Source organism: Eutrigla gurnardus (genome assembly GCF_963514095.1).
Source record: "Eutrigla gurnardus genome assembly, chromosome: 14".
Taxonomy (NCBI): domain Eukaryota; kingdom Metazoa; phylum Chordata; class Actinopteri; order Perciformes; family Triglidae; genus Eutrigla; species Eutrigla gurnardus.
In genome coordinates this window covers 11943373-12067557 of record NC_139937.1, presented here as the reverse complement: position 1 = coordinate 12067557, position 124185 = coordinate 11943373, and the positions used below count along the sequence as shown (strand labels likewise).

Below are 124185 nucleotides of genomic sequence, written 5' to 3'. Positions count from 1 at the left end.
TAGCTGTTTCCCCTCACTTCCTATCTTAAGGCTAATCAATGCAGATATTCACTCCTGAAAAAGGAAAAAGAACGATATGAACATTTACTCACCAAAACGTAGTGAATATAATCAAAGTATTACAAACGTAATGACTGCATTTCCTTCTTCATAAAACATTTGTAGAGGTCCTTTGAAAAATGTATCACCAATGATAGTAGCAGTCTTCTTCCTTTCCTTTGTCAGCACATTGCTCTCTTTCAAGTTAGTAAAATACAATGAAAATGACAGCAGGAAAGTACGTTTTGTCGCAAAAAAATATTAGAAATCCTCAAAATCCCTCGTATTCTATGTCAAGCATAGTCTGAGTGTAGTGAGTCCAAAACAGTCATAAAAAGCCAGTCATATTAAAAAAAGTCATAGTATAGTATGTTGAAAATTCACGAAAAAAGTAACTTGATAAAATTGATTAAATATTGTAAAAACATTTTTTAAAAGTCCTAAAAATCTCTTGTATCGTATGTCAAACATAGTCTAAGTGTAGTGAGTCCAAAACAGTCATAAAAAGACATAATCAAATTTTTGAAAAAAGTCATAGTATAGTATGTCGAAAATTCATGAAAAAAGTCACTCGATAAAATAAAAAAAATATTGTGAAAAATTATTAAAAAGTGCTAAAAATCACGCCTATCGTATGTCAAGCATAGTCTGAGTGAAGGGAGTCAAAGGCACTCATAAAAAGCCAATGTCCAATTTTTTCAGGAAAAAAAAAGTCATACTACAATGTGGAAAATTCACAAAAACAATCAGTTGAAATAAATTCATAAAAAAATATTTAAAATTATTAAAAAGTCATAAAAATCGCTGATATCGCTTGAATGCGCCAAGTCTGAGTGTGGCGAGTCCAAAACAGTCATAAAAAGCCATGGTCAAATTTTTGAGGGAATAAAAAAGTCATACTATAGCATGTCGAAAAAAAAGTGAAAAATCAACAAAATTCATAAAATGTTGTAAAAATGATTTAAAAGTCATAACATATGCTTGTATATCGCGTGTCAATCAAAGTCTGAGTCCAAAATAAGCATAAAAAGCAATAGTCAATTTTTTCAGGAAAAAAAAAGTCATACTATAACGTGGAAAATTCACCAAAACAATCAGTTGAAATAAATTCATGAAAAAATATTAAAAAATAGTCGTGTCAAGCCTGTTTTGCAGATATTTTTCTGGCATATATACCTTTAATTTCGCAGTGGATAGAGAGGAAATGTGAGGAAGTGGAACGTGACATGCAACAAAGGACCTCTGGCCGGGATTCGAAGCAGGCTCATATGCTTACATGGCATGTGTTCAAACCACTCGACCACTAAGTCTGAGTGCAAAACAGTCATAAAAAAGCCATGGTCAAATTTTTAGAGAAAAAAAAAAGTCATACAATAGCATGTCGAAAATCCACGAAAAAGTCAGTCGAAATGTATTCATAAAAAAATATTTTAAATGATTAAAAAGTCATAAAAATGCTGATATCGCTTAAATGCGCCAAGTCTGAGTGTGGTGAGTGCAAAACAGTCATAAAAAGCCATGGTCAAATTTTTCGAGAAAAAAAAAAGTCATACAATAGCATGTCGAAAATCCACGAAAAAGTCAGTCGAAATGTATTCATAAAAAAATATTTAAAATTATTAAAAAGTCATAAAAATAGCTGATATCGCTTTAATGCGCCAAGTCTGAGTGTAGTGAGTCCAAAACAGTCATAAAAAGACATAGTCAAATTTTTAAAAAAAAGTCATAGTATAGTATGTCGAAAATTCATGAAAAAAGTCACTCGATAAAATAAAAAAAATATTGTGAAAAATTATTAAAAAGTGCTAAAAATCACGCCTATCGTATGTCAAGCATAGTCTGAGTGAAGGGAGTCAAAGGCACTCATAAAAAGCCAATGTCCAATTTTTTCAGGAAAAAAAAAGTCATACTACAACGTAGAAAATTCACAAAAACAATCAGTTGAAATAAATTCATAAAAAAATATTTAAAATTATTAAAAAGTCATAAAAATCGCTGATATCGCTTGAATGCGCCAAGTCTGAGTGTGGCGAGTCCAAAACAGTCATAAAAAGCCATGGTCAAATTTTTGAGGGAATAAAAAAGTCATACTATAGCATGTCGAAAAAAAAGTGAAAAATCAACAAAATTCATAAAATGTTGTAAAAATGATTTAAAAGTCATAACATATGCTTGTATATCGCGTGTCAATCAAAGTCTGAGTCCAAAATAAGCATAAAAAGCAATAGTCAATTTTTTCAGAAAAAAAAAAGTCATACTATAACGTGGAAAATTCACCAAAACAGTCAGTTGAAATAAATTAATAAAAAAATATTTAAAATGATTAAAAAGTCATAAAAATCGCTGATATCGCTTGAATGCGCCAAGTCTGAGTGTGGAGAGTCCAAAACATTCATAAAAAGTCATGGTCAAATTTTCGAGGGAAAAAAAAAAGTCATACTATAGCATGTCGAATATCCACGAAAAAGTCAGTCGAAATGTATTCATAAAAAAATATTTTAAATTATTAAAAAGTCATAAAAATGCTGATATCGCTTAAATGCGCCAAGTCTGAGTGTGGTGAGTGCAAAACAGTCATAAAAAGCCATGGTCAAATTTTTCGAGAAAAAAAAAAGTCATACAATAGCATGTCGAAAATCCACGAAAAAGTCAGTTAAAATGTATTCATAAAAAAATATTTAAAATTATTAAAAAGTCATAAAAATCGCTGATATCGCTTGAATGCGCCAAGTCTGAGTGTGGCGAGTCCAAAACAGTCATAAAAAGTCATGGTCAAATTTTTGAGGGGAAAAAAAAAAGTCATACTATAGCATGTCGAAAAAAAAGTGAAAAATCGACAAAATTCATAAAATGTTGTAAAAATGATTTAAAAGTCATAACATATGCTTGTATATCGCGTGTCAATCAAAGTCTGAGTCCAAAATAAGCACAAAAAGCAATAGTCAATTTTTTCAGGAAAAAAAAGTCATACTATAGCATGTGGAAAATTCACAAAAACAATCAGTTGAAATAAATTCATGAAATAATATTAAAAAATAGTCGTGTCAAGCCTGTTTTGCAGATATTTTTCTGGCATATATACCTTTAATTTCGCAGTGGATAGAGAGGAAATGTGAGGAAGTGGAACGTGACATGCAACAAAGGACCTCTGGCCGGGATTCGAAGCAGGCTCATATGCTTACATGGCGTGTGTTCAAACCACTCGACCACTAAGTCTGAGTGCAAAACAGTCATAAAAAGCCATGGTCAAATTTTTAGAGAAAAAAAAAAGTCATACAATAGCATGTCGAAATCCACGAAAAAGTCAGTCGAAATATATTCATGAAAAAATATTTAAAATGATTAAAAAGTCATAAAAATGCTGATATCGCTTAAATGCGCCAAGTCTGAGTGTGGTGAGTGCAAAACAGTCATAAAAAGCCATGGTCAAATTTTTCGAGAAAAAAAAAAGTCATACAATAGCATGTCGAAAATCCACGAAAAAGTCAGTCGAAATGTATTCATAAAAAAATATTTAAAATTATTAAAAAGTCATAAAAATAGCTGATATCGCTTGAATGCGCCAAGTCTGAGTGTAGTGAGTCCAAAACAGTCATTAAAAGACAGTCAAATTTTTGAAAAAAGTCATAGTATAGTATGTCGAAAATTCATGAAAAAAGTCACTCGATAAAATAAAAAAAATATTGTGAAAAATTATTAAAAAGTGCTAATAATCACGCCTATCGTATGTCAAGCATAGTCTGAGTGAAGGGAGTCAAATCACTCATAAAAAGCCAATGTCCAATTTTTTCAGGAAAAAAAAAAGTCATATTACAACGTGGAAAATTCACAAAAACAATCAGTTGAAATAAATTCATAAAAAAATATTTAAAATTATTAAAAAGTCATAAAAATCGCTGATATCGCTTGAATGCGCCAAGTCTGAGTGTGGCGAGTCCAAAACAGTCATAAAAAGTCATGGTCAAATTTTTGAGGGAAAAAAAAAGTCATACTATAGCATGTCGAAAAAAAAGTGAAAAATCGACAAAATTCATAAAATGTTGTAAAAATTATTTAAAAGTCATAACATATGCTTGTATATCGCGTGTCAATCAAAGTCTGAGTCCAAAATAAGCATAAAAAGCAATAGTCAATTTTTTCAGGAAAAAAAAGTCATACTATAGCATGTGGAAAATTCACAAAAACAATCAGTTGAAATAAATTCATGAAATAATATTAAAAAATAGTCGTGTCAAGCCTGTTTAGCAGATATTTTTCTGGCATATATACCTTTAATTTCGCAGTGGATAGAGAGGAAATGTGAGGAAGTGGAACGTGACATGCAACAAAGGACCTCTGGCCGGGATTCGAACCAGGCTCATATGCTTACATGGCATGTGTTCAAACCACTCGACCACTAAGTCTGAGTGCAAAACAGTCATAAAAAGCCATGGTCAAATTTTTCGAGAAAGAAAAAAGTCATACAATAGCATGTCGAAAATCCACGAAAAAGTCAGTCGAAATGTATTCATAAAAAAATATTTTAAATGATTAAAAAGTCATAAAAATGCTGATATCGCTTAAATGCGCCAAGTCTGAGTGTGGTGAGTGCAAAACAGTCATAAAAAGCCATGGTCAAATTTTTCGAGAAAAAAAAAAGTCATACAATAGCATGTCGAAAATCCACGAAAAAGTCAGTCGAAATGTATTCATAAAAAAATATTTAAAATGATTAAAAAGTCATAAAAATAGCTGATATCGCTTGAATGCGCCAAGTCTGAGTGTGGCGAGTCCAAAACAGTCATAAAAAGTCATGGTCAAATTTTTGAGGGAAAAAAAAAGTCATACTATAGCATGTCGAAAAAAAAGTGAAAAATCGACAAATTCATAAAATGTTGTAAAAATGATTTAAAAGTCATAACATATGCTTGTATATCGCGTGTCAATCAAAGTCTGAGTCCAAAATAAGCATAAAAAGCAATAGTCAATTTTTTCAGGAAAAAAAAAAGTCATACTATAGCATGTGGAAAATTCACAAAAAAAATCAGTTGAAATAAATTCATGAAATAATATTAAAAAATAGTCGTGTCAAGCCTGTTTTGCAGATATTTTTCTGGCATATATACCTTTAATTTCGCAGTGGATAGAGAGGAAATGTGAGGAAGTGGAACGTGACATGCAACAAAGGACCTCTGGCCGGGATTCGAACCAGGCTCATATGCTTACATGGCATGTGTTCAAACCACTCGACCACTAAGTCTGAGTGCAAAACAGTCATAAAAAGCCATGGTCAAATTTTTCGAGAAAAAAAAAAGTCATACAATAGCATGTCGAAAATCCACGAAAAAGTCAGTCGAAATGTATTCATAAAAAAATATTTTAAATGATTAAAAAGTCATAAAAATGCTGATATCGCTTAAATGCGCCAAGTCTGAGTGTGGTGAGTCCAAAACAGTCATAAAAAGCCATGGTCAAATTTTTGAGGAAAAATAATAAGTCAAAAATTCATAAAATATTGTAAAAAATGATTAAAAAGTCCTAAAGTCCAAAACTGTCATAAAAAGCCAGTCAATTATAGTATATAGTATTATAGAATAGTATGTCGAAATTTCACAGAAAAAGTCAGTCGACAAAATTCATAAAACGTGGTAAAAAGTTATTAAAAAGTCATAAAAAGCCAGTCAAATGAAAAAAAATTAAATGTATAGTATGTCGAAATTTCACAGAAAAAAAGTCAGTCGACAAAAGCCAGTCAAATTAAAAAAAAAATGTATGTCTAAAAAAGTGGAAAAAGAATTGGGGGTTGAGTATCTTGTCTAAGGACACTTGGGTAGCGAGTTGCTAGTATGAATGCTGGTTGTTAGCATCATGATAAAGTATAAAACCTGCTACTTTATAAAGGTTATTTTTCTCAGTACATTGACCAACTCTCGGCTTCCCCCCCTACAGTGGCCCTAATACGCCGTCATATTTTTGGCATACTACGCTATGAGTTTTTTTCTTTATTTGTAAACATACTTTACTGTGACTCCCCCCCCCATACTACTATTACTATGATCACTGTGATTTCAAACATGTTTTGACATCCTATACTATGACTTTTTCACCTTTAACACACAGACTTGAGATTTATATCTACTATCTCATATCTTTTATAAATATTAAACTATTTCTTCGTTAGGAATTGAAGATCCAGTCAAAACAAATGCAGGTTTGAATTTGTAGAAAAAGTATTTTAATCTTCTTAATTTAATATGGACAATAGAAAATACAACTGCAAAAAACAAAAACAAAAAAAAAAACCTCATCGTCTGTACATTGGCTTTACTTCATTACAAATTACAAATATTATGTTCAAATGACATATTTCCAACCAATCCACGTCGTGGTGATTCATCAGAAAAATATATGCAATCTAAGTACACTATATACAGAATGAAGTACAGTAAATTAAAATGTCATTGCTGTGAGTCTAAATGATATGACAGTAAAAGAAAACAAAACGCTGACATGTTCACAGCATCAAATCCAGGGAACAAATGTCCTTACGGCTCGCTGCCATTTCCTCCCTCCCTGTTTGGTACACCACTTTGGGCACTGTTTTTTGACTAAAACCAACATGTAACAAACTGCAGATGACATCTCACTTCAAGATGAAATATTTACAAATGTGTACAAAAAATAATAATAATAAAAAATAAAAAAAAAGTGACATTTCTGTTAGACCCATGAAAAAAAGCTTTCTATGCTATCACGATTGAAGCCACGAGAGCAGTACAGTTGTCTGAAGCTCCGTGTACGCCCCGTGATCACAAGAAGAGTGAATGAACAACAGACTCAACTCTGCGGAGCTTTTTCGTGGCATACGGTTTTCCTCCCTTTCCGAAAGGGTCAGCATAACAGGGACCTGCACCTCCTGGACATGACTAGAGAATTTTCTGGGATGGCTGTGTTATTGAGCCAAACCTCTCTTGAGGTTATCATATTGATGACAATCAGACAGTCTCAAAATAGATAAAAGTCATTAAGCCAATCACAGGGAACCAGACTCCCCTTACATCACTGCTAATTCGGATGAACAGCAGGGGGCTGCTACTAGGGTCAAAGCCCTCAGTATACAGTGGAGTAAACCTAAACAGTCTTCGATCTTTTTATAACCAAATGAGCCTTTTGAGACAAGGAAAATGTCCGGCAAAGCGCTGCTGTTTAGTTGTTAAACTGTGCTCAGTACACTGTATAGCGCTGTCTGACACAGCGACGTGTGGTCAGGGGAAGACGTTGTGCCAGTCTGCGGATGATTCAGGAACCACTTCCAGGTCGAGTTCAGCTGTTACCTCGACCTGGGACGCTGATTGTTCTTGGCTCAGGGACACATCTTGGATCTGACCTGCAGGGAGAGAGATGAAGGAATTAAGAATGGGAAGGCATGAAGTTCAGCTTGAGATAGGTAATAACAATTCTAAGTAAACCAGAAGGAAAGCCCATAAAAATGTAGTTACAGCGCTGCAGCAGCAGCAGCTCTGTTTCTGTTTTCAATTTGCCAGTGGCTGTCACGCAAATAAGACCATTCGTCTATTACCCAAACTATATAAGATGAGACAGATCACCAACAAGTCACAGGCTGAGAGGTTCAGACTTTCTCCTCCTGCTGCAGGCCGCACACTGGATTGACTTTTACAGCGGGAATCATTTCATTATCCCCCTCTACGTTTGCTCTCGATATCTGAAACACATATTCATTCAGTAGCAAGGCCTTGAATCCTCAAGTATTTGTCGAAAGCAAAATAAATGGAAGAGCAAAAACGTAGGCAAATTAAATATCAACTTGGATGACTGCCTATAAAGAGCCGATAGTGTAGAGTAATATATTGGAGAGTTAACCTTCTAAGGAGAAATAATGATGATGTTGATGATGAATGATGTTCCACCAAAAAACTTTAACTGTGAGCTCCATGTAAACACATGGAGTCATATTTAAAACTGAATGATTTTCCCAGATGTTGAAAAATATTTTACACATTTCTGAAACATATGGAAATATGACTATGGTTTTGACATGACTAAACTGGGCCTTATTCCCAGTGACACCACAGAATCCAAAGTTCAAACTTCAACCAACCAAGTGTTGAAAAAGATCTGTCGGCATTTTTCTCAAATAATCCCAAACAGGTCCCTGCCAAGCTCCACGGTGGCTGTTTGAATGGAGTTTAGGTTTAACCAAAGGAGGGTTATGACCTAAATCTTAACCAGAGAGGATGCTGTTCTGACAATGTCGATTTTCGAGTCGGTGCACGTCCATCGTGGTTTTCCTGCTCTACAATATGCACATTAGCATTGGCAGGAGGCTCATTCTCAGCAGATAATGAGAAGGGTCATCGAGTGAAAAGCAACAGATGCAGAGGTAGTTGACATTCCACGAGGGAAGGCCGACACTGCCTCTCATCCGTCAAAAAAGCTCAGGCACATGTTTTAATGTACAGTGCTTTGCAAATAGTGTCTGTTCTTTAATGTGGACATGAGAGGGACATTCAGACTGAAAGCAAATCCCATTTGTTTCTCAAATCAGGTCTTTAAGACAGATCAAATCAGATTTGTGTCTCCAGATTCACCAACCAATCTGCCTGCGTTGCCGTGGTAATGACGTACGCTTCAGTAAGTAAGTAGCTACGCTGGTGAGGCCTCGAAAATGATCACACTGTCAAGTGCAATACATTGCGAGGGGGAAGCATCTTTATTTTCTGCATCTCTTATATCATCGCTCTGCTACTCACAGCATGGATTTAGTTCAGACTTTCACACTTCAACAAATCTGACTGAGCGGTCAGCGCATCCAGACTGAGATGCATCTGTCGAAATCTGATCGCATTTCAAACCAACTCCAGATGTTGTTTGGATCTGATTTACATTTAATTTATTTTTTGCTGTCTAGACTTTCGAAAATCAATCTGTAACAATCTGGATATGCCGAAAAAACCTGATTTTAGCTGGCAGTCTGAACAACCATAAACACACCAACGCATCAAGGTGGAAAACGACACTTCATTATTAAACGCGTATCCACCGTGTTTCCCTGGAGGTGAACTAAGTTAACAGAGACACAAGAGAGATGATCACTGACTACTGTTGCCCAGCTGCATGAACAGCCGGCTGTACGCCCGAGTGTTTCCAGTCGGGTCAGTGTGTGCGCTGGTGCGATGCCTGTCGGCTGCTCACCGTAGCCGTGGGATCTCTTCATGTGGTGCTTCATGTTGCTCTTCTGGGTGAACCTGATGCTGCACACCTCACACTTGAAGGGCTTCTTTCCAGTGTGTTTTACCATGTGGACCTGCAGAGCGCTCTTCTGGTTGAAAGCCTTGTCGCACTGGCTGCACTTGAAGGGCCGCTCGCCTGCACAAACACACGGAGGGTTTACAAGTCAGCGTCGTTGCATTTAGTATCATCATCGTTAGAGTGTTGTATTTTGGCATGATTCGTGAAAATAGCAGGGGTTGAAGCAAAAGAAAAAATCCTGAGCCGGAACTGTTTTTTTTGTGTGTGTGTGTGTGTGTGTGTGTGTGTGTGTGTGTGTGTGTGTGTGTGTGTGTGTGTGTGTGTGTGTGTGTGTGTGGATACATTCGCAGGGTAAAAAAAATTGTTCAGTAGGTGGCAAAGAGTACTCACTCCACTTGGGTGCTCCAAAGATATTGTAAGACAAGCCTTATAAAGATACATTTACATTTTATGTTCTATCCCTGTGCATCACTTACCCGTGTGTGTCCGGTTGTGTCTCTCCAGCTGGCTGCGCTTGGCGAAGGCCTTCACACAGGAGGAGCAGTTGAACACTCGAGGTTTCTGGGAGCTGCGGGACGGCCCCGGCTGGTGCACTCGTTCATGTTCCTGCAGAAAGATCCAAAAATTAATTTTACCCTTTCCAGTCGACGTACCTCAGTTTCTGCACTCGATCCCTTTGAAGGTGATGTTACATGATACTACATCATTATCTAAATATTATCATACACACTTTTATGTACACTGAATGGTTACTTGACACATTTTATTTGTATCATCAGTTTAGAACGAGTACAATCGTTATACACTGTCATATCGGGTTGTAAAGGTGGAATCAATAATTGAATAATTGACAAGAAATTGACAGAAAGCTAATTTATCTTTGATTATTGTTTTTGTTAAATTGTTTGGTTTTCATGTTAATCATGTGGTTTTCATTTTCTATGCGATACAAAGTGGGCCGATGCACCAAATCCCCATCCTTTATCTTGCTGTCTTACTGACTTCCCCAACCTATCTAGCCTAGTCCGTGCCTGCAATTAAAACTTTATCATTAACAATTACTGTGTTCCCAAATTATAAAGTCACGGTTGATGAATGTCACGATAATTTTCATCAGGCCAACAAAAAATAAAAATAACAATATTACCAATGTATCTTTCTCACCACGAGGCCTTTTTGAAATCTAAAAACAGCATCTAAGCTCTCGCTGCAGACTAATGAGCAGCCTGGGGACTGGAGAGGAGGAAGCTTGGTCACTCACTGTGACACCCACCTAATCTCAGCGCTGTTACTTCTGTGAAAGACAATTACTGCTCAGTATATTGAGGCACATTTATAGAAGCAGAAGCCCATGGCACAATGGCCTTTGCTTAGACATCTAACACATGATGGGGAAAGAGCTTGTGTATAAAGCCATTTCCTCACCTCCTGCTGGTCTGAGAGCACGGCCATTTATTTGTCTCAACCACAAAGAGGACTGTCGGAAAAGAGAAGCACACATGCTCCTCTTCTTAGTTAGGCTGCAAACCACCTCTCACTTTAAGTGCTTTGTGTTGTTGATTCATGAAATACTCAAATAGTGAGACAGCACTTTCTTTTTCCCAGCCCGAGTTGCATCAGGAGATGATTTACTCTATTGTACCTGTGGATTTTTTATACATTCATAAACAACGCTGTATTCTTAAATAAAAAAAACTCTTTGTCTATAGATATGGATACCATCATTAAGTATAAGCCACCAGCAGCTTGAATGTAAAGCCGTTTTACACAGGTTCTCACCTTCAGGTGCGTAGCGCGTTTAAAGGCCTTGTTGCAGAGAGTGCAGACGTGACAGCGGTCCTTGCCGTGAACTTGTCTACAGTGGTGTCGCAGTGTGTTGGCGTTCTGGCACACCTGATTACAGTAATAACACTGGTTCCGATTATCAGCCTCCGTCTGACCGTCCTTCCTGCCCTTATGGCCATCGTCAGCAATCTGGATCGCACAAAGGATTAAACATGTTTACAACTACCCACAAAAGCTACACAAGCATTGTGAATAATAATAATAATAATAATAATAATAATAATATTAATAATGCACATTTTTATGATGGTGTTTACACAATGGTAGTTTCATCTCACTAAATACTGTCTTAAAGTCATAAAATCATGTTGCATATTTCCATAAAAAGACAACTTTTTTCAAGAATGATGAATGTGGTTTTTTTTTTTTCCAGGCAGCCTCCATTAATTTTAGTAATAACAATCACCTGGGAGACGCTGATTGGCTTGAGATAGGTAATCCATCACAGTGGATTATTGTGCTGCCATTTTAAGCATTTCATTACTCAATTCATCACCTTTGTTTGACAGTTCCTCGCCTGGACATCTGATAGCACACCACACATACGAGACAAACACACTCACGCTGTATCCATTGTCGGATGCTCCGTTTGTGGACTGGGAATGGTGGCTGACCAGTATGACCTGCTGGCCTGAGCTGACTGGCTGTCCTGGGTCATTCAGCACTGCAGGGAACGTCTGACCCTAAAGATTAACAGATACTCTGGTAGGGCAGCTGACAAACTACATGATGCCTGGAGTCACATATTGTTGAGAATTACATTTTGTTAATAGGTCATAATGCCATATATTGGCCTCTTTATTGTGCAACACATTTGGATGTGTCTTTTTTTTTTACCTGCGTGTTGAGGTTTAGAGTGACGCCATCCAGCATACCCTGAGCGTCTGCCAGTGTCAGTGTAACGCTGTCCTCGCTGGCCACGCATCCTGGTGACATCACTAGGCCCTGGGACACAGCCGTATGTGATAGGGTGGTACTAGGTGGCAGGCTGGAGACTGACAGGGAGACCACAAGGTTAGAGTTAGAGTAGGATAAATATAGTCCATAACTGTAATACAGTTCAAATTGCCTACTTATGCATGAGGGATTCATAGGAAACAATTTAGCACATAATTCAGGGTTGCTGTAATTTTATCACATAAATATCAGCTTTACTGCCAATGCTAGCTGGACATACTACTGCTGCTCCTTCACATTAAAAGCATTCGATGGACCACGGGGCGGTTTTTATTGTGAAGCTTGCCGATCAGTTTTAAATACCACAAGCAGTAGTGAAATAAGAAGGAGAAGACACCGTTATTAAATGTGTGTTCGTAAAAAAAAATTCAGAAAAGGACGATGTACAATAATACCCAAAATAACTCAAGTCATATTCACATCCCTGTTTTTGATTGAGTTGAACTTGAGTTGCACATGGATTGTTGTGATAACCATAAAACATGTGAGTGCAACCATCCGACTACCCAGAACCTTTTGGTGCTTTGTTCCCTGACTAAAAAATAATAACGATTTCATTTGATTTTGTCGTGGAGAAAACTCCATTATATTAGCAGTGAATAACCCTAGACGATATTTGATTTCAATAAAAAAAAGGCCAATACGGGCCCCGTGCAGGTTATCAGACAAAGTGCAGGTTGAACCATATTAACATACAGAGCGACTGGAACGCTTCAGCCTAATCAACAAAAGCAAAGATGCTCTCGGTGTCGGCGTGAAGCTGTTGGAATGTTTTCCACTTGAGTTGAGAGGGGGACGGTAATGAAGAGAGCGATGAGGGACTGGAAATTTGATTAAGCTTCTCGGTGACAAGCGAGCCAGTAAACAGGAAGCCATGTGAGAAAGCAAATCATATTTGCTCACTTCGCCGCACACGAGCCCTTTACTTTCTCATCATTGGTTGGTCTGCATGCTTATTAAGTGGTAACTGCATCACATTTTTCAAACTCAAACGTAAATCTTCCTGATTATACATTTGCATGAAATATTGATGTTATAGCTCTAAAAGCTGACATGCATCAGGGTGTCATTTCTAGGCTATTATGCCCTCAAGAGATTATTCTCTTTCATACGACGATGTTTCTGAGCTAAAAACTGACTGACTGACTGAAGTGTGGCCTTTATTTCAGCTTCCCAAATACAATTTCATGACCATTGCATTGGTTGAAATACTGTCTGAGCCTCTCCATCAAAGCTCCAGTTTTATCCTGAGATCTATTAACCTTTTGAACCTTTAAATGACTTCAAGCTAAAGTTGCTCTCACATGGTGGCATTCATGCTTCTCTCCTGAACTACAAACATAGATTCACTTTCATGTATCCTTTGTTATTTGAAGTAATAACAGATTACTGCTCTGCTCTTCGCCATCATCACTGACACACAGAAACGGCTTTGTGTCCATTTAGATAGGAAGAGTTCTGCCCTTCTGCCAAAGTGATCCACTGTTTGTTGTCTAAAGCAGCGAGAGGTGAGATGGGCCTCTGCGGCGTCTCATTCTTTATATCCTGGGAGCTTACAGCCACACACACACGAGGACCTCCCACTTGATGTGCATGCTCATTCCATTAAAAGGCTGGCGATAAAATCAGCTCTGCTCAAATGGGTTTTTGTGGGGAACATTTGTGCAACAGCCAGCTGGGCAGCTCCTACTTTGTTGGCTTGAAAGTGGTGGCCCTCACTTAAGTGGTGTCATGAGTGAGTGGAGCAGGTCACTAATGATGGCCTGATGCAGGTCAAAGATGCCCTTTAGTCTGCATTCATAAAAACTTATAAAGCGAAGCTGTGCAAAGTTGGCTGAAAGAGAGAGGATGGTTTCTTTATAGCCGTGGATTTAAAGAGATACAGTTCATCATCTTAAGGGAAGGGAAGACAGCATTAATATTATATTGTAGAATGGCTTATCCAGGTACAAGTGACACCCAAATGAACTCAATAAATAAGGAAGTGAGATGTCACAAACTGATCACATCTGGTTACCTTATCATAGAGTCTGATCTGACTGAAGACTGAAACAGATGTCTGGCAAACAGACAAGGTGGGATATTATTCTCTGAAATGAAGTAGTTATTGTGTGTGGAAACAAGCAGCATAGTGAGCGGCAGCGAACTGTGCAAAGAATAATAAAAAGCAAATTGAAACAATTTTTTTATAACAGTTTTGCCAAAAGGTGTTTGATTTTCATCTCAGTGTTACTCCTCCTCACAAAGTGATGAATGTTTAATTACATTTTCATTGGAAAACCAAGTCCATAAAAGAGACTTTCACCGTCTAAATCAAGGGCAGCTCTGTAAGTTAAGTTAAGTCTGCAAACACAACAGCTGTTTCACGAGATACAAAACAAACACATATCACAGCCGTCCTAACCTGTCATTCCAGTGTTGGCGGGGCTCTGAGGTAGGAGGTGGTCATTGGTGATGGTCAGGGTTGCGCTGGTAGGCTGGCTGTTGAGTGGCGATGACAGCCTGATGCTGCCATTCATCTCAGTCCCATTAGAGTGGCTATGCTGGGGGAGCAGATCCTGACCTGCAAGAGTATGGAGAAAATCAATTTGAGGAAGTGTTGTTTTGCCGTACATCTAGGGATTGTAAGATATAAACACATTTGGATAACTGGGACTGAAAATGATGACATTTTTGCTTGGAACCGATGCACTGTGATCCATCTTCGCTTATTTCCCACTGTCTCTAGTTAAAGAAAAAATATATAAATAACTTTATAAACATATAACAGCAAAAGAAATCCACTGAATGTCTTGATGCCGCTTCAAGTCAAAGGAAAACAAAATATAAAGGTTGGATATAACAATAGCTTACTATCTCCTTCATCTTAAAGGATTTGGTCTGCTGGAGGAAAGACACTTCAGCCATGTAGGCAGAGCATGATCCATCATGCCTCGAGGAGGCTCAGATAGGCTCTTACCTCTACACTGCATACAACAACATATATCTACAGAGGATATACAACCAGCTGGCTTTGTGTTGGAGAGGAAATCACTCATAACCTCTAGTACTGTGGCTTTTCATCTTGATTTGTGAAGCATCTTCAGAATGAATCGAAGAACTATGAGTTTTTGTCTTTTTCGTCTTCCTGCAAACGTGTGAGGAAATCAATAAAACCGTTGCCTTGAGGGGATTTTGATATCATCCGTTGGTTTGTTATTGATAGTCTTTTTCTGTAAAAAAATCTATTCTTGTGAAAAGACAAAGTTACTGTACACAGCATATAGCTATGCATTTGTATGTTTTTAGTGTATGTGGTCCATACCTGATATGGTGAGGGTGATCTCCTGAGGGTTTCCTACTGCATTGCTGGAGCCGGACGCCGAGGCCTGGGCCTGAACCTGAGCGAGGGCTTGAGTCAGGCTGGAATTGTTGATAGTCAGTGTGATCTCCTGACCGCCGGGGCCTCCGGCTACCAGCCCGGAGCTACCTATGACGTGACTTAGGTCCTGAGAACCTGCAGAATCCAGAGGAAAGCATGGATCAGTTATCCAGCTCATGACAGAGAGGGTCCTGATTTGGTTCTCTGCCGAGGTTGTCACACATACCTGTAGCATCCTGCTCAGAGAGGCCGGCCATTGTGACCTGAGCAGGTGTGATCGTGGATGACTGCAGGGCCAGGCTGGTCAGCGGGTGGATGACCACATTGGCAGACACTGAGGGGTCAGTGGTGGACATGAGCTGGCCGCCAGAATGGGAGACCAGGCCAGTGTCGACGCTCAAGGGTTGAGAGAGGAGACCGCCTTGCAAGGTCTGCTGGAAGAGTGCGTGGTCGATCTGGAAGAGACAGGGCTACTTCAGATGAAAGAGGAAGGGTGAAGTCACATTTACTTCCACTATTTAAATTCTTGATTTTTTCCCCTTAGGAGGCTACTTTAAATCTGTCTTGGCAGGTAATGTATGACACTTAAAACTTATTATGACTTTTTATGGAAGACACAAGTAACAACACTATATGAACAGATTCCACAATCATAAAAAAATTGCCATATAGCAGCTCTGTTGAATCTTGTTCTGGGGCTCAAATGGAATTATAGGATTTGGTTTAGTGCATCTATGCTCGCTTAAAGGTGAAAAGATGCCCTGGACAAACAAGTAGAGCGCCACTAAGGCAATACAGCTGCAATAAAGAGCAATAATTAAAGTCTAACCACATCCTTGCTGTACTGAATACATTGACGTACATATCTCTCGGTCACAAACAAATATCCTAACGACTAAACCATTAGGCAATTTGATATGGTGATTTTAAATTGTATGCCCTCGGCTAAGAACCACTCCACCCATAATAAAGCTGGGGATACATCAACGAACCCAACACACATCTGTTTAATTAAACAAGTGAAATAGTTCGGACAAAATGACGCGCAAGAATAATTAGAAAGTCGATTGCTGAAATTGACTCCTGCTCAAATAATTGATGAAAATGAAGAAAGGCCCAGACGTAAAGGTCAGTGATGTTATTGAGAGAACAGGTTAACGTGATTTCATTCACAAAGACTTCTTATTGACTCAGAAGGCTTGCAATAAAAATAGATTCAGCACTCAAAATTAAAACTCAGAATAAAAGCCTGAATAAAAACCAGATATTTTATTAATTCAAGACCATAGTAACAATAATTTGGCAAAATGTATTCACAGAATATGAATGTATCTAAAATATTTTTGACTTCTACAATCTTTCTTGATAAATATTAACCAACATAAACCAGTTTTCATGTTGTTCGCAAAACAAAACCTTCCTTTCAGGTTCTCTGATGTTATGAACAAGTCCTTAAACTGCCCACATTTTTTACAAGAGCAGTCTAACATACCTGGAGATGTTATTCCTTTTCCCAATTATTGCAATAAACTTGGACTTGGGACTAGGTTAGTCTAAAGCCTGCAGTCACATTCAGTTTGACAGCTAATAAGTGTCAGTTCTCTTCTGCAGGCATGTTTGCAAAAAAAAGTATTTATCCACGCTGAAATAAAACCCCTCTACTTACACTCCAAGTGTGTTCAAATGTCCATTTCTGAAAACCATTAGCACAGTAATTCTGACTATTGGGTGGAAAACATCAGTTTGTTACCTTTTAAAAAGAATGAAACTGTACTTATTATTTTGTGATTTTAATTCTTTAAAAATCACCAGAATGCAGGAAACGCTGCGTCTGAAACAACATTTTTTCTGGGTCATGGAATCCTCCCTATCTTTGGGGTCTCAGGATAGGCAACTATATTGAAGGGACATTTCTGATTTTTTTAAGTGGGGTTAGATGAGGTTAACACTGAATTTTTCCATCAGTGCCTTGCAATAAATGGTGGTCGCAGTTTGGAAGCTTACAGGAGTAGTGACACAGACAGCTGCTTTTCCTTGCTTTCAGACAGCCTTTTCTGATGGGAAACTGGAGCCGTGATCTATGCTCTCTTACAACCAGACTCCTTTTACATGAACAGTCATTTTACCTTGCAGAACAAAGGAGCTGCTGGACTTCCACTCCCTTGGTTAGCGTGTTTGGGTTATTGTGAGACTTTAGTGCAATCAAACTAACCCTTTAAAACACCAAGAACAGCAGTGGCGTAGAAGTTAAATATTGTAAATATATTGTAAACTTAAGCTAACAGAGATCGTTTTAGGTGAGCCTTTATTTAAGGAGGCTTCAATATGTTTTGCTGCGGCTCCCGTCCACAGCTGTACATTGCTTTGCTCCCATGCCGATCCTCCTGACTGCTTCTCCAATCTAGGAGCGTGCCGACCGCCATCTGCTGTAGGTAATACCCTGACTATGGATGAGTACCACACACATACCCACTGGAAAAATCTGAACTATCCCTTTAAGGTCAACGCGATGACACACATGCAGAAGAACACAATGTTCCGTAGAGAGGGCATGTTACCTGAAGTGTGATGTTGTTGATGTTGCTGGTATCGATGCCAGAGATCTGGACATTGGGGCACACCAGGTTAGCCGGCGTCAACTGCAGGTGGATGCCATCCAGTGTGGTCAGGCCATCTGGGAGGGACACAGTCAGGTCTCCAGCAGCTGCAACACACACACACACACACACACACACGCACACACACACACACACACACACACACACACACACACAAATATTTAGATATTTCACATTTACACTCAACTCATTTTGTGCAAATATTCATCCTTAACTAGCCTTACAGGCACCAGAGGGACATAAAGTACAGTTTTTCCAGCTTGTATATTTTTATAAATAACATGCTGTTAAAGCCTATAAAATTACAGTTTCACAATCTGACAAAAACAATTTAATTACTGCAGTCAAAACATAGCGAGGTTATGGCAGGTAAAGAAGCACGAGGGCTTATTTAAAAAAGGCTATTGTTGATTTGAGGGGGGGATGATGAAGATGACCCCGGGGGTAGATATATTATACATATTATGTCAGAGGCCAGATGTAAAGGCATGACAAACAGACCATTATATGCACCGCTAGGCTTCTGAGCTACCAATACGGCCAAATGGCTTCTGCTGGAGATCCTGAAGTAAAGGTACTGAATATCTCATGAATAAGCGCCACCAAAAGATTGAAGGACAACAAAGAAATGTATTCAGCAGTCAGATGAAAGGATTGTTTGGAAGAGGTTTGCCTGCAGTGAACAGTGCACTCTCCTCAAATATGCAGAGAATAGAGAGAGTGAGAGAGAATCTGAAAAACTGGAGCAGTGAGCTTGAAGAAGAGAGCAATGACTGGAAAACCTGTTTGGCCCCAACTGTTACGCACCAGGGACAGTGTGAGCCAAGTCATTTCATGGCCTGCAAACCACAAAGCCAGACTTCAGAAAACACAGTTTTACTGAAAAAGTGCATAATGATGCATCAAGGAATCCCAGCTGCTCCGTAAAACCCATACAATATACAATACAATAAACATTTTTACAGTCATTTTTCAAATGAGAAAACTAATTGTAATTTAAATTTGGTGAAAGACAGTTATTGAGCCCAAACTTGAGGAAAGGGAGCCAATTTCAAAATAAAACTACCTTCACACATGCAAGCTTTTCAGTGAATCTTAAATAGACTTTCCATTTACAGGTAAGTCACAAATAGGAATCATAATCTGTAATTCTGCCAAGCTGTTATCAACATTTCACACAGCGCTCACAGCAAAACCTGTGCAAAGTGTGAAAGCCTGTTAAAGAGTGATAATACTTTAAGTGATAACATTTCTGTGATACCTTGATGTTTTATCTGCCTGTAGAATTCAGTGAAGACGAGCACAAACATCATCAAAATTGGTTTGTGTCGAAAATGATCAAATAGTATCGTGTTATTTGAAGGAGAGGGGGTGAACAGAGATCAGGGCTTGTGTTGATAAAGAGCCCTCATCCTCCCCGTGTTGAACACATCACACATTGTGATGCAGTTCATCTTGTCCTGAGCAGCTGCCAACTGTTAACCAATCACCAATCAACTGACCGACACTAGAAACGATGATCCCGGTGGCATTTCAGTTACACCCACGAGCGTCTGTGAATTAATCATCATGACGAGAGTCGGTGCCAAATGGCAATAAAATATGTTGTTGTGCGGTCATCTGTAACACTGCACAGTGACTCTTTGGGATAACAACACTCAGTGCCTCTATTTTACTGTCTTGGTTCAAATAATCAAATTCAAAACAATGCCTGCTGACAATGGTACAATATAACTTTCACTATAACCGTAATAAAATCAAAGACCAATCGCAGTAAAATCTGAACTATTTCTTATCATCCACTGCTCTGCTTGATTTATTACATGTTATATTTTTGTTCTGTGTGACCCATCCATAGTCCCTACCTGACATGGAGGCAGGCAGGATGGCTTGTCCTACCAGTCCTGGTTGCAGTAGACTCTGGTCAAACTGCCCTGTCAGGACTTGGTTGGCTGGGAGGTAAATGTTGGGATCAGAGTTGGGCGTCTGCAGCAGACCCACAGGGTGAAGAGCCTCTGAAGCTGCTGGCTGCTGCCCCTGGCCCGGTCCCACAGCCTGCCCAGTCCCATGGTCGTGACTGTGACCTGTCGATGAGGCCGACCGCTTGGATTTGCGGCTGTCGAGGCTCTGCCGAAAGTGGCACTGGATGTGCGTTTTGCGGTGACCCGAAGTCCTGAAGCGGAGTTCACAAAATGGACATTTGAAGGGCTTGGAGCCGGTGTGGAGGCGCATGTGCACCTTTAAGCTGCCCTTTGTGGAGAAGGAGGTGTTGCACATGTGACAGCTGAAGAGTTTGTGACCTGCAAAGATACAGAAAGGAGAGTGAATATGACTTGTTGCTCCATCATAACTCCAGGCTACACCAGCTTATTCTCTCATTGTGCTCAAATTTTCAGTAGGTCTCGCTGTTGTTTGTATTTAATTTGTCTACTATGCTGTTACTGTCCTTATGGTTATAAATATCAAACAGATTTGAAATGACATAAATGGCCTTAGGGAGTGTGCAATCAGGTCAGGAAGCTTCTTTTTTTAAGCTTTAAACTTTTACTCTTCTCATTGAACTCTAGGCAAGAAAACCAAATAACATATTTACCAAAATGTGAAACAATTCCTTTAGGTAATTATATAAACACACGTCTCCAAATACCACAATGTTTCAGAAATCCCACAACCAGTGTGAAGCCTGTTAAGAAAGTAAGAAAAACTGATATAACTCTAACCTGTGTGTGTCTTCACGTGGCAGTCCAGGGTGGATTTCACCGTAAAACTCTTCCCACACTCGTCACACTTGTACGGCCTTTCTCCTGTGTGGATCCGGATGTGCCTAGACATTGAAGCAGACACAGCGATAAAAGGCACATTTGAAGGAGCACAAGGATAGAGGAGAGATTTAAAAGACAGAAAGCCAGTGCTACTTCAGTTAAAGAGAAATAATGGAAACAAGACACTTACTAAACAAGAACACTCTTCCATGCCTTTCCCAGATCCCATTGCTGTTGTAACATGAGCTTGCAATAAATTGCAAAGGCACGACTTCGAATGTGGAGATTTTAATAAGAAACATGGCACTCTGGTGAGTTTTTAACTTGTTTGGGAGAAGAAAAGTTAAGTTCAAAAGAGACGTGGCTTGAACTTTACTGGTCCAATAACATGGAGAAAATTCTAGAGAGATTTAAAATATATATTATTTATTTATTTACAATAATAAGATAATGGATGGATGGAACTCTTCTCCCAAATAAGAATAGTTTCACACTCTATCAAAGCAGTTTTTCCTGAATGTTATAAACACACCAGGAAATGACCTGGTGTGTTTTTTAAGGAATTGTGTTCTCGCACATTTCATCTTTAATTAGGGAGTCTGACACATCATTTCCTCTGTGAATTGCATGGGGAGTTTGGACGACCTACATACCCTTGATTTAATAGGTGTGTATGTTATTTATATGGTTACAGTATTGTAAAAGTGATAGTGAATGTTGGTGTGGGGAAACAACATGTACAGTATGAAGCATACCCAGGGCTGAAGATAAATAATAATAATTATCTGCATCATTGTATTGATCCTTTACAATCAGAACTTGTTACTTTTCTTCACAGAAACCTCAAGCTTGGGCTCCAACAAACAGCAAGCTAGTTGAGCTTGTTGTAAGATAGTTGTAAACTACTTAAAACTTGGGCTGGTCATCTTGAGAAACCAGCAGGTGATTTTTGTAATATATATCTACATACAGGTGATCTTTACCTGACAAGGTCGCTGGGCTTCTTGAAGCTCTTGGGGCAGAAACCGCAGCAGTTGGCAAACTTGGGCTCCGTCTCCAGTTCCACAGCCTTGTCTTTGATCTCGCTGATTCGATCCCTCTCAGCCGCCGACTGGGCGAGGATCCTCTCCGACACAGAGGCCTCCTCGCCGGGATCCTTCGCCAGCTCGGCCGCCTGCTCTTCAGTAAAAGTGATGATTTCCAAACCCCTCCTCTTTAACTTTTGTTCCCCATCCTCGTCCAATTCTTCCTCCTCTTCCTCGACGTCTTGACTATCCAGACCTATAACTGTGAGAAAAGGGGTCTATTATCTCTATGAAATTGGACGACCCTATGTGCAAAAAAAGTGTCACGCAATGAAGGGTCCGTATATTGTCTGGGCTTCCTTACTTTGTTCCTCCACAGCATGCTCCTTCTTCATATGTTTTTTACACAGCAGGCTGGTCCTGAAGTTCTCGTCACACACGGAACACTTGAAAGACTTGATGTGGATGATCATGTGGCGGTTCAGGCTGCCGTTGGTGGTGAATGAGGCGTCACAAACATTACACTTAAAGGGCTTCACTCCTGTCAGCAAGAGATGAGAGAGAAGGGTTTCAGGAAGTTCTATTTAAAACCTTTAGGAAGTTTAGTTTAAGAACAACTAGAAAACCCAAATTATAAAACATTCCTGAACCTCATGTAAATAGCTTAAAGTCATTAGTGTCAAAGAAGCATCGTCTGTAGCGACCTTTAGTTTGTATTTACTTTTAAACTTGTGAATGAAACGAATGACCAGGCTTTGCCTGATAAGGTAATTAAGTTTTACCACTTGGATGTCATTTAGATATTCCAAATGAAATACAATTGGATGTGATATATTTAATACTGAACCATTTCAGTTTGTAAAATCAAATTAACTTAACTAATTAAATGAAGGCATTTGTAGATTTCCCAGCTCACCTGTATGCGTGTTGAGGTGGGACTTCAACACTCCAGCCGATACAAATGCTCGTCCACAGAGATGACATCTGTATGGTTTCTCCCCGGTGTGGGAACGCACATGCTGCTTCAGATGACTCGACTTTTTGAAGCCCTTATTACACCAACTGCACCTGAAAAGTGGAAAAAGCCTCATAACAACAAAGTTGTTGTGTTCACTGTCCCCAAATCAGCTCGCAGGTGAAATAAAGGCTTAGTTTGATGTTTATTTGCTGCATGGGCATGTTAATCATACTGTGAAATGTTCTGAAAACATTTTAAATACACCTCAAGTTATATATCCTTGTCAAAAGGAAGTTGGTTAACTGTTGGGTAGCTATGAGTTTGAGTTTTCTTACTCTAAACTTTCACAGAAAAGTTTCCACAGAGAGAAAACACAACAAAACCATCCACCCTCACTGCTACTGCGCTGATATTAAGCTGATGTCAGGGGGGAGGACCAGAGGACATTTATTTCATTCTAGTCAAATCCCATGAATGAATGAAAAATGCATTTTAAAAAATCTCTAATAACCTGCATGTATCTCTGGGGCATGTCTATAAATGCTATTGCCTTATCTGAGAAAATGTTTGAACTGAAAGAAAGGCCAGGAAAAGTTTAATGCTGTAAACAGTTCTTCCCTCGGGCTCAGTTTTAATGGTTGTGCCTATCATTAATCTGCTTTAAGCCCTGGAAAAAATTTGATTAGATATCTTAGAGCTCACTAACCCAATGCAAACACTAATAGCTGGGTAGACAAAACAACAAGAAAAAACATCAGCATCAAAAAGTTTCTGAAGTACTGCTCATCGGAGGTTCAGAATTTAGTTCAGGTTTAGATCTTGACCAATATAACAGTGTAACTCTCTCAGCAAACGTCAATCATCTGACAAAGGGGTTGTTTGGTGGGTGACAAAGTGAAAACCTGGGACAGAAAACCCTCATCTGCAGCACCACAGCTCATCAATCCAGAGTGCTGCGTCGGGTCAAAACCTCGTAGAATGGAGGCCACTCCTGAGTAACCCGGAGTTTTCTAAACTGCTCTCAAAATATTCTGAGAGCCTGTTGAAGGAGATGTTCTGGATTGATTTGACAAAACTGAACCCTCTGTGCTGAATGCCAACCAGGTGTTTTCCATGGCATGGCTAACAGCATGTCTGCTGTAACATGTGGCGATGACAGCAGCTTCAAACCAGGGGGAGGTCTGGTGATCGGTGAGAGGTGAAGGGACAGTATCAGACATGGCCAAGTATCACAGGAATATCAGTGGGTGTCCATAAATGGCACACCCAAATGATGAAATATGACGTAAGGATCATGTTCACTAATGTCCTCTATCTATTTTGACAGAGTTTGAAGGATCTGTAAGAAATTGCCTTTGAGGAATGCATATGTGAAAAGATGGCAGAGGAAGGACCAAAAGAGTTGAAGCTCTAATTACAAGTACTGGTGCTTTTTACAAAGGGTTGGAATTTAAACGCTGAAGAGGTGGGAGGACTTTCTGAACACCTTACATACACATTTAGAGGCAAGGACACACACACACACATACACACACACAGAAGAAATAACTGGGAAGTAAACCTGTATGCTCTCTTGCTGTTGTCCTCGCTGTCATCCTGGTAGTCCTGGGTTTCAGTGGTCAGGTGAAGCTCATCCTGGCTGCTCTGCTGAAGAAGCCCATTCGTCTGGAGTATAAAAGACAAATCAGCTAAATACATTGACAAGTACATTGTTACTATCAAGTGTCTTTGTTATACAGGTACTACTCAGAAAATTAGAATATCGTGTAAAAGTTGTTTTATTCAGGAAATTCAACATAAAAGATGAAACCAATACATTCTATAGACTCATTACATGGAAAGTGAGATATCTCAAGCATTTCTTTGGTGTAATTTTGCTGATTATGATTTACAGCTTATTAAAACCTCAAAACCAAAAACTCATTAAATTAGAATACTGTGAAAAGCTTCAGTAATGTAGGCTCAAAGTGTCACACACTAATCAGGTAAGTAATCCAAAACACCTGCAAAAGGGTCCTGAGCCTTTAAAAAGTCTGTTTGGTTGCTTGTTTGGTTTAGAAGAATTCACAATCATGGGGAAGACTGCTGATCTCACAGTTGTGCAGAAAACCATCATTGACTCCCTGCACAAGGTGGGTAAGACACAAAAAGTGATAGCAAAAGAAGCTGGGTGTTCTCAGAGTGCAGTCTCAAAGCACATTAATGGACAGTTAAGTGGAAGGCAGAAGTGTGGAAGAAAACGGTGTACAAGCCGGAGGGATGACCGCAGCCTGGAGAAGATGGTCAGGAAAGGGCCATTCAAAAGTGTGGGGGAACTTCATAAGGAGTGGACTCAGGCTGGAGTTGCTGCTTCAAGGGAAACGACACGCAGGCGGATGCTGGACATGGGCTTCAAATGTCGAATTCCTGTTGTCAAGCCGCTCCTCACGAGCAAGCAACGCCAGAGGCGCCTTACCTGGGCTAGAGAGAAGAAAGACTGGACTGTTGGCCAGTGGTCCAAAGTCCTCTTTTCTGATGAGAGCAAGTTTTGCATCTCATTTGGCAACAAAGGTCCCAGAGTCTGGAGGAAGACCGGAGAGGCGCAAAATGGAAGATGCAGGAAGTCCAGTGTTAAGTTTCCCCAGTCTGTGATGACTTGGGGATCCATGTCAGCTGCTGGTGTTGGTCCTCTGTGCTTTATCAAGTCCAGCATAAACGCAGCTGTCTACCAGGAAATTTTAGAGCACTTCATGCTTGCTTCAGTGGACCAGCTTTATGGGGATGAGGACTTCATCTTCCAGCAGGACTTGGCACCTGCCCACACTGCCAAAACTACAAAATCCTGGTTCAACAACCATGGGATTACAGTGCTTGACTGGCCCGCAAACTCACCTGACCTGAACCCCATAGAAAATCTGTGGGGCATTGTCAAGAGAAAGCTGAACGGGAAGAGACCAAACAATAAAGAAGAGCTCAAGGCCGCGATTGAAGCATGTTGGTCTTCCATAACACCTGAGATATGCCACAAGATGGTAGCATCCATGCCGCGCCGGATTAAGGCAGTCATTCGTGCAAAAGGGGCCCCAACCAAGTACTAAGTACAGATGCAAGAATTTACATTCAGAGGCCTGACATTTTTGTATTTAAAATCCTTTTTTTTAATTGATTTCAAGCAGTATTCTAATTTTCTGAGTTTTTGAATTTGAGGTTTTCTGAAGCTGCAAGTCCAAATCAGCAAAATCAAAACAAATAAAAGCTTGAAATATATTGATTCACATTGTATTTGTCTATATAATGTGTAAATTTCACCTTTAAAGTTGAGTTACAGAAATACATGCACTTTTTCAGGATATTCTAATTTTCCGAGTAGTACCTGTATGTCTATAACGGTTTAGTTCAACATTTTGGGAAATACTCGGTAGGACTTTATTTATATGTATACTCACCACCTCAGCACTGGGATCGTGGAGCATATTAGGGGGGTGATAGCTGGAAGACAGGGCCTGAGACTCCAGGGTGCTGGAATCCTGCAGCTGCTGGACGGTGGAGAACTGGGACTGATTGTAGCTCGATTCAGTGATGGTGAAACCTGAAGGGTAGCAACAGAGAATAATTAGTCTCTTGATTTAAATGTTCCAAAACAATACAGGGTTTTCCACTGTGAGCCCCAGAGTTCAAGGTCACGCTTTATATCAAGAACAACTTCATAGTGCTTCTTTATACATGGAGATTAGGGAAATATGATGAGCTGCTCAAGTGTCCTCTTGCCCGGGCCCACATGTCCTTTATGTCCTTGAATATTTGATGGCACTCGAGGCCATATGACAATGATGAATTTCCAGGTCTGTTCTGGACAGATAAAAAAAATTGTAGTGCCTCCTGAGAGAATGGAGAAGGGCTTAGTGAGTTGGTTGGTTGGATTATAGTCAGTGGCGGTTCTACACGGGGGCCTACAGGGGCCAGTGCCCCTGTAAAAATGTCCCAGGCCCCCCCTGTGGCCCCCCCAGAGCTGACTGAATAAGCTGACTGAATGATAAAATGAAAATGGAATAAATTGATCAAGTTATTACGATTTTATGCGCTAGCGCCAAAAGCGGAACTAATGTGACTCAGCGCTCTACACGGAATAATTAGAGCGACGCACCCAAACACTGCCTTGCCGGATGCGAGATGAGAGTGAGAACGGCAGCCACAAGTTTTGAAGAGAGGAGCTAATGTCTTGTTGCAAGAGGCGAAGGTAAGCAAAACGATTTCATCTCGTAAAGTGATTTATTGCACGTAACCGTGTTACTGTTGTTCCTCACTACGATAAGAAAATCAAGTTTGTAAATGTCTGATCTCGCTATGTTTAAATATCTAAGCAAACTCATCGCACTTTATGTACAAACTAAACTTTTGTATGATTTTAATGTAAAGCAAAATTAAAGTATTTAATGTTTAAATATCATTTGTTTCCATTTTTTAATGTGCCCCTCTGATCAAACATTGGCCCCACCTTGGCCCCCCCAGTAAAATTTGTCTAGAACCGCCACTGATTATAGTAGCAACCATATGTTTGTGTGCACTACACTGGATTAAGAGTTATACAATGCAGAGGGAAGAAAGCATGGAGATAGTACCATAGTCCAGATGTACCATCTGGAAAGTGCATTATACCTCTGTGATCAAATTAACAGTTTGAATCTTAGTGAGTCTGGCGTTTCCCCACAACAGCTGCTGTCTCCTTTAAGTGAAGCTGGCGGAAAGTTTATTCTACCATTAATGTTTGATTTCTTTTTAATGATACTCTAAAGTGAAAGATTTCATTACGAAGGTGGTTTCTTGAGGCCGACATTTCCAAACTGTACAACCAATTAACTCTTATCGCAGAAAGCACTGCAGAGGAATTACTGGAACGATAAGTGACTTACGCATTATAGGTGTCGCAAAGATGCACTCCTTCTTCTAAACACACACTTAATAGAGTATTTTTATGCATTACGGGCAGAATAGTCTGAAAACTGATTACGTGCAGAAATAGCTGCTTGGGTAAAATCGGTGAGACATGAGGTGTGTGTGTGTGTGTGTGTGTGTGTGTGTGTGTGTGTGTGTGTGTGTGTGTGTGTGTGTGTGTGTGTGTGTGTGTGATGTACCTTGTGTTAGAGCTTGCTGGTCGAAGGCAGGCTGAGGAAGTGTTGGCGTCTCAAACTGACTGATATTCTGAGGCAAAACATGTTGGGTAGTCACATACGAATCTGTCACCACAGAGAAAAGAGATGTACGGCAATACAACAGGTTAGTTTGATACTCACAAAGACAAAGACAGCATCTAGTTGAAGTTACAAAAACGTTTTAAAAAGTATAATGGAATTAATAATTAGCACTTCCACGGGTCATTTATCTATAGAGAGTGTCTTGCATTTGGACATTAACAATTTATGAAAATATTACATTCTATGGCCTTGACTCCTTCTTTAACCCTTTGTATGGAGGGTAGATTGCAGTCTATAGATTATTAAAATGTCATCAAATATGGATAGCTGAGGTCAAGAGTGGTGAACCTGATCACAGGTCATGCATTTAAAAACTGTGGTCGTTTTAGGAAAGTCAATTCAAAAGTTTGCTATAGAAAACGTGAAGTTTTCAGAGAGCAGTTAGGTTGATTAATTTGGTTCTGAGGGACAGTTATGACCCCTATTTCAGAGACCAGGTCCTGGTCTTTGTAGATGGATTACAGGGTTAGCCATGCCATGCTATTACCCTCCTCGAATTGTTGAAGCCCCACTGGATGTAGGGAATGTATGTTGAACATTCTTTAATGTAAAAAAGGATACATTGCAGGGCAAAATGTTACGTTACATATCTCTCTGTCGTCATTGTGCACCTCTTTGTAGTCGAGCTGAAAAATCTTTCCAGTCATTTTCCAGTAAATGTTAACAATGACTTCACATCTTGCTGTTTACTATGGATGTGCCACTAGCAACGGTGCTCCTGCTTACCTTCTCCTTGTAGCGGTTGGTCAGTCAGGGATGCCTCCAATGTCACTTGCTGATTTCCATTCACAACATCCGCCTGTCCCAGTCCCAGCATACTTTGCTGCTCTGCCGAGGTAGCAGTTGGTTGCTGGAGGGAATCTTCCTCTATTTCCACCTGTATATCATGGTCTACCGTGCCACCCCCTAAGGGGTCATCTGTTGACTGGGGCTGCAGCTGTTGGGCCAGTTCATACCTTCAGCAAAACAAGAAAGGAAGAACCTTATATTTTAGTGTTACGACATTACTTAGACTTTCTAGTTAGCTTACGTCTTCCTTGCAGAACATGCAGACAAACCTGTGTGTCTTCATATGCTTCCTGCAGTTGGGTGATGACTTGAAGGTCTTCTGACAATAGGGGCACATATAGGGCCTGAGGTCACTGTGGGTGGTCATGTGGCGCCGCAGGCTGCCGCTGGTAGTGAAGGTGGTGTCGCACATCAGGCACTTGTATGCTTTTAGGCCCGAGTGAGTCCTGATGTGAGCCTTGAGGACTCCTGAGGAGGCGAAACCCCGACTGCACTGCACACACTTGTAGGGCCTTTCTCCTGTATGAGACCTGGGGTGATAAAAGGTAAAGGAAAAAAATCATGCAATAACAATGCTACAGCTGCTGCTGATTATTTTCTAGTTCATGCAAGTAGAATATTTTCCCTGGGAGGGGTAGAAAAATGTTATAAAAATCAATATGGGGATCAGAAATAACCACAAAAACATGGGTTGGCATCAGGCATATGACTGGGTTACGTCATTCAAAACAAACAAATAAAACAATTTGGTGATGCCACTCTTTGGTGGCCCCACTGCTCTGTGATGTTCCCCAAGGCTTCTTCCTTGGGCCACTTTTGTTCTTGTGTTTAAGTTACAACATTCCACTAATACAACATTCAATACCAACTGAACACGCAGAACCTTTACCTGACATGCTGCTTCAGATGGCTTGATTTCTTGTAGGCCTTACTACAGAACTGGCACTTGTATGGGCGGTCACTGCCCACCACCTCAAGGTATTGTTGGAAAGCCAAGCGGGGGTTTTGGGATGGGATGAGGCCTGTTAAGCAACACATGAACAAGCAACATGTGATCCATGTGAAAAGACGTCACATTTAAAGCAGAGCCATGCAGCACATATGAAGAAACATAAGGGAAAGAAAGCAGCACATTCCACTAAACTGTACACGTGCCAGTCAACATGTGCTCTTACCAAAGTCAGTGATGAGGATGGGTTCCTGCAGGGGGATATCGGGCAGAGGTAGGTTACTCTTGGACACTTTGGCTTTGTTGCTTTTGCGGGGAAACTTGTGCTTCTTCTGCTGAAGGCTTTTGAAGTGAGATGCAATGTGTGTTTTCCTGTGGCCTGATGTACGAAAGATCTTGTCACAGTGAGGGCAGGGGAAAGGACGCACACCTAAGGACAGTGGGGGAAAAAACAGTACTTTTGGAGAATTAGTATTTAGAGAATTAGACTGATGCTGACATAAGTCCTTTGATGCAAACATCGAAAGATTCCAAAGAATAACCTACAAATTAGACCAAATGCATCAGAATTCACTAGCCCTAAGCCAATCTAAATAAATATGAAACTCACACATAAACCAAAAAATGTAAGCAAGCTTATATAATTTTATTCATTTTTTGTCTACAAAAGGTTACAAAGCCTTTCAGTTAGCAGGAGACAATAAATATTTCTAAAAAAAAACAAATTACAACACAAAGAATAAAATGCAACAAATAAATTAAACTGTATCAGCACAAAGCCTTTGTGACAAATACAGCTGAGAACATCTAGGATAAGCCTTAGCTTAGAACTAACACATAACCAAAGCTCAGGTAAACACCTAACATAGACAGTGCTATCACATAGCAATTAGAGAGAGAAAACTAATGCACAGATGCACATAGCAATTAAACTGTTACAGTTCTGTTCATTCACACTAATGGTGACATATCATGTCCATGGGGTGATTCTGGGGATTCAAGTTATCTCTCTAAGAAGAAGCAAATACAAAATGATTGCAAACACAAGTGCAAATGAAGGCTCTAGCTGTAGCGGCACACAGGTCCAGCTTTTGTCATTTTCTGCAAAATGTATCATAAGTTTAATATTAAATAACATTGGCTTCCAGTAAACTGAAAACATTTTTGTTGAAAGCTCTTGAATGTCTCCTTTTACTTATGCGCATACTGATTAGGTTGGCAGATGTGACATAAGGAAAGAGCCAATAAAGTGAAAAAAGTGCATTCGAAATGTCGGAAATTTAGTTTGGCTTTAAATGTAACCGTTTCATGAAGTGGACCTGCTTCTCACCTGTATGCAGACGCATGTGTACCTTCATGCTGCCAGAAGTGGAGAAGCACTTGAGGCAGCACTGACACTCAAAGGCCTTGATACCCGTGTGCGTTTTCATATGTGCTGTGAGGGTACTTTTGACAGCAAAAGCTCTGAAGCACTGTTTGCACTTGAAAGGCTTCTCGTGAGTGTGGATGCGGATGTGGCGAACAAGGTCGCTGGGTTTCTTGAACTCCTTGGAGCAGTATGGGCAGCCGTGCCAGCGAACGCCATTCTCCTCCCTGATGGAGCCTGGGAAAAGAAGGCAGAGTGAAGCAGCTGTCCGGCGTTTCTGTCAGTCGACAGCTTGGTGCCGCAACTGAAAGCTTTGTAATATTTTAAATGAAATGAAAGATTTCATTAAACATCAACATGAATTCATGAGGAGTCAAAGTCTCATTTGATATTTATTGTGATTATGACACAATGCTTGTGTGAATGTTTCATCCTACCTGGCATTTGTATAGGTTTCTTGAAAATGCTCCTTTTCTTCTCCCTGACCGGTTTGTCGGGACCTTGGATTTTCTTGCTCTCTCCAGTGCTTTCGGTGCTGTGGTTCTGTGACTCTCGGGATGTGATGTCATTCTGCGGCTGGACCACACTCAGACCGCTGTTCTCCAGAGCTTGCTACAAGAACAGAACAGAAATCTGTTTAAATAAAAACACGGCTTAAAAATGCTTCCATGTTTTTTCCAAGTCTATTTTTGCCGCGTTATTGTTATAGATTCAATCATTTCAGATATGGCTTTAAATAATGTGGTAGATATTGAAAAGAAATGTTCAGAACCAAAGCTCAGTGATAATCACATCCTGTTGAACTGAAAAGCAGAGGCTCTACTCAACTCAGTGTTCAAATATAATCATCCTTTCCCCTGAATGGGTCGTGTTTCCACAAGCGCCAAAGTCATCAAAGGAAAGCAAATTGACAGAAAGTATAATTTAGTTTCCTTCTTCTGTCTAAGTATATTCCCACTGCGGGCCCTCTGATCTCCATTAAAATATGTTCTGCTATCTTTGATAACTTTGAGGTCTGACACACACACACACACACACACACACACACACACACACACACACACACACACACACACACACAACACACACACACACACACACAGAAAGCATTTTCAGAATATGGTGTTTTTGTCCATCCTGATGGATTATTGCTTTTCTCATTCCAGTGTTGCTTTCAGATTCATTCATTTTAATCATATACTGTAAATTAGGGCTGATGAATGTGGTTCGCAGTCTATGAAGCTCATTCTGAGTTTTGTTCTGGTTGGTATCTTATTTATTTAGTGTAGATGGATTTCCATTGCTCACCTGCAGGATGTCCTGGTTGATGGCAGTTTCCATGGTAATTGCTGCCTCCGGAGGTTGGGGCTGGACCGTCTCCCCGCTGACCGGCTCCGACAGCCCTAGAAGTTGCTGGATGACATCTGTCACCCCCTCGCCGGCCTCTGATCCTCCAGGAGCCTGATCTGTCGACTCTGTCTCCTAAGGGAGAAAAAAAGGGACAAGGGAGGAAGAAGAAGGGAAGAAAGAAGATGAGCACTGATATAAAAAAAGGGCCATTCACAAGGACTGGCTATAATTTATAAGTGGCCTTATCTTAAGGAGGGACTCTCTGGAGCATTAAATTAACTAATTATTGAAGGGGGTGCCCTCATTTTGGCAAAAGCCTCCTGGTGGTCCACACCAGTGCCCCCCCCCCCCCCACACCTTCAATCAGCCTGATTCCACCACTGCATTTTAAAATCACTAAACACATATAATAATTTGGAAAAATAGAAATTGTTTAACAGCATAAAACTGAAGGAGAGTGCTGAGCTTTTTGTGCAAATGAAGCTGAAGCTTTTAGAGTTTTGGGCAAAGGGAAATGATGGAAGTACCGAAATGCCAATGGAGAATAATTATAATCATTATCTAAACATCTTTGGGGAAAGAAGCCATGGTTTAAAAAGGCAATACAGTAATGCAAAGGCTCCCAAAGATTCTGACCTTTTTGCAGTAAATAAAGCAACTAATTTGTCAGAAAATATGCTAATTTCTTACAAATCTAATTAAATGTAATTACATATTGAAACTAGATGCCCTCTGTTTATCTGCTGTGGTGTATAACTGTGTTATGTGTGTTAAATAGCATTAACCTCATCCACCGGGGTGAAAATAATTAACATCCTTGAATATACTCAGTGGATGCTGGGCCGATTAAGTATAACAACCTTTTTGCCCATCTGTTTTGCATACTGTTCCCTTACCGGAGTGCCGGAGGGCACCTCAATAACAGAAATGTGCATCTTGCTGATGTGGGCATTCAGACTGCCCAACTTCTTGAATACACAGCTGCAGTCCATGCATGGGAACAGTGGTACGCCTTTAGTCTGGAAGAGAACATAAAACACACACATTATCCCCGGCTGCTATGTATGCGTTTAGCTGTTAAAGCTCCCCTCTAGTGTCTCATTATAGGCGCTGGAAGTCTTGTATTTCAGGGTGAAATACCACAGTCCCATGCAGATTGAGGTCATGATGTTTAACTGTTAATGTATCGTGATGGGGTTGTAGATTTCAGTTGGTGGAACTCAGCTGATATTCCTGCTTTGCCTGCCGAATACATTTGTTTTTGTATTATTTAGACTGCTACAAGAGTACTACCAATTAACGCCTGATTCTGGAGCTCCACTTTACACAGTGATTTAGACAAAAAAAAGCAAATATGTTTATGTCTTTCGTACATATAATAACTTTTTTTGGTGATCGCTCTCCTTACTTTAATAATGAAAGACATAAACATTAACAAAAAAAAAACGTTTTGCAGCTAAATATTTTTATACAACCATCCATTTTAAAAAAACTGCACAAAAAGTTACGGGAAAAATATATTTTTTTCAGGATTTGTTCTTCTACTAATGTGGGATGATGGATAAAGTTATAGTTTTATAGAGAAATTAACAGCTTTGGTAGTTTCCAATGCATTATTCTATGGTTACCCCCCATGAGAAATAACTAGAAAAGTGTGCTTCCTTACTTTGAAGCAGTTGAAGTGTCCACTAAAATGGAATAACAAAAAGCTGATGGAATCAGTTGAGGTGGCAGCAGATTTGTATTCCGCAGACGTTTGATGCCATATTTGTGACGACAGCGTGACTGTCTAAACATCCGACACCACCTTACGTGATCAAAACACTTTTGGATTCACACTGTGATGATTGTAGTTCCCTGGCTCCTGAGTATGCATCTGCTCATGAAATCTATTGTGAACGGCTGACCATAATTTATTCATAACGTCAGTCAATCATAAGGACTTACTCTATCTGGAGCCGGAGCGCTGAAGGACACTTGTGAAAATGAGATGCATTATTTACATGGTCCTGCTGTTTGGCTTTCCAGAAGTAATTCAATCAACTGGCCCCCATCATGGGCTTTAAGCATGGAGTAAACAACCATGTTGGCAAGCATGAAAGAAAAAATCAGTTCTATCCCCTTTTGTTAAAAAGACAAAGTGTAGGAAAGACCAATAGCACCCTGAAGAGAAACTGATCATGTAACATTTCAATTAGACGTTCAAACACTAATTTTCCACAATGGAAGGAGCAAAACCAGCAATAAATATGGACAGCTTTAATTCAACCTGACTGTTCATCACAGCGAATCGAATGGGAGGCTTATTTTATTTAGACTCAATTAAGTCTAAAAGACATTTAAAACACCCTCACTGTAAAAACAAAAGAGAGGCGTTTGTATGGTGGCACCAATTTCCCGTGTCTTTTTAGTCCAGATAATTACAAAGTAATTGCAAATTCAGATATAACCCATGACACTGACGATTAAAGGTTATGCTTGAAATGACATAATATAATAATTCTTTACTCTGGATAACTGTTGACCCATAAGCTTAAAAGTTGACTTCTCATTGTCAGAGTTCTTCTTCTGTTGGAATATTAAGGTCGCCTCAAGATATTAATATAAGAAGGAATATTATACAAGGTTAAACCTTCAGCTGATGATCTGGAAATGTTATTCAGTCAGATAGGAAAAACCTTGAAAGACCAATTTCACAAGCTGAGATCTGAGCATTAACAACATGACCTATGGTAAAGCTCCCGGTGATGACTGATGCAGTATTATTAAAGGTCTTTGTTAACAAACCCTAGAAAAGGACATGCAACACAGGAGTCAAAATTGACATTCGGGAACCTAGGGAGGAATACTTTCAACCTCTCAACCACAGTCAGGTACAAAGAGGATGTAACCTTAGAGACTGAGCACCGTAAGAGAGTTCAGGATAAATTAGGATGGATAAATCTTGGCTGCTGTGAAGTCCTCACAAAAGGTGGGGGGAGGGAGGGGGACAAATGCTGAACAAAAAGCTGCATTCATTCCCACCAATATAGCAAGGTTTCCTGCATTGAATGTAGGCCAATTGCATGCCAATTGTCTTGGATAGCAACCAATCAAAGAAAAAACCCTGAGTGACCTAAAAACTATGTGGTATTTCTTCTGGACATGTGCATTGCCTATAAGAAATTGAAACCAGTTACCACTCTTGGCTCTCTTTTAGTTTTCCTGCTACTGCAACCAAACAACAACAACAATATTGGACTATCAGCAATCATTTCAATGTAAAAGCACTAGCCACTTATACTGAAGGCTTTTTATTTACTCCTTGGGCTCAGCAATTCTGTACACAATGGAAAAATACTGTAGAGAGAGGCTACATTCGCTGCTACCAGCTGAATCATACTTTTAATCTCCAGCTGAGATGAGCAGCAAAGGACTGGTGAGCTCATTTCTTTCCAACTCCACACCAAAGAATTGTTTTTCTTTTCCAAACTTGTAGACTTAAGAGTAGAGCTGGGTAGCATTTAAAAATCATCATACTAGTACCAACACCAGTAGCCTTAAAGTGATACCTTTTTTTTTTCTCCTTCATTTGAATGGAAGCATTCAGTTGTGTTAAATGCTGCCACAGCCACATTGATTATTATCAGATGCTGCAGGCATATAATATATATATGCAGATATTGTTTGACTGGAGACATTTCAATACTACCTGGTACCAGGTTATTGGAGTCAATAACTTAAAAGTTATCAAGTACCAATACTTGTACATGTAACAGCTCCCAATGGAGCCACAAGGCTTTATAACTTGTTCCATAGATAGTACTCTCAAAGACCTATTATCATTCACACCTGTAGGACTGTGTGCTTACCTCAGAATGAACTCTCTGAACATGGGAGTGCAGGTTCCCTTTCTGGGAGAAGGAAGCAGGGCAGAACATGCAGAGGTGAGGTTTCTCTCCAGTGTGCCTCACCATGTGAGTCTGCAGCACCACCTTCTGGTTGAACGCTTTTCCACAATGTGTGCACTTATAGGGCCTCTCACCTGAAAGGAAGGGGCGACGTCAGGTCAAACACACTCTGATTACATAACAAATAAAGGTAAATAGTGAATGCTAAGTGTTAATACTACTACTGTCATCTTTCTAAAACCAAGCTCACGTTTCCATCTTCTGCATTTATAATACTCAATAAATCCACTACGTCTGTTGTTGTAATTCATCCTGCGATATCAATTTCATATGAAAATACCTGTAAAGCCACGCAATTTTGTAACCATAGCACAAACATGAGGCCATCTCTGGTACATGCCTAAGTATAGATGACTAATATCCAATCTCTCGTGTGTTTGCATTTCTGTGTGTACTGTGTTGTCTTCTAGAGCGACTCTTAAACTCATCGGCGAGAGGCTGTTTAAGATTCCAAGCACAGAGACAAGACATCAACTCCATCCACCATTAGTCATCCAACCAGCCAGGCAACCAAACAAACACACACACACATCCACGTGGGAATACACACACAAACATACATATATATGTATGTATGTATGTGTGTGTGTGTGTGTGTGTACACACATATACTGCCTAGAATTAAAATTCAAAACTCTAATCAAGAAAATACCACAGGCACCCCAGACCTACACCTAAAAGGAGGCCACCGAGGCACTAATTACAACATTGGCCAGTGTCATCAGATCATCAGATCAGATCTACGTAACTTAAACGTTTCATCCCTCTTCCGTGCTTTTCACTCACCTGTGTGTATTCGTATGTGCCTAACAAGTTGACTGGGCTTTTTGAATGCCTTCCCACAGTGGTGGCAGCTGTTTTGGAACGCGCTGCGGTCAATGTTTTTCTTGTAGTTCCTGGAACTGGAGCTGAGCGACCTGCAGGAGGAATTAAACACAAAAAAGTCGAGTTGGTTTTACATACTTTAAGTTCACAGAGGATAACCTAAACTACCACATTCGTGTACTTCAATGAGATCCTTTTTGATAACTGCTGGATTCATGTTTCCCTTTTCATTTCAAGCAATTTTCTGCCTGACTCGGTCAAATAAAATAAAATCAGCATCTTTAGTCCTGCCTGACCTCATCTTGACGTGACTCTTCATGTGCTCCTTGAGGTGTGCAGACGTCTTGAACTCCTTGTCGCAGGTCTTGCAGGTGTAGACCTTGACGCCCGACAGCTCCTTACGGTGCTCCTCCAAATGGAGAGACAGCTGGCTCTGAAGAATGAACTCATCTCCGCACTCTGCACAGATCAAATTCTGCAGGGTCGGTACCATAGGTGGTAGAGGAGACAAAAACAGAGAGATGCATTTCTTCCTAACTGATAGTCAATACAGAACGACGGCGGGTTCGTGTTTGATTGGCCGGCTGACTGACCTCCTCCTTCTCGTGCAGCATGATATGAGATTTGAGGCTGGCGATGCGCGAGAACCTTTTATTGCAAACGGGGCAGGTGAAGTCAGACGCCGTGTGCGTTGACTTGTGGAGTGTGAGGTTGAAGTCGACGTTGAATGTCTGTGGGCACTGGTCACACCGGTGAGGCTGCAAGGGAGAGAGAGGAAGTTAGAGAACGTAAGTGTGAAATATCTCTCTGTGTCTCTCAAGTCTCCCATTTGATATTTTCTCACTCCTTGATCCTCTCTTGAACCAGAAGTCGTTCTGGTCCACCCCCTTAAAGTCCATCTAAAAGCCCTTATTTCTGTCCTGATTAGCGAGAAGCAAGAGATGGCTCTCTAAAGAGCCACGAGCGAGGATACAGGAGGGCAGCCTTCACGGACACGACCCCTCATTAGATGACTGTTTCAACGCAGCAGCTGATCTGCCTGGTCCGATACATCTCAACATCACTGGAGTTTCATACCGGAGTGAAGACAGAGAACAGATTAAACTCAAGTGTACAACAAAAGGGCAACTTTTGTCATTCATTAAAAATATTATTTTCTTCATTATGTGTTCATTCCCCCATTAACTTTGATTATGGTTTCTATTCAAGTCTGACACACTATTTACATCAATGACCGTCATTTCCATTCAGTCACACAAGGAAGATTATTCCTGAGGGTCGGGGTTCATATGAGCCACATCATTTGTGTGTGAGTGTTCAAAAGACACTTTAATAATATTCTGGGTAAGAAAATAATAATTGAACAATCACAGTATCAATAAATACAAATGTTAATAATTAATAAATAATCAATGCATTCGGCCAGTAGAGATGGTTACAGTACACCGTTTGTATTCAGAAAGCAGCCTGGTATTCATGCAGCTGTTTATTAAACAGGTAACAGGCTACAAGAGAAAACACTTCTACTCTGGTTGTGAAAACTGTGTTATTAGTGTTTGTACAAACTCAATTAACTTCTCTAAAGACACATTTCCTCGTCTCCTCACCTCACATGGTTTCCTTGCAAGATGCAAGTGAGGGGAAACGTGAGATTCAACTCAAGAGACTTGGGATGCACCCCTAGAATCAACAGCGGCCATCGGCATAGCAACAGGTATGTTCAAACATAATAATTCACTTTACCATCTAATCATAAACAATTTTCGTAAGTGTTTATTTTTAGGTGTCACAGCTTGAGAGAGAAGCAGACAGAAAGACAGAAAAGCCACCATGGTACAAAAGTAGAGAATATTACCAGAAAGCATAAAAAATGTTTTTCTCACAATGTAGAAATGGCCCCGATATTAAATTCCACTTCTGTTAGAAGAGCTGACTGACTTAGATTTAGGAGTGCATTCTCACTGCAGTGAAGGCTGGGAGCAACACTGACACCAGTGAGTCTTACTCAGAGTGGCAGACCTCAAGGTTGATGCTGTTCAGCCTGGAGAGAGGGCCTTGTTCACGCTACTCGACTCTGCCATTGATTTTCAGACAGTTTTTGAAATTCCCAAACACAGGCCCCAGATCAGAGGCAAATGCGTGTCAGCTCGGTGCTCTCACATCAGCACTTGAGTGCCGTGTGTAAACTGAGCTGCCGGTGCATTGCAGACACATTCTAGATATCTAGCATGATAATTATCTGAAGGTGAAGGGGAGCTAATGAGAGTGCAAGGGTTGAGGGGAACCCTGGTGGAGTGGTCACCTCACCTGTAGCCAAGCTGTGTGTGCTATGTGTTGCAACGGCAACATCATCAAGCATGACTAAACCAATCACTTCATGCTTGTTTTTCCATGACAAAATGTATTTTAGAAAACCTCATAAGGGATTCCAGATTAATCTTGTAGTGTGACTTCAAGACTCCCGATTACAAGATATCAAGTTGTATAGTGTGAACAGTACATTTCTGGTCCCATTATTATCTTGTCATGCCATAAGAGACGGTCAAGACAGGAGAGAAAATGATGGAGGTTTTCCTTTCTTGTTAATAGGAAGCAGCTGGATACCAAGGTTAAGGTTTGTGTTGAGTGAGTGCATTATGTATTTGAGGATTTCTCTGATGTAGGAAGACCAACTGTGAGAGGACGTAATGAAGATTCAAATAGCCACGGAAACCAATTTACTATTACCGGCCAGTAAACACTGCAGCAGAGGAAATTGCAGCCGTGATTCAACATCTACAGGAAGGGGCTGTGATATTTTCTGTTATTTAAGACTGTTGGGAACCAGAGAGGGAGAGACCATAGCAAGGGGGTGGGGGGAGGGATTAAGCAACTTTGGTCGTTATTAACAAAATGTTATTATATTTTGGCTAGACCTGAGTTGCACCAACAGAAAAAAAGTCTAGAAAAGCAAGGCATTAGTAGAAATAGCTGCATCTTCCATGGATGAATGGCTCACAAACAAATCTATTCAGTGTATTGTGGCGGACGCGGCCAGTATCCATCTTCCACAGTAATTTGCCATTCATCCGGGTGTCAAAGCCGTGCCACTGCAATTTGACAGTTTCCACCGTTCAAAATTCAGGAGCAGAGGGCCAAACATGTCGTGCCTTTGCGCTCCATTGCTTTGCAGACACAGCACAAGATGTGTCTTAAGCAGCCCGACATCAAGACTTATTCAGCAGCAGTTTATTTAATCAACTCAACTGAGGCTGTGCTCGTTTACATCTTACCCTGTTAACTAAAAAACATGTGGTGATACAGAATGTTATGGCTCTAATGTCCTGTTGCATAAGGATAAGTGAATAATTCACAGATGTGTTCTGTATGAAGAAAATCTGGGAGGATGCCCGCCATGTAGTTGATGGGAATGAACAGCACATTGCAGAAGTTTGGGAAACAGCTTGCACCAAATATTGGGATTGGCAGACAAATAAACAATGGCGTACACGGCCATTTGAAACTTTCACATTGTGAAAAATCATCTGAGCTGAAGGATCTAGGAACCCTAGCTTTAATGGTGAGCCACTACTTTGGCCTAGACCCAATGCTGTACTGTAGCTGGGACATAGTTATCCTCATAACCTGCACCAAACTCAGGTGGGCAGGTCAGGTGGAGCTTTTTATTGAGCTTTGCAGAGATAATCCACAACAGGTCAACTACCTCACAGATGAAGTTAACTGCTTGAATGCTCTCACCTAAAACCACCATCACAGCTGCACTGTTACAACTCCTCTGTTATATCCTGTGGTGTCTAGCTGAGCATTGGGCAGGACAGCATTTTAATCTCAATTGGCTGTTGAGAGGTTATTAATTATAATGTGGTTCTACTGGAGTGGATACTAGTTTTACTGTCCAGATCCAAACTCTGAATGTGTGGAATCGCAAGAACAATATGAATACTGATGACAAGAGAGCAAGCGTACTCCCTCTGTACTTGTCTGGATAAATAAAGGTTAATACTGGTAACTGTGTTTACCATTTTGTTATGCCTTTGAGTGCCAAGACCAAACATGCCGTACTTACTTTATCGTTGACCTCATGTTCGCGGAGATGCTTCTGCAGCTGGCTCTCAGTGGTAAAGATCTGGGCACATATTGTGCACTTCTTGTCCTTGAGCTCTCCATCACCGAAACCTTCCGCCTTATTGCCACTGGGGTCTGCATCTGATCGAGCACAAGGGAGATCACTTCAGTGTCTTAATGTGGTTCAGAAGGCTTTCTTGTAACAACAATATGTGAAGTACATGACATGGTGTGTTTCCTACTTTAATTAAACAGGTGCTGCATTCAGTGGTTTTGTATCTAAAAACCAAGGCAATATTAATATATGCAACATTGCATGACAGTCCTCTCTCTCTCTGCATTTCAAAGTAGTGACATATATTGATGTGGTTTAAGCATAAATACACACACACTGTGGCTTGTTATCCATATGAAATCAGTATCTCAAAGTGGGGTCAAGAATTAAGTGGAATCGGCTGGTTTTAAGATGAAGAAATAATCCCAAACATTAAAGGTTTTTATTTTGTTAAATTTCATCACTTTAAGTTAAACGGTTTTCTTTGGTGAGAACCCAATTAGTTGTTGTTGCAGGCGGTTGCTTTAGCAAATAAAGGCTAATAATGACAGCCATAGTTCTCAAATGAGCCTGCTCATAGTTTTTACATTATTTCGTATTTTTTAGCTTGACTAATAAAAAAACAACAACGTAACTTTAGACAACCACAACCACTCTAACAGCAGTGTTTCACTGTATTTAACGAATAAATTAGCATACTATCGACCACACTTCGGTGTATACAGAAGGGAGATTAGCAGGTAAAATAAAGTTTTTAAATTCACCTTATGTGCCTCTGTAGAAGTATGAAGACGATGGGGGAAACTGTTTTATTATTATATTGTTTCAACGATAAGAGTTTCTAAAAACGTTCTTGTCCGTCTGTGAACCTGTTGTCGTGTTTGTGATATCGGTTAGGTATACAACGGTTTGCTTCCGTCACGCCCATCTTGGCGTTACAAACACGCACACTGATAACATGGGAAATTAACCCACTGTGACATGTTTACCATATGTACGTTGATGCTAACGTGAGACTATTTTGTCTTCGTTGCCAAGTAGTTAGCTTAGGTGCATCCATCAGCGAAATCATATGGTGAACGTAATGTTATCATTTAGTTAAGTTGTCCAATGAAAGTGTCATAACTAAGCTAACGCTAAATGTTATATTCCGATGATGACACCAAAATGCCAGCACACCGAGTGCATACCAACAGCCCGTTTCAACACCTGTTTAGGGTCATGTCAATACGTGAATGTGCATGGCCGTAACGGTAACGTAACACAACAGCTCCACGAGCAGCAGCTGGGCAGCCCCGCTCGTAGCGTGCCGCACAGAATCAAAATAACAATGGAAAACATTTGGCGTGTTAGCCACGAAGCTAGCGGTAGCAACGCGAGCTAGTTAGCAACAACAAGCTAACGACGAATTACTAATAAAGACAGATTAAGTATAAAAACTGTGCATTAACTGCCGCTACACGAGACCGCGGTTGTTCAACTCGCGAACGCCAATTTAGACTGGAAGCCAATAAGAAGAGCCACCGAAACGTTATTAATATCATTCCGCCTCAATCACTCCTTCGCCGCACAAAGCAAAGCCCACCCGCAATACTATATCCGGGGACTATATACACTACATTGAAGTGTTAATATATACGCTACGGAGATGTTTGTCCTAATAATACCGGGTTATTTGGATAGCCCATAATCTGTATTTTTTATTCGTTTAATTTTGGTACTTGTTACCTGTTCCGTCGTTGCTTTTAACTCTCAGTTTGCGAGGCCGGCCCCGCGGCATAGTTCCAGTACTCAGGGCGGGTGTGCTGTGAACGATTTGCTTTTCAAAATGGCGACTCCGTCATCTGTAGACAGCATCGTACCCATGAAGACGCACAGCTGCACGGAGTAGGGAGACATCTACCGTTAGGTTAGTTGAAAATGCACCTTCAGGTAAAAAATACTGTTATACTGAGAAGGGAGTGAGATACTTTAGAATTATGAATAATTATAAACAATTAATATGTATAGAATATAGCCCATACCTTCAGTGCCAGTTTAGTTAGATCATTTTATACTTTCTGTACTTTTCTCAAATATCCCAATTCATTGTAAAAGATATATACACCTTACAGTATTAAAGATGAAACATCTGTTTAACCAGATAGGAGCCCAGCTTTTTCCCACCTGACCTTCTACCAAGAATACTTACAAATAAACAAGAAATCCAATTTAAAAAAAGGGCAATCAGGGAATTTTCATGTGGAAAGAAATAAAGATATTGTCAAAGCATTGTTTTTAATTATCTTCCTACCACTTCCCAGCCCACATACACATTCAATGGCCCAGATTAAACAGACATTGTCATTGATAGCTATGTTAACACAATTACATTAATTATACTAGAGAGAAAGTACTTATCCCGAGTATTACAATATACTGTAATTCCCAACAGGTGGTGCTGCATCTAGCAGAGAAAACACCATATATGGATCTCAGTACTGATTACAGTAACTCATAAAGTAGGCTCCCTGTAGAGATATAACTGATACCATCGGAAATAAAAAAAATACCGTAAAATACTGGGGACTATACACTTACCTATGACACAGTTTAAATCCATTAAGAGTATCAGACAGAAAATATAATAAAATGTGATCTTCTTTGCCATCACAACTGATTGCAATAGATGATATGATATTGATTTTTCAAGAAGGTATGAGGCCGGTTGTAAAACGACTCTACTGTCCATTAACACCAGCAGAGGGAAGCAATGAGTTATGAATGGCTTTAACCATTTATGGGGCCAATAATTCTGGAGATGCCAACAAGCTGACGGTGCTGGTGTTCCTGTTTAGGACTGTGCTGCTGATCTCCACTGCATGAAAGACAGCGTTTCACTCTGATCTCCTCTGGATCTGAACGGCTCCCAGCAAATTGTTATGCGGTGAATAGCCGACATAACACTTGAAACTGATCTCACCTTCCCCAGTGAAAGACACGCAGGCAGCTCACACACCCACACACAAATGTACTCAGGGTGTCATGTTTATGACTACATCCATGCCTCATTTCAAACGCTTTTCTTTGGATGTTTGTTATCCGGTGTTGTTATTGATAACTTCTCTTTTATATATTCCAGAGACAGGAAGACAAGAGAATGGATGTGAATAGACACAAATAGGCCCTCTATATATGGAATATAGACTATTAAACCTAACATGTAACATAGCTTATGGACTAAATACTGTATTTGCATGTAGTGTAATGCTTCAAGGCACACACTTTTTCCAATTTGCAATGAAATATATATAAAAAAGAAGAAGTCATAATAGTAATAGTTGTTTTGTCTCAACAGAAAACTAATGCTACACAGTCTTGACCTTTTTTTTTTTTAAAGAAAAGAGAGTTCTTAAAAATTCCACATACACCAGGATTCTGTGCGACTTTTATCATCATGCCTATAAATAGAATAAACCCTCATATGGGCCTACAGGTGGAAAGCTGTGGCAGCTCTTTGCTGTATTTTTCTTTGTGTCTAAAATGGGAAGTCAGCGCTGTGACTTTTTTTGCATGTTCATTGTGTAAGAACATCTGTTCCTGCCAGGCCGCCAGTTACTCTGCCTGTCCCCCTCGCGGCTGCACAGGCCACTGATCTCACCACCGAAGACAAAAGACTGGACATCTCTCTGACCTTGCGGGATTGTCCACACCCCTCTTTCCTCCCTCGCCTTTTCTTTTTGCTCTGCGGTCTCCTCTCTCTCCCCTCTCAGCGCAGTCAAGAGGAGAGTGATCAATCATTAAAATTGTCATGGGCTCTGGGAGTGGGATTGTCAGGAAGCCCACCTCCGTAGGAGACGGTGGGGGGAAACATGTTGAGGAGTTAAGGAGCTGCTGTTGTTGGGTTACACCTCTAGCCCTGTCATCCATGGGAGCAAGCCTCACCGAGAGACATCAGTGATACTGGCTGCTCTTTTCCACCAGGCTAGACATGAGTCAGACTTGAAAATGCGGTGCTTGTTTGCAGCACTTTGCAGATGAGGTATCTAGTGAAAAACAACTGCTGTGCAATCAAGCAGCTTCTATTGCAATTCAATGACACCAGACTATTTACAGTATAATTCACAGGTGGAACAGAAACAACCGTTGCATGGAGGCTGTCTCAGCTGATTTTGGCTTGTACGTTTTTCAAACCGGGACATTGTTGTCTGCAGATTCGCCACCACCTCATGCAGAGGCAGACAAAGCCTCAGTCAGACTCCCATCTCAAACAAAGGAGAATTCAGGCACAATATTCTCCGTATCTAGCACAAGGCCTGGGCTTTAGATTCCTCGATGGCGGGTGACAGGTCTTACAATGACCCCTCGGAATGACCTTGTTCAGTAACATTTCAAATCCTGCCAGTGTTTCTTCTCCCAGGTGAGGCAGAGTCTCCCTCTGCGCTGTCAGAGAGCACTGTCCCGATCCATGAAACCAATCATTCTTCGGCATCACGGAAACAGCGGCTGACAGCCACGGTTGCCATGGGCGTCCTCCCCTGTGACCGTCCTCAACAGGGGACCGGGGAGGTAAGGCCGCGCTCAGCACTCGCTGGTCGGGTAAAGAAGCTTTCGGCCATACAAAAGTTTTATTTATTGTATTGTGAGGATTGAAGCTACAGAATATTTAAAATGCCAACGGAGCTTTAGTGATGGTTGAATATGAAATCTTACAGCTACAAAGGAGGAGTCATAAAAAAAAGTATAGGATATAAATGAGCGAGTAAATTAATATTTCTCACAGTTAGCAATTGACACCAGAATGAGTAAGAATTACAATGTGATTATTGCAAAATAACACAAGTGGAGCTCAGTGAGACAGAGAACTTTGAGTATGAACGTACATATAAAATATTCATTGAGGTGTGAACATACAGGATATACACAGGCAACAGCACTAAAGAAACATTCCCGTGCTTGATATGCAAGCATACGTACCCAAAATGTCTCAGTATGCAGGCATGTGTGTTTTAATAACCGCTGAAACTAAAGTCAAATAAATGCTTTGACAGTGTTGTCGTCATAACCATTATGTTGTATTTCAGCCTTCCATTGTTCCACATTGGTGTGTCTCTGCCTACCTTTGTCTTTTGTCTTGTGCAATACTCCGTCAGAGTGCCGTGCGGTAGGATGTGGAGATAAGGGAGTTGTTTCTGCATATCTACTGTTTAGCCGCCCACTGGGCATTATAGGGAAAGGAGGTGAAAGAGAGAGAAAGTATGCAAACAAAACCACGCAGCCGAACAAAACAGTTAATACAAACAAAATCCGGGGGAAAAAAATGTAAAGGCCGATTCACGGTCAGCTGTGCTGGAAAGATGAAATAGCATTGCAGGAGTGTTTTGTAATCAATAATGCATGGCTGTCCATCTTCAGAAAAAGAGAAAGCCCCTCCAAACACACCAGAGGCATCAGACACTTTTCATTTCACGCTGAAGGTCAGCGGAGCAGCACGGACGTCCCTACAGTACAGAACACGAGGAAGTGAGCGCGGAAAGAAAAAACATTTTTACATTCCTTTCTTTGCTGCTCCGATCGGTGTTTACGTGCTGTCACAAAGGGACACTTTAAACGGACGAGAATATTCTGATGAAGTGCTTGTACTGTAACCAGGGTTGTTCCAAGACAGCCATGTAATTTGATCCCTGATGTAATCTAATCTTTTCAATAACATGTTTTAGATGACAAGCGGTGCTCCACTTTAGATTGCATCTCACAAGTTACACTTTAACGTGTATTTTACTCTTTAACTCATGTATCAGTACCAAAAAAAAAAAAAAAAAATGCACCTATAGTGAAGTACAACATTATTAAAAACATGTTAAATAATGACACAAACAAGGTAAGACTTAAAATAGTCCTTGAAGAGGAGCCAAACAGCATTTGGCACTTTAACTGATTTTTTAAAATGTATAATAAATAAATATTTTTTGATACTCAGCAATTAAAAAAAAAACGCTTTCAGTGTAATTAATTTCAAAATCCCTATTAAACACAAAATGATTACCCTCCTCCTTAACCTTTTCTCTTCTTCCCTTGCACTTTATATATAGGTACCCAATAAGTATTTTATTGATACCTCGTATAAATAATTACACCGTGATTTTTATAGGCTGTAATCTTAAACACTAATTATTATTCCAACTTATTTTGATTGCTATATTACTGTTTACTGTGGTGACTTGGCCTTCGTATGAATTCATCCTCACACTCCTCAACGTTTTTATGAGCAGCCATCTGTTCAGTCCAGATTACTGTTAAATATTAATCCCTTTCCCATCCTTGCTGAAATATGACGGTATGTTCATCACCTGCTTGGGAGCCATCGTCCGTATCGATTTCCCTCAAGCTTCCGCACATCTGGATGTTAAATTATTCTGACCTCAGCCCAGCCTCTCCTCAAACATGCATACGCGCTCGAGAAATACACACATACATAGTCACCCTTTGTACACACAGCAATACGGTGCATACTAATCTGTGAGTGCCTGAATGCAATTCACACATAGACACAAGCAAAAACTGGGTCCCATCCCCCGCCTTTCAGTCACAAGCGTTCAGAGTACATCAAAATTAAGGTTAGAAATGCTGACACGGATCCACGTAATCATGCACACGTGCACATCTGCGTGCACACACGCGCACCCGCCTTATCAAACTGCAGAAGAACCACATGAAGCCGTGGCCCCACGGCAGCTCAGATCAATTAGACACCATTAAAGGCTGTTCCCAGACCGGCCATGGAGACTTCCTAATGTCTTCTCTTCCCTCTGCAGGGTGCTAACAAAATCCATCTTCTCCCTCGCCCCAAACCTAATTACAGGTAGAGATGCACTGTGCAAAGATGAAAAGCTGGGAGACGCTTTGATGGATGGTGGACTCTTGCAAAACAGAACAAACAGGTAATTAACATGACAATGGGGATGAGGCAGGGGGCTCATACAAAGACAAGAGGGTGGTGGTGGTGTTGGAGCAAAGGAGTATGTGTATTATGAGTGATTGTTGGGTGTGTGTGTGGGGGGGTGGAAGAGACACAAAAGTGCAGGAGTAAAAGCTGAAAACTTTGATGTGATGTGAAATCCTTTCAGTGTGTGTTTGTGCTGCGACGAAGTAGAATAGATAACAGGCCTGCAGTGAGTCACCAGACACTTAATCGAGGTGTTGCAACCTCATGCAGGGGTAAATAATTTATCCTTCGACAACGTATACCTCGTTAATTCTTCATTACGGCATATTTATGGGTGAGTCGTGAAGACCTGGTAGCTGTATCGGTTTAAATTGTGTAGCAAGAGGTACTTCTCCTCTTCCAAACGTACAGCTCTGACCAAATTATTGCTAAGCTTCTTATTTCCCCGTCAGTTCGCAAGCTGAGATCAAGGAGAACGTGACTTTATTTGTCTCATTAAGACGAGATAACAGTAAAAAGTGAAGTGAAAGCAACATCACAGACTCCCCTCCTGTATTTTAGGGCTCATGAGAATAAAAAAAAGCTCGGTTCATGTCCTTGTGGAATTCCATACATTAGTAAATGGCTGTGCAACATGATTCCTCTATGTGTTGTGTGTACTTTTGTCAGGGTTTCTATGTGAGGATGGCAACAATTGCTTGGCAGCCAATTTGTTTGGTAAGCAGTTTTTTGTTGTTGTTATTTCACATGGTTGAAAAACCTATTATGAAAGGCTTAATTCACAGTTCCAGCATGGTCACAGATGAGCTCTCAAATGAAAAAGAAAATGGGTTAGCAAACCTGTGATATAATCACATACAAACAAGCTTAGTCTGTAACCGCATCAATAACAGATTGGCATCTATTATGGAAAACATAATTGAAAAATAATTTGTTTTGTTATTATTTCAAGATGGTGTTCCTCTTCTTCCTCTTAGCAATGTCTCAAAAAACTATTTGCAACAACAGGTTTGGCAGTAAACCATAACTTCCTCTGAGAGCAGCAACTTCAAAAAAAACCTCAGACAATATACTGTTGACAGAAATGGAAGGGTTGAACACACATACTATAAAAGCTCTGACAGCAGTAACAGTTAAACACATATTAGAGATCATGAACCACCTAAAACCTTACAGTTTGTCCCAACCGGTCCAGTTACTCAGAATCATGTCTGTGATGCCAGGTCTGGTACCAAAGTATCATCTTGTGCCTGTAATAATGTGCCTGTCTCGGCTGTGGGGAGTCGTTCCTGACAGCTAGCATTGTTCTGAAAGTGGATGGTTACATATTTTTAATCATGTAATTAAATGTGCAACAAAACAGTTAAAATGTTGACAAAAGTCTGAAGGGTCATGAGATGACTAATTGGTTGGGAAGAGTAAAAAAAGAAAATAAATTCTACACATTTGTATAAGTTTTCAAAACTTTTTGGGGGTAAAATATGAGATAATTTCCTGTAAAAGTGATATCAAACAATTATATAGGACATTTTCTGAAAACTCCCTTTCGTGGAACTCCCATCATCTCATAAGCGTATTGAATTTCCCCACATTTTTCTATAAATAAGATGATCTGTTTACATGCTGAAAAACACAGCGTTTCATTCAGAAACCTACATTGTAAAATACCCTTGTGGTGGCTTAAATTCCTCGCCAATGGCCATTAGCTCTGACCCAAACAAGAAAAATGCTGTAACCTTGATGGCCCATCACATGACTGAAACACACAGTAATTCCACAGCAGAAATGTTCCTGTGGGATTAGTGTTGTGGACAAGACTTCTTTGTTTTGGATTTTCGGTCTAACATTCTCTCAGCTCTAAAATGATTTCACAACTACAAAACCTCCTCTCTGCTCCAGTGTAATCGGACAAATCACACTAACCTGCCACCACCCAATAGCTATTAAGTAACCATAACCGCGCATCTAAAGCCAAGATATATGCCCGGTTAGCACAATACGTGTGTGTGTGTGTGTGTGTCGGAGAAGGGGTGCGAATGAGAGACTGCGAAATGCTTTCAAGAGGGACGCTCTGAAACTTCCAATGCACATTTGTCATGCTTTTAAGTGATTTACAAATGAGAGGCATGCAGGCTTTGTGAGGGGGAGACGGAGAGAGAGAGAGAGAGAGAGAGAGAGAGAGAGAGAGAGAGAGAGAGAGAGAGTTTTCAGTGAGAGGCTTTGTGTGTCTCTGCCTACCCACAGCATATAGATGGAGTTGGAAATTGTGTTTGTGCGTCATCAGTGGTCATTAAACCAGGAGATACACCAGAGCCACTGTAGTACGGTGATGAACGGGAGAGGGGAAACTGCAGAGTCCTTTAAAAAAAATGTATACATTATAACATTTATCATACATTGTATGGAATAAAACTATAACAACGATGCTGTTTCGTGACAAAGCAACACACATGTTGCTTTTGATATGCATTTAAATGTAGGAATAGTCTAAATATGTGTGTGTGTGTGTGTCATTCATTTATGTTCACTTTGTTGCAACTCCCCTGGCACCACACCGACTCATTCCCACACACACACACACACACACACACACACACACACACGCCACCACCACACAGTAATAATCAACAATATCTCAAGTAAACACACCAACTCCCATACAGTGACAACGTCTTGCCACTTTTTGACTCGTTTATTATGACTTCCCGTCAGTGTGCAGGTTTAGTCAGGCAGCCCTTGAACAAAGATGAGAGGGAAGAGGAAAAAAAAGACAGAGGAAGAGGGAGGAGGGACAATCTAAAAAGCCACCCATCCCCCACCTCGCTAAAAAAAGAAAAAGAAATGCATGCCTTGCCATGATTTCCTCCCTCACCTTCCTATATGAGCCCCGTGTTTTTCAACTCAAACTTTCCCATTCAAGTCTTCAAGATGATGAAAAGCACTTGAATGTGTCCTGATACATGCAACTTCATCGTCTCTTGCTATGATTAAAAAAAAAATTGTTGGCAAGTTTGCTGCAACAGGTTTCTGTGTGTATAAGCGGCTTTGATACGGTCGTAGGCTGTAACATATTGTTTCACTGAAAACATACCCTCCATATGTCCACAATTCTTTTGGAATGAGGTCATAAACTAACACTTTTCAATGTCAGCTGTTTTGAACATGGCTTCTGTGTTGGAGCTATTGTTGCTGGCTAGAGCTGTGTGTGTGTGTGTGTGTGTGTGTGTGTGTGTGTGTGTGTGTGTGTGTGTGCGTGCGTGCGTGCGTGTGGTTAATTCAGGCTTTGCAGAAGGGATTGGGGCTGGGTAGGGTGTTGTGAATTTGGATGGTGCTGGTGGTGGTGGTGGTGGGGAGGAGCGTGCTACCCCCCTATACACACACACACGCACACACACACACACACACACACACTCATCACTTCAGTAAAGTAAAACACAGATAGGGCTGATTATAAAGTCGCTTTGAGCACTTGGGGCAATACAAACAACAGCTGTCTGTGGCGTAAATAGGAAAGTCAAACACAGTTGCGTACACAGGCACACACTAACACACACACGCACACACACACACACACACACACACGGCATGGATATAATTAGCAAGATCAAGATAAGTAGAGGGCAACTCAAGACGTCTGTTTGTGGGTCCGTGTGTTTAGTGCGCTGCAAAACAACAATTTAATAAGTTTCACAATTGCAGAAAAATATGCACCAAATGTGAATGTGTTATTTACCATAAAGCTGGTAAACGTAAAACCAAGTTGATGCGAATGGAGAACCAGCACAAGGCTCTGTCACCATGATGTGTGATTTATATATTTAGCATGCACTGTTCGATTCATCATGCCCGGTTATGGATGTACAGAGTGTATGCAGGTTTCTAACCGGCAACTTATGCACAGGAGGCGATTAACTCTTTCAGCTTCAAGCCCTTTGGTTGGAATGACAACTTGTACACAGGTGGCCTTACAGCTCATGTGACGGGAGGCTTGTAGCGACATATTCCGCAAGTGTATTTGTATTGACCAGGTGGCTATTCTCTGAGGTCCAAGATTTTCATTTATTCTTCAAGGTGTTGATATGATTTGACTTGAAAAAACCTATTTGTTGCCAATTCAGTTCAATCTTTGTAAAGCAAATCTCAGTTCACTAACTATGATCCAAAATGTGAAATTATCACATTCTCCTTCAAACTGGGGAAAAATGGAAAGCAGAAACATAGCTAGATGATCTGCGGTCTACAAAAATATAAATAATATGACTTTTATTTCACCCAATATTTCAGGATACTAGAACCCCCAGTAGGGTATTATTAGGGTAGTATTAATACAGGGTCGGCCATAAAGTTGGAATAATTTGCAAATGTCTTGTCTTTTAAAGCGCCAAACAAATGTTAAGTATGAATTAATTTCATCTGGGAAATTTGGACACATGATATAATCATTGTTCAAAAGTGATTACTGATTCATTTAAATACAAGTAAACAGAGGATTGTGTCTGAAAACAAAATATTCCAACGTCAGGGGCAACAGTGTTCTACACTATGTGAAAATGAAAGTGATATAATGTCTTCTGCTACTCTGGGGAAGTTTTGTCAAGCCTGAGAAAATAACCCTGACACTGTCTCAGTGAAGAAATCTGGGTTATCTCACACACATCTTATAATTCTATAACAGAAAGGCTGTGTTACAAACGGTGAGTTATCAGACATATGTGTTTACCAGAAGCACATCCTGACCTCTGCTGTTTTGATTTTGATCAGTCTTTCTTTTATCTGTCTCTTGCAAATCCCTGAAGTTTACCTGCAACGGCGACTCCACGGATTGATGGTGTTCGTTTTGACAGTACGAACCCGACAACTGCTAGTGCAGTTAGTTTCAACAGCAGTTATAGCAGTAACGGTAGTAGTACTATCAGTTGTACTGGCAATATCAATTTCCACTTTTCTGTACAGACAAGGAAGCGAGTGAGTGCGGGGGTGGGTGTGATGGGGAGTGAGTGTGAGTGTTTGAGGTGAGGGTTAGGTGAGTTGGTATGTAAGCAGGTTTGAGATACTCATGCAGATTTTGTCAGTGTAATATAGGGGCCTGACCTCTATGGCTCCTCCAGTTGAGATCATATTTCATGGATTGTCAATAGTCCTCAGTGTCAAGTGTGAAAAGAATTGCGACACTGGGAGTCACCTAAATGTACTCATGTCAGTGTGTTTTCTATTACCTTTTGAGATGTCAACAAAATGTACAACCTGCCATAAAGTGGCACATTCTCATCATACTTCCACACCTTTATTCAAAACACAACAGTGCACATTAGCCTACAACATGAGGAGCACAGGTACTTATCCTTCATCAGATTATCTAACGCTGGTCTGTAGTTGTCAGTGTGTAACATTATGTGATTTAGATTTTTGTGTTTAAGACATATTGTAAACAAAGCATACAGCTCCATGGCTGGCTTTATTCATTAAAATAAAACCCAATTGTAAAAACAGAAAGGGATATTAATCATAGGCTGTATATTTTGAACGAAATCTCTGTGATTTCATTCATAGGTTTCTGGAAAGCAAAGTGGGTGGTTCCAGCCGTTGCAGAGTCAGGTTCGGTGGTGGTAGATACGATTATCATAACAAACGCTACGTTAGCAGCTAACCCTAGTGCTAGCTAGCTAGCTAGGCTAGAAAGGTGAGTCCACAATTCATGTTAGCAACTGTGATATTAATTAGGACGCTTATTTCAGCTGAAAAATGAAAATCATGCTTCTTTGTAATGAACCTTGTAATGGACACCTTTGGTGACTCAAACTAGCTGAAGTAATGCACACAGCTAGCAGGCTAGCAGCACACACAACCTTAAGCATCAATATAATTTGAATTGGTGAGTTATGTAAACATTCACAAACATAAACAGGGAAATTAGTCTAAGAGATCATAGCCATTTTTTTGTACCAGGCTGCAAAGTTTGGTGTCTTAACTTGGAGCTCGCTTTTGGGGCAAACCTCAAGTGGCCATTCAATGAACTGCAGTTTTGGCACTTCCACGTTGGCTCCATTTTTCATGTTGCCACTTGATATATATTTGCAATATGTAAAGTATATTTCAATGCATTATTAGCATAGCATATGGTTCCTGTTAGTATTTTGTGGAAGTCGGAATGTGTGAAATTGACTGTAAATGTACCGTTTTAGCTGCAGGCTATCTATTTAAATAGCCTGTTGCCATCTCTAAATGATCCAAGTCATCGTTTATTAAAGTGTGGGTCCGAGGGCCTATCCCAAATCTTTCTTTAAGGGAATGATTATTAATGAGAGTTGTTTCAAGTTATGGAAAAACTGTAACTGTTCAAATTAAATGTAGAATACATGTTGGAAACCATGTGTGCAATATGAGAGTAAAATTGCATCACCACTTGAAATATTTCATGTGAACTCAACAGCACAGAGAATTTCATATAAAATGGGTTGTTAAAAAAAAAAAAAAAAGCCTAGAGTAATGCTTCTGTCTCAATCTCATCACCTCAAATTCACACAAAAACACATTCTCACACAGTCGGATAAACACTGGAAATGTCACTCGTCTTGTTGAACTTTTGCACTGTAATGTGATGAAACCCAGCTGAGGGTGGGAGAAAAAAGAATGTCTAGCAACAAATTATACAGCTTTTCTGTACACCAAAGATATGCTTATTTTTCCACACTGCCCTGCCATTTTGTTTAAGCGTTGGCCTTTAAAGCAGGCGCCATACTAAACAGCACTTATCTGAACGATGAATGACAATGAATTGAATATTTACAGAAGCAAAGGATCAAGAAAAGATACGCTTTTTAAAGCCTGGTCTCTAGTTAAATAACTTACTTGACCTTATAAGATTATTAAAGTTTGGTTAATGTGAATAAGGAGTCACTTCCCTTTATATTAATAATAGATAATCACTTCTTATTGCTGACATTACATCGCACATTTCCTTGGCTTCCTCTGGCACATTTAAGTCAACCAAATTGAGATCATGTATCATCTCATGAAAAAAGTTGCTGTTACTAAAACCTGTGACTGCAATGTGTAGCTGCCTTGTTATGGGATGGCATGACACATTTCGACAGCAGCGCATTTCCCGCTGCTTGGAGAGCTTACTAAATTGGAGTAATAGAGCCAGACAATAATGTGAGTTAAGTCCTTTAGGGCAAGGAGCTGCAGAGATAGGCAAACAAAAGATAATCAATATCATATGGTGTGTCGCCCGGAGTCTAGACCAGCCTCTCGCCGACATACTCATCACATGCCTCTGAGCGGTTGTCTACCACCAGATTCAATGTCAGACACAATGTCAAACAGGCAACACGTCCAGGGCTAACGTGTTAATTACAGCATCATCACACAAATAAACACGGCGCTAATATGACAGCTTTCAAGGCAAGGTTTTGTTGCGGATGTGTCTCGAATGCAATATGCCCCTAATGATAAAATATTAACTTGACTGGTTGTAAAAAAAGGAGATATTACATAAACACATGCCCCCAGTTACACAACAACAGTTACACAGGAGCACTTTTGTATGCATAGTTTTCACAGCAATGATGCCGGGATATTTTTTTTTTTTACCTGATGAGAAAAGTGGAAGCGATACCAGAGAAGTGAGTTAAAAGGCAACAGTGGCATTGGACACCGTATATGCATTGAATACAAGCAGCACTGGATACAAAGCCGATGGCTGACACAATGCAAAGCACAACCGTGGCGGCTTCAAATTGCAGTGTGTGCCAGTGTATAGAAGGTTGATACACAGGAACGTATACGGCTACTATACACAAACATACACAAGCTTTACCTTTTCCTGCCCAGCCCAGCCCACCCCCCTACCCCCACCCTCTCCCTCCTCTCTATCTCTTTTGAACCTGAGGACTGATAGAGGCGCCTCTGTGTTTGAATTAAAGGGCTACGACGGGAGTGGATACTTCCGTTCCTTCGTGACAAGCTGAATGTGAGGTCCGCCGTCGCTGGTAAAATTAGCCATGAGTGCAAGCGTGGCAAAGTACAATAACAGCTCCCTGTCTGACTTCCTGTTTGCCTTGTGTAAGTCAGACGTGGTGATCCTTATGTGAGCTCTGCTCAAATGAAGCAAGGTTTGACGGTGAAATCACCACGCTGTGATATCGCGGTATTCTCGGTGTGTCCCTGATGGCTGCTGTTGTTTATTCTGCACCTTGTCTCTAGACATGAATGGTTGCTTTTGGAGGAGGAGGTGTGTGTGTGTGTGTGTGTGTGTGTGTGTGTGAGTGTGTGGGGGGGGGGGGGGGGGGTCTGTGTTAGCACTTTTGGACAGTTCTCTCCGCCGATCAGCTTGTGCATTTTTTTCAGTGTGTCATGATTTTCATGCGCAGAATGTGCCTTTATGCCTGCATGTGGCTGCTCCTGCATGTGTGTGTTCAGGGCTAGAGTGTGTGTGTGTGTGTGTGTGTGTGTGTGTGTGTGTGTGTGTGTGTGTGTGTGCACGTGTGCGTTTTAGAGTGATAATTCTGCTGAGAGGCAGGCAGACAGTAGGGGAGGGTGAAGGAGGAGGAAGAGGAGGAGGACTGAAGACAATGTGAGCTCTGCAGTATGATCCTGTATCCATCAGGCTGCCTCCTGCAGTCACCGCTGCTTAAAATGCACTGCCACAGACACACACACACACACACACACACACACACACACACACACACACAGACACACACACACACACACACCCCCACACACACACACACACACACATACAGGAAATGGCCTCAATCACTGCAGCACACAGTCCACCGTTTCTCATTCCAGATGGGATTATGATGTTATTACAGCACGATTACACCACATAACTATATTAGCAACTGAACACAACCTGGGACTTCTCAATCAGTCACCTTCCCTTCATACGGAGAGGACTTTTCAACAACCCCTCCCTGCCTTACACACAGCTAAACACTCCACACACCCTGAACTAACAACAGCAGGAGTCGGCCATTTGCCTTCATCTTCATCCTCCCTGCTGCTGCTGCTGTCGCTGAATTAACAATGATCGGCGTAATTTGAGACAATTGCACTGTGATGTATTGTCATTTTTTATGTCTCCGATTTTATGGTGGGAGCGTTCTGCAGGTGAATGTTGCGGGGCACAGCTGAGAACGACGGCGCTAAAAACAGCATGAATGATTACTCATGTGGGTGGATCCACCCTCACTTCCCCTCCCCACCCTATGGAATTTGATGAGATGGAAAGGAAAGGTGGTCAAAAAGAGAAGAAGAGGCGTAGAGGGAGGGGTGGCAAAAAAAAATGAGAGAGATGTGAAAAATTTAAAGAGGAGAGGAGGCGAGACGTGTAACCAGGAAATAGATGAGATCCAAAAGCTGTTTCAGATTGAGTCAACAAGATAGAGAATGAGAGTGCAGGCGAGGGAGCTGCACTTCCTCCTGTGACGATGAGGAGGTGAAAGAAACCCAGTCCCTCTCAATTCGAGACCATGCGCATTCATTTGGGAAACCTTTGTCCCCGTTGAAATATCACCTGAGGAGAAAGAAAGACAAATCGGATGCAGCGCGTGAGCACAAAGCTGCCACCATTTTCACACAATTAACAAAGAAGAACATTTGCATTCTGCATGTAGATTTACTTTTTCATACCTAAAACTACTAAATTCAGAGAGGTTAGGTATATCAGAGTCCAAAAAGACAATTTGTCACATTCAAAAGAGGTAATGTGATATCCCATAAATATTTCACACAGAATGGCAAGATGTGGGCTTCCTCCTGCTGCTCGGAGATATTGTATTTGCTCATGGGCTGGTTAGGCAACAAAGCACCCCCCCACCACCGCCCAAACACCCTCCACCCCTCCTCCCTGAGGTATCTCCTTGAGGGTTCTCCTTGCACTCCTTTGCCAGCTGACAATTAGCATGCGGTCGCTAATGCTCTACAAGCTAATTGAGCACAAGGGGGCTGAAGGTGTCAGTCACAGGAGAAGGCTTGTGATAGCTGCGTACCCAACACTCGTGCTGCTCCACAACAACACAAGAGAGGATTGGCTTTATTGAGGGGAAAGTCGGGGCCCAAATATTATGATATATTTAAATTGTGTTTTTAACGTAATAATAGGAGGGACAAATGGGGATGATGATTTGCCTTACAGTTATAACTTTGCTAGCGCTGGCCCTCAAGCGGCATTAGCATATGACTTATTAATTTTCCTTCTTCCATTAAGTGCGATTCAACCTGTAGTCAGGTAACACAAACATGCAATATGCACGCTAATGTAAATCAATGCTGCCTAGAACAAAGCGCACCCTGGGTAGCTATAATAAGAGCTGCCCTGAGGTGTGCACTTGTGTCTGCCACGCATGCACAAGCCGCTATGCATGCAATAGCATGCAAACGGATGCATGTGTGCATTGTTGTATGCATTTGCACCGCTGCCCCCCCCCCCCCCCCCCAACTGAGGTGCATTTTAAAATGCTGAGTGGGTGACCTGCAGACTGAAGGGCGTTCGACGACAGGGAGGCTTCTCTGTCGACTGGTTCGGAGAGAAAAAGAGAGCGAGAGAGGGAGAGGACACCTTGGTGTGTGTTTGGCCTGACATTCCCACTGACTTGGAAAGCAGGAATGGAGAGAAACAGAGAGAGAGAGAGAGAGAGAGAGAGAGAGAGAGAGGGAGAGGGAGAGGGGGGGGTGCTGTTTTAAAGACTGCTCTCTTACAACAGGAAGTATCTGAATAGTGACTCACACACTACAGGGAGAGAGAGAGAGCAGGGAGGTTCTGTTCATTGTTCAATCTATCACCAATGTTCGTGTGTTTGTTATTACAGTCATGGGTGTGAGAAGATGTCTTTCAAATCCACGCATGTAATAAGAAACCTCAGCAGTGACAGTGTCACACCTTTTTTTTTTTAAAGCCCAAAATGATGTATATTTGTATCTGTGTTTTACATGTTAAACATATCGTAGTGCGTGTGCAGGGAGGTGCACGTGCGCGTGCACGGGTGCGCGAGTAGATCACATTTCAAGAATGCAGCGCTTCGTTTCAGTAGATATGGGTGTGTATGTGTGTGTGTGTGCTGGAGGGGCTATCAGTGTGTTTCTCATGTGTGTACAGCTGAGTAGGTCATGTGTCATCAAGGATATAATGACTTGTATATTCATCTGCATGTGCGCTTCCTTACAGTTGAGGAAGCAGTAATGCACTTGGATGCTTGTGATACTCATTGGTCACCGTGTATGGATTTCAGATTTCATCTATCTATCTATGTAATATATATATATATATATACTGTATATATATATATATATATATATATATATATATATATATATATACTATCTACTCCTATACACACACAATTCCAAGACTGTTCACTGCAGTCTGAAGATGTCTGTGTGTCTTAACTCGCTGGTTCATCACCAGTCAGCAACATGGCTCCCTCTCACTGCTCGCATGCTGAGCAAACAAGCCTGACCTCTGCAACACCCACAACAACACTGTGGAGTGACAGTTATTACACATGACTCCAGCACACAATACAACTGGAGGTCTTTTAAACAGCAGCATAAAAAAATAATAATAACAACCTGTACAGCGTTGTGCTCTTAATGCCTGGGGAAAATAATATGTGATATGTTCGATACGTGCGGATAGGGACAAACGTTACAAAAGTATCACAAAAGACACCGATCCACAGTAGTGCATAATCACAATTACTGTCTGAATAACCACCATTGTCCAAACATCTCTACACCACTGGGTTATCACATTTACTTGTCATGCTTTTCTAGCTTTTCCAGTCCTGCAAGGAAGTTCACTTTAAACCTTTTTTTTTTTTACCTGGCATTTACTCAGCTTGTTGACACAAATTAATCAACTGATTTTGTTCTTTCCAAGGCTGATTTAAAAAAAAAGTAGAGCACAAGCGAAGTAACATTAGATCCACAACTATAACAGCAATGTACGTTGTAACACTTGCAGTTATACGGTTATTATGTCATTAACTTAGCTTGGAGTGACCTTTGGTTGTTGATTTGTCATTTTCTTTGTAATTGTCAGGCAGAACAGGACTGAGAACCTGCTTGACTGAAAATGAAGCAGTCATCCATTTGTATCAAAAACAGGGGGAACTGTGCCAGTAATAAGCAGGACAAATGCACATTGTTTCATTCCATTGAAGTGAGTGGGCTTCCCCAGCTTCCACAACCGAAAGAAGTTATTGAATCCTAACATTTCCTTGGAAATAAGAGATACGGTGTCATAGACATGAATATCCCCCCCCCCCTTTTTGAAACTGGGTGGTGCAACAAGGTGGATGAACGCGATCTGTATCTGTATAATGACCAAGAGTTACATTACATCTCTGCCATCAAATACATTGGTTTTGCATTGACACCATGAGTCAGAATAAGTCAACACGGTGGACATTCTCGCACTTTTTTTTTTTTTTTTTTTTGAGTCCCGAGCAGCATCAACAACTTTTCGCTGATGAGACAATAGCAGATAGTTCCATTTAATGCGGGAGGAACCATTCGGCCGCGGAAAAGTGGTGTCGGGAAATCCAGAGCGCGCGCACGGGGAGGGGGGGAAACACCGGGCTGGTATTTTCATGAAAGTCGTCGCCGCCGTTAAAACCCATCACGTGAGTTCACGCGTTCGTCTTCAGCTCGAAACCCGTCGGCGATGAGCGAATAGTAGCGGAAAGAAATCCCCCGCTCACCTCACCTCACCCCCCCGCCGCGGGACAGAGTGGACTCGACCTACTCAATCATGCACTTCAGCACACACTGCAAAGAGCATGCTTTCACCTTTGGGATTGTCTGCGCTTCTTGAAGTCACCCTGGATTATTCTTGTGGATAAATCAGGTACGCAGATCTCTGATTTCTCTCCCGTTTTTAGACGCGTCTGCGGGGTCTCGCTGCCCACCTCGTGCTGCTCCGGATGGGCTGGAGGTGGAAGGCGATTGTCGGATCTTGATGTATAAATAGGTTACATGCAGGCAAGGGTGTAGTGGCTGATTAAAGAAAGAAACATTATATATTGCATGACTGTCGTTGGATCATTTCATGGCAATAGAGGCAGAAGTGTGTTGGGAAAAAATGACACTTTCCACTATTCATATGCTTACGCGATAGACTACAATTGTAGAGCAGTTTAATTATACTTATATGTGAGTCATCATACATAATGACTGCATGAAGTCGGCTATTCAAATAAGAAATGTAGGACTTGACTGAGAGTGGCAGCACTGCCAACATCCCTGAGGTTAAGCAAACTTTCCACCGGCTCACCGACCATACACACACTCATCTCTTCCTTGAGTTTTTTTTTTTTTTTTGGACAACACACTCTAACCGCCGCAGCACCGGACACACACATTATTATGTGGCAACAATAAAAGTGCGAGTAGATTTGTTTTTATTTTAAATAGGAGCTCAATGTAAAAAAAAAAAAAAACATGAGATGGATGAACAGCTTTTCCTCTTCTTTTTTTAAATGATTGTTTTATTCACTCGGACACGCAGGGTGGATGTGGACGTTAGGTAGGGGTAAAGGAGGGGGGGGGGGGGGGTATATCCATATTAGGAAGCCGTGTCCTACATAGGCTAATAGACATGACACGACTGCCACTGAGCAAGGCACAGGTGCCAGCAGCCGGAAGTGTTCTTCACGTCACGTTAATATGAGGATCTGAAACCACTGGAAGATCTCAACGTGTCGCGTTATTTCTTCTTCTTTTTTAGAATCTCTGCGTCAATTCAAGCCACTCACAACTCATCTGCATGTAGTGTGTGTGTGTGTGTGTGTGTGTGTGTGTGTGTGTGTGTGTTTGAGGTGGGCGGAAGCATGTGGAGTAAAGGAGTGAAGGGAGGGGGAGGGGTGCGTGGAACTTTTTTTTTTTTTGTCTCCCAAATGATGATGCACCTACAGGATGTGAGCCTGCTGTTATGGTAAAGGGACACAATGGGATTAAACTGATACAGGGACGCAGCCGGGGAGGGGGGGTCTCAGTGCAAGACAGTCCGAGTGAGTGACGTTTTCTCTTTAACTCCATTATCGGACGTGTACATACAGGTGACTACCAGAACGAGGCTGTGCGGGTAACAGAAAGTATGCAACCCGATCACAGATAGTGTTATCTGCTCCGTGTCTGTTTACGCACGAAAAACTAGTGAAACTAGTGCGCATGTATATGTATGTGTGTGTGTGCGCGCGCGCGCGTGTGTATGTGTGTGTGTGTGTGTGGCTGGTGAAATGGGGACAATTGTTCAGCTTCTCTTCTGACTAAACACACACACACACACACACACACGCACACACACACACACACACACACACACACACACACACACACACACACACACACACACACGAACAGAGCAGCTGATAGGAAGCGCTGGAGACATGAATGAAACAAAGACACAGTGAAACGTGTGGCGGACTGAGGTTTGGGGGACAGGGACTATACACTGCGGGGACAAACTTTTCTGCTTCTCCTTTTTTTTCTCGCCCTCGATCTTGTCCTCGCTTTTTCACACAGGGCTTCTTTCCATTCGCGGTGCGTTCAGGTGCTCCCATAAACTCCAAACTCCCCCATTTCCGTGATTGAATTGCACTAGTTTGAGCAGAAACACCCTCCTCGTCGTGTCTGACGGGGAAATTAAGCTGTATTCTCTCTACTGCGACATGATCACATGCGTTTTTATCACAAGACCATCTGTATGAGCCCACCTATTGCGCTTCCTTATAGATGAGGGAATTGTGGGAAATGGAGTGGGGACAGATCAATCAATGTCATTGTGTTAAAAAGTAGGATTGTCTCCACAATAAATGCACTAGCAAAGTAACAAACTATTATATTTGAATCATAATTAAAATTGTCTGTCATGTGTACCATGTTGATTTACATATACTATTAAAATATAGCTAATTAACAACTATAACTTAATTATTTCCTCTATTCATCAATTAGTCTCTAACATGTCAGAAAATAAAGAACATTTCCCAGAGTCCAAAATAAGTGTCTTCAAATATCTTGTTAGATCAACAGTCTGTCAGTCAACAGCACAGAGTAGCACATTTGAGCAAATGTTTTGTTTTTTTTCCCCTCCTGTTAAAACATAGTTTCATATTAATTTTGTCTGACAGGTCAATTAATCCACTAATCATATCAACTCTATTACCAGCACAGTGTAGCTTAGCCCTGCGTGAAATACCAGTTCCTTATCATAGCAGACTATTAACACACCCACTATCCCACAATACCCACCCTCTTCATCTAAATTAATGACACATAGGCTCGGTAGATATCCGATATGACTCACTGACTACTGCATGTATAAGCATTATACATATTATATATTAAGACTGCATAACATTCGTTTTTAGCTCGGAGTCGCGATATTTCCGATACACCTGAAGGCAACGCCTGTGAAACGACAAGAGACAGCAGAGAGAGAGAGAGAGAGAGAGAGAGAGAGACGTAGAGAGACGTAGAGAAACAGCGAGGGGAGAGGGAGAGAGAGGAACCTGTACTGTTCTATAACACAAGGAGATAGGAATTCGCCAGAGATCATAATAATTCCACGCGATTGTTTTTGCAGAGTTGAACCTCGGGTCGCTGTTGTCAGTCCAGCGCTGGGAGACTCAGTCTATCTGTGTCGGATCTGGACTCTTTTTTTTTTTTTTTTTTTTAATTATTATTATTTGCTTTCGGAGAGCTGCACCGGTCACCCCTTTTTCTTCTCTGTGAGAGTGTGTGAGGGTTTGAGCTCAGCGGTGTTTTAACTGGTAAGGAAGTGACTGTATGTAATTATCATTGTTTGTTGTTTTGGGAGCGTTCGTCGGGCTGTTGCGAGCGCAACAATCTTCGGCTATCAATACAGACTCTGTTTCTTTTTTTTATTTTATTCTTTTTTTTTTTATCCACATTCTCGTTCCCCTCGAGAGCGTAGAATGGGGGACTGATTAAGACACGGCCAGCAAAAGTACATGTGCTACAATGGAGATAAGGGTCATTTTGAGGAATGTGTGACTGATAACACAGCGAAAGAAAGAAAGAGCCTCAGTGATCACAGGTTACACGTAGGAGGGCTGCTGTGCCAATAACAGGCGGAATTAAGTTCTTACAGGGATTTGTATAGTGATACAACAATGTTATAAAGTAGCAGAAGAGCGCTGTGAACTCACTAACCAGCAGCTGGAGCCGCTAAGTGGAGAATTATAGCCATAACACAAGGTGATAATAGGAGCAGGAATCAATCAAGGTCGCAATGAAAGCTATTAAACATTAGAGCGACCTACTGCGGGTTTATTATAGGGACATTATATGATTGGCACAGTGACCCTCCCTCAGGGGCCGGCTGGAGTATCACAGGAGATAGTTATGTAAACGCATAGTTTGCAGTGTAGAGAGAGAGAGAGAGAGAGAGAGAGAGAGAGAGAGAGAGAGAGAGAGAGAGAGACAAGACAGCGCGCGGCTGCGTGTACGTGCGCGCGCACGTGTGTCAAAACATGCTCACTTCCATGTTGTCTGTCGTTAAAGGGAAAGAAAAAAACAGGCATTGTCTTCTAAAGTTTAGTAGACTGTAGGGCAGGCACACACAGGCACACACACACACACACACACGCACACACACACACAACTTTTTTTCTTTTTCAGTACTTGGTGATATGAGCATTGTATTCCGTTTGGTATTGCAGTAATTATCTTTTGAGCTTCCCAGTGTGCATGCGATCATCAAACTGTGAGCTTTCTGTACTTGACAGCATTTCCCCCCTCCTCTCCTTTGATATCGTCTTTCTGTGGTCTACTTGTTTTTCTCTCTACTCGTATAAAGAAACGGTATTTTCTTCTGAGCGAGGTCTCACACAGAAAGAGATGGAGAGGAGGGAGGGAGGGAGAGAAGGAAGGGAGGGAGGGAGGGAGACAGCGTTGTTTTGCAGACAGGATTACATTGTCTACCCTATGTCAGATTTCAGACATTATGTTAAACATTTCTCCTCCAGCCTTCAGCCTCACTCTGTGGTTTATACCAGCGAGTACAACACAGTACGGCAACAAATGATCCTACTTCCTCAAATTGACTGTTAGATAATGAATAGTCCTTAAAAGCGCCACCTGTCCTCCAACCAATGAATAGTACCAGCAACAGAAGGTAAACACATTTATTCTATGACGCTGCAGGGAGAAATGGAAATAAATGCTTGATTTCTGGACCTTTAATTGATTACTTTGGAACAACAGGTCTTGTTTTTTTGTTTTTGTTTCGAGGGAAAAGCCACAACGTGGGAGTATTCTTCTGTCTACAGTTATGTCACACGAGTGTCCAAACACTGTCATGTGTGCAATGACTTGTTGAGCGTTGTTATTAAGCAAGGCCAGAGGAACATGACCTATGTTTAAATGTGACATATCGTGGCCACTGGCTGACTAATACAAATGGTTCTTTTTTTTTTTTTTAACAGAGAGCCTGTCACCTCATATTCACAAACGGATCCCTCGAGAGCTCACACATGACTTGAGTGAAGCTTGTTGTGTTTGCTTGTGTCTCTTTTATACAGTGAATAAGTGCTGTATACATTCAGCTTTTGTCAATAGGACTGTTTGTCTTTTGTAAGCCGCTTGTATGCTTACTTTTCCATCCCTGTGCTTATCGTGATCAAACTTTCAACTGTGCCGTGACTGTTTATCTCCTTCAAAGACCTTTTTTCTTTTTTTTGGGTGGGGGGACTTCACCCCCCATCCCCCCCACCCTTTCCCCCCTCCTGTATCTGTAGGAGCAAAATTAGCAATTTCATTTTTTTTTATCTTCTCCGTTCAGAATGTAGAAGTGTTTTATTGGTGTGGTGATAAACAATGAGGACAAGGCAGGGCTTTGTGGTGGCAGAAATGCATTTTTAACCCATGTGAATGAATGGCGCCTCACATTCCACAGCAGCAGGCCCTTTACTGAATGGCAGCACTAACTCGGCTGTTTTCATTACTCATTACTGCCTTGTGCCTTTTCACCATGGACATAGTCATTTACCTTCACCAACTGAGAGGGGGTTCAACCTCAACGCTATAAAGACCAGGAGTTTTTTATTTTAACTTAATGTCACGGAGCAAACCTTTGTTTGTTTTTTGGCTCATTGTTAACTCACTGCTTCTGCTGAACGCCCCTTACTCTAATATTAAAGCTGCTATTATCAGCAGAAATATAATAACAGTGCATCAAATGACTGTGTGTAATGTGAAGGGTGTTATCATCATCACCTGACTTTGCAGTTCAATCAAGCAACTTTTTTGTTGTTTTGATTTTCCACCACGGGCAACTTGATTGTTTTGTTTCACTCTCAGTGATCTTAAATCTTAAAAAATAGTACAAATAACGGATTTTTTGTTTCTTTTGATTATTATGTGTTGATATTTCCCTCAGGAGCTGGTGTCGACCATTTATTACGTTCACTGCATTCTTCAGGTGGCCAGAAACACAACCCCAAATGAATGCAAATGTCGCCCTGCTGATGGTGGATATGGAAAAAATGCGTGTTTAAGAATCGTACACTGGGTTTAAGATCGCTGCCTTAATATGCAAGACGTTTTTACAAGCAGCTTCCCTCTCGTCCAGATGCATCTCCTGGTTAGCATCTCTGCTGTTCTGGAAAATGGGAGTTCTGAAAAAGTGCACAGATCTCCTGTTTTTTGATGTAATTCGGACATGTGTTCGCATGGACCCAGGTCTCCGTGGGTGGTTTCCAGCACCTTGTGGAATTCCTGTCTGGAAGGGTTCCAGGGCCAGCTAGTTGCTTGTTGCATACTTATGTCTTAGATTGAATCCATTCAGTCCTTTTTAGAGTGTAATTGCTACTCTGCTTTGGCTCTACTTCTTCATCTGCGTCCAAACTGCTCATGTTAACGTCGTGTGGCTTTGTGCTGGGGTGAATATGAAGAGAGAGAGAGAAAAAAGGACAATAAATTACAATACAGACACTCAGTTAAAGTCAGTTGGGCCGGAGTAATGTGTGTGTTCTCCTCCTCGTTATTAGGCCGTATCAATCCTTTCTACTTGAAAGCATCACAGGCTTAAATAACGTTCTGTGGCACATTGAGGTTAGATTATGGAGAGAGGCAGCAAACAAGTTTTTTAGCAGCTGTTCCTTTTTTTTTGCATGGGGGGGGGGGGGGGGGGGGTATGAAACAAAAAGCAGAAATACTACGAGGGTCTGGTGTCTGTTCTGTGGTGACGGCATTGATTCCCGGCTGCATGGTGGGGGTTTCCATTCTGAAAGGGCAATCTCTCTGTGTTAGCCTAGAAACACCAAACTACGGGATTAAATTATAAATGAGCCCTCCATGGGAAACATATTGCTCCCTGCCTGGGATAGAAAGAATTTACATTTCCTGTGACGGTCATCCGAACACGCATCCATTACGTGTACATGTCCGTTCTTGATTCCTTACACCTTCTTGCCTGTTTCCATGAAACTTTGCAAACAGGTGGGTAGTTAATCCCCTTATTTGGGTCACACCTGCAGCCTCCCCACCCATAAGGATCAATGGAGTCTCTGCCAAGCCGAGCAGCACTGTCCAGGTAGTGTGAGGCATGATGGCTGTTTAAATTACAACCACAGAAAATGATGTAGTAATTGGAGGATTAAGATAGGAGAGGGGTTAAAGTTGTTGGTGGTGGTGGTGGTGGGGGGGCTTCGGCCATGGTGGTGCAGGAGTTGTGTTACATAGGGCTCAACTGTTGCACAGTCTGATGATTTTGCTCAAAGCTGCCGATAGTTTGGCGTTTTATCATCATCAAACTTTACCATTATTATGAAAAAACATCATGGAATGCCTCCCAGTAACCAAGCTTGATGGATGTTTTCAGACGAGAAGTGAATTAGAGATCTATGGAGGCCTGCAACATTGACCTTTAATCAAGTACAGTTACTCATATTCTAGGTCTAGTTCTGGAAATGCTGCTGCTGCTGCAATCACCAAGTCTTGAGGAAACGTCGTCTCTGCTGTGCAAAGTAGACTAAATGCTTTTTTATCAGTTCATTTATTAGCATTCACAAGTCAACGAAGGAAATGAAAAACTACTAATAAATGTGTCTATTTTGTTTACTGTAATTATTTAACAGATGTTTCAGGGTTAACACCAGCTGAATGTAGGTCAGGAAACAACCCACGCTAATTAGCTGCAGCCATTTTTTTCTCTCTCTCCAATATGCATCGCAAAAGGGCCACATTATAAATATTATTACCACATTTGCACATGCCCACAATTGTTTAACACTAACGGCTTAATGCAAAACACACGTTATTAAAATCAGTACAGTACGAGCCTAAACACAGTCCAGTCTGCGCTGAATGTTGAAGCGAGAACAAAGGCTGCACCTGTTTTGCAATTACAATGATGGACATAACAGCCTTCCTAGGAAACACACAGAGATCACTGCCAGTGATGACGAGGATTTCTCAATATTTTTGTGACGAAAGAAGATGATGAAAATGTTTTTGGAGCTGAAGTGCAAACATTTTAACACCTGCTCCTCCGATAAGAGTATTCTTAACTGTTAAATACTTTCAACGTACAAACCATTTTATTCGTCACCGATACAAAAATGTTGGATTGAAGCTATTCTTAATGCTTGAATAAGAGCAAAGCAGTGTGTAATGCTATCACCGCTACTAGAAGTTGTACTAATAGATAATAATTTCAACAGCTGTGCAGAAGCTGGAACCAGCATTTAAATCAGAGGCGGACCACACTGAGTGGCTGATAATCTGATAATCAGGGTCGGATATCGACCCCATTTATCAGAGCGACTGCCTCCGCTTTGACGGAGGACACTCGCAGCATCCCCGGCCTGCACTCACGCTTTTCTGTGCGTTTAAGATTTCATCAGTTTGAACTGAAGAGGACGCGTGTCGTTTTCTTCTACAGAAAATGGGAATCTCACTCCCGTGCGAATGAGAGGCCCCCGTTCGCTACATCGCGAACCGCCTTATCCATCACTGGCACTCGTGTTGATTTTCCATCTTACACATTATTGATGATCCAATGAAATAACTATCACCAGCACACAGCGCGGAGCTGAATGTGCTGGATTCATTAGCAGTGCTTATCGGGGTTTTTTTTTTTTTTGTTGAGCTGATCATAGTTAATAGATTTCTGTCTGCGTCTATGAACCGGCGCTTGGCATTGTTGCTGTGATTGCTGCGGGATTAAAGAGGAGGAATAAGCTTAGCTTGGGAGAAATAGCCTGGAGAACCACGTGGCTGTGATCAGGGATTGAGAGGGAGGGAGGGAGGGAGGGGGAGAGAGAGAGAGAGAAGGAGAGAGAGAGAGAGAGAGAGAGAGAGAGAGAGAGCTGCCGGGGGAAGGAACTGCACTCTTTGTCCAGCCCAGATGTCACCATAGTAGACTACCATTATTGATCCACTGCTTTACACACACACACACACACACAAACACACGCACACACACACACACACACACACACACACACACACACACACACACACACACACACACACACACACACACACACACACACACACACACACACGTGCACTCGTACCTTAATTAGATAGCATTAAAATGGGAATTTAAAAACAAACCGCCATGGCTGCTACAGAAACATTAATTCACCCTTTAATCCAGAAAATGGTAATCTAACGATACATCATTCCCCTAACTAGGATGATACCAACGCTCTGATTGATGAGCCATGAATCGGACATTTAATAGATTAGTTTGAGCCTGATTGTGATAAATCTTACAAAGTGCGTCACTACTAGTAGATTCCTTGTTTGTAAAACAGGCTTTTTTCTTTCTGTCTGTCTGTCTCGTCTGTTTATCTCTCTGGCCTCGCGAATGGCCTTCTTCACATCTGATGGGCGCCTCGGTGACACAAAAAAACTCCCTATGTATGTTTTGCAGGGGTGACGGCCGGGCTCGGTAGGGAGGGGACATGGCACCCAAACTTAATCCAAACTCACAGCAGCCCAGAGGGCATTAAGGGTGGGTGGGGGTTGGGTGAACTGTTTCCTAAGCAGAGAGGCTCCTTTTTTTTAGCATTCACCACTCGGTTCCAGTTAATAAACACACTCTAAATGGGAATGAAAACAATAAATAAACAGGGATATTTCAAGATATTTGCAACCTGTCATTCTCCCTTAAGTTTCACTTTGATGCATATGTGTAACTACTACACAATACACAAATCACACACACACACAATCTACCTCAAGGAATGAAAGCAACTTTAAATACAACAAACTTAAAAGTCTCCATCCCAATTGCCCCACATTCTCTACATCGTTAGGATCATCTATTAGTCAGTAAAAAGTATTCTCTCATTTTGGAGTCGGAGCGAATGGAAGCAAGTGAACGTAGTTAGTGCAGATTGAAGGCCAGTGATGTTGCATGTCTGACCAACTTAGGGAAACAAGCTGGAAAAGTCTCCAGGCTACTGCAGCTAATCATTCAGCCCACAGAGGAACTGATCGTTAGGCGCTGATGTCAGCCTAACCTTGCCGCGATGCACTTTCAGTGTGTGTGTGTGTGTGTGGCACAGATGGACGGTAGTTCTGACTTGATGCTGTCAAAATCGCATTTCTGATCATTATACAGGAAGAAGAAAAAACATTACATGTTGCAACATAAAATATATATTCATACTCCCAAAGAGTAATGCGTAAAAGCGATGACGGTGCTTTTTCTAAAAGGAGCAGCAGTGTAAAACGCTGTCATTGACGTGCCTGCATGTCACTATTGTGATGCCTTTTTGCTGTGGGAAAAGAGGTAGGGCAGACCCACTCATATGGAAATAGAGCAGGCGGTTTGACTTCTCCCCCACTGCCAGAAACTGTTGGCTGTCCCAAAATGAGTCAAAGGAATAAATAATACTAACGAGACCATATTTGTGCAGTTGTAAAAGCTTCATTTTCAGCCAATTGGAAGAGCCAGAAAAGCCAGATTTGGGCAGGATGTGATCGTGTGATAATACGGTAGTTTTACTCCCTTTCATTTTCATTTTTAATGGGCTACTTTGCAGAGAAGGGATTGGGCAGGCGATAGGGAACAGGGTGTAGGAAGTAATAGCGGCGCTCTGGCGGGGTCAAGCAGGCTTCAGGGTCACTGAGGACAGAGGTGAGGAGGAGAAGGCGGGTCTCCCAGGGGCTAATGAGCTCAGCCAAATCCACATGTGGATCAGAGATACAGTTCAGCTCCGCGCATGCAGGCGAGATGAGTGTAAGCTGGATCCAAGCACGGGCTGCAGCATGTGCATCTATCATCTATTCTGAGGGGTTTTCTATTCAGCGAATAAAAATAGGCAAAAAAAAAAAGGCAGCTCGTCTTCGTTTTTCATTCCTCAATCATATTTATGATATGTATGCAGTTTTTCTTTACAAAGCATGCCCGCTACAGACCGAAATAGCACAAATACCCTCCTCTCGATCACTTACTTAAGTGCTGTTATGACTGTGAGTGATATAGATTACATTATGCTCTTTCAAGCGAGACCGTCGTTTGGAAAAATCAGATTGGAGAGATTATTTTGGCTTTTCACCAGATGGAATTCTTCTTGACAGGACGGATGTATTACATGTTATTAAAGGGAAAGTGTGACCATTTTGCACATTAAAGTCTGGAGTGCTGGTGTACAAAAAGAAAACTGCATAAAGCCATTTGTATCGCTCCGGAGAGAGTTGCACAAATTCTGATAGATAGTTTGTCATAAAATGTTTTTTGTCAGATTGCAGGCTGTCTAGGGGGGTGTTATACGCCTCGGAAATCAAAGTGGGATTGCCGTGATAGCTCTCACTACAGAAGCTAGGAAGCTCGGTGTATCATAATGGCAGGGCAAGTGTCAATTTCTCTGAAAAAAATTAATTAAGACAAATTGCCCATTTTCATTGGTTAATCCAGCCATGTTTTAGCTGCTTCTCTGGGTCCAGGTGCATTAACGTAATTAATCATATCACGATATATCCCAAAAATTGGATATGCTAACAAATACTTCTAGGCCATCTGGGTTGACTGGTTTCCCATCATACCTGGACGATATGGCTGTGAAACATGTATTAAATGGGATTTGCATAATCCCTGACTCTGGCTGATGTGAATGCTCAGTAACTGTATTTAGTGTGTATCTATTGCAATGTAAACCTGCAGTGGCTGCTGGTGTATTTACCCTGTTAAGAACAAAAACATCAGGTTTTTTTTTCTTCCCTCTCCGTTACCACGTCTGTATTTGTGCTCCCACATTGTGTTTGCTTCCTACCTCAGTTCCCAGCTGCCTCTCTATCTGTCTGTTGCTCGAGGCCTTGCAGTCAAACTACACAGGGAAGAAGAGACCAAAGACAGGGAGCTTTTTAGTCCACCATCCACCCCCCCACCTTCCCACCACCACCACAACACACACAGCCCAACCGCCCCACATCCACCACCAGCAGCAGCAGCACCACCTTTTTCCATTGGCTCTTGATGTTTTGTAAAGAATCCCTCAGCACACTCACACCCTCCCTTCAGCTATCCCCCTGGCCTCAGTGCCTTGTTCCCACATTGTATCCAGATGTGAGGAGGATAGTTGAGGGGAGGAAGGTAGGGGCCCCTGGTAGTGCCCCCCCCCCTTCAACCCCCAGCCCCCAATCACACCATCCCAGCTAAACACATCTCAAACACATTCACACACTTAAGTCTTTGATTTCAATATGCCATGATGTTTTGAGTCACACACACACACACATGGATCTACATACATTACATCACCAGAACATACTGTGTAATCCAGTTTCTATGTGTTTCCCCCCCCCTGAGACTAAAACCATAGAGATGAAAATCTGTTGCTCTTGAGGGCGACTGGCTGTGATCATCTAATCCCTGGCCGTAGAACTCTATTTAAAGAGCATAGCCGCTAATCCCATCAGATTATAGTTGACCACCTCCGCAAAATCACCCAATTAATAGTCTTGACAATTGTCACAGAAGCCTGTCTTCCCTAGAAGAAAACAAAGCCTGATAAATTGCATAGAAATCTCTGACCCATTTGAGGAGTCTTAATCTACTCCTAGTCTCAAACAGACGGGTGGGCGACAGCCATAACACGGCCGTGACTGCTCATCCGGGAAAAAGTGCTGACTATGGGAACGTGAAAAAAAAACAACATATCTGCATTTTTAAGGCAGTTAATGTTTGCACTAAACCAAATTGGGAGCCATCTTAATTTAAGGTTGCAGGAGTTTGTTGCACATATTCTGATGTGACTTCTCGCAAATCAATATTGATTTTAAAAGCTAGGTTTGAGTCTGGAGTCCCACAAGCTTCGATTTAAATACCTGGACAGCCGGCTCCACAGGCATCATTGTCCCAGATAGATCAGAGCTAGAGGTTTGTGTGCTATACTTGTACGCATAGGGAGTTTTTGAGGGCCGCTTTGAGGACGCAGCAGAGAATCTTTTGTCAAATTTCAGTATTTAAAAACCATTTTATACACAATAAGCATTTAAATTCAATATCTCATTAGAATCAGTTCAACAAGTGTGTGTTTTTTTAACAATAATTAGTAATTAATCGAGCTGCATCGTACCAACAATATCAGATATATTACAGCCTGACCTGCATTAAAGGATAACTGTCATCTTGTGACAATCAATCTCCCGTGTATACAGAACGACATAAGTTCAGCTCATAATTGCTCCTTGATTTAGTGTTTACAGCGGAGCCTCTTCTGCTCCTTTCATATGCACTAACTGTACGTCTCAAAGCATATTTCTTGTCACCACAATATCAATTACTGTCAACGTCTCTGTCAGCACACCCTGCGATTTGCTTATCTTAGGTCCATACAAATGCATGCAAGTTAACCAGAGCACTCCCTTTGTGTGTGTGTGTGTGTGTGTGTGTGTGTCTCGAGGAGTGAGTTGTCTCCATTTTTAGTAACCCATCCTGCAAATCTTTGAGTCCCGGCCCTGACACAGCGTGTTGTGTAAAGCCGGTCCACTGGTGCGATGTGGAGAGACTGACAGCGTGCGTAATCCTCTGTCGCTTACTTCTTGTGTAACAGGCCTGTCGTTTTTTGAGGAGAGGCCGACGGGCTGGTTGGCTGGCTTAATGGCTGTTTTGCTGCTTGGCTGATGCAGGTAACTCCCGTTGGAAGCGTCGGATCTCTCCGGGGGGGGGGGGGAGCTGCGCAAACACCACTGCTTAATGCAACATTTGCTTTCTCCTGCGTTACCCTCAGTTGCTCCTCTGAATTAGTGGTTCGGCATTAAGTGGAGTGCTGCAGAGCGGAGCTGATATACTGTGACGCTTTTGCACATTTTTTGAAAAAAGCCTCTTATATATGGTATTGCTTGTATTTCTGCTGATACTGTGACAACTGTTGCTACTTTAGTGAAAGCCCAATACATGTCTTTTAGGGTTACGGGGTTAGGATAGCTGATTTATGATCATAAACATAACACGACACTATGTCCCGGGAGGACATCTTTGTGTCGTATAGATACAAACTGTATTCAAATCCAGGCATGCACCTCCTGCCAGGTGATATCTCTGTGCTGAATGGGGACACGGCTGCCAAACAGCCTTGTACGCTACAGTTTGTCCTCAAAATCCAGGTCAGTCCCAGAATGACCTTTAATAATTGATCAGTGCTGTATAATAGTAACGAACATGGATAAGAATGAATAAGAACTATCATAAATGTACGTTACTGTAGTGTTTTTCAAACCCTGACCGAACCGGACAGTTTCCTTCATTAAAAAAAAAACAACTTGGAAAAATTAACTTTCCAAGCACAGCTTTCACTTGACAGCAATTTGTTGCCATTAATATCCCACTGACATTATGTGGCCCATTACCAGGCAGGTTGTCAGCCTGACATTCATGCCAGCGTAGTTGCTGCACGCTTCCAGATGTCGATCTGGTAAACCCACTACTGTCTAAACACAGTAACTGGTGCAGATTGGGTTGTGCTGGCGAGTTTATTGCAAACAGGCGCGGTTGAGGAATGCTGCTTGTTTACTGACAAGATGCCGTGATCTGGTTTCCTTAACCCCACCTGCATCGGAAGGGAAAGTGAAACAGATTCAGCTTCACATTGTCTTTTTCCTCCCTTTATTTGCTATTAGAATACCGATATTACACGATTACAATTTTCCCTATTTTTAACTCTTTTTTTTGGTGTTTTGCGAGGAAACATTTTCACACCGCAGCCGATGCCATTTCTAGTAGCTGCTTTCATGATATTGGCATTTCCAGGCAAACCCTCTGGAGGCATGAGGGTGATTTTCTTTTACTGCTACTTGGGCACGGAGAACGGAACGGCCGAGGTTGTTAGTGTGAGATCTCTTTGATTTGTAATGTTTCTTAAAAAACGAAACATCTGTAAAAACAGAGGAAAAAGTCTGTCAAATCTTCTTGAGAACTCACCGGTTCCCACACACAGCCACCCACCGCTGCACAAACACACCTACACACAAACCTGATGAACACACACACACACACACACACACACACACACACACACACAGCGTGCATACTGTTTCACGGTACGGCGTGGGCTATTTTGGGGGGGTCGGGGGTGGGGGTTAGAGTGTAACTATATGAGCAGATTGTCTCTGTAGGACTATTGGATGAATGTTGAGAAAGTGGATCCTGGCCAACTTCCTGTGCTGTGGTTACACTGCAAAGAATATCTGTCATAACAAGTTGTGTAGTCTGCTACTGAGTGATTCAATCACGCTTCCCTAAAGAAACTCTGAGTGAGAAAACACCAGGCTGAGCTAATAACCAGAAAGACACATTTGTCATCCCGTGCCCATCTTCTCATCAGACAGTGGCAATCAATAGTCCCTCAAAAAGGAGTCCGAGTACTCCCGTGTGATGGACATTTCCTGCAGCGTGCAGCCCACGGCCTGCTTTTCTCTCTCTCTCTTGCTCTCGGTCTGCCTCGATCTCTCACATCTCCCTCTCAGTCAGCTCTTATTATCCCAATCTATCTCCTGCCGTGACTTTACATCACTATTTACCACTTATCTTCCCCCCGCTGCCCTCCCTCTCATTATTTGCTCTGCCTTTTCTACTCTCCTTGACATGCGTCTCTCTCTCTCTCTCTCTCTCTCTCTCTCTCTCTCTCCCCCCCTCCCTCTCTCTTCAGATGCTGCCTTGTTTTCCTCAGTATTAGTTTAGAGTTTTTCCACTGGGTGGGTTAACAAGCCGGCATGATTTCATCAATGTGAATCAGGCAGCCTGATAAGACGTGACCCAGATGGGATCTCCAGCTCTTTTTATACAGCCATCCATCACAACCTCATAGCCACATAAGCTCTCTCTCTCTCTCTCTCTCTCTCTCTCTCTCGGTAATGCCTGTCAGCCTGCATATGAAAGAAATGTGTCATGTAGCTTCGGCGCGCTCTCTAGAAAAACTCTGCGTCCTGTCTAAAAGACTAACAACGTTTGTTATTCTCATCTAGCAGGCCCAGTTCCTGTGTGGTGCTTACTTTTTTTTTCCTTTTAATTATTTCTAGTTATGAAATCCTGGGCAGATGTTTTTGCACAAACACACACACAAACAAAAGCGCTCCTGGAATATTCCTTTAGAGACTTCTGATGTTCAATAATGATTTTGTGGTGAACTTGAACTTTGTGGTATTTCTTCTTATTTCCAGTTGCATCACTTACATATTCCTATAATAATCCCACGGGGACTCGGAGTACGGCTGTAGGACATCATTGTGGATTCAAAGGCGCCTTATTACAGTGGATGGTAAAACAATGTTGTTTATTTCTTTCAATTGAAGAGTTCATTATTCAAATATCAAGCTGCTAGCAGCCTGCTAGCTTAGCATAAAATCTGGAAGCGGGTAAGAGCTAGCGTAATGTGACTGAACTCAGCACTCATAAACTCCAGTTCTCCCTGTTACCTTCCTCTCACCTCTGTGGCTTATAGGGTCTGTAATGATGAACAATGAACAATGAACAACAAAAGGCGAGTCATTCTACTAGTTTTGTCTGTAATGTATTTATACCATCAATATAGGAAGAAATAATCTGGTATTTTGACATTGTGATATTAATGTATAGTGATTAATAGTGTAGTTATTATTAAGACTTAATAGTGTATCAGCGGTGATTCAGCTCAGTTAGGTTTGGAGCCCAACAGTAACTCTTTAGTTGCTATGGTTTAATAATGTTCCTGTTTCCATGAATGTCCGAAAACAATTTTAGGAGTCTATACATGGTAGCCAAAAGGTAATTTATAGTGAATCACTTTTTATTTTCCATCATACCACACACACACACACACACACACACACACACACACACACACACACACACACTTACACATATGCATACACAGAGGAGGTTCAATACTCAATCTAGTGCTCAATAACACTTTTTTCCAGGGGATTCAATTGGATTTGACCCAAAGGAGATTTTACCCATGGGTTACTTGGATTTATGCTCCTCTATAATGTGTATGTGTTTGTTTGGATTTCTTTTTTGGTGTATGTGTGTTTGTACTTAAGAGCAATGTGTGAACCACATCGCAACAACTGCCTGTTGGATCCCACACATTCTCTCTGTAGTAGAGCCATCAGGAGATTTCTGTGGAAACCCTCCCATCCTGTGTGTGTGTGTGTGTGTGTGTGTGTGTGTGTGTGTGTGTGTGTGTGTGTGTGTGTGTGCAGGCGGCAAGGAAGAGTCAAAGGCAGATATGTTTCCCTGTTATTTTCTCATATCTCCTGTTGACGACTCTTACTGGATGTGTTTTTCAAATTTCTGCCTCAAGGTAAAGACGAGTTTTAAAATAAGGAACACTGCAAGTAACAGAAACACGTAACCATGTAAATGAGTAGACAATTCTGCATTTTCATACAGTCATACAGTCAAAGAAAGGAAAACAGAAGTGCAATGAAACTAATGTAACACCTCATCATGGACTTTTGTTACCAAACGCACACACTGATGGTCAATTTAGATATTAAGTAACAAAATGAAAGACACCAAAACGTCCTTTCCTGGCAGCGCGGTGCTAACACGTGTAGAATATGTTGCATAGCATTTGTGATCATGCTAGAGGAACTCTGAAGCTCTGAAGGGGGATTTCAGGTTTTTTAAAATGTGTTTGTAGGTAATTTTGGTCTCAGTGTTCTTGGGTCTCTCGTGAAGTGATGCCCTTTAAGGTTTAAAATTGGCTGAAATGGTGTGTGTGTGTGTGTGTATATGTGTGTGTGTGTGTGTGTGTGTGTGTGTGTGTGTGTGTGTGTGTGTGTGTGTGTGTGTGTGTGTGTAAACTCACTAACCACCGGGGGCATCTTGCCGCAGCAAAATAAAACGGTTATATCAGAAAGTGTGACAGTCTGAAAGACTGGTGGCCAGCTTTGAGGTCAGCGGTCTAATTACACTTCAGAGAGACTGATTCAGGTTCAGTTGCAGAGGTTGTCAGGGGGCTGCAGACGGACGGAGGAGCGCAGAGGAAGAGGAGGGAGAAGACAGGGAGAGTTTGGAGTTGGGCATGGAGTGAAAAGAGAGAGAGAGGACTTTTTTGGCTTTCTTTCTTTTGCTTTTTGCTTTCTACAACAAGTAAGCCATCCTTTCACCTCTGCATGTTTTTGCTCCGTGTTTCTCGGGCCCATACTGCCTCTCCATGACTTGGATGTCAATGTGAGGGAATGCGTAGGAGGCAACTGGTTTTGCAGCCATTTGCTTGGATGTTAACCGGGCGGCAGCCTCCGGATCTGAAAAGTGAAGTCATTCTTTCTAATGGCTAGCCCAGCAGGGGGCGCCTTCTCTGATTGCTAAAAGATGTCCTATCAGTGACCAGTTTTACATAGCTCCCCCCTCTGTGTCACTTTTTAGTTACAGAAAAAAAAAACAAGATGGCGACAACCAAAAAAACTAGATAATGATGGCCAAAATGACGAAATCCTGGTTTCAAGACTGTAGTCATCCAACCAATGGATGACCTCACGGTGACAACGTCCATTTCTTACATTCAGTCTGTGATCCAGCCTCCTATCTTTGATCAAGCATTCTTGTAACTTTCTAAAATCTGCATCCACATGAATCCACTGTAAACTACTCAGCACCCTGTAGTACATATTCCAGGCCTATATGTGGCGCTGTTTCTGCTAAAAAAATACACCAAAAACTGAGAAAAAAAGATGGAGCCTGGAGAAGTAAACACGTTGCTCGACTAGAAAGCTACGCCTACTATCCACCCGACCACCGAGAACAAACACACATAAAATTATAATTTGGTCCATATAAATAAAACCAACAATAACCATCAACAGCTGTCATCCTAAGGACCTTAACGAGGTGTTGTCACACGTTGTGATGGATTAATTAGAAAAATAAATGCGTACATTCATGGGAAGTTAGCTAGCATAAATGCTGGTTGTTTGTTAGCATCGTAAAAAAACAATAATCTACTAATACAGCGTCATACAAAAGACCAGAATATCTGCTGCAGTACAATCACAAGCATGCAGGCCGCCATTGTTGTCATTATGAGACATCGTGGAGGAAGAAGTCAGGGGGCGATGACATCATCATATGCGCAAGACTTTGCGTTTACACACAGAAAACATTTCCATGTGGACGGCCCCTAAATGACTTGTTCAGTGTTCTTAAACGTCGATCCTTGTAAGCGAAACGAGCTCCCGTTACCAAACATGTTTGATCATCCTTACATCTCAACTCTAGGAGTTTAGGTTTAAAAGATGGGTGGGTTCAATTAAGGTCCAGGTTTAAATATGTGTTTGAGTGTTTGAAGATGAAGGATTAAAACCAGCGTTTATGCTTACATCTATTGTCTGTGAACTCCAAGGTGCTTTAGATCATGTAATGATAGTTTAGTGTGCATTGCACAGTGAAAGCAGATCTCAATGTGTGTATTTATGTGTGTGTGTGTGTGTGTGTGTGTGTGTATGTGAGTCGGTGTGTGTGTGTGTGTGTGTGTGTGTGTGTGTGTGTGTGTGTGTGTGTGTGTGTGTGTGTGTGTGTGTGTGTGAGAGTCGGTGTGTGTGTGTGTGTGTGAGGAGGCTGCTGTGGTGCAGGAGGAGGAAGGTGGGGGCTCTATGGGCAGGAGCACCGAGGGGTTAACGAGCGGTGTGAGAAAAACAGGCAGAGTTTGAGAAGGAGGGGGGAGGGAGGGAGGCATGCTCACACACACACACACACACACACACACACACACACACACACACACACACACACACACACACACACACACACACACACACACACACACCATATCCCAGGAGTAAGCTGAAGATGGTCGGGCCCATGAGAGTAGACAGTTCCCTTTAACAGATCTAGATGATAGCAGCAGGTATCTCTCCATGTTGATTAGTTACTTGTTATTTAAAGTAGTAAATACTGTATACTTTTTTCGAAACTTGTTGCCAACAGATAAATTCACAATTATAGTTCTGGAAATGGTGATAGGGTATTTTTCTTTATTACTCAAACCTCTGAGATAAGATGTCAAGAATGTGTATTTAATACACAATAGCAGAGTAGTCATACTAGCTAGAAAGTAAAACTTACAGGTGCACACTGATCGCAATGAAAAAAAAAATCAGTTTCCATTCAAATGTTTTGTTGGGGTGTATTGTACTACGTAGTGTACTATACGGCTGAGAACCGCCCCCTTCTCCTCCCGACCCATCCAGTAATCCCACTAGCATGGATCGGTCACCAAAATGTAACATGACAGTATTGACCCAAACACCTGCCACTTCCTTCACACACAGAGACCCAGTGGACTCTTTTCTATCCAAAGACCCTTCTCACGCAAATAGAGCAGGCAGGCTGGATCCCTTGTCAGCCTATTTATCAGAGGCGGGGTTTGAGAAGGGACAGACAGCGTGGACCCCCTCTATTGTTCTGGCTGGGTTTAAGGAATAGGGGGGGTTAGGGATGGAACTAGTGATCGGATGGGAATTGGAGCCCAACAATGCCCCCCAAAAACCCCCAACTGCTCTTCCTGCTTATGAGCATGACCTGCTCTGACAGACACAGACTAGAGTGAAACTAGACCAAAACTATACAACTCACTCAGCCCAATCTGCATCCAAACTGGTCGTAGCACAAACTGAATCTGCTCCTGGAGTTAATTATGAGTCAACCTAGTGAGGAGTCAGATGAGTCAAACTAGAGCCAAACTACCAAACCTCAGTCAAACTGCCACATTTTCTGTTGCAAAATGATCGTGATGTGTTTACCTTGTGTCGACTTCAATTTCTCTACCCAGTCAAACAAAAAGAAATCAAATGAGCGCCAACAAGCCAAACGAGACCAAAATCAGTCATACCAGAGCCAGAACTGGAGTTAAAAGTGAGTCACAATAGGGTGAAAAGAAATAAGCCAAACTTGAGTCAAACTGACTGTAATGAGCTGCCAGCCCAGACGCAATCTAGAGTCAGTCAGCTGCAGCACATCCATCTGCATTTTGCCTCTAAAGGATTGTCCCATTTAGCTTACATGCACACGCAAATGCATGTCTGTGTTTGTGAGCAGTAGAGGAAGCCTGGAATGAACACATTGAAAATACCTTACAGTAAGCCATTTACCTTCATAGATCTACAGTGGTTTTCAAAACTACTAGTTTTTTTGCAGTGTTGTTTATAATTTTCTTGAACCTCTACAGTGAAAAAAAGATGATAACTAGATGATAACACCTCCAACTGGGATTTAACTGAACTGACAGAACTTAACAGCAGTTCAAGCCGAACGTTGTCTGTCAACCTCAAAGTTTGCAGAAAAGCTTCTTTTGTGCTCCACAGATGACATGTTTGTCACCCTAAAAATGTCCTACAGCTCCTGCGTGCGTGTGTGTGTGTGTGTGTGTGTGCATCCAGCTGTGCTCTGCTCCTCTCTCTCTCCACCGAGGAGCTTGCAACAGACCTCTTTGTCTGCCGGTTTAAAGCCGGGTGTGAGGTGAAGAGCAGTCTGTTCATAATGGATTATTGATTGGTCTGAAAATACACTGGCTCTGCACTGTGTGGCGTGTGTGCGTGTGTGTGTATGTGTGTGTGTGTGTGTGTGTGTTTAAGACTCCATACCATCCCCTCTGTCCCAGTCTGAGCACTGAATGTCTCCACTTTATGAGCAGCTGAACAGAGGATAGCAAGGTTTTTTGTAAAGTGCTCTCTGTACGTTATGCTCTGTGAAGCAGTGTATGCGACTGTGTGTGTGTGTGTGTGAGCAGCGCTCTGTATGGGCCGTTAAGCTCTCAATGCGGCCTGTATGAAACAGTGTTAAAAGCCCCACAGTGTGCACATATAGACTTTCAAAAGATGTGTGTGAACATTAAAAGCCCCCTCTGTTTGGCTCCTTGATTCCTCAGTTCCCCTCGCATGTGTGTGTGTGTGTGTGTGTGTGTGTGTGTGTGTGTGTGTGTGTGTGTGTGTGCGCGCATTCAAACAAGAGGTCCACTCTTTATTTTTCCCCGCTGTGTCGTTTTTTCTTAACCTCTGTGCCGATCGTGTGGGAGGAAAGCAGAGCCCATCGCGGCTGAAGGATGTCCCGCACGAGAACGACCCGCGGTCGTTAGCGGTGATAAGGTGACAGCGTGAGTGAATCGGTGTGTTACGAAAGCCAATCTCCGCACCCTTGGCTGCAGGAGATTTGTGCCGCGGCTGCCTCCGAGATGATTGCTATGATGAAGGGGCTTCCTGGCCGGATGACAGTGTTTTCTATCACAGAGGAGCAAAAAAAAAAAAGAGAAAAGAATTTGGCTCCGTACTCTTTGTTGAATCTTCGTATGACTCTTTGTTTAAATGCTCTTGAAATATTATAGACTACGCTAGTTCTGTTTTGTGACCAAATTTGCATACTTATTTTTATTGCAGTGTACCAAACGTGTTATGCAAGCTGGATTTACGGGCACATCAGGGAGCAAATTTAGCAGATGACTGGCACAGAAGAAGTCAAACAGACCAGACAGTTTCAAACTGGACACGTTTCCTCCTAAACTTGTCGACAGGTGTGGAGTTGTCTCACGTAGAATGTCATAACGACCTCTCAAAACATCCAAATAATCTGTATAGCGGGCATTGATCATAATGTTTTAGTGTGTTTCAGTGTTACTGTAGTATTGATATTAAACTAAAGTTCAAATTCTGCCGTTGTAACAGTACTGATGTGTGAAAACACGTCCGAAACAGAAAACCTCACAGTTGCGAGGCTGGTTTCTCCGCTGGCTTGCACAGCGTGATCCTGTTTGTTTCAAGACTCGCTCCAGATGTGAACCTCGGGAGTCTCGGGGAACAGAAATAGCCAGGCTGCTCTGAAAAGGTTACATATGGATGGGAAAATAAGAGTGGATTTCCTCCTCTGGTCGTACATCGGCCGCCAGAAAGCAGAACAGCAGAGGTTGAGCATGAAGGAGGAAGGAGGGGGGGGGGGAAAGAACAGTTTTTGTTTGACACAGCAGTCATTATCAGCTGAGTGTGTAGCCCTCTGCTTGCTCCCAGTGACTCATGGTAGGGCAGCTTAAGTGTCCATGTCTGATATTAGACCAATGAGGTTCCCAGAGAGGGTTGGACCAGCCTTAATATCTAACAGTGACCATTTCCCTGCAGGAAAAAAAGAAACCCGTACCGAAGAAATAAAACACCAATTACAGCGACTCACGATCTCTGGTTAATTAACTGGCGGATGTCAATGATGGTCGAGATTTACCAAGTAGACTGTTCAGAAAGACACTTTATCTAGAGCTTCGATGCCCCTCTTCTCTTTTTTGATGACTTCGATGATTGCTAATCTCGTCCGTCTCTCCTGGACAGTTTCTCCCTCCTTAAGCCAATTTGTCATTCAACCCCCCCACCCACCCTCCTTTGCCTGTATGGCGAGGATCCTGCATTGTTTCCCTTCTGGGGGGCTAATCTCATTACATTTCAATTTGCACATGCGACTGTCTGGTGGATGACGGGCTTACTGTTGAATTGTCTCAATCCCCCTGCCCCTCCTGACCCCCAATCAACAGGAAATGCGATTATTATTGCCTGTTTTTGGCACCAGAACTGAGAGGGACTCCTAAGTAAGTGATGAGTGACATTAAGGTGTGGAGGAAGAGAACGGAACAGATGGAGGGAAAAACTAAAGCGGGTGGATATACGGGGTTGGATGGATTTGTGTTCCTTATTTTGCTGATTTATGTCCATCAATCATGTAATGTGCTGGATGCAATTCCCTTAAGATGTATCGTTCAAGTGACTTGTCAAGTTTAAATATTTTCCTTGCTGTTGCCTTAACCTGTGCTTTGTGAACATCAAAGGCAATGTTTTCACATAATAATTATAATAATATATAATTACGATAATTATAATATTGGGTTGTTTAAAGAGGACTATCTCTAAACACGCCCTTTAGCATAGCATGTTAGCTTATTAGCATTTGTTAATTAGCACCAAACATAAAGTGCAGGGGAATGTCATTAGTCTTGAAGGTATTTTGTTATAAACCAAAGTATTGGACGAACTGAAAAGTTGGACCCGATGAAGTTTTAGATGAATGCTCAGGAGATCACTAAGGTGATTCTATTCACCCTGAAGGTCGAAATAAAGTCTCAAACTAATTTCACACCAATCCATCCAAACAGTTCCTGGGAGTTCACCAAAGTAAAAACTTTGACCTGCTGGTGACACTAGACAAAAGGTCAGGGGATCGTATATGTCATCAGGATTCATCCTCTGGGGGACATGCATGTATGTAGATGAGTTTATGACAAGTTGTTCAGCCTGGACCAGTTACTGAGTTTTTCAAATGCAAGCCGAAATTTAGATCATCATTGATAATGTCTCGTATGTTATATTTAGACAAAGAGAAGTCTGGATCTGAAAATACATTTTCGGGCCACAGCTGAGCTTCCTGCTGGAACGGTAAAGTACTTGCTGGCAGACTTAGCTCACTCAGCACTCAAGGAGGAAGCATGGGGAACCATTGAGAGCCCGCAGATTTGAATAGCATAAATCATTCTAGATAGATAGGTGGCTCCGGCGCAGGGTACTCATTTTGAGTGCGAAGAGTTTAAGACATATGATTGTTCTTGTGCTAACTTCCCTCCTCCACAACCTTATCCTCTTATGATTATGATCAATTATCCACTCATAATTAGAGCCTGGCAGTAACTCAGCTTATGGGCCCTGGCACTTTATATAATAGCCTGTAATAACGCTGTCAGTCACATTTCATGTAGTCCACACTTTGCCGGCTCTATAGCATCTGCTGAAATGAATACGCCGGTGAAAAATGTGTCGGTGTAATCAACGGTGCTGTGACATAAAGGGGTCCTTTATAATGACACTATCAATGAACTGAGCAAAGGGAGAAGGAGGATTAAGATGGGATTGACCTTGAGCGACTCTTTGTGAGGAGATTGGGACTCTGTAATGTGGAATAATAGCAACTAACACATAATCTGTTGATGAAAATATGCAAATGATTCCACCCACTGAAGGAAATTTATGAACTATGAAATTAGTCAACACTGTTTACGTTCTTCTCTTATCGCCCTCTCTCTCTCTCTGACTCCCTCTCCAACCCCATTCAACTCCAGTTTGAGAAATAGAGCAAAGCAAACTGTCTGAAGAGCCACTTCCTGTTGTGTACTTAAGATCCCTGTCATGTGATAGTGTCAGTTGAGGCGGTTGCATGAGGCCACTATGGGGAGGGAATATGGTGGCACTGCTGATCTTGCTGGTTTGAACACAGCCCTCGACCCCCCCAACCCCCCCAAACCCCCACCCGCACCCTGATTGTGTAAAGTGTCGATTCAGCCAGTGTGGCGTCAGAGCCCCAGAGCCCTGCACGACTCATGCACAACCACGACACACACACATGCGCGTGCATAGTGGTGGTGCACAATGTCAGCCACGGATACAGAGAGTGGACTTTATGCTATGACAATACCCCTTCTACACTCACGTTTATTCTTGTTGAAATATTTATTAGGTCAATTCCATATAAGTTAGAATTGGTTTACCTATTTCTGTCATGGACTGTATTGTATTTGTGTTGCCTGTTAGGTATGCAGATCTCCCTTATACCACATACAGTCCACCTACATACTGTAGGTAACTCACACTCGTATGAAAACGGTAACTGAATGTGTCTGGAAACTGGAATTATTTCGCCTTGCTTACATGTTCTGTCTCTTTCTTTGGTGTGTCTTCCTCAGGTGAATGATATGGACTGCGTGCAGGCCCGGCTATAAAGAGCTCACTGTCACATGACCCCGGAAGCTGCTCCTGTGCTGAAGAGCTTGGCGACAATAAAATGAAGAACAGAAGCGTGTTGGGACGGCGACCCTCCAAACATCTGTCAGCTGACACAACGGCGAGCTGGAATTGAGTGAAAACCTTCTCTTAAAGCTCACTTCTGATTCATATGCTGAGAACTATTTAGCCTGAAAGAGAGTTTACATTTCACCACGTGAATAAATGATAGAAACAACAAACACTGGCTTCTACGTTGCCGGTGGCACACAGATAGTCTGAGCCACAGATTCCTTGACAGTGCTGGATGAAGATGGATAGGTGGTGTTGCATCCAGTAACCGGAGAGTGCTAAATGAGCTGCTGTGTAAGCAGCTTGGTCTCTGGATGACTGAAGGCAGATAGCATTTTAACTGACCAACAAAGGCACACCAGACATCCCCAGATGTGCGACTGCAGATAGCAGTAGTTTCAGGTTTTATTGAGCTTGTGAAAGGCCAGGAAGACCGAGTAGTTTTGTGTGGAGAATGAATCGCAGAGACAGCGTGGAGGCGATGGAGACCCAGGCGGGGAGGAAGGGGAAGTTGGTCGGAGACCCTGGAAATGAGGTGGATGGTGGGGACGACAAAATCCCTGGGGCTTACGACTGCAACATCTGCGGACGCAGCTTCCCATTCCTCAGCTCTTTGTCGCAGCATATGAGGCGGCACACTGGTGTGCGTCCTTACAAGTGCCCATACTGTGACCACAGGGCCTCTCAGAAGGGCAACCTCAAAGTTCACATCCGCAGCCACAAACTGGGCACGCTCTCCAGCCACCACGCCAATGAGGATGAGGAGGGCGGGGCCGAGGAGGAGGAGATGAGTGTTTCAGAGGGTCTCGACGGAGGCACTAGTCCTACTAAGAGCAGCTCGGCCTGTAACCGGATGATTGGCGGGGATAGCGGCGAGGAGAGTCGAAGGAAAGTGCCTGGGAGGAGCGTGAAAAGGGAGAAGCCCGGGACGGACCAGAAGCCTTTCTGCTGCCGTCTGTGCGGGTACGAGGCCCATCGAGAAGACCAACTCCTCAGCCATATTGAAAAGGTCCACATAACGGCAGACGCAGAGGAGGAGGCCACTGTTAAGGAAGAGGTCATGCCCGAACAAGAGGTTGCCCAACCCCAGAGTGATGGGACCTTCCCCTGTGAAACCTGTGGCCAGGTCTTTACCCAGGCCTGGTTCCTCAAGTCACACATGAAGAAACATGCAGGGATCCTGGACCACTGCTGCCGCATATGCGGAAGGCGGTTCCGCGAGGCTTGGTTTCTCAAATCGCACATGAAAACACACAACACCAAATCCAGGTCGCGGTCAAAACCGGAATCCGCCGAGCAACCGGCCACCATCAACGACGTGGCTCAGGATCCTGAAATCACCACTGGCTCTGTCGCGTCCACCTATCAAATGTGTTCCAAATGTGGGAACCTGTTCCACAACAAAGAGAGCCTGAGGGCCCACGATAAAATCCATAGTCTCAGCTATGGCAGGAAGTCCCCGAGCCCATTCAGACTCAGTGATGACGAGGATTCACCCGCCGCTAAGAGACGTTACCTTGACTTCTTAAACCTGCAGCCTGTAGGGGAAAAGACCCTGGATGGAGAGGAGGAGAGTGAGAAGAAGGTTCCAGGTCAAAGAATCCCAGAGCTAGATCCCGTTTGCAGCTACCAGGCGTGGCAATTAGCTACTAAAGGAAGGGTTGTTGAGCCAGTGGAGCCGAGTTACAAGGCCTCCTATGGGGTCGGAAGCATGGGGGAGGAGGCCCTCGCCGGAGCTGCCGTGGTGTTCGAGAAGGAGAGCAGCCGTTATGTCCTGCAAGGTCAAGTCAAACGCGGCTCAGGGCGACGCAGCAGCTCTGGTTTGGGGAGCCACGCTTCTTCAGGGGACCGGACGCCAGAGAGCCTCAGCGACTCCGAGTACCGGCCCTCGTCCCGCCAGGAGCGACGGCGACCGTCTTCCTCCAAGTCCAACGAGTGCTTTGAGTGCGGGAAGGTGTTTCGCAGTCGTCACCAGATGGTTGTCCACCAGCGGGTCCACAGGAAGGATGGGGGAAGGGCTTCTGTGGGCGACAAGGAAAGGACTGCAAGAGATGACCGATGGGGCTCCACCAGTGATCCGGAGTCGGGCTCCCCTAGCAGGCCCAGTACCCCGGGGTATGGAGACTCCCCACCCGCCTCCACCCTTGGAGACCAGGCCTCAGAAATGGGTACTGCAAAGTCTGGAGAGATTTCAGGTTGGTCAAAACCTTTTTTATTTTTTATTTGAAACAATCATCTTTAATTAAATGAACGAGGTAAGGGAACTAACTAATGGTAAACATTAGACTTTAGGGAATTGCAGCTTAATTTACTTTCAATCTTTCGGTTAAATATTTTGTATAAATGCGTTCATCAGAGGTCATTGTGCTGAAGATTCCATTATTGCTGTCTTGTTCATTGCTTATGACCACTAGTGCCACACTAGTATTCTATTTGTGAGATACTGACTCAACTTTCCAGCATTAAACAACAGGAAAATGTAACTACTGTCCAAGTAAATGAGTGATACACACACCAGTTGACTAAGAGAAGCGTGCTCTGCAGGATTCTTAGTGGCAGAAATGACTGTCGCCCTTTTCAAGCCTCCCACTCGAGGCCTCCGCCTCTGTCACTCTGTAGTAAACATCTGTTGATGAACTGTGCCTTGTGTAGGTGCTGCTCCTCAGCTTATGGAGTGGGAGCTGGAGCCACCATGTGGCCAAATGTCAGAATCGCATCTGACTTCAGCCCCTTTTTATAGTGCCACACACAAATACTATCAAATATGCTCAATAAACTTTAACTGCCACTGAAAACTCTGTTTACAACGGTGCAATTATTTTGTATCGCGGAGCAATAAAGCTAACCGTCAAGTGAAAGCGTGTGCATTTCAGTGGCATGTCCATAGAGGAATGGGCATTTTTGGAATGCCTATGATTTTTTTCACCTCCACAACCAATAAACACTGCAGAGCAAAAGAAAAAAAAAAGAAAACCTAACCATGCAAGGGCAAAACACCCATAATCATGGCTGAAATATGTTAAAGGAAGGTCTCTTGTGTACGTCGCGCGTCAGAGCTCTCAGGCATTTGTCTTTTAACTTTCAAACTCGCTGAAAACACTTTGTTCTTGCTCGGACAGCGGAAAGCAAAGAACTGTAGTGATTGCTTCCATTCCTCCCCGTTAGTAGAGACATTCAAAAATAGCAGAACATTTCTTTAAGCCTGATCGAGCCGTGTGCTATTTCAGGTCTTCCTGTCTCAGGAAACTCCCCTCACCCCCCCTTATCTGTGTGTGTGGATATGTTTTTTGCTTTCTTTGTCTTGTTTGCTGTAGAACTAACAATTATCAGTTACAAAACAGAACAACAGTCCTGTACTCCGGCAGTTAAAGGTGTGGTTAACTTCTTTATAAAAATACATAAATGTTACATACTGTATTCACTCCCAACCCACTGACATCCTGGTGTCTGGTTTCAAGAATTGCATTTGGGATACAGGATCTATTTTTAACTCAATATGTACACGATACACAAATGTATATAATGTGTCAGATACAAAAAATGCAATGTCAGAGACATGGTAAAATGCGATTAAATCTGTTGATGTATTTATTTGCTGATACTTGATGAAAGCTATTAATATTCGTGACACAACCAACATACAAATCTTTTAAAGAATTGAAGATCTACTAAAAGAAAGCTTCTGTCCATCCTTTCTCTCCCCCGTACCCCCCTTTGACTCTTAATAATCTCTAAGGTTACCTCCTGTGACACTTCCACTGTCACTCGTCCACTCCTCTTACCATTGAGCCTGCCAGGCAGCCTGATGTCTGAGGGATTTGTTATTTATAGAGTCACCTCCCGATGGAGAGGGATGCAGGCAATGGGGAAAGAGACGCTCAGAGGACACTCTTTAGCCTCCAATACTCTGATGTGACAGCCAGGCTTTTTGGGAAATGCAAATGACAATTTACATGCACATATTAACAGGATGATCAGCCATATTAGATATAGATTGATAGCATTTTGCATGGTGGTAATTATTGTGAGTTTGATTCGGCATTAGACTGATACTTTGGATGGGCACTAAAAACATTTTGGGCTGTGCATATCCTTTTATATATCAATATGTCAATATCTACTTACTAAAAGACCAATAGCAGCCTGGTAAACAGGTCACATCAGTCTTACCAGCCTCCCCACTAAAACTGCCTCGCCCTGGGGCTTCACCTTGGCAGAGCCGGAGCTATGTGTGTTGGCCAGTGTTGCCAACAGGAAGCCAAATGAAAAACAGATGGCAGGTTACTGGTGTTATTGTAAAAAAGGGAGGAGGGATAGTGGGGAGTCCCATAATGTGCTACTTACAAGATCCGATCTGTTGGATCATCGGCCTCTTAAGAGCGTGCCGGCTAATTTTATGGTTTTATATTCATAAACACTGAAAGACCAACTGGAGGATTTTCTCGTTTCACATCAGCGTACATTTAAAATCGACTACATCTGCTTCCATAATGCCTATTTTTATTTACATCCTCATTGTCTCAGTTCCTCAGATTGAACCGAGGAAAAATCTAAAGTTTCCCAGTGACAACAGTAAAATTAGCTTGTAAAGAAAGACATGTAACAAACGCCATCTTGTGGAAAAATTATAGAGCTGCACTTTGGGAATAAGCAATATTGATACAATACAGTCAATGTGTGCATCACAATGAATAAACTGACTTTATAAGCTTTAAAATATCCCATTAGTTTAATTTGTAAAATGTGATGATTCATCTCTATTGTGCTGTTTAATTATGGTTTCACAGCATGTGGACCATCATGCAGCCCAACCAAGTACTATGTATTACATGTCACTGTGTATTATTGAACAAATATCAAAATCCTTGAAACGACATCAAATGAAGTTATCATATAATCATTCATTGTTTAGAGCTAATTGTGCTTGTAATAGTAGAAGTATATCGATTATTTCAGGATACATTCATGTGTAAAATGAAAAGAGGAGTTGTGGGAATACTGGCCAATACTGCAGCCTGGTGGCTGTTCTGCAAAATTACATCTGGATGGAAGAATATGAATCTGAATGAGCTCTGACTTTTACAGTAGTTGATAGTAGAGATGAGTATAAACTACATGCATTTGCCTTCATGTTTTTTTTTTCCCCCTACAGATGAGAAGCCTTACATCTGCAGCCTTTGTGACTTTGTCACCACTGAGCTGCAGGCCTATTTGACTCACGTCCGTGTCCAACACCCGGCCGCCCCCGGAGACAGACCCAGCCCCATTCCAAGCCCGAGCTCCAGCTCGGACAGAGGCAACACAAGTGGTTATCCCAAGCTGAAGAAAGCTCTTCTTCAGGGGCTGAACAACTCTGCGCCGCCTCCTCCTTACCTCTCAGCTCGACCTTCCCCCCTCGAACCCTGCATGGCCCCCGTGGATCTATGTGTGAGGGCCGAGGGCTGCAGGGGCATAGCCTCTCTAACCCCGGACAGGAAGAGCCTCCCAAGCCACAAGTGCTCCTTCTGCTCCCACTCCACTTGCTACCCAGAGGTGCTCTGGATGCACCAGACTGTGGCTCACCGCATCAACAGCAGCAGCTCCAATCTTGCTCCTAAATGGGCCCTGAAAAACAGCTCCAAGAGCTCCAGGGACAACTTATTATCCTCCAGGAGACGCACTGGTCCCCCACCAGTCCTGGAGGGGAAGGAATGCCCACCGTTGCCGCCACTGATGCGCGCCCAGCGTACCCGGCCCCCAACCTACTCCAGCGAAGTTCTAAAGAAGGGCAGGCCAGCCAGCCAGGCAGCCATGCCGTCATCCTCCTCCTCCTCTACCCCTTCCTCCTCATTCTCCAGGGGCTCCTCGTCAACCTCAGGCACCCAAGCTGGGAAAGTCCCCAGCCGGCCAGGCAGTAGCAACAGCAGTGTCAGACACATGGAGGACCAGAGTCATCAGTCTCGCTTCAGACCCAAAGTGGATATCTACCCTCGGGGAGGCCCATCGTCTTCCTCCAGCTCCTTGGAGAAGAGCACTGGTGCCCACTCCCGCTCCTCAGCCCCGAGCCCCAGCTCTGCTGCCGCTGCTGCATCCCGGATATCTGACCGCTACTCGATGCCTCAAGAGGGCCTTGGCTTCATGCTGTCCAGCAAACACGGCCTAGCAGAGTACAGTCGAGCTAGGGGCTCCCCTCATCAGCCGCTTCCCAACTCCCAAGGCCAGAGCCGGGTCAACGCTACGAGGCCCAGCACCATCACCCACAGCTCCACAGTGGGACACATCTACAGAGCCTCCCAGGCACATGGAGGCACCCTGCTGAATTCCTCCTCCTCCTCCACCTCCTCCTCTTCTTCTTCTTTGCCTTCAGAGGCTCGAGGAGATGTGAAGCAGGAGCCGATCGCAGAGACACCAGAGCCTACAGACATCCTGGGCTTCCTCAAAAACTACAACCCCAATGAACTGGCCGCCCTCTACCACCGATGGGGTGCAGCCAATGCAGTGATGGACCCCACTGGTAGGGAGCGTTTTCTGTTTTAATTTGTTGACTCATTGACATCGTTTTTTTGTTAGTTTAAGTCTTTGTTATACCATAATTCGGCCCTCTTGGAGAAAGTCCTGTGAACTCCCTCATCATAGGCTCACGTCCAAAATGCCCAGAGGATCTTTGCTTTGGAGAAAATGCCAAATGTCAGGAGTTGAAGAGAAATGTTATTTAAGTGACTTAGCATTTTGTTTTGAGCCGTCATGAATAGAATTCCCCGGACTTGACAGGCCGAACCAGGAAAAAGAAAAAAGACACATTCACATAAAGCCGCACTCGCCACATTCAATTAGGTGTGCGTATTTATCCTCTGTAACAGCATGCTGGCTCGCTCTCTCTCACACTAACTCGCCATCTGGCAGAAAGTGATTGACAGACACACATACTGCTTGATTCTGACAAGGTTTTGAATAATGAAGAGGAGATTCCATTAAACGGGCACACACACGTGTGATATGATGTATCTGGGCCAGCGTGTGTCGGTGCATGTGCGTCCATATGTGCCGGGGTTTTTTTAGCTGTAAGAGTGTGTGTGTGTGTGTAGTTTCTACTTCATGTGGGAGACGTGAGATAACCTTTGCTGCGCTCAGGTCTGCGAGGCATGCCTAGTCTCCGACTCCACTCTCCCAGAAAGCTGTCACAAACTGTTCAGGTCACGGCTCTGCCTGACGAGAGACTCGCACAGATGCGAATGGAGGGAGGCGAAACAGAGAGAGAGGGGGGGGGATAAGAGGCAAAGAGAGAGATGAGACAGAATAATTACCCCACCAGCTGCTTTGGAAATGGTCATTACTGAACATGCGTATTATTTGCCCATTTTCAGTTGTGTCTCTAAGGTCAAGTGGGGCTGTGTGGAGCCAGGGGTCAAAGACAACAGCCCCAGAGCAGACGCATGACATCGCTGTCACCCGTCTGGGCGCATATCGTCACGATCCGCCTTAGCCCTTTGAGTCACATGCTATAAAGTGACCTTTTTTGAGCAACTGAGTCTTTCTCCCATTTCTCTCTGTAATATGCGCATGAGTGTGTGTGTGTGTGTGTGTGTGTGTGTGTGTGTGTCTGCTTGTGTTTTCCGTTCAGCTCTGTCTTGTCTTTCATTAGTGCATCAGTGAGAAGGGCTGGCGGCCCAGAGTAGAAGTCGAGCATCCAGAGGCCAGCAGTCCGGCTGCCAGAGACACTCTCTGTCACCTTCTGTGCTTCCATGTCCTCCTCCAACTGCTTCCCCCCATCTTTCCACACACACACACACACACACACACATTAACAAACACACAACTATTGGTTTATGCCCACCCTTAATGCTTCGGGGGGTTGATTCGTCTGCCCGGGAGTTTGTGCAGTAGGCATCCCCTTCACCCAAAGCACCCCTCAAAACCCTGGTTACCTGTCAGCAGGAGAGGTCACAGGAGTGCATGTGTATGTGTTTATGTGTGTGTGTGTCATTTCTATTAAACAACAGGTTTCTTTGTTCTTATACTTCCAGAACTCATTCAAGGGCGGAGCATTTTGGGGGATTTTGTTAGGTATTATAGCATTGAAACAAGAAGTTTGAGGTTTGCCCATCGAGTGTCAAGATTACATTAAGTTTGCATCATTTCAGTTGTTGTATATGACCACTAGGAAAACAACCTTCAAGACTTTTGAAAGTTTTCCCTAAATGCTGTCAGGGCAAGAAAGTTGACTTGTGATGTAATCTTTTCCCCGACTTCACTAACAGACCGACACAGAAAACATTCCAGATTTCTCATTTGCTCGTGTCGTGTCACATGACAGGATTTATGAAATTTGACATCATCAAAATTCAACAAGTTTCTTTTGCCATTTAAGGCCGTTAACATGTAAATCTGACGTGTGCATGTAATGGGAGTGTCGTTGTGGCAGTGTGTGTGTGTGTGTGTGTGTGTGTGTGGCCAGCGTGCGCCACAGCCTATGCCTCACTTTCGTCCCTTGGACAAAACTCACGCGCGCACACACACACACACACACACATGCATATACAACTCATGAAAACACACACGCATGCAGACACACACACACACCTGACATGTGACACACAGGCAGCGGAGCGGGCACATCACAGCCGGGGCGTTTTAATTGCCTGTAATTTATGCGGTGTGTGTGTGTACTGTGTGTGTCTGGCTGTCAGCCTCTGAGATGATGCTGTGTGACAGCTGCAGTCCAGCCCCTGGAGCTAGCCGCTCATAATGACACATTAGACATACTAATGATGCCTGCGCGAGTCCACTACTGATGCTACCTACCTCTCCACCGCTGCAGCCAGGCGCTCTGCTTCTGCGTACACCCACTCACTTCCTGCTCATTACTGACCTTTACGTCGTCATTCAATCTGTAAATGTCTCCTGCCTTGGAATAAACCCATGCTGATGCCCACCTTTTCCGCCACTCTTCTAAGAAAAAAAAAAAAAAAAGAAGCCACATGGGAAATCTCACGTGGGAATTGAAAGCACACACTGGCCTTTTAATGTGAACATGTACCTTTTCTTTAATTTGTCTTTGAAGGTTTTTAAAAAGGTGAATTGTCTTTTGGTATGTGAAATTAAGATTCCATATGTGAGAGTGGCATTGTTTGAAAATCAAACATGCTAACGGCACGAAACACCTGATGAAGACGAAATTTGACAATACTTTGCAAAAATCGAATAAGTGCCGCAAGCAATTAAAAACTGATAATGATTAATATTCCAAACTCGTTTCATGTGTGATCTAGCATTGTACTTTCCTCTATAGTGAGCAGTAAATCTGATTATGAATCATGATCATTTTGTATGTCTCTCTGTGTTATTAGGGATGCTGAGGTCTCTGATGCAGCAGGGACAGTATTTCTGCCACGAGTGCGGGAAGAGTTTCAGTCAGCCCAGCCACCTGCGTACTCATATGAGATCCCATACAGGTAAATACAGCCACAGGAGACCGACACACTAACACACTCACAGGAGGAAAGATGACATATGCACACGTACTTCCAGAGGGTCCAAAAACAGATGAAGCACCATCAACATGGACCTCCTCATTGTTGGGATACCACAGATTCTACTGATGTATATATCTAAATCAATAATAATAAGCATTTCCTCTTGAAATATAATCCCCTTTCCTTCTGACCTCATTAAAACACAATATGGAGAGAAGTATTTAAGTGGCAACCCACAAACTGAGCTTGCATATTCGATTAAGCTGACAACACCTGAGCACGAATCACGTTAACAAGCACTTACATTTAAATTTGAAGGTGATCAGACATCGTTAGTTATGTTTTCTGTGCTCCAGGACCCCCAAGCAGAACAATCGGGCCCTTTAACATGAGTTTTCAAAGTCAATATATGCAGTAACTAAAAAGAGGTTTTGGGTGAAGAAAAAAAATAGTTGGAAAACAAGGTGCAAAAGCATCAGTCACAAAAATGGTGGAATTATTTAAAAAGGGCATGAGCAAGAGGGGTGACAGACACAGACAAACAACCTCAGCAAACAAGACGATACAGACGATGACGATTTAGCATACTGTGTGTAAGAAAGGTCCAGCTTGAACCTGTGGAGCGACCTCGTTAACTTACTTGTTATTCATGTATTACTAAGATGTTCCCGCTTTTTTGGCCACTCCTTCAACAGTCACTCATTCCCCCTGCCACTTGCACGCACACACATCATCACACCTCGCGGCTATGTATTCACCCAGAAACACTCACATGAGATATAGAGAATATATGCATGGGGATTCACATCCTCCACCATATTTCATCGTCTGACTCTCCATACGTCTGCTGCGTTCCGGCATTCTCCAAAATAAATCAAAACAGATCTTTTTGTTCAGCTGAGTGTGACAGCCGGTCTGTGAGTCCTTCCCCGCCCTGGGCCGGGCAGCTGTCTCTATTTTTTAAACTGAAACATGATTTGCTCCGGATACTGACCTGTGACAAATTGTATACATTATTAATCACATGTCAATTAGAGAGATGGAATTGCGCATTCTAATGAAGCGGAACGGCATTTGTCCACGCCAACCTTACGAATCCATTTGCATGCGTCCCGATTGCCATTCACTAAACACCTTGACATCATGCCTTTTTTCTGCACTTTCTCCTCTTCCTTTTTCCCCGAGTGCACTTTCCTCTCCTTGTTTCCTCTCATCTCACCTTTTCTCTCGTGTCCTCTTCCTCTTTATGTTTATGTTTTGTTTCCTCCTCCATCATTTATTCTGGCCTCTCTCGTCTCACCTCACCTTCTCTCCTCCCCTCTTTATCTCCCCCTTTCCTCTCATCTCACCTTTTCTCCTCTCCCGTACCTCTCTCCCATCCTTCTCCCTTTTGTCTGCCTTCCTCCCTCTTCATTTCCCCTTTCCTCCTCCTCCTCCCTCTTCCCTTCCCTGTCCTGTCATGTCCATCACCCGGGCCGGCAGTGATCACAGTAGACAATGAGATAAGTAGCTTCTTTATAGAGAGTGTGAATGATATGTGGCACAGCCAGTGATTCTAAGTGACAGAGGCCAAATGGTAAGTGATGCAGTGCTCAGCTTCCCCCCAAGCCCTGTTGTAAACACACACACACACACACACTCTCTCTCTCTCTCATGCATAGGGTCTGTAAACACTCGCCGAGGCTGTAATTAATGTTGTCACCGACGGTTGTCTGCAGCATGGACGTGCACACGCAGAAAAGGCCAGCCACCCCGAGGCCTCTATTAACATGCGTCATATTAAATCACTGCCTTGCTTTCCACCAGGTTCCATCACCATCACAGCCGCCATCATCACCACCATCATCACCACCATCATCATTGCCAGCTCCCCTCTATTAGCAAGGGGTTGCTGGTGACAAACGCTACTGTGTGCGGGTGATGGTGGATGGAGGGGGAGAAAAAAAAGTATGCTTGTGTGGATCTGGTAGAGCTTTTAACCGAATGCCCTCCTCCCCTATCCCCCCTCCCCTCCCCCCCATCCTCCTTCTCCCCTCACAGTTGGGTTTGATTTTAACGGACTCCACAGAGGTACTGATGCTCACACCACCGCTTCTGAAGCTCCCAAACAAGTATGTGGCACGATGGCTAATCACTGGGCTCCCCCATCGCTTCTGCATGTTTCGTATTATTATTAATAATGTCTCACCTTTGCATGTGTGTGTCGCCTTCAATACCGCACCCCACACATCCTTTTGAGAGTGTTTTTCTTTTTTTTGTTTGTTTCTTTTCCCTGTGTAACATGTGGCACACTCCACACCTGGCATTAACACCTGGCACTCTCACACGCTGCTGGATCACACCTGACGTCGGCGTGTGCATCCAGTATACGAGCCACAGTAGTCGACTTGAACAAACTAACTGTGATTTGCGTTTTAATTACATTTAAGGGTTAGCGGTTATTTGAGCGATTGAGGAAACGTTACCAGATGCTTGTAAATGTCACTTAAAGCTCGGGTAGGCAACCGTGGCGAAATCAGCAAGAGTAAGAGTATCCAACCGGAAAACCCCGCCCATCTCTTTTCCAGTGGAAGTAGCTAGCGGCTCCGAAAGGTGCTAAATCTAGCAAGAAAGTTGACTACACTGACAGCCCGTCCCTTCAGGCCTCCATCTAAAGCAACTCCCACAAAATAATCAGTATGTTCAGAAACAATAAACATGGCTGTTGTTAATGCTCTCAGCCCCAACTCCAATGAGGTGTGGATACATGAGCCGAGCCGAGCCGGGTTCAGGTTCGGTCTTCTTGACTTGGTTCAGAATCTGATGCTAAAACAGAATCTGATGCATTTTGTTTGTCAGAGCATTTGATTTATTGATTGCTGTTGGGATCTAAAGAACAAAAAATGTCTCCTTACAATTATGAATGTCAATCAGAGTCGGTCATATTCGTTCACTACATGATTGCATCACTCCTTTGTGTTATTCAAGTGTGGTTTTGTCTTTGGCTCCACTGAATTTACACTTTAAAATATATACACATTCAAATGTGTAACCATGTCTGACTTTAGGGTGCCTGGCTCTACAGCACATAAGCAATTCAGCCTATAAACACTTCATAAAAGCAGTATTTAAAACTCTTATAGCTAATCAATGAAATGAGAAATAAAGGCCAGTTAATGAAAGGTTAGTCGAACCTTTTAGGGACAAGAAAAGTGTAAATAGGTTCGAACACAAACACGTAAAAAGCGTAAAGAAACCCATCGGCTGGAGCTCCTTTAATGTCTTTAAAGAGTTTTTAGAGTCAGTCATTGAGACGGAGGAGGAGCGGAGGAGTAAATCTGTTCTGCTTTGACATTCGGAGAGAGTTGAGCTCTACACGCCGCGCCTCCATCTTAATTAATCACACACACACACACACACACCACACCCACATGGACTCAGATTTACCGCACGCTATGAATGATGGGAGCAGGCGCGGCGGAGGGGTCCAATTAGATGTAGTGTTGACGCTGCTTTACGGTGACGATAACCTTTATTATAATGTAGTGCACCGGTGCCGTCAGCGATGTTTCCTCGCAGGACGATGTCGTGGAGGTTCTCGCTTTTCTTCTCACGTCTCGCCCTCGCCGTCTCTCCAGCTGTTTCGTTTTTTCCCCTTCTTTTTTTTTAGATTTTTGTGTGATTAATTATACCTTTTTTTTGTTTTTATCTCTCTCTTCCTCAACCCACCCCCCACCCTGCCACCCTGCCACCCCCCTTCTCTCCGTTGTGTTTCTGATGATGTATGATAACAGCTATATTTCCCTGTTTCTTCTTCAGGGAGAAAGGTGCGGGAGGGGCACGGGGAGTCATTTGTTTTCCCGCTTTGATACTCTTCCATTTATCAAAATGATAATTAGGTGCAATTAAATGGCAATCTCATTTGTTTTGTTCAGGTGTGTGTTGCTTAGTTTTCTTTATTATTTGATTTTTTTTATATATTCTTGCCGAGGTGTCTGTGCCGTTGTAGGTCAGTCTAATTAGAAGAGAGTGTGTGGGGTGTGTGCTGAGTGTGTTTGTGTGTGTGTGTGTGTGTGTGTGTGTCGGGCATAGGGTGGCCCGGGTGATTGAGAAAAAACACACGGAGACGGAATGAGGACTGTTGAGACAGGGGATGCGTGGCGCTCTTCTCCAGATGGCAGGAAGAGAAAACGTCCATCTGGGTCAGGATAGAGAAGTTAACTTTTAAAGGGAAATCAGGTGTAAAAGATTAAATGTGAATGCTGCTCTTGACCTGCATAATATTCCTCTTTTTCTAGTTGAATGCCACCATGTGTCTTGGTTAATGTATGTCTCTGTGTTTGCTTGTTTCTCCATCTTTTTTTGTTGTTGTTGTTTGTTTCCACCGCAGCGAGTCTCATCCGTGGTTTTGCATCGTCGTGTCTTGTTAAATCCCCCCCGTGTGTTCACAATTCTCTAAAATGTCTTGTCTCCTCCCGTGTGTGACGTCCCCTCTGGCCTCCGCCAGACCTTTGAACTTAATATGTGCGTTGTGTGTGTGCTCCTCAGGGGAGAGGCCATTCCGCTGCCAGCTCTGCCCATACCGAGCATCTCAGAAAGGGAACCTAAAGACGCACGTCCAGAGTGTCCACCATATGCCTTTTGACAACAGCCAGTACCCAGACGCAAGGAGCTTGTTACCAGGCCAGGAGGAGCGAGGAGCGCTGGCTGCCAAAAACCCACCGACGCCACAACAACAACAACAACAGTAGAGACCATCTGATAGACAACGATCCGGACTTGAAACCACGATGAGTCGGGGGTCGCACAACCCGAAAACAACACCATCATTCCTAGCCTGAGCATCTCCTCTCCATCATCCTTTAATGACAATATATTTTCTACAATGAAGGCTCTTGTAGGTTTTTTTTTTCCTAATAAGAAGCTAGTGGAAGGTAGGCGATACTCAAGTCTTATCTTGGAGTTGTGTGGTTAGAAATCCAGGTGTCAGGTGTGCACACAGGTGAAGGGTGACGAGCGAAACAAAGTATCTCCTCAGTAGTGATTAACTTGTTGCTTCTTTCTGTTCAAAGGCTGGCAAAATTGTGCAGATCGTGTGTAGTTTACATCACCTTAAAATATTTCTGAATATAGAAGCCCTCAAAATTCAAAGAGTTGCCTCTTGCTGCCATTTTTTTTTTGGAGGTACCAACAAGTGAAGTTTGCCTCGTGCAGCTTTGCGAGAAAAGCAAAGAATAACTGAACTTGAATGCAACTGCTGGCGTTTTAATGGAGGACTGTGGCATTGCATGGCTGCTGTAGTTGTCCCCCTCTTTCACTTGTTTGTTGTTTCTTTTTTTTTCTTTAAGCTTTATTGTACAAGCGTTTTGTGCATTCCTCAGGACACCCATCATCAGAGATGAAATGAGAGAAAGATGCTCTGCAATTCCTCAACAGTCACTTGATGCATTGCAAGTTCAGTTTTTCCCTCTGGGTTCGTGAAGATGGAAACTTGCGTTTGTCTGCGTGTGTGTGTGTGTGTGTGTGTGTCTTCCCTCCACTCAGGAGTGCAGCGACCACTCTGAGGTTGTGTAGCTGGCGATTAGATGGAGAGAGAGAGAGGTAGGACTAAAGAGAGAAAGAGAGAGAGAGAGCGAACGCTAATGGGGGTGTCTGCTTTAGTGCTCATTAAAAAGAGTGTGCGTTTTTAATAGCCAATATAAATGAGCGTAACATTTTTTATGGCCATTCAATTATTGTCAATTTAAGAGGAAGGGACTGAGTGGAGGCAGTTTCCCTCCATAACTCCATCACATTACGGAGTGTTCCCCGACACCGACACTTCACCGACGTTGAGTTAGACTGACTTCACAACAGTGGGGGAGACGGGGAGACGCTAGCACGGCCGGGGTTTGCAAGGATTTAACTACGACTCGTGCACTTGCAAAAGAGAATACGGTACTGCGAAGTGGACGCCGGCAAAGATGCTTCTTCATTTCATTTTGCTAAACGGCAGCACCGACTTTCTGGCTGGTTTGTGGTTTTTATGTGATAAGCGCATTGGTAACAAAAACAACCCAGTCTTGTTAGCAGCACATTAAACCTTAGCACTGATGTAAAACATACATTCTTCGATACAAAGTTAGCTTTAAACTTTGTGACTTCCTAATCTTGTAAAATAGTGAACAGTCCAACAATTTGAAAAGGGAAACTCCAGGCTAGCTGTTTCCCCATTTCCAGTCTTCATGCTAAGCTAAGCTAACCAGCTGCTTGTTGTATAGTTAGAGGGCAGGCAAAGTGAATAAGCACTAAATGTCCCATTGTATTTAGTTCAAAGCGGTCAGGTTTGTTCGATAGATAAAAGCGACATAATTCAACGTGTCCATTGTATATTAGCATGCACGTCCGACCGAGCTAACGACCAGAGACGCAGAGGTGATTTTGTTACCAAGGCGTTTAAAAAGACTAATGAGCCAGATTCCCGTACTGTCGGTCTAAATTCTTGAATGGTGATCTGGAGGTTTGCATTCTGGGAGGAGAAAGAGTGAGGAGGTCACAAAGAGAGAGAGAGCAGCCAGAGGTCAGGAGGTCAGGCTTCCAGAGAGTTCAGGTATAGAAATGAAAACATGGAGACGATGTGAAGCCTTTTGAATTGTAGAGCCATCACGGCCTTTACACAGGTGTGTGCGTGTGTGTACTTGTAAATGTGTATGTGCATTGTTTTCAAACCTCTCATCACTGCATAGGAGGCTGACTAACTCCTGCATACTCCACCCTCTAGATGCCTACCTCCTTTGCAATGAAAGCCTGCTTTTAAGTATGAAGCGGGGGAACGTTCTTTGCTAGGAGGAGATGCTCTCTTTTCGTGTCCTGGGCTTTGCTTTTCTCTCCTCGACGGCCTCGACACGTTGGGGAGGGTCGGAGAGTGGAAGAAGAAAAAAAGCGAAGTAGTTGAAAGCAGCTCAGACGTACAGAGCAAGAGTGGAACATGTGGAGACATTTTTATATACGCATAAAATCAAAATTCAAACCACATAAAGATTACGGAGCATACAGAGTACTGTACTTCCCATCTGTTCTGAGACCTCAGCAGTTTTTCCACGATGATGAAATGGTTGCTAGACCAGTGGTTCGTTGAGTTATGCATACAAGGTTGTGTGCTTGAATATGCCTAATGATACACACAAACGTGTATATTGAAGGCGTGGGTAGTGAAAAATACTTGAAAACGGAAACTCTAGCCTTCGAGGTAGTGTAGTACTAATACCAATGTTGTACAGAATTTTCCCTTTAAGATTAACTCCTCAGTTATGAATTTGTACTCCGAAGTGTGACTTAGAAAAAAAAAAAAAACTATGAAGCAGGAGTGAGTGTATGTATTATAAACTGTATATCTGTAATCCACTCTTACCAAACCCTTATATACAGCGGTAGAAACCAAATGGCATTACTAGTGCACTTAGACTAGGTTACTGCTTTAACCGTTCTCATTTTGTCCAATTCTAGCTAAGGTTTCTTTGAGAATGTCTCCTTAATGGTGCCAGCTAACACACTTCAATGTCATTTCTGGTTTAGAGGCTTTTCTGTTAGGGCGATTCCATAGATTTTAATAACAAATGATCTGTCCTGTGACGGCTGTGTGGCACGGCTTTTTAGCTTCCTTTTTCCTCATTGAAGGTTTGATAATGCTAGGTGCAGCACTGCTTAATTTTTCATAAAGATGTAAGAGTGTGTTTTTAGTCTTTCCCTTTGCTAAACTGTAGGATTTGTTCAGTAGCTAGTCATGGCTGCCCTCCCAGAGAGGGCTGGCAGGTGTTGTTCTTTTTCTCTTTGGTTGGGTTTTTATCATGCCTCTTAAGTTGTATTATTTGTGTCCGTATTGCTTTTTTTTTTTTTTTTTTTTTAATTATTATTATTTGTTGTGAACTTCATGATTAATTTACCCTAGAAGACATTATTATTCCAAAATGTATTTGGTTGATATCTGTATTTATTATCACTTCAAAAAGGATTAGAGGACAGAGAGACAGAGGCAGACAGCAGCTTGTGTTTTTAATTTGATTTTTTTTTTCTTTCCTCTGGGTTGTTTTTGTTTTTATACTGTGTAGTTTTCATGCCAGCAAGCCGATGTGAAAGCTCTACCTCGTCTGAGCCATTCTCAGTTCTGTTACACTTTTGTACATCATTTCAAAAAGATGTAATGTCATGTCCACAATAAAGACACACAAAATGGCACCTGTTGGCGGCGTTTCATCTGGTTTCGCCTGTTTGTATTGAAATCTACCTCCCGCCACTGTGACTGAACGCGTCCAACTGGAGATGAAAAAGCTTCACACAGATTCAGTTTGAAAATGGTCTTTTTCCCTTTTACTCACACTGCCGGTGTGGAATCTACAAAGAAGCCAAACGTGCACCATCTCTGAATATTGACAAGATTAACAACTGAGTGTATTTTTTTTCTCTCACCGTCTCTCACGCAACTTAATCTTGCCATGGTCACTCGCTGTCATCTGATGTTACTGTCAGTGATGTGCACACATCTGTTCTGGTATATCAGTACTAAATATTCATGTAGACAGGCAGCTACAGCCCACAAACGTCCTAATGAAATTTAGTTACAATTTAGGTAGGAAATTCATTGATTTTAAAAACGCAAAAGGCTCTTGCTTAAGTCAGTGTTAGTTTTGTCCATTCTAGGCTACTGTAAAAACATGGCGGTGTCACCCGCTACCTATGCTCCAACCTGAAAACAAGATATTGTTATTATAAATATATCAGTCATAGTCACTTAAAAATGTACGGTATACATTTACATATAGGAATTTCTGAAGTAGTTTTACTAGTAATCAACTAACATTCACTGTCCAGAATGTTTCACTGCCTTTAAAGTAATAATAGGGATAGTTGGATGGATGAATAGGTGGGTTTTTCCAATATCTGACATTGTAGTGTCATTATTGTGCACACGCTCTGTAGAAGTATTTCCACCCTCACAACAAACTTGCCATCCTCGGAGACATGCCTTCCTCTAGTTGTGTTACGCAACAAATGTGGTCCAAAACTATTTTCTCAAGCCCACGTCGCTCTGATTGGACTGCACAACGACCTGCAGGAGAAAGTGAAAGCGGCCATGATTCACGAAGGCGAAAACAGATCAGACCTGAGCCACGCTGCAAGCTGTTCCCTTTCATAGCGTGTGACGTGTTTGATGGATAGCGACTTTGATGTCCGCCCCGGCCTCCGCGGCACCTTGATGTCCACGTGTGGCCGCGCGGTTGAAGTCGAGCTGCCAAGCAACGGTGATGAGAAACCCTCACCCCTTCAACTACGGGGGGACCACCTAGGGATTCGCCGCCACTTTGCCAGTCTCTTTCATGTTGGCCCATCTACGTGCACCATCTGTCTGTCGGTTTGAGCGACGGGGTGAATGACGGGTTCCCTCTGAGAACATGGCACATAACGTTAATGCCAGGCAGGCCCGCGGGCTGAGGAAAGACTGCAGCTGCCCGTCACTCTTCCCAACCTCATCAGTCACCGCGAAGGCAGACGTGACGGCCCTGAGCTCCCTGAAAAAACCTGTTCCCTGACATCTCTTCTTTCTGTCACACAGCAGAGAAGAAGCTGACTGACTGACTGACTGACTGGCTGAGGCGGAAAAATACGGCGAATGTCAAGCTGACTCACATTTGATGGATAGGTGCGGTGGAGAACACAGTATAATGTGCTTTTTCTCATTTCACATCTTAATGTCACAAAAGGAGTTGTTGTTGGGTGCTTTTACTGGGGCTTCGCTACAGGTTATAGCTACAGATAACGCAGAAGGTTTTATGTGCTTACCTGTGTTCATGATTGCAACTTCAACCGACAGGCCTACATGTCCCTGAGACAGGATTGTTGGGTAGACACTCATTGTTGCTGATACTATGTGGCCATTTGAAGGATTTTGAGCAGGTGTTTTACTCAGAATCATATTCTGATCAAGGTGATCAAGCCTGAAACAACATTTAGACTTCCATAGAACAGTAAAGGATGGGTTTTCGAGCAGCTTAGGAAACCCCTATCCCTTCACACATTTGGACGTCGGATCTGGGATCTGTGACAACTTTGTGACTTTTCTAAAACCGAATCTGACAAGTGAGCCGGTTTCACTCAGCACTGAGGAAAGAAAGTAGGCAGGATTTACGCTCTCAATCTCCTTTCTTTCAGTCTCCTCACCTTCACTTTTCACCAAGAACACCAAGAATAACTTAAATAAGAGACGGTACAAAATGTCTCTTATAAACATTCTGTAACCCTTCATCAACATTTTTTTTGCAAGGGATTCCTTAATATGTGGGGAGGTTGAGAACAAAGGCAATGTCCTTGAAAGTTTTGAGCTTCAAACAACTTAATTTCCCGCATTCTGGTGAATTTGTATGCAGCAATTTCTGCCTTTTCTGCATCATTTAATGGCGGAATTGCTTTTTTATATAAGGGAAAACACAAAATGTGATATTTCAGATATAAAATATAATGTGTAAGACTCAGGTATTCTGTACAGCTTTCAAATATTTATTCTCCTAACTTTATCCCTGCTGAGTCAGCACACATGTATGATTTACTCTTCTGTCCTCTTTTGAGTCTTTTGTTTGGGGAAGTAACCTATTCAAGCCTATTCATTCAAAATACATTAATTCATTTTAATTGGACTTTAATCGCTCATATGTGTTTCAGCTCATGTTCAAAGATGTTTGAACATTGAAAATATAATATTAAAAAATATCCCACTTATCTTTGTTCACTGAGAAGTCGAGAATAAATTGTCGTAATATTTACAGAAAACAAAGGGAATATTGAGAGAATCGAGTCGTAGTGTAATAAGAATAAATTCACAGTATTTCACTAAAAGAAAGATGCCTGCCTTATGGTCCGAAACTTACAGAAATCACTTCTGATCAGACATTAAAGGAGCTGTAATTAACAATTATTGCAGGAAATCAAGCGGTAATGAAGGCAATCAACTCAAAGTCATCCCATAAAAGACGTCACACAATTAAGCCAAAATCAAAACACACCGAACACACTGCAAACTTTTATCCCTCCACTTGGGGTGCAGAGTAGCACATGGGGGGTCGGCGATACCGTTACCACTACCGGCCCCTACTGGCCAGGGGCTGGTTCAGAATAGTGAGATGGCAGAATAAAACAGACAATAAAAGAGAGGTCCTTGAGCACAGAGTCACAACTGGGTACCACAGATTTGCTGAAGCAGAATGTGAGACCCGTCATGGACAGACACAGAGGTGCACACCCACTCAATCACAGATGCACGCATGATCCTCCTGTCTCAGATAATTACATTGGATTCATTTTCTCATCTCACACTTCTGACCAACAATTAATGAACCAAACGTGAAGCTGTCTGCCTGACATTCAGTTTAAAACCTGTGTGAGTAGATTTGAAAGCCCCCCCCCCCCCCCACAAAGACCTGACCCCGGGACACAATAAAAGGGCTGGGAGGGACATATGAACTGCATATGAACTGCACTCATTCTTACCAGAATCGCTTGAATATTTTTCTGCACACAGTTCTTCAAAACTCCAGCTAATAGATGATAGGATATAGGGCCAGTTTCTCACCGTTAATATTACCTCGCATTTCATCCACGTCTCGCTGGTATGTCTCGCACCGCTCCCGCACCCAAGAATGAACTGCAGTCATCCCCCTGGAGCAGCTTCCTCTCTTCCTCTTTGCATGCAAACCCTCTGGAGCTCTGCTGTGTACCGTCCGAGTCAGAGGGCATGATCTATATCTGCCACCAGGGAGCACTATCCCTCTCTAATGGTTGCTAAACGGCCTTCCTCAGGAGGACGAGAGGCCACATCGTGGACCAAATGGCACTTGTACATGTGCAATGGCTGCGGCGGCGTGGGCGGCGGAGGGGTAAATAGACTTAAAACACACTACGGAGTATATCAGCGCGGCAGCCTTGACTACAGTTACCACCAGAGAGTCCCGACTCCTCCGCATCTCCCAGGCAAAAGGCCAAACACATTTACAACACTTCAAGTGTCTGCGACACAAGAACGCCCTCTCCACTGTGAAATATGTAAATATTGCACTAATCAAAGGGTTGTGGAATCGCAAAATGCCACGGAAAGGTTATGACCCGGAGCCTGTGCTAATAGGGGAGTGAGGGAGGGGAAGGAAGAGGAGGTGATGAAGGGAGGGGGTTGAGTTGTGGTGGTGGTGAGGGGTGGAGGGGAGGGGTGGAGGAGTGACAGCTACCACAGGCGTTTCTCCTGCCTGAGGAGGACCTTCACATGCTGACCTCCGCCTCCTGCACTCCAACGCTCTGACAGTAATGAATAGGAAGGGGCTGTTTATGCATATCAAATGTTATTTACTCTCCCACAGTCAACTGTAGCCACAGAGGAAAGAAAGAGAGAGCGGCAACAAAAAAACACACACACACACAGGATATTCCCAAAGACCGTGGGCTGCCATTAGAACAATGTGGACAAGAATGCAGAGGCCTCTGCGGTGCACTGAGGTTAATCTATCTATCGCAATGAATTACATGACATGGTTTTTGTGGGGCTCGGGCTCGACTTGCTCTTAAAACGCTGCATTGTTCACCGCCTTGATTTCCTTCCAGGATCGGAGAGCTTGACAGACACAGAGTACCTACATGAAAAACAAGCCCTCGTGAGTATATAAGCGAACTTGACAATGAACTCCTCTTGATATCTAGCCCACATGATTATTTACTTCAACTATCTCTTGCTCTACCAAACTAAAGTCTATATCCAGAGACAGAATCAGGAAGGGGGGAGATGTTAACATACATTCTAGTCATGTAATATATTTTTAAGCAGGATTAATTCTTTTCCACATTGACGTGATTGGTCTTAAATAGCGCAAACCTTAAAGCCAGAGGGAGGAAAGCCTGAGCGGAATTATTCAAGGGAATGACGTCCGACGACAAGCTCAAGAAAATAACCTTGAGCACGAACAATGAAGAATCAGCCACCAGAAAACGTTTGTGTTTTTTTTCCCCCCCCTAGCCCCGGCGTGTCATCATCATCGGTTTACGACTCGGGCTTCATTTTCCATCACCCCTTGTGAGAATTAAGTTGGATCTTAAGTATGTAAATGAGAACCTATTCTGTGGCCCCCACCCTCCCTTATATGAATCCCAGGACAGACCATGACATTTAACAACGCCTTCACTAATTTGTGCTTAATAGCCAAAAAGTGATTAGAATTAACATTAATGACATTTCATATGTCTCCCCTTCTACATTCATTACCCCTTCTCTGCTGCTGATACTTAACCAGCTAATGCTGGTGGCTGCCTCTTGCAGCTTAAATTTCACGTTACATTTTGTCAGAGATCTTTCAGTCGTCCTTTCTTTTTTTTTTTTTTCCTGCTCCTTTGCAAGAAGACAACAAGAGAGGAGAATTAAAGAAGGGGAAAGAGGAGGGGAGGGTCATATAAAGCCTTTAATTTGAGCATCTATTCTATCGGTCACACCCCCTTTACCAATTGACATGAGCGTTGCAGCAGATTAAAGAAAAAAAAATCTCTTCCCTTTTCTAGCTCAACGCCTGTTCTATCACCCTCAGCCCTTCTCGTTGAAACAAATGCTGTCCGATACACTTCATCTCTTCCTCTCCTTCAGCGGCTTGAACCTCACTCTGCTGTAGTTCTTTCCCCCAGCAAAGCCAAATCACAGAGGATCACGGGGGCCTGAAGAAACGCTGGCGTTTTATTATCATTCCCTCACTTAGATCTGTACATGGAGGAGATTACTGCGTGAAAAATGAGCATTGTGTTTCTATCAAACGACAGTCTCCGCCAGCCCTCCGCCCTCCTCTACTGGTAATTAGTGATGGTCTCCAACCTTGTTCAAGGGCATGGAGCTGTCCCCCATGTGTTTCTACAGGGAGGTCACCCGATCCTATAGCAAGCATGTGACAAAGGTGGTTCAGCATCAGCCTCTCCAGCTACAAAGTTCACACTACGGTGGTAGCTTAATGGCGGGGAGGTGAGATATGATCATATAACCTTTACAATTATACACTTACAATATTTTAGGATTAATTCAGATGCAAATTAATAATATAAACACAACTGTCCATATGATAAAACTTCGAGGAAACATTTTCCTACCATTTTTCATGATTTAAGTTAATTTCTATTTTTGAGAGGGGCAAAAAATTTTTTTTTTGTTTTTTACAGTTTGACCACTTTAGTAAATCCAATTAACATAATTAGCGAGCATTGGCACAGACTTGGCAAATAAAGGAAAGCAAGCAACTAAGCACTGCCACTTGAGCAGAATTTCCAATCAGCATTGTATTATAACATTACTGACAGGGCTCCAGAGTAATTTCCATCTGACATGTAAACTAAATGGTGTTAGAGCTATTTAAGTTTTGTAATGGCAAAAACTCCATTAATTAGTGCTTTTCTGCAGGTTTATCTGATTTTTATTACTTCGGCTGTTTTGTCTCATTAAAATCATCGACTGAAGGGCAGAGTTTAAACACCTTTTTTTGTTTACCACGGCAACGCCGCTGTAAGACAAGGATGGAGGACATGGGGAAGCGAAGAGGAAAACACGGAGGGATGTTGTGGACAAAGGGAGGAGAGAGGGTATGTTAGTGCAGGGGTGGCGGGTTAAAAGGGTAAGAAGAGCTGGGGGTGATCATGGGTAATGGCAGGGACCTGGCCGCTGACAGACAGGCCAATCTCCCGCCTGGACAGACTCAAGAGAGATGTGTCAGTCTCTGCCGGCACCCCGGGCCAGCCGCACCACCACACCGCTAAATGTGTATTGGCAAAGTGTCGGTGCCAATGCCATTAGCCAGCATACTTAAATTCCCCTGTAATTTTCAACAGGGCTCCTCGTTATTGGCACCTCTGATGGGTTCAGTATTTGAATCCTGGTTCAGTTTTAATGGATGACTGGTGGTGGTGAGCGGTGGGGCGATTTGTTATCACGCTTACAAGACACGTCCGCACACGCACACACACACACACACACACACACACACACACACACACACACACACACACACACACACACACACACACACACACACACACACACACACACACACACACACACACAGGTATCCGTCTGTACCTCTTTAGCCTCACTGCTACGTGGTTTACTCTAAACTAATCCTATTATTTGCTGGAATTAAATGAGAATTATACATATTTATTTATATAATAAAATAATAATAATAAAAATAAAAGTAAAATCATAATAATTGTTGTCAGAGGCAAAACTGAATCTTATTGGTTATATATCAATAGAGGACATTTTAAAAATTCTTATTAAAAGGGCCCATTTTATGCTAAATGAACACAAATTTGAACACGATTCTGAGCTCAAGTCCTTATCATAAACTACCTCCACAGGATGTAAAAAGAAATAATATTATATGAAAAAAATATTAAATTATGGTGGAAACATATTGTAAAATATCACCACATTGTTTAGAGGCTTGTGACCCATTATTAAAAAAATGGTTTGTACTTATGAGTTGTCAGCAGTTCCACCAAAAAGCAATTTCTCCTATGAACAAACACAAGTTTAAGTTTAAATTAAGTTTAATTGAAATAACTTTTATAGGCCCAAAGAGGCAAAAGTATGCAATATTTCACAGAAAAAGTAAACAGACGATTAGAATAAAGCCCAAATATGAATACAAACTTGTGTAGTTGTGTTTTTCCCCTACACTTTGATCATCTCACAACCCCCTGGAGGGGCCCGACCCCTAGTTACCGGGGAAATACCGGACTAAACCACGGACTAAAAAGAGTTGTAAAATGATACTTACACGTTGATGCATTAGGACAAACAATCTCATGTCACTCGCAGGGGCCACTTTTCTCTAGACTGACTGCTTTTATGTTTGATGTGTAAAAGTAGTTCCTTACTTTGACCTAAGTAGACATTCGAATGCAAGTCGTTCCCATGTGGAACATCCTCACAACGTTGTATGTGGGGTCGGAGTATTTCTGCACCGCAGAGATTTCCAAAGTTCCAGCAATGAATTACAGTCGAGACGCTTTATAAAACTAGTTAGCGATACTAGAGACTGCATGCAGCTCTGAGATCAGGCCTTTGCCAATCAAACCTCACTCATTAACTTTATGAGGCAACAAGGACAATCTTACATGTGAACTGATTGCGATTAGCATTTAATTTAATTTTGAATCTTTCAGCTTAATTCTCCCTGGATCCCGATACAAGTGCAAAGAAAGGAGATATTTTTACTTCCTCTTACCATCTGTGACCCAAAAACACATTAAAACCTCCAGAATTTTCATGAGCAAACGATTGTGAAGTCGTCTCGGACTCTTGTGGGATTTGCAGCTTTGAACGTCTCTTTTGCAATTTTTTTTCTTCTTACAAATCTAACTCTCTACCTTCCAGCGACATTGCCCGCGTAGCGTATCGAGGGAATACAGCCTTCATCAGGCCAAGACAAACACACGCTCAAAAAACACACATGAGCCACCACAAAAGTTAAATACAGGAGCAATTTAGCCGCGCCGTAATTTGTATATAGTGTTTGACAACCTTGCTGGAGAAGTTTTCACCCCAGAAATGCTAAGTAGTCCCAGCAGGAGTCAGTCAGGAAGAGGAGAGGGGCTCTTTGCTGTTTAATGTATTCTTCAGCAGCCCAGAGGCCTCCAAAACGCTGCATGTCTTTACAATCCAGTATACACACACACACACACACACACACACGCTCACATATCTGTCGGCAGTCAGGCTCTGAAGGAACACTGCTAATGGGGCTGTTTTTAATGAGCCAGGAAGAGGAAAGTGACCCTTCGAAGGTGAATAACTCTATCTCCCTCTGTATTTTGCTGTGTGGAAGTGTATGCATGCATGCCATTCACACACACACACACACACACACATGCGCGTATGTACGTACGCACACAAGTCCTCATGATTTTATACCAAGTTGTAATATTTATGTCTAATTGTTTTTAACCGCTATAATTACTTTCAGCTCTCGGCTCATTCATTGGTCCAATCGTCTCATCAGGAGCGAGTGTGTGAGACATCAGAAGGCAGAAATGTGTGTTTTTACGGCTGGAGAGCCCTGCATAAATTGTAAGGGTTTGAAAAAAAAGAAAGAAAAAAAAAAAGAAAAGAGCCCTGCAGCAATAGTCCTCCGCAAAGCTGCAGGAGATCCGTCGATTTCCTCAAGTTCCACTTCACGTTGCAAGGGACATATCCATCCCCAGACAACCATTTCACTTTATTTCACTGATTTTATGATCTTTTCCCACTAAAAAAAAAAAAAGGAAAAGAAGGAAAAAAGGCAGAGGGAGCAGTTCTGCAAGTGGCCAAAAGATGGCACACTATGTATGGCAGGACGAAGGGCTTGCGACGAGCATTGTGGCGGCCGTGTGGTGTCTGTATTTAACCTAGAACCTGGAGAGCGTCTGTGTTTCCTCTGCTGGGAATCTTCTGCTTCTAGGATTCAGAGAGGAGGAGGAGGAGGAGGAGGAGGAGGAGGGAGAAGAAGGAGCTAGGTAGGTGAACGGATGTCATGCTTCTGCCCATGTTGCTCAACAAGCCGTACTGTGGCTGCTTTTACACTAAAATGAGCCCGAGGATATATAGCTGTGACATTTCGTCTGAGAGCGCCTCAGCTCATTCTTGTCTGTAGAACATGTGGAGTTACAGTGCAATCTGAGAAACGCTGCGAAAAATAACGATGTGACTCGGATGATTTGTGTTTTTAACGTCTCATTCAGAAAATAAATGCCCCGTTTAACCAGGTAGGACATTCTGTACAGGTTAATATGTTTGGTTCCTTAAAAAAAAAATGAGAGTGGAATGAAGAAGATTTTTTCATACATCATTTTTTTTTTTTTTACAAATTTGTCATGAAGCACGCTCATTAATCCCACCAAAATTGTCTTTTTATGGGTGTTGCTGATTTCTTTTAATCATTCTTTCCTCACGGCCGGTGCTGCAGAGGCAGTTTTAAATCTGTACTAAACTATTTCTTTCTGCCAGACATGAATGATTGGAATGTCTGGTTTTTTTAACCAGGAATCACTACATTATCCTTATCAGAAAAAATACACCGTGTGAAAATGACAAAAAATTCCCTCTCTGAAAATGGACGATGATCCACAAACTTGCAATTTATGCTCGCACGTGTTACGAGCGAAAGCTGATATGGGTGTTTTAAAAAAAATCTATTCATTTTTCATTTCTTTCTTCTTATACTTCTCTTTTATTGTGCTGGGTTTTAATACCGTAGTGGAAGTGAATGTACCAGTGTGATGACGTTTGCTCCGTTGCTTTGAACATGGACATAGTCTACATCCTCCACACACACACACACACACACACACACACACACACACACACACACACACACACACACACACACACACACACACACACACTCATGCTACTAGACCAATGAAAATCAATGTGACAGGTTTCAGTCGTCCCTCAGTGTACACATCCCCTCTCAGACTCTCTCCTGACATCTGCTCGATTACCTCCTACAGCCACGCGCACACACACACACTCACACACACACACACACACACACACACATACAGAGAGAGAGAGAGAGACGCCCTCCCCGTGGCCGCTCTAAGCCCCTCTGAGCCATATGAAATGTAGTCGGTGCAGGAGAAACCAGATACTGCTGGCTGTGTCACATTGCGTTTGCCGCCACCCGTCAGGAGCGGGTCTGTTTGACTGCCAGACGTTATGACAGCGTCAGTCATCCTCCAGCCCAGCAGCGGGCTGTGGGACAGAGGAGGGGAGGAGGGGGGAGTGAGGAGGAGGAGAGGGTGGGGGAGACCTCCACCACAGGCTGACTAGGAGATGGAGAGGGAAGGGAGAGTCCAAGCGTTTACGGGGAGAATGAAAATCTCAGATTTCACATGCAAACACATTTCGATTTGATATTTTTTAACGTTTAGACACAGACGAAGGTGACAGAGCTCAGTTTTCATCACATTCAGACACACTGAGAAACAGCAGGGTGCTACCTATTTCTCCAGCTGGTCCGTGGATCGGATGCGACCCTCTAGTGGCTCTCTCACCTCTCGCATAATACGACACACGTCTAGACATTTAAATCTATTAGTTTGTGTACATGGACATCTTTATTTTTGTCAGTTGGGACCACATTACGCAGTCATACCAATAGGTTGAGGCAACAAAACCTCTTAGTTAGATTGAGGAAAACTGTCACAAACCCGTCCTTTAACACGACTTTGGGACATGGGGTCTCCTAGCTGGTCTCGTGGTCCTGAGTTTGTTTGACCCATCCACCTCCCCTCCCGCCCACTTTCTCAATATTAATGTTTATCGTTGCACAGTGACGTGGATGCTTTTCACTTGTGTGTCCACTTGTTTTTCACGCTGAGCGACACAAAAAAAAAAACACATCCATGTACACAAATCTCTACATTTCAATTTCGTGACTATTTCAGGAACTGCCGTAAGACTGGGTTGTGCATTTTGCTTCTGTGTGTGTGTGAGTGTGTTTTTGTGCCCGGCTGAGGGGATTTGACAGCCGGGAAGCTGATGATTGAGCTGCTTATCCTGTCAGACCTGACGGTTAGACTTGCATTTTTATTTCATTTTACGCTTCCTCCTATATTTTTTAGCCTAAGCTGAGGGAGGGTGCAATATGCCGCCCCAGAAGGAGCGCTGATAAAAGCCTTGCTACAAACACTCGTGGCAGTTAAGGACACACAAAAACACAGGTGTTCAGAGAAACCTGCACCTCATACTTCCCATAGACACACACGGAGGATGTGACGGCGGCGTGCTTTCGACAGCGCCGACAGCACCATGAGCTCCCATGTGGCCCCGGAGAGTTTCCAGACAGCAGGACAGGAGGCCCGGACAGCAGCACCTCATGCCCTCCCCTCGTCTCTCGCTGCTCACCCCCCACTTCCTCCCCCACCCACTCCCTGGCCTTACCTGCTGCCTCACCTCCAGCCTCACCCACTGCCTTTCACATGGCAGGACAGCAACCCTCAGAAGAGCCCCGGCAGGATGAGAGGTGATGGACAGGCCGTCTCTGGTGTGAACTCTCGGCCCTCTTCGGCCGACGTCATGGACAGGCAGCTCGCTGTGACAGCGAGACACAGAAAAAGGAAACAGAGTTAGAGTGGTAATCCTCAAAATGCTTGTGTTTGGTCTTATGTGTCAGTCAAGGTGTCTGCGGGGTCTTTTCTTTCCTTCCGATCTCTATAGGTGGTGCTCTTTTCTTTGTCTTCTCAGCCACAGTGGTTATCAGCGCTCGTACTTCTAAAATGTCAAACGCCCCACGCTTGGTTTTTATAACAGCAAATGTCAAAGCCTTCATAATGGCTCAAATTTGATTCACTACTGTGTTATATTAGTGATTGACAGTTGTAAAAATGGACACACGTCGGTGCATTATGAGTATAATCGCACTCAAGTAAAAGTACAGACGTGTTTCCCTCAAAATGTACTGAAAAGTATTGGTTTTTCAGTAAAATGGCCCATGTTTTTTTATAATACATGACATTATTAGATGTGCATCAGCATACATTGTAGCTAGTTTTAATTACATACATCATTTAAACCCATTTTGGTAAGCCGACGTAGACCTCGGGTCCCACTTAAGGGTCATACGATTAATCTAAGGGGTCGTTAATTAATTACTGGGGTAGAAAAGATGGAAGACATAATAATAACAATAATAATAATAAAAACCATGCTCAGCTGCACAAATGCCTATTTTTGGATGTTTATCTAATCTTGTTCAACTGATCAACTACACATAAGGGTCACAAACCAAAATCTTGTTAGTCGTGTTTGCAAATTGTAAAATCTTAATCTGAAAAGTAACTATGGGTGACAAATAAATGTGGACAGAGGAATAAAAAGTTCAATATTTTCCTCTGAAATATAGTGCGTTTATGAAGCAACATAGTAAAGAAGTAGAATGGGACTGAGTGCAGTGCTCGGTTCCTTTCCAGCGCTGCTCACACTGGCGTGAAACGGTTGAATACTTCAAATGGGGACCGGTGTGCTGTCAGTCTCCTCCACAGCCATTCTATGTATCACTACCTCAGAAATGAAAGCCCTCTCCCATGAATGATTAATAAACAAAGCTATTAACAATGCAGCAGACATTTCACAAAAGGTTCATTTTCGGAAATACAATCTCCCTTTTGTTAATAATGTCCATTAATCATGTGAGGATGTCACTTAACGCAAGGTTAATGAAACACTGCTAATGCCCGGCTAATCTATCCCCAGTCAGAAAGCCGCTGTAACTGTAATTCCTAACCCTCTAAACTATTTTCCAGGGGATTCGAGCCGTGTGATTGATGGATGCGGGACAGGGGATGTCCATTATTTTTAAGTGGAACACAGAGGCAGAATATGGGGTCAGCTGTGGGCCGAACTCAGAAAGCTTTACCTGTCCAAATGGCTAATGAACCACTGACAAGATATATGGGAACACTTTGGGGGAGAATTTAAGTATGACATAACAACTTGATAATGGATTTATTGTGGCGCTCTGAACCATTCATTCCCAATCAAGCATAATGTTCATGGCCTCCTTCCTTCATAATCCTCCGGCAAAGTATTGATGAGCGACATCAACCAGCGGCGGCGTGTGTGACGTTTTTGCGTGTGACTTGTTCCGACTTCTGTTTTCCAGCTGTCAGGCCGACCTATTATTTTATTATTATTTCTTCTTTTTTTTTTGTTCATGTCTGTGTGCATTGTGTCTGTGTAAGCATGGCGTGGTATAAGCACAACATTAGCAGAGATGTTTATTGTAATGTGAGTGTCTGGTGCCAGCTGAGCTGAGCTGCAAGCTGTTTGGAGAAGCGGATGACTGTTTGATTGTTTGATGACAATGTGAGCCTTGCATCTCGCTTCCTTTCGTCTGTGTCTCTGAAGAATGCTGACATTAAATGTTTGATGTTGGCACGCGCAACTGATGTACAAATAAAAAACCTCACCGGTGAGACATGTTTTCTCCTTCTTGCATTTTGACAATACATTTGTTGTTTCTGTTGTTTCCAGATTCGATTCAAGTTTTACCTCCCCCCCCCCCACTTTAAAAAAAAAAAAGTTTGGCTTCTTTTTTTTATATCTCTTTATTTTTCTTTCCTCTTGAACCAGAAAGTCGCCCGGAATTGAGGAGCAAAAAAAAAAACAACAACAGAGAATTCACTCAGGTTCACGTGCCGACTTAAATGTTTTTCAGTCGAACGCCTCTCGGTTTTTCCAATCGGGGGTGTATACAGCATGACGCCACGAGAGTGGAGGTGGTGCTGGTGGAGGAGAGGCAGGTCAATATGAGTCCTAATAAAGCCTGAGTTCATTTCCCCGCTGCACTCCCCCCCTGGCCACCAGCCGCTCCATATACAAGTCAAATCGGCTTTTTGCCTCCCAAAGCCCTGTGATTTATGACCCGGCTCCATTGAGCGGACCAGCTAGTTTTCATTTTTGTTAAATCACGCGGCCCCTTAAATGAAACTATTGATTTAAAGTCAGCTTACTGAGGATTTAATTTGTATTTGGAAAATTAAAGCAGGTAACGCTTTATAATTTCACACTACACTGGAGTAGAACCAGTTATCCCCCTATCCCGGGACCTGCTGTGTCCCAAGAATAGACGCTAACCCCCACCCTTCCAACACCAACACACACACACTAACACACACACTAACACACACCTATTTCCCCCTCATTTCTCCCTCCATCTGGTTCCACTGGCCACTTTGTGTGGCCATTAATGAATTTTGGACAGGGAGAGGAGGGATTTATAGTCCTGGGACTCCAGCCTGGACCGTCCCATACTTAGTGCCCCCTTTGCTCAGGGCTGCTGCCACAGCACATCACCACTTAACCGCTGTCTTTCCCCTGATTTCCTGTGACCTTGACTTGCACCGGTGTTGTCTCAAGTTGACTTTCCTGCTGGTCAACACCTCTCTCTCTCTCTCTCGCGGCTGTCACCACGCTGCTCGTTTGCTGTCACCTCATCACGGCGGGACGAGGAAAATCAGGTTCACTCCTTCTTTTATCAGCGTATCAAAGACGAGCTTTGTGGCAGTTTTATTTGTTTGTTCGCCGGTTTGTCACCACTGTTCCACTTTTCACGAAACTTGGGGAAACGATGCATCAGTTTGCAGTGATAAATTGCAGACAAGAAAACAGTAAAAATATCCTCCCACATCGACGGCATTCTGGTATTTTCAAAATGGCACGGCGGGGGGAAAGCTACTTTGTTACTCTCTCCATCACGCCTGATTCCTCAGACACCCTTGCCTGTTTTTTTTTGACAAAACCGGGAGAAATGATGCATCTCACCTTTTCAAATATTACACTTCCCCGGCCAAAAGCGGAAGCCACAATTACAGCTCAAAACACGGTGACACATTTGTTACTGATTGTCCCTCGTTTGTGGGAAGGAGAAGACATCCTCACTGTCGCCTCGTCTCAGCTTTGTCTCCAGTCTGCCCCCCCCCCTCCGCTGACACCACGCCATGGCAGCCAGGGATCCCTCCCCACTACCCCTCTCTCCTCTCCCCTCACCCTGCCATAAGCTCCTTCACCAAGCCCCTCATTAACCCCTCCCTCTTCCCCTGGCATTGAAAAGGCGCTGTCTTTAAACCTGTCCCCGCATCTTCAACAGAGTTTTTCCATAGTGAGCATGTGGGCGGATGGGTGGATCCCTTAACCCATGCCCCCGCACTGACTGTTTTATATTATATTTAGTAATAATAATCACAGTTATCACACCTCCTCCTCCTCCTTCCTTTTTGTTAGAGCCTCCCGCTAGCGGGGCAGTGGGACGGCATGGCTGTCTCCCTGGCCTCCTCACCTCCGAGAGGGCTGTGTGTGTCGCTCACCCTCCATAAAGGAGAGGGAGGAGCGGCGGGTGGGGGTGGCAAGCTCTAGGGTGTCATTAACTCCTTTTCTTCTCCCCAGGAGGAAACAGCGGTTTGACTACCATGATCCTGACCCCTCCCACCCCCCCACCCCATCCAACAAGCCTCCCCAACCCCTTCAACCTTCTCGCTTCCTTCCATCCTCACGACCCCCAAGCACCCCCAACCCCCGGGGCTCTCCATAACTGTTTATTAACACGTCTTTGACTTCACTAGACTCTTTAAACCCAGCTCACCCCTCCACCCACCACCTTCACTCAGACGTCACTTGAAGCCTGCACTTTCCCTTTCATTATCAGGGACCTGTTGGAGCTCGGGCTTCTTAACCTTTTTGCTCAGTTCATGTCAGGGAATTTCCATTCAATTGCTTTTGTTGTCCTCGTTTCTGTTTGTACTTTATGTGCGGGCAGCCGTGTGTTTACGCCATTAAATACAGAGAAAATAGAGGAGAATATTGATATTTTTTTTGGTCAGCAGCAGGTTATAATGCAGAGAGAAACTGTTCTTAACACTATAAGCATTATCAGTTATATTTACTTAATACTATATGATAAACTAGGCTACTGCTGAGTCTCAGCATGCATATTATTTTCAAATTGTTCTACAAAAATGTGTATGTGTGTGTGTGTGTGTGTGTGTGTGTATATATATATATATATATATATATATATATATATGGTTTCCCATAAATTTAAAATAATTTGCAAATGTCTTTTATAGCGCCAAACAAATGTTATGAATTCATTCATTTCACCTGGGTAATTGGGACGTATAATGTAATCATTGCACCTGGTCAAAAGTGATTACTGATGCATTTAAATAGGAATAAACAGGATTGTATCTGAAAACAAAATATTCATACTTCATGGGCAAAAGTGTATATATTTATATATTTAGCCTCAAGCATGGCGGCGATGTTTAAGAGGTGCTGTGAAAATAAGTTAAAAGTTTATTTTTTCCCAACCAAGTTAAGTTAAATTCATAAAACCCTTTTTTTGTATCTCTGCTTTGTGAGGTTGTTCCCACGCAAAGATCTAACATTTTGTATCCGGATAAACAAATGATGATGAATGATGTTTTCATCAGACACTCGTCATCGGCTATTACAAAACGTAAAACATGAATTGTTTATAAATGGGAAGGTGTGAGACACAGAACACGTTGACTCAGCACTGTGATATGCAGCAGAGGGTTTTTATTTTTTACGTTTTTCATTTCATTTTACAAAATGTTTTACGAGGACCAACTTAAGTTAAGTTAAATGTATGAGGGCACATTTATTTTGTGTGTTTTGGGAAATTATTATTAATACAGTACATTTAGTACCGATGGTTCTTCCCAGAAGTAAAATTACTCTAATTAAAAATCAGAAAATCTCATTCTTTCTACTTCGGAATTGTTCTAAATAACCATTTAAAATTGTAACATCACACCAGCAAAGTAAAGCGAGTAAAGCGGTTGCCATGTTTACAGTAATTTAACCTCATACTGTTTTTGTTTTAGTTACAAATACACAACAGAAAGTGTGTGGGATTATTTGGAGAACTTTTCATGAATACCATCAATAAGAAATTGAGCCCAGCTGTCGGTCAGGCCTGGCTTTGATGGTTTCCGTCTGAGGAGGAGGAGGAAGTTCGACTGCGTTCGGGACGATCCAGGACAGTAGTAGCTGACTGACTGTATGAACGTCCCAGAGGGAGCTTGCACAAGGGTCTTTGGGCTGGGCTGCCAAGCACATATCTCTCTCCTCCCATAAACATCACAGAGCGCTGATGTCTTTAAAAGGCCCTGAATGACATCTGGGAGTGGAGGAACACTGTGATTAATCGGCACGTTGATTCTCATGGAAATCACCCCGGGTCGATGCAGAAAGAGAGGAGGAGGAGCTGGAAACCGTGTGAAACCGTCTCCGGCCAGATACACAAAGATGATTGCTCACAAGGGGATTTTTATGTTATCAAAAAGGGAATTGTGCTCCGTATAATGGCCTTCCTCTTGTGCCAATGTGTTAGTCCATATTTCAAATCTATAGCTTATAAATTGGCATTTGTGAGCGTTTATAATAGGAATGCCTTGAATACAACGTGATGAGAACACGTTTAAATCATTTTCCTAATCATGTGCCAGTCATTGGATCAATCTATAGAATTACAGAGAGGATGGAGAAAGTACATGAAGTACATGGATTTCTTTTTTTCTTTGTAATTTAGAAGCCACTTGTATGAATCAGCTCTGCTCAGAAAAAAACCCCCCAAAACTTTTTTTTTTTACAAAACGTACATCATGATTGAGTGAGCACAATCGATTAATGACACAAGTGTTGTATTTCTGGATAAGTGTTACGGTAAATGTAGGATTATACTTGATTTAATGGCAATGTTGGGCACTGAGTCAGTGACTCTGATTTCCCACAGGAAAAAAAAGAAGAAGCCCTCTATCTCTTGTAAATGCTGTGCATGTACCGGCTCAGGTAATTCATCCGGGGGATCATTCAAATAAACAGATCTCCGTGATAAATGCAGGCTTTGGAAAGACATAGACGGATGTGCGTTCTTTAAAAAAAAAAAAAAAGTGGGGTGCCACATTTGAGGAAGTGTGGAATTCACAACACTACTTCTTCATAACAAAGCCTTGGAAAGTTGAGGCTGACACCACCCGAAATGAATGAAAGTTCAATGGCGTTCTGAATGTTTGTCAGGAGGTGTAGTTTATACTGTTTGGCATAACTGCCTTCCCCGAGCCATAAGTCTATGCCAGCATTAAAAACAAATAGCTGAAAAAAAAAAGAAAAAGAAAAAAAAGGCTGGGAAGGGGGGAAATTTGCCCGAGTGAGGAATTGATTTTGTCTGGCCCAAGAGAGTACTTCATTCTTGGTCACGGCAGCAGGAGGGCTCCAAGACGTGTTTTACTAACAGGAGAGCAAAGGCACCCATGCAAAACTATTTTTTAACAGCGGCTGGAAAAATCACCCACTCCTGTGCACCATTTTTTTTCTCCCTTCTTTACGGATGACACAATACTTTCCAGTCACTCGTCACCGGGAGCACCTCACGGCCACTTTTCAGATTTAAAGCTGCAGTGGTGCAACATGCCACCTTTTGCTATGCAAGCAGGCGGGGAATATACTTGCTATGTGAGATTTACAGTAAAAGTGGGCATAAGACTCATGGAAACAGAAAAAGGATTTCCCACTGGAGGCATATATGTCGCTCTGAACACACTTCCCCCCCTAAAAAAACTCCAGGAACAGTGCTGCACATGTACCTGCATTCAAGGTTCATATTTTTTTCTGTTATATATTATTTGCAAACAGGATATTGATTTTGATTCCAAATGATTATGGCGACCGATAATACAACTCTGCCCATATAATTGAATATCTCTCTTCTTACTCCATCAAAACACAGGATACAGATACAGCGTACGCTACACGGCTGTCACCGTTTCTGTCCACCTCAGCAGAAGCGGCTGGTTTTTTATAGGGCTGGTAAGGAGCGGAAAATGTGAATAAGCGAATTTGGAAAGCCTGACTCTCCTCTGCAGCGCTATGCAATTTGCAATTTAGTGAGAGAGCTAAGTGGCTCATTTTTATGTGAACACCATTGTGTTCCTAACTGTGCAGCAAACAATTGCTGTTCCAAGGCAAAGAATGACACAATGTGAACAATGGAACAAAGAGGGGCTTTTTTTTCCCTCCCTGTTGCTGCCTGGAGGAGAAGAAAAAAAAAAAAAGATCCTTACAAACAAAAAAAAAACTGGGCTGGTATAATTGTTTTCTAAGGCTGTGATTCGGAGATGTTAAGTATTTTTTTTTTTTTTTTAGTTCTTCAGGGAGGAGACAAGATGATGCTATGCTACAAAAGAATGTGAAGTGTGCACCGCTACACACACACACACACACACACAACGGGGTCGTGTACACGTGGAAACGCACACTCAGGTGCGCGGATATGCAAGCGCGCGTCAGCCGGCGCCGCCTGATGTCATGTGTGTTAGTGTGTATGTTGACAGGGATCAGCGATGGGTGTTAAAACATTTCAGGCCCCTGCTCTCCACACAGCCATAGCATTGACAGTGTGAGACCTGCCACTGAGCAGCCTAACCTGACACTATCTATCACTGGGAGCATGCGGGAGTCGATGCTACACTGCACACACCGACACACAATCTCCCTCACTGTCTACTGCACTCTGTCTCACTTCCGCTGCTTGGCTATTTCATTCC

The 124185-nt window shown here is 42.5% G+C and overlaps 2 protein-coding genes across 4 annotated transcripts; one reads left to right on the top strand and one right to left on the bottom strand.

The window, feature by feature from the left end:
• Positions 1 to 6236: 6236 nt before the first annotated feature.
• On the bottom strand, positions 6237 to 43231 carry znf236 (zinc finger protein 236). Its single transcript, XM_084027854.1, has 32 exons — positions 43123 to 43231; positions 41341 to 41480; positions 37868 to 38032; positions 37571 to 37749; positions 37236 to 37366; positions 36351 to 36523; positions 33396 to 33518; positions 32458 to 32631; positions 31587 to 31761; positions 31114 to 31386; positions 30010 to 30213; positions 29724 to 29856; positions 29104 to 29364; positions 28772 to 29001; positions 27926 to 28027; positions 26240 to 26382; positions 24376 to 24479; positions 22773 to 22924; positions 22221 to 22397; positions 21815 to 22118; positions 20790 to 20893; positions 19935 to 20369; positions 18010 to 18155; positions 15678 to 15906; positions 15395 to 15586; positions 14495 to 14653; positions 11971 to 12128; positions 11697 to 11816; positions 11068 to 11262; positions 9765 to 9894; positions 9232 to 9405; positions 6237 to 7405 (listed from the first exon to the last, which is right to left on the bottom strand). Exons 1-32 carry the CDS (start codon positions 43172 to 43174, stop codon positions 7284 to 7286), a joined length of 5559 nt encoding a protein of 1852 aa, XP_083883980.1. The 5' UTR covers positions 43175 to 43231; the 3' UTR covers positions 6237 to 7283.
• Positions 43232 to 60985: 17754 nt separating this feature from the next.
• LOC311024540 (zinc finger protein 516-like) lies at positions 60986 to 104265 on the top strand. Of its 3 annotated transcripts, XM_084026982.1 has the most exons (6): positions 60989 to 61175; positions 86494 to 88797; positions 91755 to 93095; positions 95929 to 96033; positions 98095 to 98165; positions 100582 to 100801. In XM_084026982.1, the coding sequence occupies exons 2-6, from the start codon at positions 87057 to 87059 to the stop codon at positions 100639 to 100641; spliced, it is 3318 nt and encodes a 1105-aa protein (XP_083883108.1). In that variant the 5' UTR covers positions 60989 to 61175; positions 86494 to 87056; the 3' UTR covers positions 100642 to 100801. The 3 variants fall into 3 exon arrangements, with proteins under 3 accessions (XP_083883106.1, XP_083883108.1, XP_083883107.1); XM_084026980.1 differs by lacking the exon at positions 98095 to 98165 and having other exon boundaries at positions 60986 to 61175; positions 100582 to 104265; XM_084026981.1 differs by lacking the exons at positions 60989 to 61175; positions 98095 to 98165 and adding an exon at positions 63822 to 64101 and having other exon boundaries at positions 100582 to 104265.
• Positions 104266 to 124185: the final 19920 nt, after the last annotated feature.

Bases quoted from the DNA above. Each gene is read 5' to 3' on its own strand.
- znf236 (XM_084027854.1), bottom strand. From the start codon at position 43,174: ATGCCGCGGGGCCGGCCTCGCAAACTGAGAGTTAAAAGCAACGACGGA. The intron at 37,367-37,570 runs GTCAGGCAGGAC...TTCCTCCTGCAG, and splicing joins AAGAGTCACGTCAAGATGAG to GTCGCTCAGCTCCAGTTCCA. The intron at 30,214-31,113 runs GTGAGAAGCAGG...CACTGTCCTTAG, and splicing joins ACACATGCGTCTGCATACAG to GTGTGCGTCCTTTCCCCTGC.
- LOC311024540 (XM_084026980.1), top strand. From the start codon at position 87,057: ATGAATCGCAGAGACAGCGTGGAGGCGATGGAGACCCAGGCGGGGAGG. The intron at 88,798-91,754 runs GTTGGTCAAAAC...TTCCCCCTACAG, and splicing joins AAAGTCTGGAGAGATTTCAG to ATGAGAAGCCTTACATCTGC. The intron at 96,034-100,581 runs GTAAATACAGCC...TGTGCTCCTCAG, and splicing joins TCATATGAGATCCCATACAG to GGGAGAGGCCATTCCGCTGC.